The sequence below is a fragment of the Thunnus thynnus genome, chromosome 4 (genome assembly GCF_963924715.1).
Source record: "Thunnus thynnus chromosome 4, fThuThy2.1, whole genome shotgun sequence".
In the NCBI taxonomy this organism is placed as follows: Eukaryota; Metazoa; Chordata; class Actinopteri; order Scombriformes; family Scombridae; genus Thunnus; species Thunnus thynnus.
This window is the reverse complement of record NC_089520.1, coordinates 29,876,174-29,998,552: the sequence shown is the minus strand read 5'-3', so window position 1 is coordinate 29,998,552 and position 122,379 is coordinate 29,876,174. Positions and strand designations below refer to the sequence as shown.

At 39.3% G+C, this 122,379-nt stretch overlaps 3 protein-coding genes and 1 long non-coding RNA gene across 12 annotated transcripts in view; 3 read left to right on the top strand and 1 right to left on the bottom strand.

The window, feature by feature from the left end:
* The first annotated feature begins 16,445 nt into the window (after positions 1–16,445).
* setmar (SET domain and mariner transposase fusion gene) lies at positions 16,446–18,698 on the top strand. Its single transcript, XM_067588270.1, has 2 exons — positions 16,446–16,671; positions 17,696–18,698. Exons 1-2 carry the CDS (start codon positions 16,528–16,530, stop codon positions 18,491–18,493), a joined length of 942 nt encoding a protein of 313 aa, XP_067444371.1. The 5' UTR covers positions 16,446–16,527; the 3' UTR covers positions 18,494–18,698.
* Positions 18,699–28,862: 10,164 nt separating this feature from the next.
* On the top strand, positions 28,863–116,477 carry itpr1b (inositol 1,4,5-trisphosphate receptor, type 1b). Of its 9 annotated transcripts, none has more exons than XM_067588263.1 (62): positions 28,863–29,053; positions 30,350–30,463; positions 33,585–33,655; positions 42,806–42,921; positions 43,144–43,230; positions 44,044–44,202; positions 46,094–46,192; positions 46,355–46,438; positions 46,724–46,870; positions 47,060–47,164; positions 47,422–47,466; positions 47,581–47,610; positions 48,207–48,361; positions 52,919–53,018; positions 53,105–53,265; positions 53,500–53,641; positions 53,736–53,894; positions 53,984–54,156; positions 54,632–54,751; positions 54,839–55,030; positions 55,369–55,620; positions 55,717–55,858; positions 55,948–56,101; positions 56,658–56,851; positions 56,939–57,071; positions 57,189–57,243; positions 57,353–57,518; positions 57,691–57,858; positions 58,025–58,096; positions 58,176–58,313; positions 58,423–58,548; positions 58,725–58,925; positions 59,173–59,424; positions 60,795–60,920; positions 61,114–61,242; positions 62,381–62,501; positions 62,640–62,824; positions 64,610–64,758; positions 65,787–65,898; positions 68,492–68,527; positions 75,433–75,468; positions 76,498–76,545; positions 77,295–77,424; positions 80,326–80,510; positions 87,480–87,663; positions 88,163–88,425; positions 89,356–89,556; positions 91,081–91,191; positions 91,771–91,866; positions 91,954–92,088; positions 92,621–92,728; positions 93,304–93,496; positions 97,083–97,205; positions 101,652–101,827; positions 102,358–102,522; positions 102,951–103,140; positions 103,488–103,580; positions 104,556–104,704; positions 106,081–106,246; positions 107,376–107,536; positions 113,450–113,611; positions 115,110–116,477. In XM_067588263.1, exons 2-62 carry the CDS (start codon positions 30,372–30,374, stop codon positions 115,194–115,196), a joined length of 8,310 nt encoding a protein of 2,769 aa, XP_067444364.1. In that variant the 5' UTR covers positions 28,863–29,053; positions 30,350–30,371; the 3' UTR covers positions 115,197–116,477. The 9 variants fall into 9 exon arrangements, with proteins under 9 accessions (XP_067444364.1, XP_067444362.1, XP_067444365.1 ...); XM_067588261.1 differs by having other exon boundaries at positions 93,304–93,535; XM_067588264.1 differs by lacking the exon at positions 47,581–47,610.
* On the bottom strand, positions 62,838–71,643 carry LOC137182030 (uncharacterized). The gene is made up of 3 exons (XR_010928225.1): positions 71,556–71,643; positions 67,180–67,335; positions 62,838–64,706 (listed from the first exon to the last, which is right to left on the bottom strand). It is a non-coding gene; the product is annotated as an uncharacterized lncRNA (long non-coding RNA).
* A 3,291-nt stretch (positions 116,478–119,768) lies between the features above and the next one.
* Positions 119,769–122,379, top strand: part of bhlhe40 (basic helix-loop-helix family, member e40) — a 3,631-nt gene continuing 1,020 nt past the window's right edge. Inside the window, exons 1-5 of the mRNA XM_067588260.1 lie at positions 119,769–120,158; positions 120,305–120,368; positions 120,456–120,563; positions 120,940–121,063; positions 121,232–122,379. The exon at positions 121,232–122,379 is cut by the window's right edge and continues 1,020 nt beyond it. Of these exons, the coding sequence (XP_067444361.1) occupies positions 120,082–120,158; positions 120,305–120,368; positions 120,456–120,563; positions 120,940–121,063; positions 121,232–122,094 (1,236 nt within the window). The 5' untranslated portion in view covers positions 119,769–120,081 and the 3' untranslated portion in view covers positions 122,095–122,379. The remainder of the gene's footprint in view (positions 120,159–120,304; positions 120,369–120,455; positions 120,564–120,939; positions 121,064–121,231) is intronic.

Genomic DNA, 122,379 nt, shown 5'->3' with positions numbered 1-122,379 from the left:
GGCCCCAAGCAACCGTGCAATAAATCAGCCAAATGTTTCATATTCTCAGCATTTAGTACTGTATGTGGTATGGAATTTACAGCACGTTTATGACTGCAAATTGCCATGTTGGATTTTTATTCAATATAACATAATAAGTAGCTTTTTTCATCTCTGTCAGTAAAAACTAGTGATACAGTAATGTGAAAGCTGACGTTGAGTTACTTGCAACCCATCAGTGCCTCTGCAAGGTCCATAACTCCAACACAATGCAAATCCCAATCTCAGTGGCTCACTGTCTAGAAAAAGAAGATCTCCAGTGGGAGCGAGAAGCTCTGTTGTTTCTGGTGTTGACTGACAGCTCTGGGCTTTGTGGTGCAATCAAACGATCCCCATTTAGTCTCCACTGACAATGTGCTCGTTCTCCTGCATGCTCTCTTCTCCTCAATTATTTCTGGAATTGAGACAAATATTCCTCAGTGTGAAGAAAACAATGGACAGTTCATAAGCTATTTGTAGATTTGCTTTGTGCATAGCAGCTGTTTTACTATCACCATTGACTGTTATAGGTGAGCTCATAGTTTTGTAGAACAGGGTGTAATCAAACTGAGAATATTGTAAGTTCTTTTAAAGATGGTTGATATAATAGTGTATCTGGGCTTTATATGGGTTTTATACCTGAACAGTATAGTGCCACCTTGATGAGTTATTTTAATAAGGGGAATAACAAATGTTTTTTATATAATTCTTTGCAGGAATATTACACAAAACAGACATTTATAATCAGTATATAAGCACTCTCATGACAACTGAACAAAATTCTCTGCGAGATGCAGCTAATACCTCTAGATCTAAATTTTTTAAGTGGCCCTTGAGTGATTTTTTTTTGTTACATACTATTTTCAAGGTCAAGACTGAACCTGCAAGCTCTGTCTTTCTGACTTTTAAATAAGTTTATAAAAAAGTTTTAAATCCGCCTGTGACTGCATTATACATGTGTATAAACAGTTGATAAATGTTTTAAAACACACTGTAACATATGTGTGTGATCATATATCATTAAATATGATTACAGCTATGACGCACATATGTGTATATATATTGTATATATGTCATCAATTATTTATTAACTGTTTATTTACCAGTTACACATGCTTCATAGGAGAAGGTGACTGTTGACAAATACACTAATACAATTTTGAAAGCCTTTATGTCTGCTTAACAGTAGATTACAATATGATATACATTTTTAAATGATTTTTAAAGAGCTTTATACATTTCTTATAAAAACTGAATAGGCTTATACTACAAATAAAGTGTTACTGATACACATTATATATCAGGCATTATACATTACAGATCTCAGAAGTCCCTTGACTCTAATGTCACACTACTGTCAGTAACTTATTTGAGCTTTGATTTTGCTTTGCGTGCATTGTACATCAAGAAATGCCAGTGATGTAATAGGTTAAACACCCTCTCACACTACCGCTTTTCTTTGTGCATAGAGATGTCAGGAGATGCTGCAAGAAAAATGTCAGTGAATGTCACAGATCCTTCAGGGAGACCTGTGTCCTATGCTGAGAATGATGGACAGAGGAGGGCAGAGCAGCAGTAGTCTGGCATTTGTTAAACCTGCGCATTGAAACTGCCACTTTGAAAAATCCACTGCCGTCCTTTTATCTGCAAGGAGCGGACAAGCCTTTATATGGACTCAGCGGGTAGCCTAGTAACAGACCGGAAATCAGCTCATTGGGACAGCTATCAATGAAAGCTTTTCAAAGCCTGTGCTGGAGCCTGCACCATGTCCCATCCCAGTGGCCTGTTTCCATGACAACCCCTCCCTCCTTCCACCTGCGGGTGCTGGCAGCCAAGTGAGAGAAGTCATGTACACTTTCAAAGGTGTGGAGCGAAAAAAGCCCCATCTTTGCGCTGAAGGTAAAGTATAATGGCACAAAGCACTCCTCTACTGGGCTTCATGCTTCTTTCTCTTGTGTCATGCTTGAGAAGAACTACATAAAATTTTTGCTCTAGACGGGATGAATACTGTGCTGGAAACATTAGGCAAATATCTACACAGTTCTTGTTTCAAGGTGAGCCACTGGATCACCTCCATTTCAAGGACTGAATAAACTCTAATTGTTTTTTCTGAGTTATCTCAAGTAACAGAAATGGGACAGTCTTAGAAATAATGCAGCATACAAACATATTCATACCCACATCAATTTTCATTCAAGTATGTTTCTACACTGGTGATGAATTGATGATGGGTTGTTTGTAACCTGTCTGTTTCTGGCCTCAGCACCCAGTGGCTTACAGCCTTAGGGGACTTTTTGTCTCCATTTTCTGCTGTTTTACAACATTCGTGCTGCAGTCACTTTAAGATATTAATCATAATTTAATCTCTGTCCAATAAGAAGGCAGAATGCAAGACTGAGCCAAAACCTGAAGCTCTCCATCCATTTAGAGCCTGCTTTAAGTAAAGATAAACCAAAGAGAGGATGAGGGAGTGGTTTAGCTTTGAGTACAGGAGGAGAGATACAAATGAAGTCCAAACATTATCCTGTGCACAGTTCTAGCAACAGAGCTCTTCTGCTGGTGATGCTGTTATACTGAGTAGATGTGATTCTTTTTAAATAAGTCATGAGAATATAGATATGGGTGCCTTTGGGGGATCTTTCCTTCTGGTGCTCTATGTCAACACAAAGCTGTTACGTGGTGTTTTTAGATCTGCATATTCATATCAGCAGTGGAAAAGATGATAAATGAGACAATCTACAAAACAGTTTGTGTTTTGAGCCCTAACCGGGTCCATGCCATGAGATGTAAAGGAGCACAAAATACAACACACCCAGTTTCAGGGTCAGCTAAAGGGAATGCCAACAGTCAGTGAAAAAGAAATGACATGAAATGCTGTTGTTTATGACCTATTAGAGTGTCCAGACCATCCATAAACAAGACAGACATTTTTCCAATATCGGTAGTCATTACAGTTACAACAAGCAACATGGCACCTGTTCTCTGCTGTATTTAATACTCCATTGCAATCAAGAAAAAAGCCTAAGTAAACTAAAATGACCTTGTTCTCATAATTTGCCTGTTTGTTTCAGGCTACATACAGGCTATTTAACCAGTTTCTCCGACTGAGAGACATTCAGTCACAGTTATAGGACTTTCGCTGTGCAGTTTCACCTTTTAAGTCAAAACCATAATTTTACTTATAAAAAAAATACAAGAGCCTCTCTCAAAGCTGAGTGCAGTCTTAGGCAGCTTAGTACCTGGAACAATGGTGAGAGAAGCCGAAAGCTTTTCACTGCCTTTTGTAATCCACGCAGCACTCAGCTTTTGATGGCTCAGAGTGGCTGACTCCTTGCTACCTGTGTTTGTACGATGTGATGAGTCTCACTCTTAACAATACAGTTGATCATCAGCAAGGTTCAGCAACAGGTCATCTCACATAGACTGGTTATCTAAATGAATGAGGAGGCATGCATATTTCTTATCAGGGGGTGGGGGGGGGGTTTTTGCGAGTAAGCTTCCTTGTTTTCTTTTTGACATATCTGTATCCTGACTACAAAACAGAGATATGAGTAATATGCAGACTGAGTGGGACTAAGAAAGTTTTTTTTTCTGATCTTTGAGTTAAAGTGAGTTAAGTTTACAACGCCGCCATGCTTCAGTGGTGATGGCAAGAATAATATGCATGCCGATATCTTTATTAAAGCGAATTAGTGATTAGTGACCCTTATGCATGAATTATCAATAATAGCCTAATTTTACGCATGATCCATGATGATGAAGATACAGAAAAATAGAAATGCATGGCAAAATAGCATATTGTCAATATTTTAGAGACTCCCCAGAATTTCACAAATCATGTTTTCAGGGGAGCTCATGTCTTATTAAGAGGAGCCAAGCTCCCTCTGGTAGTTCGCACCCTGTGCTAGCCTTGCCGTAGTTATTTTAATTGTTCTTGAGAGAGTGTGGGTGTGACTTCACACCTCTTCCTGGCTGCCCTGCAGAGACAGCACCTGTAAACCTGTTCTGTTATTATTCCCAAACTCTCACACATACAAAGATAAATTTAACTACTCACAAAGTGTTTGTTACCAAGCGAGCATTTGATGAATGATGCTATGCAGAAGGTGGTGAAGTTGGAACTCTTGGGTTTGTATGACCTTCATCAAATTGTATGGTAAAACATGTAATTTGTATGGGAAAACATGCAAAAGCAGCAAAAGCATAATAAATTGGCAAATTTATTATTATCAGAAGAATTTAGTTTCCTATTTCACAAACAAGTATTTTTGTGACTGCATATGGCTCTAGGGATGGCAGTGTAGGTCTGTTGGCCACCTTTTTGGTCCAGACTGAAATATTTCAAAAACTGCTGGCTATATTGTCATAAAAGTTCGTACAAACATTCATGATCCCCAGTGGATGAATCCCACTGATTTAGGTGATCCTCTGAATTTACCTCTATATCCACCAGTAGATTGACATTTGTGGTTTTGAATGAAATATCTCAACAAATATGGGACGCTTTGCTATGAAATTTGGTACACACATTAATGTTCCCCTGAGGATTAATGTAATATCTTTGGGGTTCCCCTGACTTTTCATCTAGCACCATCATCAGGTCAAAATTTCAATTTGTCCAATACTTTGGTTCATGACCAAATACTTGCAAAAATAATGACATCACCATCAGCATAAGCTGTATTTTGTATTGAGTGCTAATAGTAAATGTTAGTGTGCTACTATGTAAAACTGAGATGGTGAACATGGTTAAAATTATACCTGCTAAACATGAGCATTTTAGCATTGTCATCTTGAATATGTTAGCATACTGATAAACATTTTTCTCAAAGCACCACATAGCTGCAGGATTCAGACGGCCTCCCCAGCATAAACAAAAAGTTCAAATGCGGTTTTCAACCAACAGCAGCACTTTAAAAGTGTGGTATTGTCATGAGGAGCAAGTCTGTGCTATGCCAGTGTGGGCATGTTGATGACTAAAGCACATTTCCAAACCAACCAATTTTCCTTTTTTATTTGGGGAGATTGGCAGCACCCAACACCCCCTACTGAAGGCATGCTCCCTCAGCCATGAAGCAACAATGTGCCAGTAAGCACAGCCTCAAAGAGCTGTTAGAATGGCTGTTTTCATCTTGTTGAATTATATTTATGTGTGTTTTTAGCATTGGTGCATACCGTTGAGTCAGCATCTCCTCAACATCACATTGGCGTATTTTCCTGGCACAGTTCAAAGGCAATGCAAACCCTTTTCTGGCCAGGTAAACACCAATCTACATAAAGCTAAGTGCATTGGGCACCTTCATCATCTTATAGCTGCGTTTTATCAGAATGTGAATGGCCTATTTCAAGAAAGATTATTGAACAGTGGGAATAAATATAGAAATAAAATAAAACAAATGCTGCCTCTGCAGCAGTCAACAAAAGATGAAATCTCTCACTGAGGAGTGGCGTGACATATCTGTACATCCTGTGGAATCTGATCCAGTGTTGAAGCTGGTTGGATGCATTCAGTGTGAGACATGTGACACTGTTGCTTATTTTAGCCTTCATTTACACAGAAATTCAGTTCGAATAATTTTGAGTATAATTACCAAGAGCGGAAGAGGTTAGTTTCACTTGTTGTTGTGTGTCTCTTTTACTTTTAGGGCTCCATTGTGATGAGATTACTGCTTCTATACTATCTGAATAATAGAAGCGTACTGTAGGGAAAAAACACAGTTGAAATGTGGAAACATAATGCATTTCAGTAATGTTAATCATGTGTTAAATGCATAATGAATTGTTGGATGGATTGTTGTGGTGTTTTCTCTCAGGGCCCAATTAAAGAGCTTTGCTTTTTGCCTGCAGCGTACTGTAAGTGTGAATGTGTGTTAAATCTCATTGCTGACACAGGGGCTTGAAGCTCATTTCCATCTTCTTAGACGTACTGTAGTTCCTACTGTTACCGTTGTATCTTCATTCAAACAGGAATATAAAGTGCTCTGCAGTAATGAAAGTCCAAATCTCTGGGAAAAAATGTCTATCCAATCTATTGGGAAAATTCAGAGACAGAACATAAATACTAAATGCACAAAAGACAATATTAATAAGTGTGTACAATGCTACCTCAATAATTAAGAAATATATTCCATTTTGACTGCATGAAGGTGAAACATTAATGGGACAACACAATCAGAGGTGGCCTCACCCCATTGCTCTATTGATTCCCTTGTCATCAAAACCGCACAAAATTCCACTTATATTGATTGCTGATGTGTGCATTTGTGTGTGTGCGGCACACGTGGTTGTGTTATGTTTGTATTTGCGCAGTATTAAAATCAATGAAAGCCAGTAGATTTCAGCCTTACATAGCAACATGTTCAGCATATTTTGGCCTGACCTTATGCTGCTTCTGACCTTTCCTCAAGCAAAATGGTGACATACAGTATAGAAGCAGGTCAAAAAAGGTCAACCATCTGTTGACTTATAAAATCCACATGGGTCTCGCCTGTACAAAACTCCTCATCTATTATAATATGAAAGACAGTTAGGGTGGGAGGGCTTTGACTGCTTTGTAACCTTTCTGTCATAATAAATAAATCCTGATGAAAGAAGCCACTGTGTAATATTTGTGATATTGCAAAGTATCTCCAAAGTTCTCAACAGCTGAGACGAAAAACTATAATTTTGAGTTATGATGGACAAAATGAAAATGAAAAAATGTTTGTAACTTGTACAGGAGCATGCAGTCATTCAGTTTAACTTCAAACCTCAAACTTCAGAGAAGCATTTATTTAGAGTTACCATATTTTATTGTGAACAACATACACATGTCCTCTACCAATACCAACCATTTTTTAAAATTTTGGATAAATGAGTCGGATGCAATCAGGCCGGAAATTGACATTGTGCATTGTTACTTTTGCCCCTCTCTGTTGTGACAAAAGAAACATGGGCGCGGGACAAAAGTAACAGCTGGATAAATCTACCACAAAACAAGTGAGTACTTGATATTTCTGGCATATAATGCTCATTAATGTTTCAGTTAGTCCTCCAAGCATGTCTTCACGGCATGTCCCTGACTTGCCAAGAAAAGGTCTGTGTTTCAACTGTATTGCTGATACTTTCATCCCGGCCCTCTCCTACTTTAAAATCTGGATTTAAGTATAAGCATTGACCACAGTGAAATTATAGACAGTGGCTACTTTTATTATATCACAATAACTCCTTTCTGACCCAACTTTAAAGTTTGACATTTTGGAAAATCTGCTCTTTGTTTTCTTGCCAAGAGTTAGGGGAGAAGGAAGATACCACTCTTAATGATAGGAGCAAGCAGAAGTCACAGCAGCTGGACATGCACAGTCTTGCTCAAGACTCCCGCGCAAAACCACAACTTTACATTTTACACCAATGTTGCTGTACTGATTTTTTTTTTACCTTCAAACAGAGCTAAAATAGCTCTTTCCCTTGCTTCCAGTCTTTGTGCTAAGCTAAGCTAATTGGCTGCTGGCTGTAGCTGATGGAGTATAGCATACAGACATGAGAGTGGTATCAATCTTCATATCTAACTCTCACCAAGAGAGTGTAAAAGCATATATATCACAATGTCAAACTGTTTCTATGATTGCACACATTTGCTCAAAGAATCATATTAACTAGGTTTCATTTTATGCAAGGAACAAAAGTTCCCTGCCATTGTTGAATAGCTCTAACCATTTTCTATGATGATAGCTAGACATTAAAAAATGTTCATCACTGTATGTTGCAGTCATTGTCCACTGTGATTGGCACACCTTGACTTCTCATAGAAAGCCCATTTCATGCCTGTGTGCTTGCTGAAGGCAGAATGTAGAGACAGCTCGGAGAAATGTGGCTGCGGGATCATTACTGATGAGGAGCAGAAAATGAGCAGTGAGTAAACACACTGTTCCCTGTTACCACGGCTGACAGTTACAGAATTTACAAGCACTGAGGAAATGGCAAATATTCATAATCAGACAATGTGAAACCTGTGCCTTTGTACCTCTGTGATCCTGGGGTCAGTTAATGATTGCGTCTTGTGTTGTTCATAACCAGTGATTGACAGGTTGTCCTACAGCAACACACAGCCAGGTTTAAATGAAAAGGCTGTTTAATGCTGATTAAATGTAGGTTTAAAAGTTATTTTGAATCCTAACTTGAGTTTAACAAGGTACAGTGAACATGTCTTTTAAACAAAACTAAATGCAAACAGATCATCTGAGGTGAGACACTCCTTTTTCCTGCTGAGAAAGTGCCTGCTGGTTATTACACCCCATTTAAAACACAGACACTGACCCATAGCAGGCTAAGTGGAAACAAAGACAAAGACAAAGGGTATTGATTGGATTGGAAGAATGGAGCCTCTTGAGAGATTCAACATCTTTACAAGGAGCACGCCTGGCTGACTTGATTTGTGATCACTACGCATTGATTGCTGGAGGTTATGCACTGCAGTTAGTCCTTTTTACTCTGTAAAACATTGTAAGACTTGTGTTTTTGCATGTTATTCTATTGAGAGTGAAATGAAAAGGAATCATGAAAAGTGATGAAACACTATGTTATAAGGATGAGGGTTAGCTAAGACAATCTAAAATAACCTGTCCTCCACTTACTACCCTCAAGCTCAAAATATAATTTTGCCATTGATGACTTGATGTCAATTTTAAAAGTGAAGTGTCATCTACTGTCTGAGGGAAGAAGTTGAATTGAATTCCTTTAAGTCCTTTAGCCATAAACTTGGCACAAGAACAAATGGTTGAAGAAAAAATATTTTTGAAATGATGCCACAGTGGATTTTTATTATATTTTCAGACAGCATATTCAGTATTTGAACACAAATCTAAAGAGAGTCTAAATTAATGAGGGAATTCTCTCACTGTCTTTGGAAAATAACTTCTCTTTCCATGTGATCAACTTGGTTAAAGGCCCTGCACACCTATGGTACACCCTGACTGGTGATTCTAATTATTTTGGTTGACCTCCTCTCAAGACTGTGTGGTAGGTTACAGACTGAGCTAGACTGACTAGACTTGGCTGCACGTGTTAAGGCAGGACACCTTTATCATCCCTATTAGTGCATGGAATCTACTTTGCAGGTATTTAATGGTTAAAAAACTAGAAGTTGGTTTAGTTGAATATTACTGGATATTTTCTGCTGATGAAAGAATTGTTAAGAATTAAATTTGTTTAGAATTTTTACAAATGAACAACTACTGTATGAACCCAAATATAATGGGTGGGTCTGCTGTTTGTAGACCCACCCAACTGTTTGTTCTACAATTTGTACCAAATTGCACCACCATTTCTGTAAAATGTCTGTTAAATATCTGCAAATTACACAGAACATTTCCAGGAAATTAATATAAAATTAATATAAAATTAAAGCACTCGTAAAATAAAGCATAAAGCAATAAAGGTAAAAGGGTCATTTCATTAATCAAACTGCTCCAGGTCCAAGCAATGTTTAGAACTGTACCCCATAGGCTTGTTCAGACTGAAAGGCAAGTTAATTTTAGGGGTAGCTGCAAATAAAGTTAAAGCAAAGATGCAAATAAAAATGTAAATTACCCTGGGCAGTGCAAATTGAGGCAAATAAACATCTGCATGAGCAAAAAGGTTACACTTATCCCAATGCTTTACAACTCCTATTCATATTTGTATGAAGTCAAGACAAAAATGATAGAAAAGGAGAAGGATGTGGAGGAAATAACAGAAAATGGAGTTTCTTGTGTATTCAGAGATCAGTTAGAGTTGTCACTCCAGCATATATTTTGCTAGCTAGCTGGAGCTAACATATGTATAGTCAGTATATGGGTTTTTGGAGTGAATAAACACAAATGACATAAACAGTCCAGTGGTCAAATTCACCCATTCAGTCTGAACAACCTTCAAATATCCATTCGTTCCTATGGAAAACTGTCTATATCTGAAAAAAAAATTATAGCAAGTCTGGAATTTTTCACATAGGGCTAAAGGAAAATCTCTTCTGTGTTGCTGACCCAGTTTTCTCAGGTATACTGCTGCATTTTTTCTCCTAGTACAGTTATGGTAGCAAGAAGAGCAAAAAGTTTTACTAGTCAAATACAGATCTTGTTCACATGTGTACAGTCTTGACTAACTTGTTGTCTGTTTGTACATTTCTATCAAACTTCAGCTCATTCTTCAAACTCAGACCAAAGAGCTAAATATATTGTTTGCCTCAGGAGGCCGATGAACCCCCTTGACTCCTTGCTTAATTGCTTTGCAAAATCTTGTCATGTGAGTGAATCACGATGTCACTCCAGTTGCCTGGCAGCAGAGGAAGGCACTCAGGAGTCTCATGGGATGAGTGCTCCAGGGTGCACAAATGCAGGCTGGAGTCTTCCTCCTGTGAGTTGTGTTTTCACCCAAGTGAAAGTTTGAAAGTGGTGAAAATGTGTCTGTTAACGTGCTTGAAATCTTTCTTTACTTCTATTGTTTTTCACCTTGATTTTAAAGGACAATCCCCGAGTTTTCTCTGTGACCAGTCTGAGCATGTCTGCTTCCTTGTTTGTTTGATGGCCTTCAATGAACTCAGTGGGACTGTCAGAAAAAGCCCCTTAGAAACATCTTTGGTCAACTCATCATAATCATGCCCACTCACGCTGACAAAGGCAGATGAGGGAAATGTTTGAAATTTCCTTTGTTCTCCGCTGTCAGACCAGACAAGAGAGCATCCAGTAGGCCATGGTGCAGCTTTCCTCACAAGCTGGGAGAAGCATCTCTGCCAATTTTTGTGTGTTATATGTTATTAATACTTCTGCACTTTGAGTTTCACTATGAATGGTTAGGGTTAGAGGTACAAGTTAAACGTATTATTATTTATTATCTTATTACTTTGAGGCCAAGTCAATCAGCACAATAGCAGAGGGAGTGCTGTACTGTTGCTGATAATCTCCCCAGAGAATGTGCTCTATCACGCCTTTGGTTCATTAACTCTCCAACCAATTGTAGTCCAGCCTCAAAGTTCAGCTCCTTTGTGCTGATGCGTGTGTGTCTGTGTTCTCATTAAACCCAAAAGAACCCTGACAACGACGCCCATTAAAGACCCCCAACAACCTGCCTCATCTGGAGCAAGGGAAGCTGGTCCACCCTATTGTCAGCCAACACAATGAGAACTACAGTGTCAAGTCATATTATGCGCTCCAGGAAAGACCCCCTTTTAAGTAAATAAAAAACGAACATATGTTTGATTATCTAATTAAGAGACAGACCCCAAATTAACCCAAAATCTTCCAAATGTAAAAAACGACAACACAAATATTTATATTGAGGGATGGAATACATGTTATGATTAAATGTTTCACTAATTATATGGGACATGAGGAAGATTATGCAACTATTTCACCAAATCCAAAGGCCAAAAGACTTTAATTAACACAAGAATATATGAAAGGAATCATTTCATGTCCCTATCCCCTTTTGGATCATATTTTATACTGATGAAAATGAGAAATTGCCAATTTCATTTCATTTCAAATAAGTTTTACATGTTGAGTAATTAGCATTTAAAGTTAGCTTTTGAAAAGAAATGTTGCTAATTTGTCCGATACTTTTTTATTTCCACCTTGACAGACACCTCCCTTGAAAACGGTGTTATTTTTAGCCATGCTAGCAGCAGGCTCTAGGGATGGGAACATTGGTCTGTTGGTCTATGGGCAGTCTGTGCACCACATAGGTCCTGATCGAAATATCTCAAAAAATGTTGCATGGATTGCCATGAAATTTTGTCACATATTCATGGACCCCACAGGATGACCCTACTGACTTAAGTAATCCTCTAACTTTACCTCTAGCGCCACCATGGTTGACATTTGTGGTTTCAAGTGAAATGTCTCAACAGCTGTTGGATGGTCATAAAATTTGATACAGACATTCATGTTACCCTCGGTATTAATTGTAATGAAGTTATTATAATAACTAAGTTCAGGAACAAGACAACGCCCCGCTCCTTCTCACCAATTCACAACACCTGTGCCTTGTTAACCCAAATCACCTGTGCCTCCCGGCCACATACCTGTGCGCATATATATAAGCATGCCTATCCTCCACCTCTCCTGTTCGTCTCAGTTCTCTCAAACCCCACCTCTCAAAAACCCCATTCTCCTCTCTCCTCTCAGCGGGCGACACGGTGGCTCAGTGGTTAGCACTGTAGCCTCACAGCAAGAAGGTCCTGGGTTACGAACTCACATTTATCTGTCTGTGTAAATGAACAAACACTTAAATAAAAGTGAACTCATCATGCTACATTGATAGAATATTCTTGATGACAAACTAAGCAGTGTTTGAAGACCTGTCATGTATTTTGAAAGCTGTTTCATCTCAGAAGCGCTGATAGTGGAGTACAATGCAACAGCTGAGTCATGAAGCCCACATTCCTTTCAGCAATAGCCTCTGTTGCTGTCAATCAGTTTATTGTCAAATAATTGTTCCAATTAACTTCTAACATTTCAGTATTACATTGAATATGCCATCTTTGAAATCTAGATGCAGCACTAACGACTGACAGCACTAATTTTGCCCAAGGACAGAGATGAAGGCCAATTCTCAAAGGAACATCCTTGGTCACTTGTGTACAGCGTGGAAATGCCAGATGACAATGTGACCTCCCCCCATCTGCCTCCGATAGCCACCAGAGAATAAACCAATACATATCAATTATACATGCCAACATTAATACAACACCAGAGAAAGGTTAGGCATGGAGACTCTACTCAACCTGCTGTGTCTCCTTAAAAAAGAACGACATAAACAAACCAAAAACATACATCAGTCACCATGAACAGCAGCTGTTGTCTCTAACAGTAGATATCAGAGTTCCCCAAACAGCCAAATTATCTAAGTGGACTTCAGTTAGAAAAGGTGTTAATTCTAAACCACTGCTAGACTTCTTTGTCTGGGCTCTTATGAACCCAAAGGACATAAGGCATACTCACATGGCCATGTTTTCACTTTTTTCTGTCATGTGGGTATTCAAAATACATAGGGTGTCACTGCTTGTGAGAAAGGGAGAGTTTTGGGGATATTAAGAAAGAATATTAAACAGATATTTAAACATATTTTATTTTTTGGTGTTTTAATTGATTTCTCCCCTTCTTCTCTTCATCTGTCTTCCTCACTGTGCAGGAGTTCAGCTGAGCTGTGTATTCAAGGACTAGTAGTATTTCCCCTATTTGAGCTTGCCATCTGCAGGCCATGTGACACTATTGCAGTTTTTTAAATCTAGACTTTTGTATACTACATTTCATTTAATGCTCCTTGTGCTACTCAGTGATGGTGATGATGAATAACAAGAAATGTGAGGGCAATTAAGAGCTAACAAAGAAAGAAGCAAAAACAAAAAAAAATGTTATGTAAGAATAAGCAGAATAAATTTGTGCGGCACTGAGAGACCAGTCTCACTCTGAAGTGGAGATTTACCACACTGGTGAATAGAAAAAAGAGAGTGTAGAAAAGGTCATCAAAGGTGGTGAAAAACAAATCTCCAGGTTCATTATAATATCTGTAAAGACAGACTTCGCATTTATAATTTGGAACTGAGAAATGCAAGGCAGTCCTTTTTCTCTGACATCATCGCCAAAAACAATAATAATGTGCATGCCTTGTTTGCTATTGTCAACAGGCTAACAAACCTTCCTGTGTCAGTATTCTCTGCGCTTCTATTCACCAGGGTCTGCAATGAATTTGCCTCCTTCTTCACTGACAAAATTCAGAAAATTAGACAAGTAGTCAGTGCCTCCATAACAGGTACAGGATATGTGTTGTCACTGTGTCCACTTAAAATCAATTCAAATACCATGACACAATTTAATCTGATCAACGACCCCCCCCCCCCCCAGTCTTGATATTCTGCCAAAAGGCTTTTTCAAAAATGTTTCTAATTGCTCAGATCTTCTACAAAATATAAACACATCTTTTCTCTCAGGTTTCTTCCCAGGCCCTGAAAACTGCAGTCATGAAGCCACTCTTAAAAAAGAACAATCAAGACACTTCACCAATGAACAATTATAAGCCCATATCAAACCTCCTGTTTTTAAGTAAGATAATTGAAAAAGCTGTTTTTCAATAGCTAAACAACTTCCTGGCACTAAACAACTGTTTTGATGTCTTCCGGTCAGGATTTCAACCACATGACAGCACTGAGACTGCTCTTATTAAGGTCTTCAATGACATCCACTCATACACAGACAGCAGCAGAATTTCAGTCTTAGTATTATTGGATCTCAGTGTCTACTTTGTGTCTATAGGTAATTACACATCTGAGCAGACAAAAATGACCTGAGGAGTTCCCCAAGGCTCCATTCTGGCGCCTCTTCTGTTCAGTATCTACATGCTCCTACTAGCTCAGATTATGGAAAACAACAAAATATGCTACCAAAATTATGCAGACGACACACATTCACATAACCATATCATGAGGGGGCTATGGTCCAATACAAGCGCTGAGTAAATGAATTGAACAAATTAACGATTGGATGTGCCAGAATTTTCTTCAATTAAACAAAGACAAACCTGAAGTAATTGTTTTTGAAGCCAAGGAAGAACGATTAAAAGTCAGTTCTTAGCTTCACTTGGTAATGTTAAAAACTACAAACCAAGCCAGAAATCTTGGTGTAGTCATGGATTCAGACCTGAATTTCAACAGCCACATTAAAACAATTACAAAGTTAGCCTTCCTTAAGAATATATCAAGAATTAAGGTCTTATGTCTCAGCAGGATTTGGGAAAACCTGTCCATGCATTTATCTTCAGTTGACTCAACTACTGTAGAGGTGTCTTTACAGGGCTCCCTAAAAAATCAGTCAGACAGCTGCAGCTGATTCAGAACACTGCTGCTAAAGTCCTCAGTAAGACCAAGAAAGTGGATCACATCACTCCAGTTCTCAGATCTTTATACTGGCTGCCTGTCTGTCAAAGAATTGATTTTAAAATACTGCTGTTAGTTTATAAAGCACTGAATGGTTTAGAGCCAAAATACATTTATGATCTTCTGCTACGTTATGAACCATCCAGACCTCTCAGGTCGTCTGGGACAGGTCTGCTTTCTGTCCCCAGAGTCAAAACTACTAACTACTAAACATGGAGAGGCAGCTTTCAGTTTTTATGCTCCACATATCTGGAACAAACTCCCAGAACTGCAGGTCTGCTGCAGCTCTCAGTTCTTTTAAATGAAGGCTGAAGACTTTTCTGTTTGCCACTGCCTTTGATTAAATCAAATAATTATTCATTTCTTACACTGCACTGTAACTTTTATTCTTGTATTTCATGCCTTATTCTATTTTAGCTTGTTTTTATTTTTCTGTTATCTCAGCCCTTTAATGATTGTTTTTAATGGTATTTTTAAATGTCATTTTATGTTTTTTCTTTTGCACTTTATCTCAATGCTTTTAATGTTTTATGTAAAGTACCTTGAATTGCCTGCTGAAATGTGCTAGATAAATAAACTTGCCTTGCCATGCCTTGAAGTAATGGTCTTCAGTTTCACCCTCACTGTAGTTCGAATGAGACAATTATCTCATGTTGTGTGGTATTTGTCCTTAATGAGCTACTGCCCACTCTGTGCAGACAGATGGTCAAACTCTGGTTGAACCACAGGATTTCAAATTACAGCAGTGTAAATACAGCAGTAAATTCAACGCACCACCAGAGGAGGCTAGGCTGTGACTCTGTATCAGCACTGTCAAACTGGATCAAGCAGTAATCACCAAGATATAATATATAAGGTGTTATTGACTAATTCAAGGTTGGCCAGTCAGGGGAAAACAAAGTTCATTTGGGTACCAGCACACTCAGGAATCCTGGGAAATGAGAAAGCAGACAAGTTAGTGAAGGAGGCGGTCAGGAAAGAATATGTGGATATTAATATTAAACTTTGAAATTCTGAGGAGAAAAGCATAGTTTCGAGGGAAATAATCAAACTATGGCAACAGCATTGAGATAGTGCAACAAAAGGAAGACACCAACATGAAATGCAAAACAAAATAAGAAATAGTGGTAAGAAATAGTGCAATCAACAGGAAAAGTAATTATAAGTAGAGTATAAGAAGAATTGATCACAGCAAGCAGAATATTACACTTTTTATCACAGGAAAACAACCAACTGGTCATTGTAATCAGTGTTAGGAAAAAGTGGAGCATGTCCTAGTTTCATGCAGGAAATATGAAAAGGAGAGAAGGGCAGTGCTTACAGGTCTACAGAGGCCAGGAAGAGTTGAGATCAGGGTTAAAGATCTGTTTGACGGTTGGGGACACGGTGGATGGAAAAAACTGATACTTAGATTTTTTAGAGTAACTGGACTAATTGCAGGACTGTGCAATATTTGAAAAACAGTGGATGATTAAATCCAGAGGGAGGCAGTATTGCAACTTAAAGGATGCCAAAAACCGTAAAAACCCGAAGAAGAAGAAGAAGAAGAAGAAGAAGGCCGCTACAAGCGGAAGTTACAGCGTGTGACCCATGGTGTAGCTTATGTTTGTTGACATCAGCCGTGGATGGATGCTGCTGCTGTTTTAGTGGAAACCTTAGATATGAATGTGTATGACAGGCATGTTGTTGACTTGAGTAACGGCCTGGAGAGTGTTCCTGTTTTAATTCAACAGAAATCAGATTCAGTACAGACATTTCCTGCATTTCAGGTAAGTTCAGACTGACAGCATAGTAACATCTCTCTGCTCACAGCCTGTTATGTTAAGCTACTTCATATGATAATGAATGCTGTGATAGTAGCCTGGTTATGCCTATTAAAATAACTGCTAATACATTTTAGCTACGTCGATTTTATATCGTTGATCTTATTGATACAGGTGCTAAAGTCTATACTTTTTAATCAGGGTACAGACTATATACTAGATTATGCTTGAGTGAAAATATTCAAAAGGAAATACTGAGTGAGTGCTTTTTCTTTCTAAACATCCCACAGTTGCAAAGCCATGCCATACGAGCTGCTATATATAACTGTTACAGCAGCTGTAGATATGTCAGAATTAACACTGAATTGCAAGATTTAACCAAAATAATACAAATCACAATAATGATTATAATTCATTTCATTTTTGATGCCCTTTTGAAAGAACAATTTCAAAAGAAGCTCAAAACCTGGTGGTTATCAACTATATAAAACTAAAATACAGTGTTTCACCATCAGATGGCAGCAAATAATCACAAATTACGAAAGTAGTAAGTGGAATCAAAAAATAATTGTCTCTGTAGATCCCAGTTCTTTAACCTCTTTGCTTGTGGTGCTCTAGAAAAACTTCTTGACTGCATTTCAAGGCAATCACTTTTGTTTTTAAATCCTAAGGACCTAAGTTATTGATGTATGTGGTTAAACTATCGTTATTTGTGATTATGTAGTTGTTAATGTAAGTTGGTAGGTTTCAATAAGGCCATTCAGTGAGTTTTGGGAATTTTTGCATAAGAAAGTGATAAGAATTTATCATTTATCAAAATAATTAGCAAATGATTTTCTGTTAATCGACTAATAGTTTAATCAGTTTATCATTTCAGCTCCAGTTTTAATATTTGCAGGCATTATGGACATTTTGGCCTTATATGCTCTAGTGTGTTTCTAACTTTTAGTTGTTTTTTTAAATTTTATTTTTAAGTGTTTTCTTTAACAGTTTCATTAAATTTTTACTACTCTTTCATATAATTTTTCAGTATTCTCCAGATAACGTTGAGGGACCAGGATGCACCGTTGACCCCAGTGAAGTCACCCTTCCTGGATGCTCCTGCCATTCACTCTCCTGCTTCACTGTGAGCTGCCCCTGCCTGCAGACTCATGGGCAGACATACGACAGCACTGGCACACTGCTGAACATTAGCAGAACGGACACTGGTTACTGCTCCCCTGTGTTTGAGTGTAATGCTCTTTGCACCTGCAGTGACAACTGCTCAAACCGGGTGGTGCAGAGAGGGCTAAGACTCATGTTGGAGGTCTACAGCACCGGGAACAGGGGCTGGGGGGTACGGACGCTAGAGCCGATCCCATGTGGGACGTTTGTGTGTGAGTACGCCGGGGAGGTTATCAGTTTTGAGGAGGCCAGACATAGGCAGCTTACGCAGGGACCAGAAGAAAATAATTACATCATCGCCATAAGAGAGCATGCAGGCACGGGCTCCATCACGGAGACGTTTGTGGACCCGGCCCTCGTGGGAAACGTAGGGCGCTTTCTCAACCACTCATGCCTGCCCAACCTGTTCATGCTACCAGTGCGTGTGCACTCTCTGGTTCCTAGACTAGCACTGTTTGCTGGCCGGGATATTGACGCCCAAGAGGAGCTAACATTTGACTACTCAGGAGGCTACAGTAACCAACCCCCTGCACAGCTGCTGTCCACACAAAGTGATGCGGCCATACAGGCCAGTAGGACAGATGGACTCCAGAGGAAAACGTGCCACTGTGGTGCCAACAGCTGTGCAAAGTTCCTTCCACTAGATTTATCTATTCTCAGCTGATCTAAATTGAATGTCACTTCGCATTTGTTTTGTAAATGTGAAAGTTTTGCTAGATTTTTCATTTGATTTTGTTTTGAAATTTTGTCTATTTAGTTATGATACAGTATGTCCACTTTCAGTCACTTTGAAATCTTGGTTAATTCAGCCTCTCATTAGAATGAGACAACGCAACATGTTTGTGGCTCCATAAACACAATCAACTGGATGAGTCATGTCTGTGCCAGTCATTGCTTACTGTTTGTCTCCCTGGTGTCTCCTGATCTGCCACTGTCTTAACACTGTCTCCCACTCAATATAAGATGATGCAATGAGAATTAAATCTCATGGCAAGAAAAACAGGTTTTATTTTTCTGAGAAAGGGAACATATTGACATTCCTGCCTGTTCTTTTAGTGGTACACTCTTCATCCATCAGAGAATGCTTGCTCTGTATAGGACATGTCCCAGTGGGTTTACAGTCTTGTAGCTGTCATCTTGTCCTAGCACATAGAAGTCCCATAACTCACACGGTACATGAATCTGGAAGAAGCGAGAGAATCATTTGCACCGGCAGAGATGGAAGGATGACGCTTAATAGGTTTCTTTTAATAGCCACATGGCTGATCTTTATTGCCGTTTGAGTGGCAAAAGCTTTGTGCAAGATAATAGTTTGTCATTCCAAAAAGCAAAACCTCAGAATTCACAGTCAAAGTAATAGCTGTCATATGTCTCCATCAATTTGACATTTCCTTTCAGTCTTTGTGTGATGCAGTCTCCCTTTGTAGATATTCTCAGCTTCTCATCGCTCTCAAACCTCATGAGAGGTGGGACCAATTAAAAAGGGCCTGGGGGATTTTTTGATATAGAAACAGGCTTTATTCCCCTGTCAAAGGGGGGGCGAAGGTGTCCCACTTTAGTGTGACCATTCTGAAATCAGGACCTTCTCCTCTCAATCTGCCCCGTTTCTTGTCTAGACCTGCTTTCATCTTATTAATATCCACATCTGGGTTAATTAGGATGGAGACCGGGTTTCATCCAGAAATGGGACCAGGGCTCCAGCCACACTGGGGCTGAGAGAGTCTAAATGGTGGGGGGTGGAGATGGAAGCACTCCATCAGAGACCGCTGTCAAGTTGATTGGTTTTTGTGCCACACAGTGGAGAGCGGAATGGTGCAGGATGTTGTTGTATTGACCTATATTTTCTCCTCTGTGAGGGTTACCTGGGATTCTACCTGGGATACCGGGGAAACTAAACATAAAAGTCCACTTTAGAAATGTTTTAGAACATCTTAAAATAGTATGCTTTGAAAAATCATTTGTGTCTTCATTGTTTTTTTCCACAAAAAGGTTCAATTACCTCGTTAAAAATTCTTAAAAATGACATCTACTACTTCTCTGCCATTGAAAAATCCTAAATCTATGAATATGGAAAATATTTTCATTCTCTAAAGTTTAACTGCTGGACACAAGATGTCTCCTGCTCCACTAAAAAGTCCATTCTCAGTGTATGTGCACTGGAGGCTTCAAGTGTCCTCATCATACTTGTGTAAGTTGTATACTGGACCACAATGGGCTCCCAAACTAGTTGCGATGTCACGAATCATGCTTGTTTGTATAAGTCTTTAACTTCTTAATTTCTTTAGCAGAAGAATGTGAAAAACTCGGAACACAGTGAAGCTCAAACATCCAAGTGAGGTAATATTAATCAAAATGCATTTTTGAGTGGAGGGGGACTTTAAAGGTATAGTATACATTTTGGAAGACACGTTTATTCACTTGATACCACTCTCATATCCATACAGTAAAAAATGAAGCATCAGTAAGCAGCCAGTTAGCTTAGCTTACTAGCTAGACTGGCTCTTTCCTATGGTAACAAAATCTGCCCTCCAGCACCTCTAAAGCTAAATTAACATCTCAAATCTTATTTTAGCTGCTGACTGTTGCTTCATATTTACCACACAGCCATGTAAATGGTTTGGATCTTCACATACACCGAAAGTGAATACAACAAAAATAAGCGTATTTCCCAAAATGTGGAACTATTCCTTTAAACTCATGAAATTGCAGGTGAGTGTAACCTGACATATACAATAGAACAATATAAATCCAAATCAAAGTTTATTGACATCCAAGGTGTATGATGCACCCTCAGTCTGAGGGAAAGAACAGTCAGAGCAGCTGTAAAAAAAAAAAAACAACAGTTTCTATAATAAATACCAAGACACAGTAATGAAATCCTGTAATGCCATGCAGAGGAATGTGGCTGGGTGCTGGAGGTGTCCGTGGCCTTGGAGAAAACTAGGAGAGATTATGCAGAGAAAAAAATACTCAGGCATTTCTCAAACCAAGGTATAGAAAGAACTGGCTCAGGGTTTCTCTCTCCACCATCAGCTAAATCATATGCAAAGTGGTCTGGTATTTTATCACTGCTACCAGTAGATTTGACATTTATTTGGCAAGAGACAAGAAAGAGCCCTTTCACTGTATGGCTTTCTTTGTTATTCCTTTGTGATCAGGCAGATTCCACCGTCCTTTCAACCAATCTGTTATAAGAAAAAAAAAACCAGATTCTTCAAATATGTGACTCATGTCATTTCTGAGTCAGATGTCCCTGGAATCCCTATGGCAACCGAGTATGTGTACAAGAGGTGTTTGGACATCAGTGGTTGGTTCGGAGGTGCACGAAGGCTGTTCTCAAATCCTGACTGTCGAAGAGCCGGGCTGCGAATGAATGGCTCCTTTCCAGAATGGTCACCTAGCAACCGCCAGTTAATCACATAAGGGTGAAGTTCCCCACCGATCCTCTCCGCACCCCTTTCCACAGAAACACAAACATGTCAAGGATGCAGCACAGTGCACAAACCTATTATGCAATTTTATGATTATATTTTAAACCGTGACTGTGAGTCTTGCATCCTTGAAAATAATTCTCTTAAGATGAAATACATGGTTTTTAGAAAACATTGTTTGATGGTATTGGAGATGCAGTTGTTGACTTTGCACACTGCTGGCTTCAACTAGTAGGAGAAGAAAATGTTTGAAACTTTGCAATACCTAAAATTGTTGTAACATTTGATGCTTCATACCCAAGTGCCTGTCAGAGAGGCAAAAGATCAAATGTTGTGAGTCCACCCTTCTCTAGACAACACTTATTGAGATGTGGCCATTTCAAAGAGACCTGACCTAAATACATGCAGTATTCTGAATTAAGAAGTGGCACAATCTTCCTCTTACACATGAAGAGTTGGACTGATAAGCAACATAACTCACCTTTGCTTAATTCAATACCTCCATTGGTTGTGCTGCTACATCATTACTTGGTCAAACATGACCAGTAGCTTATGTGGCTCATGTTAGCTAATGTTAAAAATTTTTTAGATACAGTTATGAATTTTCTCCAGTTATGCTACAGTAACACTGCACTAGCATGTCACAGATAAACTTTTCATGTGTAAAAGTCAAAAGTAAAACAAGAAGTAGGCACACTGAAGCTCAGCAGGAGAAATCTTTCTTGTTTCCTGCTTATGCTTTCAGTCTGGTTGGCTAATGATGATGTCTTTAAAGCAAGTGGCTCAAGGTAATCTTGTAATGTAGTAATGAGGGGAAATTCAGTGGGTCATTATCCTGTAAATGCCACTTTTGGCTACAGTGGCTGTTGTTCCCATGGCTTGCTTAAAGTTTCTACATCACAGTTGTGTAAGTGGTGCGACTGGCTTAGAAAATTAGTTGTGATGCCACAAAATCACACTTGTAGGTAGCCTACATGCGTTAAACTCAGATTTAAGGTGAGTAACTTTCCACCTTGAGGTGATGTGTTTCTAGTTTCAAACTCTGCCTATATATTACTCTACATAGTGAAGATCTAACATACAACTCAAGTACAACAAGAAAAACATACTTTTGAATGGAGGTGGACTTTAAGAACAGATTGTGATTCTTGTAAATAGGGAGTGCTTGTGGGGTCTCTGTTGCAGCCCCACTTTAATTTAGGCTAATAAGACTGTGTCTTTACTTAAGTGTCTTGCCAGATGCAGCTTGAAAGCATAAAAGATACAAAAACTGACCATCTACTTCCAAGATTCATGCATCACATTGATAAAGGAGCGAGACTATTTCTGGGTGAGTGACCAGTGGAGAAATTGCAACTGGCAGTCCATTTGTTCAAAAATGGAGCACCTCTCTGATGAGGGAGCAGATGTCCTTCCCATGAATCCTGCAGCCAAATCAAGAAGAAAAAAAGCAGCAGCTATGCACTGGGCCTCAGCTGGCAAAGGCATTTCAAAGTCCAATTTGAAACATTCCTTTCAACTCTTGACTTTGTTGTGATGTTGGCAGACAAAAATAGAGATACTGGCACACAGACATATTCTTAAATATATTTTTAAAAGCATTTCATAGGAGACAACCCTGACAACAGTCAGTGTTTGTACTGCTTGAACCATAAATGAACCTCATTCATGAGATCTTCATAAATAGTAACTTACTGAATGTATGAAATTAGTTGTTTCTTTCAACAACATGTTGCTGTACATCTTCAATTACTTGTTTCTGGTTTAGTTGTATTGACTAAATATCAAAAGATTAAACAATACATATAGACTCATAAAGTTGCTCAGTTGATAGAAAATACTCAAACTTCAAGCTTCACCATCAAAGTAAAATATCCACTTCTACTTTTCTGTCCTGTTCTGACAGGGTGTATAACGGGGTAGGCTGTATTTTGCAGCTTCACTTTAATGTTAGAGGAAGGAGGATGTCAACGGTGTATTCAAATTGGACTCCTCCCATCACAGATGTTAAGTTAAATTTGGCCCAGGACACCTGCAGCAGGCTCAGCAGGAAGTTCTGAAGCTGAAGAAGCGACCGCCTCCACAGCTGCTCTCACCACTGATCAAACCTTTACTGTACATACATATCATATCTTCACTACACCTGCATCACCTTTACAACAGACAAATTCTTCAGCCTAGAAGTTTTGGAGGTCACATTTGTTCACTAATCAGTATGCTTTATACATCAGATATTTAAGACTTAACATATGGGTTCACAATCTTTCAAGTCTGTTTTAAAACAACAGTCAAGTGCCCATACGAACCTTGAAACAGATTTTTCTTGCTGTAATCATTCCTACTGTTCATACTGACCATTAGAAGATCTCCATAATGCACTTACAATGTAAATGATGGGGGCTAAAATCTTCTGTGCAAAAATGTATTTAAAAGTTTATCTTAAGTTAATATGAAGCTTCAGTTGTCCAAATGAGTCAAATCAAGTAGATATCTTTCAATATTACAGTCTTTTTAGCGCCAAAGTCCCTCTTTTTGTTACTATACTTCCACCACAGTTCAACAGGGAAACACTGTCTGAGGAAACACAAAGAGGGAATTTGATGCTAAAAAGAAATGTGGCAGATATCCACTTGATATGACTAATTAATATAAGCACCAGATCAACTTTTAAGTTCATTTTTGCACAAAATGACTGTGTGGACACACTGTGGATTTTGGACCCCTATCCTTTAAATAAAAAGGGAACACTGGTAAGAGGGAATTATTATTATTAGGTATTGTTTTCTAAAGAATCTGATAGTAATGTATGCCATTATATGCTAGCACGTCCCCAAGATTTGCCTCGATTAAATCACTCATCATCAGTCGTTATCTCTGCAATGATCTACATGCTTGGTGGAGCATGTTATGTACCTGACACTGGAGTTACAACCCACTGCATGTGTCCGGCTGAGCTTTTTAACTTCTGAACTCTTCTCAACAGCTCACTGAAAAATAGTAGATCCCGAGTGTTTCTGTGCATGCTAAGCTATGACAATCCCATTACCAGTGCAGTCTCACCTCTGCAGCATCCAGCACAGACTTTGTGTTCATTCTGGAAATATGCATTATATTATTCTTGTTAAGTTGTTGTTAAGAAGCATACGTTCTACATACATACATTCATACATTATCCTAATACGTATCATGTACAATTGAATACTTATGAATTCAGACTGATTTAGGCAAACAGGTACTGTAGGTTATAACGTGTAGTGAAAGTGAGGCAAGGAGTCCTCCCACTGCACTGATCCTAATGGATTACCTGCAGTTAAAGCAGCTTACCGAACATGTTCTGCAGGTTAAAGAGGTGACTTCAGACCACTGCCTCCTTGGATATTGTTCTACTTCTGCAGGATTAGCTCAAATAGTGTTTGAGGAGCAGGACTGTACAAAACTCTTCTTGCATCTGTTTCCACAAATCAAACAAATCAAACACCTGGCAGATAATTTCCCCTGACATACATGTATGGTCTGGCAAATTGATTATGCCGTAACCAAGGGGATGTGGTGAAGTGATCCTCCGCTCTGTGCACAGCGTTTATGAAGAGGGGGGTTAGCTGAATGTGTCAATTTTGTTTTAAGGGCCTGACAGAAAATGAATATCTAAAAAACATCTCTACAGACATGAAAAATGTTATTACCATTACTACCAAGACACTTTTTCACGCAGATTGGTGTACTAGGTCCAGTTAAATCAAAGATGCAGCACAGAATGTGAAACTTATTTTTCTTACATTGGGAACAAGTTACACCACAAAATCACAAGGCCTAATTAGAATAGTTCTGCAGCTGGTCTAATCAGACTATTTCCACTGGGAGTATGCAGGCCATTATACCAGCATAATTGTCTTTTATTTTTAGTGAGGAAGATCACTACCTTATACTAGGGTGCAATACCAATACCTGTTTTACAAAGGAGGTGGGATCTCTCTTTTGTAAGGGAGCATCAGCATACATTATATATCAATAAAAAGGCTGCAGATCTATGACAAGGAAATGATGAACACCAAAAAACTGTCACTGTTCACTTGTGTCCAGCCTCTTGTTCAGTGGCAGACTGTGGCCAGCAAAGGATGTACAACAGAAGAAGAGGAAGCTTCTTTGAGCACCCTAGATTCATGCAAGGTTACTCGGGAGGGGCTGACAACTATGTGGCAAATTTTTTGTGCATGTGTGAGCACTGTGTGTGATCTGGCTAAATTGAAGTATGCTAAAAGCTTAAGCTTTGACTGTGCAACTGACTTGACTCTACAGGGACATGATGTCATTCACAACCCGCATACGTCACAGACTCAAAGAGGCTGGCAGACAGAGAGAACATAACAGACTGTTGTTTGTATGACCTTCTTTCACACTGGAAGGTCCTGTCCTCTGTAAGTAATGACAAAGTGTGTTTTCACGTCACAGTTGTTCACACCATGTAGTTCTGTTCTCCAGTTTACATGTCACATATGGATCCTGTGAATGTCTTGACTCATTGTTCTTGTTTTCAGAGCCCCAATTACAGAGTTTATCAAATGTAATCTATTCAGAATGTAAGAGTGTGGATGTGAAATGGCTGAAGTTAAAAGAAGTTCTATCAGTGTTCTACATTTAGCTTGAAATTGCTAATAAGCCATTATCTATAGTTCTTGCTCCCTGCGGCATCATGTCTTCAGTGGTTCACTGTCCCAGATCCAGAACAGCAGTTAGAGGCCACCACATTGTTTATAGAGTTTAGAGTTATAGAGCCGTCCATCTCTCAAGACTAGATTTGGTCTTGACTCTGGAACATAATCTCTGATATGAAATCAAGATTGAATATTCCCTATAAGAAGAAAAATGGTAACACAAAAGACTCTCTGTCCCTAACATATTTAGCTTTACTCTGACATTTCTGATGAATGTGAGGATTAGTTTGCAGGCATGGTCCACACAAAGGACCATCAGCGTCTCAGACAAGAAAACTACCAACCATTGTAACCACACATCAGTGCTTAGGAAAGGCCTGAATCTGCACATGAGAGTACTCACTCTATCACATGCACAATGATGAATCTCACAATCTGTGCACCCACACAGATAGTCGTTGCATTTTGTCATCCCACCGTCTCTGGTGCATACTAAGCATGCAGATGCTGTGTCTGTTAATTTGTTGGTCATTTGTTAATTCTGTTAGAAAAACTGACCAATGTCTCTGAGTTTGAGAGGCCAAATCAGACTATCAACCTAGATGAATCACCTCTCCCTCCCACCAAATTTATACTCTCTTGTTCATGACCCTTACAGTATGTGAGAACGCAAGCTGTCTCCAAACCCATCCCATCTCCTGTCTATCTATCTATATCAATTGTTTTGTTGCAGCCATGCACTGTGTGGGGAAAAAGCCTTCTGGCAGCAGATGCAACAGACTAGCTCTCCAAGATCAGGCAGGGTACTATAATAACACTGACCAAAATACCCAGAGAATAAAGAAAATTTTATGTTTACCAAGCTACAAATCAAACCATCTTTGATATCAGAATTGCTGTAATTCACAAACACTGCTGTATTTGTGTCCAGTTTTATACATATATATGTAACCCATTTTTTGCTCTGTGGTAGAATGGTAGCCAGTTGCCTGTACACTGTATCCATGACAACAGAGTACTCAGCGATCTGTATTCAACTTCACTTAATGTCAAATTTAACCAAAGCCTGGAAATACTTTTAGTGATAGAAAGGTTAGTCTCAGAAATATTGTGATGTCATGAATTTGACATCATCACTTTTGAACACACATGCCTATCAGACAATGATGCACTGAGACGAAGCACTTATCCTTCATCCTTCCTTTCACATACATTATGATTCAACAAAGGGAGAAGCATAGTCTTTTACATAAGTGGTTTTGAGTGTATTTTTGATATAATTTGTGATATAATTTGAAAATGATGACTGATTGTATACCCACTAAGAAGGGAGAATGTCTGGCAAAGTGGCGTCACTTGCATAATAAATGTTTTTTCCAATGCATTACACCAGAGCTAAATCTGAAGACAACATAAGATATATAGAGCATTGAAACATGAATCACAGAGCGGAGGTTTTTTTTGGGCCTTAGAATACTCTAAAACATAGCAATCTGCAGCCATTTACATCTTAAAGACCTCACTGTGCCTGGTGAAAAGCAGATGTGGAATGTAGAAAGAGAAGAGAAGCACTTTTATGGTAATGGATACTCGTAACACTTTGGTACCTCCACTTGCTCCACTCTTATTATCCCTCTAGATCCTGTAGCTAAGAAACCAAATTAACAGCTAATCAGTGGGTATAGTGAATGCCACTGAGCTCATTTTAGGGATGAAAGTACTCTTTCACTTCCTGTGTCTCATTCGTATTGCATTACGTCTTAATTGCATTAATTACGTCTTTTTTACAATTTTTCAAACATAATCATCTATGTGGGCTTTCAGGAAGAAATTGGGCATAACATTCTTCGCTGTTTTTGAAGCCTTATCAGGATATGAGAGATAGTCTGAACATGGCTGCTTATTTGAGAGGTCAATATTGTACTGTGCTTCTTAATATGTCTGTACATAGAGGGTCTGTTCCAGTTGCAGTAGCTGAAAATGTCACAGTGTGATTTTAATGGGTCAACTGCAAATAAACCAGATCATTGTGAGATTGAGGTTTCCAGAACTTACATCATTATCTTGGAAACCTGGTGGTCCATCGGCAAAAAGACAAGACGCTATCTATCTATCTATACAGGTATGGTGCATAGTCCTGGCAATATTCAACAACAGTGCCTTTGTACAAAAAAGAAAGAAGAAAGAAAGACAGAAAGAAACATGGACTTAACTAAACAGGCCCCAAAGGTGTGTCCTCTTTACAAATCCAGGAATCTGACTGCCAGTGGCTGAATCAGTGTTTCTGACAGGAGACTCCACACACAACTGATGCCTTTATTTCATGTTCTTTCACACTTTGACTTGCACAGCATGACCCCCTCTTTGTAAGGCAGTATGTGTGCTTCTGTTTTTGACATTATATACATGAAATAATATAGACTTTGACAAAAACCTCTAGTCACATGGATTTAATCATTCAGAGTTCACTACAGTCCACAACATGTGACACATCTTATTTTTACTTATGGGTAGACAAACATATACTGCACATGAGCCAATGAGCTGGGAGTTTATTCTACATTATGCAATTCTAATGGGAGTGATTGTAAGTCCTAGTTTCATACAATTATTTTTATTATTATGCCAGTTCACTACTATGAAATTGTGTGTGTGTGTGTGTGTGTGTGTGTGTGTGTGTGTTTGTCATGACTATAATGCCTCTTCAGTTGGAGTCTGAGTAATTTATTCCAAAAGCTAGCATATTCTCTATTTATAAGGATACGCCAGATTAATCAACATTTCTGCAAATGTGTCTGTGCTAAATTTCAACAGCAGTCCTTTGGCAGAAGGTCCTAAAAACAATGAACTGGCAACTTCACAGCATATGACGGCAGAACTACATTTCCCAGAGAGCTGTGCTGCAGTATAAATAGTAACGAAAGGGGCGTTCCCTCAATGACATGTGGAGGAGGTAAGAAGCGGATTGTTGCCGAGGACGCATTCAGCTGTCAGAGATAACGCCGCTCAGCCTGCACTTACCTGGAGTTTCACTACCATGGACTTAACCGAGGATAGCGCTGTGGAAATTATCCTGTGCTGACCCACTTATTCTCACCTTTCTTTCTCTCAATCTTTGCCGCCTTCTTTCATTTCTGCCAGGTAAAGTCTTTCTGTATCTCTAGTTTTCCAGCTAGGGCATTGTTCATTTTGTCACTGAGCTGTAGGAAGTAGCCCACGCGCTCGTTTTTTGCTGTTGTTTTGCTGCAGCTCTTGTCATGTCATTTAACTAGCATGGATGTTTGTGTCCCAGCTGGCATCTCAGAAAATACTTCAAAAATGTCACAAGACGTTCAAATGTCTTTATATAGTGTGGCATTAGGTTTACACAGAGCAAAACACAAACTTTACGTGCTGTGTATCACATTTATGGAGTGGTGAAGTGGGGCATCACAGGCTATAAGCAAACAACAGTGTGACGTTTAGCCACTAATCATACCAATCGACCAATATTAGCTTACATTTGACGAGAAACATCACAGCTTAATTTGTGTTCTCCTCCTGTAAGACCTTTTCGTTTGATGTTACAGTGCTGCATACTGCAAGTTTATTTCATATTTCGAGATAAAATGGTAAAATAGGGAAATAAGAAATAGACCACTTCACCTCTTAAAGTGGTACTGGCTCAACCTCGAGACAGACTGAAGGATGGTGACCTTAAATTAAGATGTGTTGGCTTTACAAAGCTAACCATAGTACAGTGCTCAGAGAATCTTTATTGTGTTTACTCGGCAGGTTATCATTGTATTCATTGTATCATATCTAATAACACTTCATGCAGGTGTTTTAAACAAATGTTTCCAATTTAAGCAAGTTAAGCAGTTTATCACAGCAACACAGCAAAGTTATTCATGTCTTTTTAAGCACCTGTTATATGATTTGATATAAATAGTCTGTCTGTATTAACAATAAGCAGGAACACATTCTTAGAAGGACAAAAATGAGCCTAATAGAGCAGTTATTGTATTTATTTCAGATGTCAATACATGATCATTTCTGGTAAATCGCTCCGCAGTTGTTACTCATCATCTTACAGCAAGTGGTGTCCTGATGATGGGCTGGAAAACTTAAGATGGTTTGAATCCAACTCTTTACAAACTCCAGATGTTGTAAAGTCAATGTCATAAAAGTGATGATGTAATTTTTTTTTTTTTATGAAATCAGTCATTGACAACCTGTGTGTGCAGGAACATGGAGCTGTAACAAGCAAATGTTTAGTATTTTTACCTAATTAATGGCTTATAAATACTAATGAATTGTCATAGGTGAATAATATTGTGTTGGTTTATTAATCACTTCTTTTAAGCTCTAACATTTCATGATGAACCAAAGTTTGTGATTTGATTGAGTTTTCCTGTAGTGTCTGCTTCAAAGACCTGTTATGTCAATCATTTGCAGGTGTATTCAAGCCTGAGGAACCATGTCGGACAAGATGTCCAGTTTCCTCCATATTGGGGACATTTGTTCCCTTTATGCAGAGGGCTCCACCAGTGGATTTATCAGCACTTTAGGGTAAGTCTGCTTGTTTCTATACATGGGTTTTTATGACCCTTGTTTCTCCTCCACCTCCATACCACCTCATGTTGTAAGATTCCAGATGAGATCAGTGGAGAGATGGTGCTTCAGAAAATACTGTCCCACTATGCAAAATACACAACCATAACACAGTACAGGCTACAAAATAAACACAGTAACCCATGTATTGATTTACATGTTGCTGTTTTGAGCCAAAGAGATGACTGTACTGATGGAGTAGTATAATGGATGGGTTCATATAATGGATGGATGTATTACCTCTTTTTGGTAGGTGACAACTGAAGTGTCAACAGAAGCATTACCCATTTGCTCCTCCACATTTTATTGAAAATAATAAGTGATCTGATTTCAGTGAAACAAAGGAAACCAAGTTTCAGAGACAATATGTTCTTTTCAGATAAAAAATATAGGAAATCCTGTTCCTGGGATATGCAGAGACAGAGAGAGAGAGATGGATCTGAATTAATAGTTGGACTAGAGAGGGAAGTGAAAGATCACAGAGTGCAGAATTCCTTGCTATCTTTGACCGCAGACACTGAAGACCCAACTCCTCAAAATGTAGCTGGACTGAGCCCTCTTTAGTCTCTATTTTCTCTAAATGACTAACATTTTTTAGCTTTTATCAGTGGTGACTGTCGCCCCAAGGTTTTATTTTGTCTACAGTAACAAGCAGAACTGATTTGCTTTGTTGTAATTTGGCTGCGTAATTTCACAAGTTTCTTAATGCTTTCTAGTATTATAATGTTTTTTTTTTTTCAGTACAAAAAGTGAGTTTAATACAGTTTATGACTCTGAGATCATACATACAGGTATGTACCTCTTGCACTTATCAGCACCTCTGCACACAGCCTGTCGATGGCATGACTGATTGCAGTCAAATGATTGACTATTTCCCCATAATCTGATAGTTTTGTTTCATGAATACGGAGCATCATTGTGAGTCAATTTGAATAAAATTCTGCCAAGTGTTATTAATGTAAAAACTAACATAGTTTTATTTGATAAGCTGTGGATCCTGTAGTAGTTATCTCTCTGCTTTCATTTCCTTGATACTGCTGGGTTGGCCTCAAATTACCACGTCTCTTCCTGCTTCATGCTGAGCACCATTTATTTAAGTGCTTGATGTCTTCCCTCCTCCCTAATTATAGGCAACGAGTTAAAAGTGCATCTCATTATATGCAAATTGAGCATATCCTGACATACAATTGACAGTCACAGAAACAACAGAAGGCTAACAGAAAAAGACATCACAGAGACGGTGATCATTTATGTGAATTTCCTTCTCCAGCAAATCTGACAACAGGGCTGGCACGTCTGTTTTCCGGACTCTCTTTTCTGCTTCCTTTCTATTTTCTACCTCAGGGTGGTTGTTTTTCTTCTCCCAAGGTGAAAATGAACACAGCATCTGTGTTGTCGCCTCCTCTCTCTCCTTTTAAGTGCTGCAATCTTCCTCTTCTTGCCAGGTCACTATTCTATTTGCCTCTCACCAGAGGCCGTGCAGAGCCCTCCTCCTTGCCAGCTCTCTGAAACCATACTCTTTAGTTAGTGTTATGCGTCACCCTCCATGGCAACAAATGTGTGCATAGCTTTGAAGACTGCCACCATGACAGAGCTCATTTGTCAAATCTCACATCTTGTGTTGTTGTGCCTAGTAATCATTGCACCCCTCCCACTGCTGCGGTGAGCACTTTTGGTTAAAGAGAGGAGAGTAGAGGGCGTGACTATAAATAGCATTATCGTATTAGGTGTTGCTTTTGCTGTCAGTGTACTGAATGTGACCCCTGAGAGAGACAGTTGGAACCACCTGGACCACTGCTGGCTCAGAGAGGATGGCACCCAACATCTTGATGCTGGGATAAAGCCATGATGCTGTATCTCAGAATTCTTTAGCAGCTTCACAAGGGCAGCTTTCTTCTCAACCTTGGACACAGATGACTTGAAACTACTGTTCTTTTTGGACTTTATCCCATCAGTGCATCAGTGTGATCAAGTCTATGGTGCTTCATTCCTACAGAGGAGAATCTCACACCATGTGCTTTCTTCCCCTCCTGTATCATCACAGAGTTCCTGTGGTGCAGTGTACACTGCGTGAGCTATAAAAAGATGCATCTGACTGAGCAGGCTAGAGCATCCTTCTGAAGTGTTGTATTTGTGCTGATCTACTATCTGATAGTATTCCCAGGTGTTTCCCCAGAATTCTGGGTATGATGGTGCTATCAATTTCGAAAAAGTGTTCGTAAAGGTGGAATGATGTTCTGGTTCCCTGGTGTACAATTATAGTACAATCTGACACTTGTGCCCCAGTTCAGAAATGTATATCCTCATTCTCTAGGTCTTTGGTTGACAGCTTCTGTTGTACCACACATTTCCTTTCATAACACTTCTCGATATTTGAATCTCAGACAGGAATGCATAGAAACCTGTTGCCCTGGCTCATTCATTTTTTAGTGTGGTGGTCTGCACTCTTTTAGTGTGAAGCAGAGGTTTAGACAGCTTAGGTTATCTTTAATCAGGCCAGCACTCTGGGCTCAGGTGTAGTAGATTTAGTCAGTAGAGTACTGAACATAGAAGCCTACCTGTCTCTCCATACACTGTTATATGTCTTTATCATGCTATGTGTTCCAGATGAGCTGACATTTCTGATTAAATCCAGCAGTTCTCTGCCCACTGCCCGCGGTGTGTGGTTTCTAGGACATACTTGTCATTGTGATTATGTCTTTTAGGTCATCTGTCTGTAACTAGACTGTGAACAATTACTTGAGAAGAACACAGTAGAAACTCAATAACTTACCTACAATTTCTCAGTAAACAGTAGATGGATTTCATTAGATTTTGAAAGACTGTTAGCTGCATGAGCTAGCATAATAATTCTGTCTGGATATCCATGTACAGATACAACCTGGTTTCTAATGAAAATAAATTAGCATTAATTAGCTAAATAATTATCATTAGCATGAGGTTTGTTATAATGGTAATTTGACTGATTGTTCATGCATGGAAATTGAAAGATTTTAGAACATGAATTGAGGTTTATAGTCTATTAAAGCTGCATGTGTCTTGAGTGATTGACTCATTTCAATGATGGCTGTGTCCCCAGGCTTGTGGATGATCGCTGTGTGGTACAACCAGACACAGGCGACCTCAACAACCCACCCAAGAAATTCAGAGGTAAGGCCTCAAAAACACTCTCTTCTTACTTAATAATATCTTAATGTCTAAAGTATACTGTAAGTTAAGTTGTTAGTTTAAGTGTATTATATTAGAAATTTCACTTTTTTATTTTCTGTACTTTGTTATTTATTGGACATGGTCTTTAGTGTTCTTTCAGACAGGTCAGCTGTAGTTCAGATGTCAGAGAAGTATGCCTTAGAGAGAGGAGAGTAAATCAAAGGTTATGACAAGAAAAATGCTTCACATTATCAGTGTTTCTACAAACTTTTACAAACTGTTTCATGGTCAGCAATCTGCTATAGGAATTCCCATCAGTTGTGGCCATTACTGTCTGTTGTAGCCAGGACACTTTCAAAAACATTTTTTTTTCACTCAGTGGTGTTCTTCTAGTTACACTTTTAGAAAAATGCTGTTGGAACATACAAGACAAGACAGATCTAGATCGATGACATTACAGTTCCTTGTATGGAAATCTAATACAAGCCAAAGTATACAGGTTATCCAGTATTGGATAAATGATCCAAACCAAGGCTATAAAAGTAGATAGGATAAGCACTGGCTTGTGCCATTCTTGTGTGCCATTGTGTATCTTGTACTTATTTCATACCATATTGTGTTGTTGATTCATTGAGTGTTAATGTTTGGTTAGACGATTCTCAGTTACGTGTAAAGAAATTCATAGTTGTCTCTTCATATCAGTTTTTTCCCATTCTGTTAGATTTATACTAAAAAGAAGTTAATAAGTGTGGCGTAACCAGAAGATATATGGTGACAGCAGGGTAGACTAAGTGACCATACTGGGTAGGAGCTCCTTTCTGTCTTCAAAGCAACTGGAACTCTTTGAGGCAATCTTTTCTAACAAGGTGTTTAAAATGCTCTGTCATGATTTTTGGTCCATGCTGGCTAAATAGCATCATGTTCACAGTCATGCTGTGAGCTTCCCTTTGTCAGAAAGATGCATTGCTGTGTTAAGGTTTGGGGACTGTGCAGGTCCATGGAGTAAACTAAAGTCACTCTTGTGTCCCTGGAACCATGTTGAAATGGTAATGGTTATACTGGAATATTACCTGGTTGGAAGCATTTATTTGAAAAAGGGAGGACTGTAGCCATGATCACCTGGTTAGCAACAATGCTTGAGTGCTGTTGCATATGCTCACTTGGGAAGAGAAGGCCCAAGAAAACATTTGGCAAACTGTTACACAACCAACAGTCACCTGTTTGACACAAAGCAGGATGGATCCATAAATTTGTGCAGTTTTTATGGTACATTTTGACCCTGACCCTGTAATATAATACATAATAAATATAATATAGTCAGGTATATCTCATGAGGTGGTCAGTGAGTGTATTTTCAAAGTGGCAGCCACTTTCAAGCAAAAAGGTTTCTGGTGTTGTGGCAGATGTCCAAGAGAGGTCTTAGTCAAGAGGGAAATGATGCATTTACCAATGTCATTGTCAATGGCATTTCCATTTACTTGGAACAGTGTCCATTGCAAATTGATTACATTAAATTGACCTCTTTTTTAGACATTGGAAGCCATGCAGGATCTTATCTAATGTGTCATTGTTAAAATTGGAGTTCTCTTGTGTCATTCTTGTGTGATAATAATCTAGAAGAGGATATTGCACACACAAGCTCTCTGACTGTAGAGGACTGTAATCTCAAAGATCCTTTTACCACAACAGATTCATAGATAAATTTGCACATTGTTTAATATCAGCTAATTAAGTAATATTCATAATTCTGAATTCTGTCACAACTGAAATCTGCAGATAATGCTGGCAATAGCTTGTAGGAGGCCAAAAAAAGAGATTGATGTAGAAGACAAGTCAGTTTTGATTGCATGTTCTCATGTAGTCTGCAGTTTCACCTAAAAATCAAAACACTTATACTTCTCTGTAAGAACACCCACTATTTGTTCTCTGTCCACTTGTGACTGCTTTCACTGAACTTGCACACTGTATGTTGTCTAATTTCTGTTTTAATACTGTATCACTTCATCCTTGTTACTTAACTGTTATCCTGGCTCTTACTGGTCACGCCCCAGTAGCCTACAGGTTAAGATGCATGTCTCATAATAATAATAATAATAATATCTAAAGTTTCCCTTGTTTCCTGTAAAAAAAACAAACAAACAAACAAAAAAACATGTTGCTATAAAAAGGGCAAATACTCAGCCAACTTACTCTGTATAAATTAAGGTTTTAAATTAATTAAAGTAAAAAATTAAATGATCTTATACTGTAAACTCCAAAATAAGTGTGTAATAACAAATGAACAGATCTGAAAATCTTTATTATACCACCCAGATGTCCCTTGAGATTACATGAAAATGCAACGCTATACATAGCTTCTGTACCAAGGAATAACAATGTATACTTTGTAAGTTTGCAGTTAAACTGCTTTGGATGATGGATTTTTTTATTTAATGGCTCAGGGTGAAGAGTTTCCCAGCCAGAGGCCTGACATTTTTAGTGTGAAATGACCTAGTCTGACAAGACTCAAACAGTCATGTAGTCGAGGCATAAGGAATAGTCTACCACATGTAGTGTTTCTGTTAGTGCTCATTGATCTCAGAATGATTGCTGTCTATCAGGCAGAGTTAAGCATCAGGCCCTTGACAACAACCTGCCATTTTATCTTAACATCTAATAGCAGACTCCAATCTGACAGCATGAACATGTGCACATATTATCTAGAAGGCATGTGGCTATAAATACAATGTCTTCAGTTTATTGTGATATGTGCAGTTCTATTGTTGATTTGTTTCAGTTTCCCCTCTCATTTAAACTCTTACCACCCCTCTAGTTATCTGCCTGGTTTTATTTAGACTAAGTAGTATCTAAATTAATGGCTCTTTGAGACTTGGTGACCACCTGGTGAGATGGAATGAAGATGTCTGAGTCATTGCCTCATTAATTTTCATACTGTTTTAATTTACCATATCAGGATGTGAGCTGCTTGATGTTTCCATTTATGTAGGTGCAGGTAAAAACCACAGTCGACTGACTTCATCTGTCAGTACAATCTAGATAGGTTTCATATGTTTCCATTAGTTTGATAGATGTGAAATGTTCCATGTCAACACTGTTCCATGGCAAATGAAGAGCAGACTGCTGGACTTCAGGGCAAAAAGTTACATACTGTAGTAAACAGCCTGTATTTTAAGCTTTTTAGAACATTATACCTCCATACTCTCTCTCTCTCTCACACACACAGCCCATTTCTTTTACCCCTTGCTTATATAACCTTTATGCATAATGCATACCTATTATCACAGTCTGCACAGTGACATTGTACTTTTCTGTGTCGATCCAAACACATTGTTCTACATTGAGTGACCAGAAAGAAGGAAACCGCTGTGCACTGTGACATAATAAATTGTTTTTATGAAACTTTTTTGTTGTTTTAATTGTTGAGATTATATCAGACAAGTGTTGATTCAACCGTCGGGTAATTCAGCATTTCAGAGTGCGCCCTGTACATATCATTTTGCTGTCACAGTGATTATGAACTCCTAGCTGGTTCACAGCAGTATGACTGTTCATTGGAAGGTTGATTATTACACATGGATTTTTTTCCTAGAACTGAGACAACTTTAACGTGTCTGCCAGACCAAGAGACAACCTTGATAATTGACTAGCACTGTGTACTCTGCTGGAGCTTGATCAATACACAACCAACTAAGATGTATACAACATTGTTTTCCACAATTTTAGAGTGCCAATTCATCCTGTAAAGGAAACCCCCACCCCTCTTCATCTAGTCAGAATTATGGTCTACCTCATAGAATTTGCTTTCTGCATAATAGTCACTAAGTAGACTGTTTCTACTCAGCCACAAGTTAAAACTATTAAAACAAGAGCAAAACTGAAGGTATAACGTACAACACTGTGTGGCAGTGAGGGGTTGATTAAATTAATATTAACATTAATAAATGACAAGAAGAATTAGAATAAAAACATGACTTTCGGATCTGAGCCATTTATTGTAAAACAAGCATGTCAGCTGTCAGATTTGCACAGTAGCTATGGTAATTTAAAAAAAATGCAAATTTTCTCTGATTGATCTACATAACTGATTGACATGAACAAGCGTTTACACTCTATTTTTCTTTAAAAAATGTAATCTGATAAAATGTTAATGGTGAAATTAAGATGTGGATTAATTGTAAATTTAATACACAAGACTTTGACCTGCAGACATCATGTACATCATATTAATGACTAATATAAGAGAGATCATTATCTCCATATAAAATGATACTTGTGACTTCCTGCCAAATAGCAACATTTGCCGCCCTTCTATATACTGTGTATGTCATATCCCTTTACGTAGTTCCCACCTGCCACTGTTTTCTGTTGGTGCAGTATTACCTGTGTTTACATTTGTTGTCATGATAAATAATTCAGCAGTTTTTGACTGATGTACCTGTGTGCCAGTTTTCAAGCACAGATGTTTTGGCAACTTGAACCTCTGTTAGTCACCTCATATTGGTTTGAAAACAGGTATTGGAAGTGCATATTGCATAATGCATTTCCAGTGAAACTGGCAGTAACACAGATCAACAGATAAGTGTCCTCCATCCTATTAGTCAGTATTTTTTACTTAGGTTCCAGAAATGTTGCTAATCAAGATGATTGTACCATATATTCTCTACCATTATTTACCATGAAGTTTGTTTTGACTGATGCACTGTGGGTAAAAGTGTAAGCTATTACTCAGAAAGATTTGTATTATTACTCAGTTCAGTAGTCTGAAAATGTATAGGGATTGTTTAACTCTAATGTACTACCACCGGTTGCAGTGGTAGTATATTACCTCTGTCTTTAAGGCCAGTGTTAAACAGAAGCAAAGTGTACTAGGACTAAATCCTAACGTCCCTGTTGAGTATTAATAGCTCACTTAAGCGATTTAAAATGTCCGTATTCCAGAGAGCTTTAGCACAGCATGGTAAACCTTGCTTCTTTGTGGCTGAGTGGCTAATACATGAAATGAACTATTAAATGCTTTGTTGTTGTTGTTGTGTGTGTTTATGTATACACACATACAGGTTGAATGCATCCTGATTACTTACTTATATTATATTACATTTATTCAATAAACAAACATTTATTCATTATACATACACTCACCCGCCACTTTATTAGGTACACCTGTTCAACTAACGCAAATATCTAATCAGCCAATCATGTGGCAGGAGCTCAATGCGTTCAGGCATGTAGACATGGTCAAGATGATCTGCTGTTCAAACCAAGCATCAGAATGGAGAAGAAAGTGACTGTGAATGTGACATGGCTGTTGGTGCCAGACGGACTGGTCTGAGTATTTCAGAAACTACTGATCTACTGGGATTTTCATGCACAATCATCTCTGGGGTTTAGAGAGAATGATTCGAAAAAGAGAAAATATCCAGTGAGCAGCAGTTCTCTGGGCAAAAATGCCTTGTTGTTAGCAGAGGTCAGAGGAGAATGGCCAGACTGGTTCAAGTTGATAGAAAGACAAGAGCAACTCAGATAACCTTTTGTTACAACTGAGGTATGCAGAAGAGCATCTCTGAACTCAAAGCACGTCAAACCTTGAAGCAGATAGGCTGCAGCAACAGAAGATCACACCGGGTGCCAATCCTGTCAGCTAATAACAGGAAACTGAGACTATAATTGGCACAAGCTCACCAAAATTGCACAATAGAAGATTGGAAAAATGTTCCCTGGTCTGATTAGTCTCAATTTGTGCTGTGACATTCAGATAGTAGGGTCAGAATTTAGTGTAAACAACAGGAAAGCATGGTTCCATCCTGCCTTGTATCAACAGTTCAGGCTGCTAGTGGTGGTGTAATGGTAAAATTGGCACACTTTGGGACCCTTAGTACAAAATGAGCATCGTTTAAACACTACAGCCTACCCAAGTATTGCTGCTGACCATGTCCATCCCTTTATGACCATAGTGTACCCATCTTCTCATGGCTACATCCGGCAGAATAACGCACCATGTCACAAAGCTCAAATCATCTCAAACTGGTTTCTTGAACATGACAATGAGTTCACTGTACTCAAATGGCCTCCACAGTCATGTTGAATCTATGCCACAAAGAACTGAGGCAGTTCTGAAGGCAAAGGGGGTCCAACCCGATACTAGCAAGGTGTACCTATAATAAAGGGCCAGTGAGTGTATGTATCTATCATATTATACGGGTTGGTGCCATGTGATGTTGTTCATGTATGAAACGGTGAATGTGCTGTATTTTTTAAGCATTACTGGGTGAACTCAGTCCTCCAACACCTTTTATTGTGCTGTTGTTGACAACCTACTCACACCATGCCAGCATCACAGGCTCTGATCAGGGTTTCTCACTGTACACAGTTATCCTAGCATGGTGCCTACTATGGTCATGCAGATAGTTTTTTTTTTTATTTGCTGATGGTTTGAGTTTTCTATCACAGTTTGAAGAAAATACAAAAGAGAGATGAGATTAGAAAGATTGCAGTAGTGGCACATCATCGAAGGACACACTGATGAGAAGATAAGAGGGACACACAAGACCAGACCCATGTCTATCAACTGTTGTTCTGTACACATCACTGCTAATGAATGGCGAGCGTCATTCAGCAGAACAACAGAACATGGCTGTGTAGAAGTTCAGCATCACAAGCTTGGTAAAGACTAAGGCAAATTAACAAAGATAAAAAATAAGGTGAGAATAACTAGCCACACTGGGGTTGTTGTTTTATATGGGAAGCATGCAAATGTCATGGGTGAGCCTGACATGATGATTGACATGAAAACTGTGTTTTGCCATAATTCAGCACATATGATTGGAGCACACTGTGAACATGGATTAAGAGAGGTGCATTAAGCTGCATGAGTGCTTTGAGAAAAATCAAAGGATGTTTTGATCCTTTTTTCATGATGAAAATATGTCCCTGCTGGGATATACTGTACTTGCTGTGAATCAAATATGACCATTCTGTTCACTGTGAAAAAGCAAACTACAAACTTTTAACCTGCCTTTGAAGACTGCTATAAATACGTTGTTGTTGACTACCCACAGCAAAAATAACTGACCACAGAAGACAGACTTTCAGTTTCGACTATTCAGCTTTTACGATGGGAGGACCAAGTCCATTTGTTATTAGTGATTTGAATAAGTTAATATTTCTCTTTCCTGTGTTGTATTGTGTTTTTGTTTTTATTCATCTTTTTGTTCAGTTGTGTGAACCATCGAAGAGAGTGTCATTGTTATATATTATGTACAATTTTACATCACTTGATTTAATAAACACTTCAGCATTAATTAACCTATATTATTCTTTCATCCATCATCTGCTCTGTGCTTGTAACTTACCCTCCACCAAATACATCCCTGCCCATGAAATTCACATTCCTCACAGTTTATTTTCTCCCACTCCCCATTTGGTTATCCATGTCAGACAGAGGTTCTCCCAGTGCCCTATTTTCTTCATTGGTCCTTGGCCTCTTCTCTTCCTGTCCTCCATCCTCCTCCCATGGTGCTTATCCATTCCTCTCTTCCACCCCACGCTCTATGATGGCTAATCCCTGGACACTCTCGTGTTGGCCGCATTTCTGGCGAAGGCTGCCAGAGTATCTATTTTTACCGCGGGTATAGCTCATCAGGTCCCCTGTACCAGTTAACATATACATTAGCTATACTGAAGCCATTGAGAACTAATTGATCAAACATTTTAACATTATTCATCACAGTTTTTGTCTCATGTAATCCACAAAGTTTTGTTGGTGTTGTTGAGATGCTGAAAAGTTTGTTTCTTTCCATTATTAATATTCTATTTTCTCTTCATTCATTTGGTATTAAATGTATTTTGTCATTTATAATAACACATCAAATCATTATTTAGGAAACATTATTTATACATTTTATAAATAAGTAATATCAAATGAATGATTTCACTCATGTGCAGATCATGGTAATCAGTCTCAGCAGGAATTGCCCCTCATTGATTTCCATGGCCAGTTAAACCGCGTGAGTGGCCCTGTAGCAAAAATTTGCTCTTGGCAAAGCCAACTTTGGCCCCGAAAGCCCCTGGGGGGCTGTCGTCTGCTCTGCCTGGTAGTAATCCAGCCTTGAGATGCCCTCTGATGCCATTTCATTGCCTATTTGTACATCATAGGGCTGAGGAGAATTATGAATTTCATAACATTTTGGTCTGATGGAAGCACAAGAGGAAAAACTCAGGATTCAGAAGTAAAAATGTTCATCTTGTGGGGAGTATGAATGTGCACACTGAATTTCAATGCAACATCTCCAATAGATTTGTGTATTTCTTGCATGCAAGTGGAAATCTTTGCCTAGTAATGAAGAGGTCACCTCTGTAAACATGAATATCCACAGCAAATTTGATGGAAATTTGGCCAGTAGTTGTCAACATGGGCCTGCCAACTGACCAACATTATTATTAACATTACATTACATTATTATTATTCTTAAGGTCCATTGCTAGGGGAGGAAAATTGTTATCATTTCCATCTCTAATATTGATATGATATTGGAGAAAGCAAATCTTGTAGTACTTCAGGAGAAGAGGGTCCTGTACAATTTGTGCAGACAGAGTCAAAGGTTAGATATTTTTAATATTCCCCACAGGCTCAGGAGTATACTGTATGTAGTCTGACTGATTAAGACTTGTCAAGTCTTATTTTTATTGGAATTTGAGCAGGTTTTACTATGTTTTTGCTTTATCTCCTCTGTAAGGCACTTTGTGATGTCTCTGCTCTTGAAAGGTGCTATATGAATAAAGTTAACTTACTTACTTAGCCCAAACTGCCCAAATAGAAGTACACTGTACAAATATACACTCCATCTAGCCTTATAATTAAACAAGTCCTCATTTGGTTGCAATTGAGTTCAAGCTAGTAGCCTACTCTGCTATGCTGATAACATACTGTAGTGCGTGTCACAGTGTTAACATTGAGTGCTGAAGTAAAGATGAATTTGATGATTTCGGTGTCTGTTTTCCCATGCCTAACGTAATCAATGGATCAATTTCCCAAAAGTTATTGCTGTGGTCTTTTGAGCTGCACCTCTTCAAGATGAAGTCTGGCAGCCAGGTATCTGTTGAGACTGAACTAATAGCTCTTCACTTTTCTCTTTCCTTATCTTCTTTTCCCAGACTGCCTTTTCAAACTGTGTCCTATGAACAGATACTCAGCACAGAAACAGTTCTGGAAGGCTGCAAAGCCTGGAGGCAACAGCACCACTGACACACTCCTCCTCAACAAACTCCATGTAAGGCTCTTCTCCATCTTTAGCTCATCTGCTCTTTGACTTTTGCCATGGTGAAAATAATTGGTTGGTGTATTAGTGACATACAGCTACAATCTTGAATTTATGTGAAATGTACTGTATATGTAGCATTGTTGTTTCCAGAAATAGTATTTTGGAGAGACTGCTTCACCTTGATAATTTAATGTTTTCTTGTGCATCTCTGTCCCCTGCTCTGTGTTGTAGCATGCTGCTGACCTGGAGAAGAAACAGAATGAGTCTGAAAACCGCAAGCTGCTGGGAACGGTCATCCAGTATGGAAATGTCATTCAGGTTTGTTCAGGAGCCTGTAAGATAAGGTGCTATGGATAACAGAACTGCAGCGGTATGTAGCACCATATCAAACTGTCTGTTTGATAATACTGACTGTAATTATGTTTTAATCAGCAAGAAGTTTTAAATAATTCCTACAGCACAAAGGTGTGCTATAAGGTTTCCTCTTGTAAGGTCTTATCTTGCTTTCCTCATTGCCCAGGAATTGTTTGCACAGAGGTATGAGATCATCTAAAACCAAGAATGGTCATGCATTCCTGCTCTATGACATGCACAAGGAAGACTGTACATACAGTGTAGGATGCCCCAGTTGCAATATACTGACATTACAGTAATAAAGTGAGCACTAATTAGTTCCTGCTTTGCTGCAGGAGATGCTTTTAAACATAAAATTGAGAAAATATCCTTGCAAGGGTAGTCTAACTAAATATCTAGCAAATACAATGAATTGCACTTGGCATTTTGTGTCAAAGCTTCATCAGGTCTACTCTGCAGTGAAAACTCATTTGTTCTAACACCTCATATCACATTGCAGGCTTAGTTGATAATAGATTATTGTAGATGAGTGAAACTATGCTGCAGTAAAGGTCATGAGAAGCATTTTGGAGATTTCAAGTACTAATTTAGAGAATAAATAAACAGTGCTGGAGATGCATATTTTCAATGAAGAGTTCCCTTGGGCCTTGTTGTGACTGTGACATATTTCCATCTTTGTTCCAACATCTGTAATTCTTTCCACTGTCTGTATTATGTCATTTATTGTAACTATGATGACTTGTAACCATGTAATTTGTTTTCTTTTTTTGCCCACAGTTGCTACACTTGAAAAGCAATAAATATCTGACAGTGAACAAGCGTCTACCTGCGCTGTTGGAAAAGAATGCCATGAGAGTGACTCTGGACTCAGCAGGAAATGAGGGATCCTGGTTCTACATCCAGCCCTTCTACAAGCTGCGGTCCCTGGGAGACAGTGTGGGTAGAGTGGGGTGTGGGATTCAAGTTAATTATGCTCAGTAGGAGAATTTAAGGTTGTATTTTTAGACTTTTCACGAGGTTTGAAAACAGTCACATGGACTCACATGTAGCTTGCTTTTATAAGACAGGAGGAATTAAACAAGATAGAAGATAAATGACCCAGTCACCAGAGCACCAGCTCAGGTTGCAGTTTGCCCTTATGCTTGACTTTCCAAGCAGAAGGAACTACTGACAAATTGATAGTTATCTGTCTTTGTAAGTCCATGTTTGTGAGATGTGTTTGTTAGTTGGATAAGATACAGTGTATTCTCAGTGTCAAAAAAACATTCTGCAGTTTGCTTGGACATAACTAAGAGGTGTATTTTCAGATGCTTCAGTTTGAATGGCATTTTTATTACCTGCCCAACAAGGCAAACTAAAAGAGAATATGTAACAACCACTCCAAACATGATTGGTTAACCACATTTTCCATCCATTATAGTTATACAAAGCCCCCAACGATGTGTCAGCACCATGGTTCACTCGCAGGTTTCTATATCAGTTGCATAGATAATGTTTGGTACTCAAGGCATTAGGAGGAAGACCATATTTTTTATAGTGAAGTATAGTTTTATAAGATGAAAGATATTGATAAAAGAAATTAATAAAAAGAATAAATGCATAATGTTATGTAGTACTTATTTAATACCATTATATCACTTGTTTCAGTAATTATGTAAGTAAGATATTGTTCTATAGACACAACACACACAACATGGACATAACCTCTGCTGTCTATATATATATACACACACACACACACACACACACACACACACATATATATATATATTAACTATATATATATATATGTTATATATATTAACTATATTATATATAGTTGAGTTGGATAATTGGCCAATTAAGTCAGATTTTATTAATTCCCCAGGTGAAATCTGTCCTCTGGATTGCACCCATTGTAGCTATTGAGGAGCAAGGGGCAGTGCAGTGCAGGGCTCACAGCCTGGCTCCAATTCTGATGCCGCAGTCTTGGTGAAGGGCAATGGCACAAGAGGCTATAGTCTGTGGAATGATTGTGAGAAAAATGAGGGGTTTCCTCTTAGGTCCAAATGTTCACTGCTTCTTAGGTGGATAAATTACATAGAATTGCCAATGGTTTTCATTATTTCACATATAAATTAAAATAAATTAGGTGCACTGAGTGAAATGGATTCAGATGAAGCCGGGTTCCCAGTGTGAAACTGAGTTCCAAACTGTTTCTCACATAATGTAATATTTTTGAGATGCTTGCCAGCATACGGTGGATCTCTTTTAGAGTTAATTTTTGAAATATATGCATCCAGTGGTCTATATGTTACTGATGATTAAACAAAAAGTGGTTAGAGAGTGATGCTCAGGGTCAGGACTACACCTCTGTTTGAGCCACTTCTTTCACACACAATATGGTCCACTACTCCCCCTAGTGCTTATCGGGAGGCAAGCAGGATTTAATGTAGCCACATCTACCAGCCTAATACCTATGTGTTATATTCACCTTGCGAGGAAAGGGATTTGCAGTATTCAAGAATGATGACTAATATAATGGGAAGTCACATACTTATGGAGCATTCAATGTCACACAGTGGTCAGAGCTGCAGTATTTCATCTTGTTTCAGTGTCAAGATTTCTGTTGTCCTTCACTGGATGAGCGTTTACATGGAGATGTCAATTAAAAAGGACACTTAGTTTTTGTAAGGCCAGTGTGGAACGATACTGTATCAAATCTTCCAAAACATTACATATTATAAGAATGAGTGTTTTTTATTATATCACATTTTTTAACAATGTTTTTCTAAACCAATAATCATTTGAACGCAGTATGTCTTGTGTTTTTATATTGCTCTTCCAGGTGGTAATAGGAGATAAAGTGGTCCTTAACCCTGTGAATGCAGGACAGCCTCTACATGCTAGCAGCCACCAGCTAGTTGACAACCCAGGATGCAATGAGGTACATGAGCACATGATTCAACTTCCACTTACTTCTTTAAACTGGAAGATGACATGTGGTTTTAAGAATCCTGTATTACTGACAGGGCAGTTAATTTTGAGATGAGATTACATGTCTTAACCTTTTAAATCTATACTGCATTCACACACTCTTCTCTCTCAGGTTAACTCTGTAAATTGCAACACAAGTTGGAAAGTTGTTCTGTTCATGAAATGGAGCGACAACAAGGAAACAATACTAAAGGGGGTAGGTATCCTCATGTTTTTGTGTGACATCACTTTCCAGAAAGAAACTCCTTCTGAAACTTAAATATATACAGGTACTTTCACATTAAGAACACATTAAACCTTGTAAAAAAGTGAAACAAACTGCAATAAAATATTGACAAAATTCCTTTTTCTATCAGTTTTTCTATCAGTTATACACTGTGTCTATGTGTCTTTGTATGTGTGTGTCCTTGTGTGTGTGTGTGTGTGTGTGTGTGTGTGTGTGTGTGTGTGTGTGTGTGTGTGTGTGTGTGTGTGATTGCAGGGTGACGTAGTCCGCTTGTTCCATGCAGAGCAGGAGAAGTTTCTCACTTGTGATGACCACAGGAAGAAGCAGTATGTGTTTCTTAGAACAACAGGTCGGCAGTCTGCCACTTCTGCTACCAGCAGCAAAGCACTGTGGGAAGTAGAGGTCAGCATAACATGTTCTTCAGATAAAACCTAAGTGAATGTTTTGTTTGTCTCTCATTTTTTCCAGTTGTTCTAACTACATGACCTAATACCTTGTCTTGCACGGTGCAAGTGCCCTAACTAACCACAGAGAAGAGAAAATGTGATGTTGTTTACATATCATGTTGTTAATATGTCTTTTGCTTGCTAGGTTGTCCATCATGACCCATGTAGGGGAGGTGCAGGCTACTGGAACAGCTTGTTCAGGTTTAAACATTTGGCCACAGGGTGTTATTTGGCTTCAGAGATGGGTGAGGTGTGTGTCAGCTTCTTTTACCTTTATATCTCATTGGTTTATAATGCTACACTCATGAATACTGTTAATTGGTTTTCATACAGTTTATCTGACACAGTGGCATAAAGTCCAGATTTAATTAACAAAATACTCTTGACTTTGTTGGTCAAGATTCATATGGTGTAGACATACAGGTGAACCTGATGCACGGTACAGAAACCACAATTTAAAATGAATGTGAATGAGGAGGATATTTGACATGTGGGTGTGTTTCCCAGGTGAATCCAGACTTTGAGGAGGAGAGTGCTGAGCAGCGGTCCTCGGTAAGTCAGCCTGATCTCTTCCCCTCTGAGTGCTTAGCCACGTCTTGCTGGTTGCTTCACTGCTATTGATCTAATCTGATCAATTCTGTGCTGGATCTTTACTTTCTGCTCTAGGTGGTGGACTTTACACCCTTTAATTTCCAGGTACTGTCATATAATCTTTACTTGGCTGCAGACCTACACACTGCCTTACATGTTAAAACATATCACGGAAATCTGTCATTGTCATGTCTGCGTATGGATCCTACTGTCTTTGCTGATTTGTTGTCCAGTTTCTCTTTTGGTACCCTGAATCATCACTCTCATCATCTAGGTTGTGTGTGCCTTCATTTCAGTAGCAGTAGAGTATCACCATGCCATCCTCCCAGCTGATGCATGTCATACTGGAAATCACCATTAGGCGGCAGTGTTGTACAAACTATTATTGACCTCAACAGGGATGTTATGTGTAACTGAAGTTCTCAATAATGTGCCAACAAGGCCCAACAATCTGACATGATGACTGAAGCTGATTTCACTGATGTGCACAACTTCAGTCAAGAGTGAGAACTAATCAGTGATATCAGCTTCAGTGGTGACGAGTCGGTTAAAGTGAAAACCTGCATACTCCTTGGCATCATCTTGGTTGAGGATTGATAACGTATTATAATCACTATTAGTGTTCTGTGTTCATTCATGTACTTCACAGCAGTTTGTAGCCAATGATTTGTTCCCTCACAGTGCATTTTTTGTTGCTCTAGCTGGATGCAGATAATGAAGCTTTGCGAGGTCGTCTGCGAGCACCACAGGAGAAAATCATGTACACCTTGGTGCCAGTCCCAGATGGCATGGACATCTCTTCCATCTTTGAGCTAGACCCCACCACTCTGAGAGGAGGGGACTCCATGGTGCCTAGGTATAAAATAAACACACACACATATATACACACTCAAGAAAGATATACCAATTCCTAAATTATTTTAGAATTCACTTGAAATTCAGATATTGTCTCACAACAGTGAGAGTGAAAAATTTTCACCATTCCACTATAACTGCACAGAGTGAAAAGAACTTTGTTTGTGCATGTAAAAAATGCTCTAGGCTGCTAAATACCCAGACCATCAGTGTACAAACATGCCCAAAACAGCTTAAGTTGTCAGTATGCTACCTCAGAACTGCTTGTCGGAAGGTCAAACAGCCTCGGAAACCCCCTTCACCAGGCCTTTACGATTTGGGTGGGCTGTGTTGGACAATTGCTGATACTTTCCAAAAACAGCAAGCAGGATTTGAAAATCTCTCTTTAGCTCTCTTTTTCATTTGTTACAGAACTATTTCTGTCACTTTTCATGTGTACAGCTGAGTGCAACACTATGAATTCCTTCCAGGAGAGACTGTTTGAAAATGTGCGCTGGTATCCCCATGATTGAACAATAATAGCATCTCTTCACTATGATGGCTGGCTTTTCACTCTACCTTCGAGCAAGGCTGTTTGGAACAACTACAAACACTTTCCTATGTGGTCTATCAACATGTTGTATGAACTAGTCATTTTCTAGCATAACCTCTGCTCTTAGAAGTGATGATAGTTTAGTTTTTTTTTAATTTCTGTGCCATGCCAAACATTTGGTCCATCCCACCAGGGACTACAATACACCACTATTATCCAAAACATACATCATCCAGTATTGCATATACAAAGCATGTGGGGAAAAAAAAGAACAACAGCAACACAAACAAAATAAAAGTAAAACAAAACAAAAACTGAACTGTTCACATAAAGATCTGCTACATATCTTCTCTTCTCCCAGGCTTTCTCTGGATAACTGGCGAATGTATATGTTTAATATGTGAAAAGCTGACTCAGTCTTTGTGCATCATCTATATTTACAAAATAGGTATCTATTTTTATCTTACCAAAAAGCATCGCACAATTCACAATAAAAAGTACAGTAGATACAAAATGGAACTCATTTTCTAAATCATTTGTCTCTTATAATAAAATATCAAAGACTATGTCAGAGACCCTTCAAGCGGAAACATGTTTCTGGCCTTTAATGGAAAACATAACATCAGGGATGCTGGAAAATATGGGGGAATTATCTTGAATGACAAATATCTCATCACCATGTTGTCTAATCAGTAAAACCACAGTGATGTCAGTACTACCACAAAGCATACAACTGCAGAAGTAGACATTTGACTGGTGTGTGGAGTTGAGGGGAAATTTTGGAGCATCAGTTTGAAGGGAGTGTCTGTTTCTGAGGTGACGAGGGATTGTTTGGGTTGCAACAATGGATAAGGACTCTGTTCACTGTTTATGTTCTGTTATGTGTGGTTTAGCAGCTGTTTGTTCTGGTCACTTATTGACTGGACATTCAAATGATATTGTTGCCTGGTTTTTTATGTTTGGTTGTATCTCAGATAGAATGGTAAACTCTGTTAGGCATACTGTGGGCATCTATGGAGTATTTTAGAGGATAAAATTGGTTGTTTTATTGGTCATTTTATTGTTTTTGTGATTGCAATACAAAAGCTGATTACTTCTGGGTGTTTTCATTGGGCAGGTTTTTGGCTTCTATGCAGACTCAATACAATACTGTAAAATTTTACTAAGATATAATGGAACAATATAATGACGGTAACGATATAAATGGAAGCAATTTTTTTGTTTTTTTTTTGCTATCATGCATTTGTAAAATAATCATATATGCCTGTTTGGTTTGTCTGTGTGGATGTCTACATTTTAGTGACTTTTAGATGGCATGATACTGGCCAAGAAGCGTAATGGAAGTTCACTACAGCTTGAAAAAGAAAACTATTGTCACTGGGCTGAGAGTAGGCATGGATAGTGGGCACACAGGGGAAAAACTACATTTCAAAGTCCCATATAAGAACATTGTTATATGTCTCAGTTAAAACCACAAACCAGATAAAAAGCTGTGCATGCATTCACACACAAACACATTATCTGGCAGAAAAAAGTCTTATCAGCAAATCTGCTCTTTGCTCCCAGCTTAGTTCAAAGTGAGTCATAGTGAATTATAGATATGATGTATCAAAATAATTTATATGAAACTGGCAGTTTTAATTAGTATGAAAATGATGTGATATATTTCATGCTGTTGTGGATAAAAGCAGGTTGTTAACCATGATGTGTTGGCTGGCCTTTGTACAGTACCTGTGTTTTCAGGCTCACTGTATGTCGGTAATGAGCCTCTGTTTTGCTACTTTATTTTTGGTGACAGTATTGTGTGAGAGAGATTGTGTATTCTAAAATCACAATCATGTATTTGTCCCTGTCACTACACATCAGATAAGAACAGAGCCTCTCTACCTTGTGTCAAAGCCTCTATTGTGTCACATCGTCAGGTGCGTGCCTGCATGCTTCAGGCTACTTCCTCAAGCACCTCCCACTCCTACCTGATATAACCCTGCCCCTCAAACTTTAGCCAGGGGACTAATTAATGCCTGGGAGAACCGGTACACAAAGGTAAGCCTGTTAGCTTCAGTGGGCGGTTATGTAATGCCTGCCAAGAATATGGCTACTGTCTGCTGTCTGTGCTAAAGGCCTGAGAAGTTGCACACACACCTACTCACACACACACACACACGTGGAGCAGGTTTGAAAGACGTACAGTATTTGGCTCAGACATGACTATGTGTAAAGGTTTAGTGCTTAATGGAGGAGAGATGATACTGTACAGGTCACTACTGGCTAATCTGTAATCGTGCCACACACTTGGCTGAGGAAGCCATTGTAAGCAGTCTCTTCCTACCATGGACGTTTGTTTATGTATCTTACTCATTTGTTATTTCTTGAGTAGGATACTTAAAACAAAGATAGAAATTGATATATCAATATACACTAACATAGCACTTTATTGGATATACTATACCTCTATCTCAATCCTATCTTTGTGAAGCTTTTAATCTTCAGGTTTTTTGGCACTGTTTCAGAGAGGTGTTGATTCATGATCATTTCTGAGACCGTAGTTTATGATGGTTGGTTAATAAACTGTGATATATATAGAGGTGTTTCTGATATTCTATCCTCCTCATCTATGTAAATGGGGGGATATACACCATGTGCTAGTTACAGTACTTATTTAGAAAGCATATCAAGTTAAGGGGAAAACTCTTACTGCAATTTCAATGACTCTAAATGTCCCGTGTGGATTAAAAATGGATGATGATGGATTTGTGGACAAATGTTGAGGCTTGCTGCGTTTTAAAATGAAAGGCTGTCAAAAACAACATCATCACTCTCATCAAAACACATGCCACTGACTACTACTTCTAGTACTTCTAGTAATAATTCAATTTCTTCTCTTAGTATTTCAAATTCAAGTTTATGCAAATTACTTAAGTGCTAAAAAAAAGCCATAGGCTCATTCAAATCAAAAGGTTTTATTCTCAATGGAACATGAATGTGCTCATGAAATGCCTTGGCAATCAGTCCATTAGATTTATAGATATGTAGTGTAATAAGTTTAGATTTTGGCCTGAGGGTGGATCTAGAGAACAAAGCTCTGTGTGTCCCAATAGGAAAGAAGAGCATGAATGTACTCAGTAATCCTCAGTGGTGTATTAAGAGCAGTAGGAATTAAGTCCAATTAGTTCCAAGACTGCAATAGAGGAAAGCCTTCTTAATCAGCCAGTTTAGCCTCCTTAAATTTGTCTTCTGACCAGTTCCCTACAAACATACAGTAGGTGTGCAAAATGGTGCTAAAAATGCTCTGATGAGACATGTTTAGGCATTACTAAGAAATAAGTGTCTCACTAATGGACTATGTAGACTCATAGATCATGTTCATGTCAATTCCAGTAGTTAGAGGTTAAAACAAGTCCAAAACAGTTTCACTTGCTTATGGACGCTTTGAATGGACTGATGGATGTTGATGGCCATCTATATTGTTGTAAGGTTCAAACATGTGATAAACCCCATAAAGGGACCGAAACCAATAATGAATGTATAACGAGTATTGCCTTTGTTGCCAAACAACTGATATAACTTATTGATCTGTTCCATCTGTTCTGGGTGGCATGTTTCTTCATTACCATGAAAATGGCCAAAAATAGGCTGAAAATAGTCCTAAAAAATCCCTGTTTACTTCTGTTTGAGTAACTTTTGATAAAAAAAAAAAAAAACTATAGTAGGAGTTTTAGGAAATTACTGAGCCTAAAAATATATATATTTGAAGTATAGTAGTTTATATATTTGTAGTATAGTGTATTTGCAGTAGGAAATAGTGGGCTTGAGACTAAAGGAAAGGTAAGGGAAGTTGGAGAAATGGACTAATGCGTTGTTGGTTTTGGTCTTCTCATGGGATTTGTTGACAATCAGAGACATAGAGAATACTGCCAGGCTCATCCTTGAAATGTCACTGTTCAGATTTTAATAGCACTTAATCACCATTTCCAAGTCTCATTCCATAGTTCCTTAATCTTAACTGATTTTTTTTTTTGCTTCTAGGAGCTCCTATGTGAGGCTAAGACACTTGTGCACCAACACGTGGGTTCACAGCACCAACAACCCCATCGACAAAGAGGAGGAGAAACCTGTTATGTTACGAGTGAGTAGTTAATGGATCGGCCATGTATAGCACAGGTGAGGTTGTCTGAACAGATACTGTATTTTCAAAGTATTTTGTTTTTCCAGATTGGAACATCAGCAGTAAAAGAAGACAAGGAAGCTTTTGCCATTGTCCCAGTGCCGCCAGCTGAAGTGCGTGATTTGGACTTTGCCAATGATGCGAGTAAAGTGTTGGCGTCCATTGCTGGCAAACTGGAAAAGGGTACCATTACCCAAAATGAAAGGAGGTAAGCAGTTTGGAAACCTACAATATACTAAATTATTATGTTACATGTATGTATATATTGTTTTTTTTATTTTACTTTGTACATTTCTTTATTTAACATTTAATGAGTGGAAGGAAAACCTTATTTAACAGAAGTGCTTAAATTCTCACAGAAATTCTGTTTTTAGTGCCAACATTAAAGTTATATTATACTGTATGTGTTTGACTTGTACACTTACATATGTACACTCTCCAGGTTTGTGACCAAGCTTCTGGAAGATCTAGTTTTCTTTGTGGTGGACATCCCCAATAGTGGGCAGGATGTTTTGGAGATCATGGTTAACAAGCCCAACAGAGAAAGACAGAAACTCATGAGAGAGCAGAATATCCTGAAGCAGGTTGGTCTTAAACTTTAGAAAATGTTTATGCACTGGTTTGAATTTTCTGGTTTTCTACATTATATGACATTAAAATTGTCCATTGCCTTTTCAGATTTTCAAACTCCTCCAAGCACCTTTCACAGACAGTGGTGATGGTCCTATGCTGCGACTGGAGGAGCTAGGAGACCAGCGCCATGCTCCTTTTAGACATATTTGCAGGCTTTGCTACAGAGTGTTACGCCACTCTCAGCAAGATTACAGGAAGAACCAGGTGGGTGCACACAACAGTTCCACTCTGACCCCTGATATTATATGGCCTTGTCTTTGTAGTAATAGTCCTGTTGTTCCTTCTCTTTGTAGGAATACATAGCCAAACAATTCCGCTTCATGCAGAAACAAATAGGATATGATGTGCTGGCAGAGGACACAATAACAGCTCTACTCCACAACAACCGGAAGCTGCTGGAGAAACATATCACTGCTGCTGAGATAGACACATTTGTCACTCTAGTGAGGAAGAACCGGGAGCCAAGGTGAGGCTCACAGGAAGGGACAGGCCTTGGCTAGTATCATGAACTGGCATAGAAGGGGGGACTGTGGCCAGTTTGGGTCAGATTTGTTTGTATAACAGCTTCCAAGGAATGTAAATCTATGTAAATGTATTCAAATGTGTGCAGAGGAGTATGAGTGGTACTGCTTGTGCATGATCTTGGCACTGCAGGTAATTTGCTGACAGTTAGTGTGCGCTTCTGTTGTGTTCAAGTCCCGTCAAGTGTGGTTAATGATGTTTGAATCAGGCTGATCCAGAGGTTTGAATAAAGGAGGCCCTCACAGTTTGAACTGTTAGAGTACTGAGAGAGCAAAACAAGACATTATTATTTCATCTTCCTGTACTTCCTGACATGGGACTGTTATATAATCTAATGTATACAATAATCATGCATATCTCTTAACCCTTATTCCCCCAGTGCGTATGAAAAAGAATCATGTATTGTGATCTGTATGCAGGTTTCTGGACTACCTGTCGGATCTCTGTGTGTCCATGAACAAGTCCATCCCTGTGACACAGGAGCTCATCTGCAACGCAGTGCTGGATCCTACCAATGCTGACATTCTCATTGAAACTAAGTTAGTCCCTCATTTTTCTTAATTTGCAGAGTTTTTGCTAAACTGAGATGAGCATTTAGAAATAATTTTTGGGCTGTGCTTCACCAGATTGGTCCTGTCGAGGTTTGAGATTGAGATAACAACAAATGGAGAGAATCCAGTGGAGGCTGAGGACGAGGAGGAGGTGTGGCTGTTCTGGAAAGACAACTGTAAGGAGATCCGAAGTAAGAGTGTCCGAGAGTTGGCCCAGGATGCAAAGGAGGGCCAGAAGGAGGATCAGGAAGTGGTCAGCTACTACAGGTCAGATGTCTTATTGAGTATGCACATATGAAAACACGCACACTGTTGTAAGATCATTTTATAATGGTTTCAAGATTGATTTGACCGGATATTTTTTGTCAAAGTAATGTAGACAAGTAACATGAACTGTTTGGCATGTCATCTGACCAAACCGTTATCTTCTTAAAAAAAAAAAAAAAAAAAAAAAAAAAAAAAAGTCGCAGCAAAACATAAAAAAACAATAACTCCACCACAGCAGCACAAGTAATATTCAAGGATCAGCAATATGGGGATAACTCAATTTTGATGAGAAAGACTTGATTCTTATAATTCTAAACGTGCATAATTTCTCTTCACAGATGCCAGCTGAACCTCTTTGCCCGGATGTGTCTGGACCGTCAGTATTTGGCCATCAACAAGATCTCTGGTCAGCTTGATGTGGATTTAATCCTGCGCTCTATGTCTGATGAGGACCTGCCCTTTGACTTGCGGGCCTCTTTCTGCCGCCTCATGCTGCACATGCATGTGGACCGTGACCCCCAGGAGCAGGTCACGCCTGTCAAATATGCCCGTCTTTGGTCTGAGATTCCTTCTCAAATCGCTATCGATGAGTGAGTTCTTCTCATGAATATGCTTAATTCAGTTGTATTTCCACTCCAGAGATCTCGGTAAATCTCTAAGATGTGATTCTCTTCTAATCTCTTCAGCTATGACAATGATGGGACCACCAGAGATGAGATCAAAGAGCGATTCTGCCTCACCATGGATTTTGTGGAGAACTACCTGAGAGAGGTGGTGTCACAAAACATTCCCTTCTCTGACAAGGAGAAAAACAAGCTTACTTTTGAGGTATTGCCTCTTTGGGAATCATGTGAACAGATTTGATGTCACATTGTTTTAAATAAAATCTAAATCATGGTTTTGAATTCTTTCTACAGGTAGTGAACCTGGCAAGGAACCTCATATACTTCGGTTTTTACAACTTTAGTGACCTGCTTCGACTGACAAAGATATTACTGAACATTTTAGACTGTGTCCATGTCAGCACCATATACCCCATCAACAAGATAGAGAAAGGAGAGGAAAGCAAAGGTAATCATCCAGCTCCTAAGGCTTAACTCACTCATGCCCAAAATCTTAAATTATTATATAACTTCATAAAGCTTCAAGATTGTGTTAATAATTTTAGCAGGCAAGTTCTCTTGAACTGTAATAGTTTTACCACATTTACCTTTTTTCCTTATTGTTAGTTACTGTATCTTGCAGGAAACACAACTAAATAGATGTGTATGAAAAGTGTCAATAAACACATGGATAATGAGATACCAGTAATATTAAAATTAATTATGTCTTGTAAATGTTTGTAGGCAAGTGAAACATGTTTTAAATATATTAAAATGAAAAATAAGCTATATTACAAAGTCTTCATCTCTGCAAATATGTTTTCATGTATAATGGTGAAACTGTATTAAAAAAACTGTCTTAATCTCTTATTTACTTAACTAATTCAACTCTCATATCTTAAGCACAAATAGGGTCTCTCCACACAAAGTTGCTGTCAAAATACTGTATTTCACACTGCAAATATCAAGTATTTAACATTTCTGTGAACTTGAATATTATTGATCTTTTTCTGTGTGTACTGTAGCTGGCAGCAATGTGATGAAATCCATTCATGGAGTCGGGGAGCTGATGACCCAGGTAGTGCTGCGGGGAGGCGGCTTGTTGCCCACCACACCAACCCATCAGCCAGAGGGAGATGTGGTTAAAACCCAGACTGAACCAGAGAGAGAAGACATCATGGTCATGGATACGAAACTCAAGATCATCGAGATTCTACAGGTGAAGACATCAGGAGACTGATTCCTCCTCAAGCCAAAACCCCTAGCCCTGTTGTCTGTATTGTAACTTTTTTTTCTTTTCCTTCAGTTCATTTTGAACGTACGGCTAGACTACAGGATCTCCTGCCTGCTCTGTATTTTCAAACGTGAGTTTGATGAGAACAACCCACAAGGAGATAACGCCGCCAATCAGAGCAATAATGTCACAAGTCCGATGCCAGGTATGATGCCACTTTAATAACAATGTAAAATTTAGTATTTGTTATAATTTTGTCACACATAAATGTCAAAATTGACTTCTTTGAAGTTTTTAATTTTTGAATTTGAACTTAATCCAGGAAATCTTGACTTTGAGAATATTGAGGAACAAGCAGAGGGGATCTTTGGAGGAAGGTAATTCACAGCTATTTCATATCTCCAAAGCGTTTTAACAATGGCTTGAAGAAAACCGCAGTTAAGTAAAGACAATGTGTATGTAATTTCTGTTTGACTGTACTTTCAGTGAGGAGAACACTCCACTAGACCTGGATGACCACGGTGGTCGTACCTTCCTAAGGGTCCTGCTACACCTGACCATGCATGACTACCCCCCTCTCGTGTCTGGAGCGCTTCACCTGCTCTTTAGACACTTCAGCCAGAGACAGGAAGTCCTCATGGCCTTCAAACAAGTAAGCCCTACCACACTTACACTTTTCATTTTAATATCTGACCATGCACACATCTGACCTAGCTTTCATAGGTTGACATAAATTCACAAGTGCAAAACTAGAAGTGGGAATAGAGAAATTAAAAACATTCAACATTCTTTAATGCTAATCTCCACTCTTCACCTGAATTTAGGTCCAGCTGCTGGTGACCAGTCAGGATGTTGATAACTACAAGCAGATCAAGTCTGACCTTGATCAGCTACGATCTATTGTGGAAAAGTCTGAACTGTGGGTTTACAAGAGGCAGGGAGAAGATGGGATGGATGGAGATGGACCTTCAGAGTCTGATAACAAAAAGAAGGTACAGTAGGTCATCAATACTCAATGAAAAAAAGAAAACTTAGATACATTTGGTAAACCTATGATAATCTCGTAAAGAGGCTATTTTACTGCAACATACAATGTATCCCGATAATGCTACAAAACATAAAGGACTACATTTTTACATTGTTCTTCATTGTTTTCAGGGAGATTCAGGTGGTTCAGACAAAAAGAAGACAGAAAGCACCAGTAGTTACAACTACAGGGTTGTAAAAGAGGTATATTTGTTTGTATTTCTATCTTGTACTCTAATGCTTGTGATATGTTGCGTGTAATTAAACTCCTGTGCTTGTCCAGATTCTGCTGCGTCTCAGTAAGCTGTGTGTCCAGGAGGGAGCCTCAGGGAAGAAGAGTAAGAAACAGCAGCAGAGGCTGTTGAGAAACATGGGAGCTCACAGTGTGGTGCTGGAGCTCCTACAGATCCCCTATGAGAAGGTGCAATGCTGGCATTGAATATTGTATTACTTTCATTTTACACATTGGCACTTTCCCATTAATGTAATCTGAATAAAAAAGAAGTCTGACTCTGTGTTATCTGTAATAGGGCGAAGATGTCCGAATGCAGGAGATCATGAAACTGGCTCACGAGTTCCTGCAGAATTTCTGTGCAGGCAACCAACAGAATCAGGCTCTTCTCCACAAGCATATCAACTTGTTTCTTAACCCAGGGGTGAGTAGCACACACATGTCAGGATTACTCTTAAGGATTGATTCCTATGGTTGATAGAGTTCAATTTCCAAAATGCAATGGAAAAACAAATCTGAAATTCATTGTCTTCAGAGAAAGGGTTTTCTGTTGCTCCCACTGATATGCTGGTCCTCTTCTCATCTTTTCCGCTCACTCAGATTCTAGAGGCAGTCACCCTGCAGCACATCTTCATGAATAACTTCCAGCTGTGCAGTGAGATCAACGAGCGTGTGGTTCAGCACTTCGTCCACTGTACTGAGACTCATGGTCGACATGTCCAGTATCTCAAGTTTCTGCAGACCATTGTGAAGGCCGAGAACAAGTTCATCAAGAAGTGTCAGGACATTGTCATGGCTGAGGTCGGTCCTCTGATTTTTTTTTATACCAGACAAAACAAAATTATTAATGCTGGTAATATCTGCTACAGAGGAGATAGTGATTTTAATTAAAGAAGAAAGACAGATGTGTTTGTATGATCAATGTAAAGAGTGGTGATACTAATGGTAATATGAGGTTTTATTATAGTGACAATAAACAATAAATTTAGACAATAAAGATGCTTTGGTGATAACACTGTAGTCTTTACTGTGACTCTCCCCCACTCAGCTTGTAAACTCTGGTGAGGACGTCCTGGTCTTCTACAACGACCGTGCGTCCTTCCAAACACTAGTCCAAATGATGCGTTCAGAGCGGGACCGTATGGATGAAAACAGCCCTCTAATGTACCACATTCACCTGGTGGAATTGCTGGCTGTCTGCACTGAGGGCAAGAACGTCTACACTGAGATCAAGTGTAACTCCCTGTTGCCCCTGGATGATATTGTGCGTGTCGTCACCCATGAAGACTGTATCCCTGAGGTATGAGTAATGAGTTTTATTCAATTAGATTGACGTGAAATGTGTTTAATATTCAGAGGTATGTACTGAAACATACTGATAAGGAATTGAAATACGGTTAATTAGGATGATCAGCTTTTGTTATGCGTTATCATTACATTATACATTGTTAGTTGACGCATACAAAAATCCTTCTTAGTGTGATATTTCCATTTGTATGTTGCTTGCATCTCTAAAGAAAGGCCAGTACCAGTAAAGCAGGCTTTGTAGAAGCTAAATGATAAGATACACCCCTCAGATAAATATCTATAGTTACAAGGTCACAAGAAGCCACAAATAGGCAACAGTTCAGCACAACAGTTTGGAGGAAATTAAAAAGTTTTTTCACAAGTGTTGTGGTCAGAGATTCCTTTTTGCATGCAAGTTAGCATTGCACTCCTATAATATTGTCAGACTCACAATGAACTGTTTAAAACAACTATCAACATAGATATAGAAGAGCCAGACACAGTCTTTTTTGTTCTATGATTTCTTGTCAAAATCTGGTGCCTACATTGCCCACAATGCAACTTGACTGCACACAGTTCACTGACATCACTTGAGGCAATTTATCACAAAGACTTTACAGACTTTTTTTTTTCACATATGCAGCGATACTCCCCAAGACCTGTAAACAGACTTTGCTGCGTAAAATCTGTGGAGTTCCCCCTTAAACCTTGTTGTGGTTGATTTACATACAGACAATTTCAGGTTCCTCATCTGTCAACTAAAAACCCAAGAAGATGACTATTATGAATCTGGATGTGCTTTGAATAAAAATGTTTGTTAATTAAATATATATACTTTATATACCATATAATTATCTACAGAATACAAATAATAAATTCCTGTTGCCATGGGGTTTCTGTCATCATGTCCATAGTTTACGACTATTGTCAGTTTCATAACCAAATGAAGTTTCAGTTTACCCAAATGTCCTGTGCGCTCTCCAGGTGCAACAAGGCTAGCAGCATGAATGTAAGGCCAAAAGTCCACATGAACCGCATGGTGTCATTGAGTCAACATGGACCAAAACCTCTAAGAGACATTTCCAGTGCATGGTTAATGGCATGTCATGTCTAGAAATTCAGACTGTTCTTAAGACAGATGGGGATCCCACCTCAAACTAGGCTGGTGTACCACATAACATTAAATGAAGAAAAACAAATACTTGACATGTATCTTAGAGTTTAATAAGTTCTGCTGACCCTATTATTAACATTCTTAGAAAAGACATGTTTCCACATACCAACAGGCATGTTTACAGAAGGTGTTTGTGATCTAGTTTCTGCTCAAGGATCACCATCCTCTTCTGACAAATGTGCCTTATTAGGTTTGTTTGTGTCCTGTAGGTGAAGATTGCCTATATCAACTTCCTGAACCACTGCTATGTCGACACAGAGGTGGAGATGAAGGAGATTTATACGTCCAACCATATGTGGAAGCTGTTTGAGAACTTCCTTGTGGACATTTGTAGGGTAAGCCAGAATGTATTTTACATCTCAGTGTGATCAATGGATGGAGAACACTGCTCTGCTTTATATCATGTCATGGGTTTGAGCGATTATTTCAACACAACATGCAGTGAACATATGGTAACTATCGCCCATGTGCAAGAAGTGTGATCCAGTGGCTGTGCGTCATGCTAATATCTTTTCTGTCCTTGCCTAGGTGTGCAACAACACCAGTGACAGGAAACATGCGGATACCATGCTGGAGCGTTATGTAACTGAGACAGTCATGAGCATTGTCACATGTTTCTTCAGCTCTCCTTTCTCTGACCAGAGCACTAGCCTGCAGGTAATCTGGACTTTATAGTACAGCATTTGTAATGTATCGTATAAGCAGTCTAATGCTGTATAGTTTGCAGTCTGGCATTTAAAGTCTAGAAGTCCTGTTTGATTGGTTTAGTTCTTTGAAACAGAGGAACCCTCCTCAAATGTATATACATATATACTGTATATATACATATGCTATAAAATACAACATTCTTTCCTCTGCATAGATGGCTCGCCATATGTATGTAAGTACTGGTGATTCTCCCCCACATTTTGTTACCCAGCCTTTGGGTGTGTTCCTTATCAGCACATCCTGACTGTTAAGAAGTATCTTCACTGTGTGGGTTTTCAAATTTTCATAGCTTAGTCAGCACACAGATTCTGTCTGTATCCAGATCTGTGGGAGTGTTGCACAAGGTTTTACTGGGATATAGTGCAGATGATGCACTGACGCAATGTGGTCACTCCGTTTTTAAGACCTTGGCATAGTGGTGTCCTGTTGCCCACGACTTTCCTAATAAATCATGACCACTACCCTCCATAGACATGCTAAATACCTTGTACAGTAACTTTGTGGTGTGATGTTACATACAGTTGCCCACTTTACACCCTGTTTTCTGTTTTGTGGAGTTTTTTTTGTTTTAATCTGATTCCAGTAGAAGTCGCCAATTTTCTTTAGTGTAACCAAATTCTGAGAATTCTTATTGATAAGGTTTACCCATACATGATGACATCACAACCCTCTTTTTCTTGCAACAGGCTGCCATTCTTGGAAAAATAACTGAGGTATTTATTGTACCCTAGGGCTGTGGCCAGCTGATAGATTACTCTTTCAAAGTGGTGGTAGAAATCAGTTGTTCAGTTAAACACTGGTATAGTGCGGTGTGTTGGGAGTGCATATGATTGTAAACAGCTGGCCCTCTTGACCCAAAGCTGTAGACCCTTCCACCATAGCTGCATTAGTATCCTTACATTGACATGTCTAGCACAAATTGGGTTATAAGTACAACCTAGTGAGGGAACACAATAGTCACTTTGTTGTTAAATTCTTATCCACAGTGTCTTACCTCCACCTATCCTGTACCATTCTGTTTTCCTTTCTTTTTTTACCCTCAGTCATTATGCATTTTCCATATTATATGTTTTTCTCTGTCTTACAGACTCGTCAGCCAGTGTTTGTACAACTGCTGCAGGGAGTGTTCAGGGTATACCACTGTAACTGGCTTAACCCTGTTCAGAAGGCCTCAGTAGAGGCTTGTATTAAAGTACTCTCAGACGTGGGTAAGAACACACACCACCAACCTCTGTTTAATCTTTTTTTTGTTATAATATTAGAAAAGACATTTCAGCACGTGTTGAAAGCATCAAACAGAAATATCTATCTAATATCTAAATATCTATATTCTTACATCTACCTAGCTAAGAGCAGAGCCATCGCCATCCCAGTGGACCTGGACAGTCAGGTCAACAACTTGTTTGTCAAGTCCAATAATGTTGTGCAGAAGAGCATCCTTAACTGGAGACTATCTGCCAAGAACACTACCAGACGGGACTCCGGCCTGACTACCTCCAAAGACTACAGAAACATCATTGAGAGGCTACAGGTCGGTAGCAATTTCAATTTAAATGATCAATATAAAGTGTTAAAGTTTCATCATTCAGTCTGTATTTTTATTGATTTACATTTATTTACTGCTATAATTCTTATTGTGCTAATGGAAGAAAGTCAAGCTGAGTTAATGGTGAAGGATCTTATTTGTTATTTATGTTGTTGTACATATTACATACAGTAACTGTGACATTTTTGAACCATGGAAAGAAATACATGCCATTTAAAAAAAACAAAAAAACAACAACCTATTGATACAAGTGTAAATTTCAAAATATAGTACTTACGGATATTATATATGCTGCTGGCGGGCTTTTTATGAATGTCCTTAATCAGACACCATTTACCATTTGTTCTAATTATGCTATGTTCTGAAAACATTAAGCTATTTTATGCTATTTAAAGGCAATGATATTTCCCAAAGTTTCCCTACCCGATAGGCTGAGCTCTTATCAAGTAGCCACATATTTCTCCTCTCAGACAGAGAAAGGAAAGCAGTACATTATCACGTCCTCCTGGGGCTTTTAATGGCAAGGAAGTAAGAGGTGAAATACTCCTGCATACTTCTACAAAAACTACAACTAGAGTATCTATATTTGTTAATAAGTAGTGCTACAAATACCGCAGCAGTGATAAAAGTTGTTTGTGGGACCACCTTAGACTGATCCATAGGCCTTAACAATGTTGTTAATGTTTGGAAAAGGATGTATTAAAGATGACATAAAGTAACATAACGGTAACTATGTGGCAAGCAAAATACTGCTGAAGTGGCTCCTAACTGCATCCTGTTTTTAGTAATAAGCCAAACTGTTCCGCCCAATTTCTTGTAAGACATGACTCAGTATTCATTGGAACTCTGAAATGTCTGTGACCCATCTGTTTTAGTTCAGGTGTTATCTTCATTTAACACAGGAAACCCAACGGTTTGTATGAAAGAATGATTTTAATGAAAGAAAAATCCTATTAACAGACCCACCCAGTCATAGTATTGTTATAGGTTTTCCCAGGTTTTTTTTGGATCACTCACCATCCCATTCCCAGTAATCTAAGAGTAATGTGCTTCCCAAACTGGTATCCTGCCTGCGTGTTTTGTTGCATTTTTTTCAGGAAAAGAATTTCTCAGAATGTATGTTTCATCTGTTTCACTGTTCACTGTCACGCCTAATGGCCCTTTTGTTCTACCACCCACCAAACATCCCACATTGTACTATACATACCACCAGACCAGCAATCTTCATGATTCAGCTTTACTTATTTGCATATTTTTGCACTGATAATCACCAGACGTGACAGAAGTGCATAGAGAAGTGAGACGGGGTGGTGCCACATACGTGATACATTATACATCATACATGGTTTGTTTCAGTGCGTAATGAACTGGACATGTGACCTTCCGTGTGACTTAAATTAGCTCATGAAGCAATCACGTAAATATTTGTAAGTTTGCCACAGTTGGGTTTTTTTTTTGGATGGAATAAGTAATGTGGATGCAGGAACAATAGATATTAAGCAATATGAGTCAACTAACCTGAATCTCTTAATGATAAAATACATTCTCAGAAATACTAGTTATTATAATATATATACCTGATTTAAACTGTAAGAATAATACCTCTTTAACATATGAAAATATTTGATAACATATGTCTTGTGTGTTACGGAAGAAAAATGGGCAGATTACTGTCCATGAACTCATCACAAACATGCTCAAGTCTTTTACAATAAAACCACAGTTTGGCATCATTTCTAACCTCTGGTTTTACATCTCTATGCTGTGTAGGACATAGTGTCAGCACTGGAGGACCGTCTTCGGCCGCTGGTTCAAGCTGAGCTCTCGGTGCTTGTGGATGTCCTGCATCGTCCAGAGCTGCTCTTCCCTGAGAACACAGAAGCCCGCAAGAAATGTGAAAGTGGAGGATTCATATCAAAGTAAGTCTAAACCGAGGCTTAAAAAAACATCTACAGTATTTATTCATTATTATATAGACTATTTGGATTATGCTTATAGTATACTAGCATACTTTTTTATATGCTAGATTTTTTAAGTTTTGAGTAACAGCTGTAACAAAAATAAAGAAGACAAATGTCAACCCAGGAGGTATGACAAACATCCAAAAATCTAGTGAGATGGATTTGGAAGATGACTGGTAGTAATGAAAAGTATGCATGGAATGTAGTAAATATACTCAAACATGAACACAATCAGGGACCTCCATTTTAATAGTTGACACTGATATGCTTTTATCCATTAGAATGAGTTATTTCAACAAGACAAGAAATAATCACAACTTTGACCATCCCCCCGCATGATATGTACACATGCACATAAGTACACATATATGCACAAACACACACACAAACACACACACACACACGCAATCGGGGTTACATTATGCCCGATAAGAGCTGAGATTGGATTACAGAGAACTTGGCGGGACACAGGGAGCCGTTGTTGTTGCAGGGATTATCCTGCTACTTACGGCCGTCATTGTGGGGTACAGCAGGTTACAGAAAAGTGTGTCAATCTTCACTCTCTCTGTGTAGGTTTCTGAGAGTTCAAATACACCTGTGCTGGTGTTTAGGTGTTTTCCAGATCCTGAATTGAGGGATATTGAAATATATCTTGATTCAAACAAAAGATTTTAATTTGTTTTATTGTTAGGACCTAATTGAGTACAGTATAGTAAATGGCACATTATGTAAAATTCAGGGCTAAATAATCCATTACTTAGTTTTTTGTCATTTCCATGAATGTTCAAGACATGCCAAACAAGACTATGCTGTCTGTCCTCCAGATCTATTGTTTTAGTCTAGAGGGCAATCACTTCACGATTAAAATCAGCCGTGATCATTTAGTGTGTGTCATTTTGCTCAGTGGTGGAGTAATGTAGTTTGATGGCTGCTGATTTCATCAATCCAGTTGTATGTGCTCACACTTCTTCTCTCCTCCTGATCAGATTGATCAAACACACAAAGCAGTTGCTGGAGGAGAATGAGGAGCGTCTGTGCATCAAAGTATTGCAGACACTGAGGGAAATGATGACAAAAGACCGGGGCTATGGAGAGAAGGTATGAACTTTCTCTGTTCCTGTTTCTTCATAATCATCTTGTGGTCGTGTCACCCACACATGTGAAAAGACACTTTCTGACATCTCAGAATACAGTTGTCCTGTCCCACTGCATCGAAGTTACTAGACGACATAAGGTTAAAACATGGCAAAATGATATAAGAGGCTGAGCTGTCCCCGGTAGCCTTTGGAGCCTGTATAGCACGCTCAAAGGAAACGGTCCACACGTATGTCAATGATGGTGTCAGTTACTGCAGCCAGGACAGTTTGTCATGTCTACTTTTATATTTGGCGCACACAGGCACATCCTTAATAAGAAATAGATTCCCTCATTGCTTTCTTCCCAAAATACCTTATCAAACTAAGTTCAAATGATCTGAGTAATGTATATCAACAATATTAACACTGTTAACAACATGCATGCTCCAACTCAACTCAGGCATTGACTGCTACTGACCTCTTGTACTAATGTCTAATTGATTGCCTCAACTCTGTCAGCTTGTTTTTCTGTATAAGGCTAAATCAACAAAAGCACTTTTGCTTCACAACAATTAAAATTCAGCTTTTTAGTGAAAAACAAAACAAAATTACAATTAACTTGTATTTTTGGAGAGAAATTATGTTGTTCAGCAAACCCTTTCCCTTCTCTTGATCAACAATGAAAAATTTCCATGACAGCAGTAACTCACCAAGAAAGGTAACAACGTGCCAACAAAAGTTAGAGAAAAAGAAGACTGCTATTGTAAACATGGATATAAACATTGCAGGTTTCAAACTATTTAAAAATCTAACATTTTATGAGGAGGGAAATGCATCTGGCACTTTTGCTAGGCCTCAAGGATGCATACAATGCATTTTTGTGAGAAACACTGAATGTAAACAAAACTGTTTGTTGAAAAAACTCCACAGTGTAACTTTTATAGAATAGTTGCTCCGTGGCACACAAACCACAGAAGTGATGTAAAAACACACACCTTTTTATAAAAGGCTATAAAGAAAATAAAAAGGCTATACTCACATTTAAGGACATATTGAATGTATATATTTGCCTACTTCCAAATAATATCTGTACGCTTAGATGAAGACAAGGTAAAGGCAGCCCAATACTGCATCAGCATATTTAAGCAAAGGCAGAGCAAAGTGATCACATATTTTGTGGATTTAAAGAGAGCAGCAGCTGTAGATTTACTTTAAGCCATAATAGAATCCAAAGCCCTATTTGCACGTATTGCAACATGTACGATTAGACTGGGTGTCGTTGGGGAATAAAACACTTAATCACCTCCGTAGAGACCCATGTTCAGTTTTCCAGTAGTGGTGCTTCCACTTCGACCAGGCAGGATATCAAACACAATTTTCAGTGTTGACAGGTGGGAAGCCAGTCAGGGATCATGTCATTGTCATTGCACTAGTGGCTCCTGCAGGTTGACCAGGGCTGCTGTACAGATGAGTCTGTGTGGATAACAAGCAAACAAAGCACAATCAGGCCTAATGCTTAGACTCGTGACCAACTTAAAATGACGTGGCACCTCAAGATGTTGTTTTATCCACGTATGTTCAGTTTAAATTCTGGGCATGAAGTTTCTCCTCTGTTTCAGAGACTAGAACTCTGTCATCTGCATACAAAGTGACAGACAAACACATACACCTTTGGTTTGGGTCTACAAGGCACTTCACATTTTGCATTTAACCATATAAGCAGCATAACAGTCATTAATCCTAGAGCTTACTTCAGTGAGCACGGTCCAGTTCAATCAATATGAGAGCAAAAAAGGTGGTCTTACTAGAATGTAACCAAGAATCTATATTTGCTGCTGTGACTACAGGCAGTAGTCACAGCAGCAGTACAGGATCAGGCAGTTCCATTGTCTTCTGGATCCATTCAGTCTGTCTGTTATTATAGACTCGGCCTGATCTAAAACTAACATTCAACATGTTTGTCCTCATGATGACAGTAGGCTGAACCCAAAAAAGGTTTGCTGCTCAGGTTTCCCGGTGAGAAAGACACTTTAGAATAACGCCATGAAGAAATGATTCACAGGGCTCCTTGTCTGAGATGGGAGACACTGTAAACAGTTGCAGTACGTGACAAAGAGAAAGCCACTGTAGGAAAAAAAACTCATCTGATCTCACCTCGTGTTTGTCAGATGGCATGAAAGAATATATACAAAATTTTCACAGACATCACCTTATATGCTTCTATTTAATGTGAAACTGAAGGTGGTAAATTCATTCAATAAATTACTTGACAATCAAAATATTTCTCTCTTCATCAGTGTTAAACCAGCATTTTTGATCTCAGTGTTGTGAAACAATGAAAAGTGAATGTGGGCAGGTGTTTTTACTTTTATTAATCATTGTGCCTATATATTAATATGGCAAAACTTGATCTGGCTTTGGGCTTTAACATGCTGTCCTTTAACTGTTTTCACTAACCTGACATGCTTCGCGAGTGTGTGTGTGTGTGTGTGTGTGTGTGTGTGCGTATGCGTGTGTGCGTATGCGTGTGTGTGTGTGTGTATGTTTGTGACCGAGCTTTAACTCACTAATCTAGCTCTACTAACTCTCTGCCCCCTATACTTTTTCTCTTCCAGCTGATTGCCTTTGATGATGAAATGGATGTGGCTGAGGTTGATCATTTTACTTATTACTTTTGTGATGTACATTTCATTTGTCACCCACTAACAGCGTTAATATGCTTGTGTAAACTTTCTAGCATCACATTCTCATTCGTGGTACCTGTCAGCAGCTTAGTCTTAGTCATAGTCATCCCACCCTGTTGTGCGCCTGTAAGAGTTCCTCCCAATCCCCATGTTAAAATGCTGCTAGCTTGTGTAGCTCACATTAAGCAGTATCCTTGTCTGTTGTGCCTTTATACATTTGTGTACTTACCGTATTGGAGTGCACTCTTTAGGTAAAGGAAGAAATTGGTTTTTCGAAGAACACTTAGTTACTGAACACATTCTGGAGAATGCAGGCAAACAACATTTCTACATTTTACCATTACCAAGTCTTAACCGATTTAAGGTGTTCCTTCTTTGTAATAGCTTTATTTGAAAGTCAGTTTGTAACAGAATAGTTGTATAACTTGCCTATAACAGCAACTTCATGCAGCTATGATTGCTCATCACATATTGTGTGGGACTTTTGGGCCATGGAATTTCTGTGGAGAGACAGAGAGTGTTTTTGTTTTCTTTTCTTTTTGTAAAAATCTAAACATTGTCACATATTTTGTTCACTCTGTAACAACCAGTTGGAGTCTCTTTTCCTGAAAGTTCATTCCCCTGTTACATTAAGGAGATTTGTACTTTCTCAGTCAAACATTGAATTTCTTCGTAATAGACTTCCTCTTAATTTTTACTAACAGACCTGAATATAGATGAACAGGAATGTGGTGGTAGTGTACACTGACTGACCAGTAATGCAACCCCAAACTCCCAACTTTAGGAAATCCATAATTTGATTTTATTGTCCTGTTTTTGAGGCTTTGGATTGTTGTGTTGTTAGATTGGTGTTTCTAGTATTTGGCCCCAGTAAATAAGGAGGACATAATAGTAGAACTATATTTCAATATAATGCACCTGAACACATCCCACACTTCCCTCAGAAAAGTTGTACACGACACTATACATATATTATTATTCAGTTAAGTATTTTCTGTAAAATGTTATTTCCTCAAATGATGGTCTAAATGCAGTTTTAAAGCCCACTCCACATTATAAGTGGTACAATTTTGGATGCTTAATCTTTTATTTCTCCTCTGTCTCCCCTTTAATTTTTAGTTATCTATTTATCATGGTTCAAAAGTAGTCAGGTTTTTAATTAGGTTGCTACAACCCCACAAAAAATAGAGAGAGCGAAATCTGTCCCTGATGGTAGACATGGCCTTCTTGATTGTGCCATCATTAGTCAACACAACAACACGGCATGACATCGCATTACATCATACTGATGTTTTTTTGGTCACTCTGTGCATGTACTGATGAACAGCCCCCTAATGATGGATGGTGTGAGAGAGCATATTCTTCTTCTAAGCACTTGCTACTATTACCAGAGCAGGTGTGAGTGTATATATAGCTGGGGTGCTCCCATCTAACAGATAGTTCATATCACAGGAGCCAGCACTGTGTGCGGCGACGTGCGTGTCATGGGTGTGCATTGCAAAAATATGTCTGTGGTCATGACCTGTGGCCTTAAGGAAGTGGATAAAACAGGTTTCCCCTTTCTGGTTGTTATTGTGAGTCACACTGGGATTATGGGTGTGACTACAGAGGAACCATACTTCACATGTCACTGCTGATTAATATCATAGGATGGGACCTGTCTCACACACATCTTTTTATAGTTTGTAGGGAGTTTTGTTTTAGAAACATTCAGTTAACCTTTTAGGGGTTTTTGTTCATTTGCGTTTAGCATATTCTGTAAGTCACTGTAACCAAATCAGTTTCATTTCTGAAATGAACCCCTTTACCCACTTTTATTTGAAGGTTTTCTCATAATTTTATCAAGTCTCCTTTTATCTAGAGCAATTTAAATATTTTTAACCTTGCTAAACGCTTAATGTTATTACTATAAACCGCAGCTTGCGTCTGTCTGGAAACCTCTGTTGTATGTCATTCCCCATCTCTCTCCCTTCATTTCCTGTCATCTCTTTAGTGTCCACTATCAAATAAAGGCAGAAAATGCCCCCCAAAATATGAATTATTAAAAAAAAAAAAATCCTAACTCAAGGTCTACTACATTTCCCCCAGAATATGGTCTTCATCAGCAGATAGAGTTGACATGCAAGCTCAGTAGCTGTAATGATATAATCCATTGTACTTTTAAGACTTTTTGTCTGTTAGCTTAAATTTAAGCATGAAAGTTCATTTTTGACCTTGGAAATACTGCTTGGCAAAACAATCCCAACTCAAAGTCCACTTACTCACTTTTTCCAGAGCTTTCAAATTGTATGCTTAACTTTAAGTGAACATAAACAAGAAGTCCTGCCAGGGACAAGCTGTCAAGCTATTTCCAAGGTCAAGAATGAACTTTTATGCACTACTATAAATTATTAATATGATTTTATTTTTTTATTGTTATGACTAACTTTGGTTGGCCCAACACATGTTGATCTTGGTAGCTTCTCTTGAAGTCTGTCATTTTGTCTGAGCCTGAAACTAACGATTATTTTCATCATCAATTAATTGACCGATTTATTAACTTCCCAGAGCCCGAGGTAATATCTTACAATTAAAAGTAAACTTTGTCAGAGAGTCTTTGCCAGCAGGAAAACAATAAAGAGTGAAAAACATGCTGACAGTAGCGTAGTCACTTAATCAAGGGTACTGTGAGTGCAAGGGAAGTGAACAATCATGTTAGCTGGGGTAATGGAGAAATTGTCGGAAAGGGTCTTTCCAGAGTTGCCAGGAAGCAACACACTCTCAGTTTCACTGTTATGACTCTCTTTGTATTATTTTCCCTCCTTCCTTCCCTCCTTACATGCCGATTGGTAATGTAGCGTTGGAAATCCCCAGCTTCCACAAAAACAGGGCTGTTCTCAGAGACGTGCACTTTTGTTTCATCGACTCCTCCCATTTGCAGTATCTTAAGAATGTACACATACTCCCTCATCTCCCTAGCACATGCTGTATGTCACTCATTCATGCACGTACTTACAATAACAACAGCGTGCAGTGCTCTCACCGATTGCTGGGAGCATGTGTGTGGATATCATTCAAATGGATGACAGGCAGGCCAAAACCTCAACTTCCCCTCAGCAGCAGCAAAGATAAACTGCCAAGATAGATAGTTACATAACCCCAGTGTTTAGCCTGCTGCTACTCTCTGACCTACCGCAGCACCCCCCAACTCCCACCCAGAGGTCTGTAGGAATGAACGCAGCTGTCAGTTAAACCACCGTTAGATTGACCCCAACTTATTTCCAGTTGTTGCATTGCCCAGTGTGTGGGCTGAATTTTGTGAGTGTGTGCTAATCTAAGGATGGTGATGAGAGAGCAGAATAAAGCGGAGTGACGGTTCACCCATTAGCAGAGGTTATCTCATTCTCCCAGAAATAGAAATGTGATCAAATGCGAGCCAGGGGAAAACAAGACATGACCAGCCTGCCACCGTCAGTGTCAAGCCTGATAGTATCATTCGCTGCGTGTGTTTGTGTTGCCCTCACGTGCATGTGCACTTCTTTGTCCGTGAGACTGTGAGAGTTTGAAGGGGTCAGATGGAGACGATGTCTGTGTCTTATTCTGGTGATGTAACACGGTTTGCAGGGAATGGTGCGGAGTATGTAACCCATACATGTAGTTAGGGTTATATAAGGGATTATTTCTATGCAGGGAGAGTGTGGTGGTCTGTGTGTCCATGTGTGTGTTTCTCAATCTCTCCCTCCATTTATTTATACCAGCATTGAGAATCTTCTCACTATCCTGACCATTAACTGACTGTTTGGTTAGAGATTTCTGGATTACTGTTTCCTCATTTTTTTCTCATGAATTTTTCTGGCCACATCCCTGCTGATCCTCTTACAAATAGTAGTGTTTTATCCATTTCACTTCCTCAGCCATGCTTTCAGCTCTTCTGGGGCTCTCCAACTTTGCCAATGTTCACCTTATTCAGCGCCACCACTCCCATCGCCACCTCTGCCAAACAACCTCAGATGGACTCCGCTTGTCCTCATTGATCCTCCTGCCTGCTACTGTGGGTGAAGTCAGGAGACTCTGTTGTTTTTTTCTCGGTCAACAGGGGGAGCTGTAGACGTTCCCCAGCAACACGCAGCACTGCCCCAGTTTCCTTAACTTAATGCTGCATGATTCTTGGGCTCCAGCCAGCTCTCAGGCAGCAGTTACATAAGAGCCAACAATTTTCTTTCCTTTTTTTTTTTTTTTTTTTTTCCTTTTTCCTGGAATTTTAAACTCTCCACTGATGTGTGACCTTCAGTGGTAATTGCCAATAAAAGTGCAGCAGACACATCTTCCAGGAGACAGTAGCAGTGGTGCATCTCGCTCTAGGTAGCACAGGGTTGATGGGGGCCTCGGGGCGAGAGGGTTTTCATTTTGGGTGGTGAGTGTGCACTTCCACCAAAGCAACACTTGTGAATTGTTTGAGGTCAATTTTATATTGTTAGCAGAATGCTATACAAATACTTGTTTTATTTGATTATGAAACAGTCAGTTTCCATGATTAAACAAGACAAGCCCTTTTCCAGAGAGATGAGGTCGAGCAGGGGTCACTGTGTCTGGCTGTTTTGGGATATGGGTTTAGGTGTGTTACTCTAAACACAAGGATGGTTTGAGTGTTGGCAGACCCTGGAGAAAGGTGCAACATCCACAGAAGAATACACAAATTTTTCTGGTCAGTGAAATCATATGACCTTAACTGCCATCTTATCTGCAGAGGCACTAAAGCTCATTGTGTCTATTTGTGTGGCACTGCCTCTGTGGAGATTTTATCACATATTCTGGGAAGCATAACAAGTGAAACTGATGCTAACAATTATGGGGTGAAGCAGTCTAGCTAATGCATATTTTAATACACAAAAAATTGCAGAGGAGCTGTTGACAATAGTTAACATAGCAAATGAGGTCAGATTACGCATATGATGGCTATCATGATCCAAAACCCAAAGCAGTGTTTAAATGTTGAACTGAATAAGAAGACAATTAGAGAAGTAGCTTAACTATAGTTGCATGAGTGATGCATCACCATTTTTCTGTGGAAATCAAAGTGTTGATGTAAAAGGAGGCTTGATACAGGGAAATTCCTGTCCAGTTGCACAATTAATCAGCATAAACCAGCACGACAGGGTAACAGTGGGAACATTTGCCCATGTTAGGTTGCATGTTTTTTTATTTAGTTTCTCACAGTCGCTGCCCCCTGCGCAATGACGTTTTGTGTTACGTGTGTGTGCGTGCCTATAAGTATTTTTATCTTTGTCAGTTCAGTGAGTTGTTTACTTCCTTGAACAACTGGAACTTTTTTGACCTCTGTGCTCTGTGGGCTATCATCACATTTTATTTTATTCTGTTTTATGTCATTGTAAATTGAATTTCTATGAAAACTGAAGGACTTAGTATTATTGTGCCAGGAAAATGATTTATGCCAGTATTTGGTTGCCAGTTTGCATTAGATTTTTTTCTTATTGTTTTAATCTTTTTTTTATTTTGCTCAGACTGCAAATGTATCCACAAACTTTGATGTTAGTGCTTTTATTTACATGTGTTTTTATTTTTAATCCCCTTTTTGCCATTTACTGAACTTGTTTTGTTAGTTCGTGTAGTTTGGAAAATGCACAGAAATTATGGTGTTTTTATACTGCATTTACTGCTCAAAGATTAGTTGTGATTCTTAATCAGATTTTGGAGAAAAAAGTGATTTTTTTTTTTAATTTTATTTTTACCACTGTCATATCATTTTGATTTTCGACAAACTTTCCAGTAGACAAAATAGGTTGATAGTTAAACCAAACTGTATTCCCCTCTGTGGTGCCACTAGGCTCACCTTGCGAGGCAGCTGGATTCGTGAGATCACGAGAAAATCCATCTTGTCAAGCTCACAGTTATGCTTTTGTGTCTGAACCACCAGTGGTTCGCCCCAGTCAGTGTCCTAGAACTGCTGGCAGCTACGGGTGTGGTTTAGGTGGGACAACAGCAAGAATCAATAGCCCGTGATAGACGATGATAGACAGATGGTTCATCCAATCACCTGCCAAGTATTTTTTCGAAAGTGCCTGCCCTTTTCCAAACAGTTTCCAAGGACAACTTCTCAGATGGTTCTGTGTAACAAACCATCTGGCGTGTCAGGTTACCACCAGGCTGGATTTACAAATAATTCTTGCGTGGTCTTTACAGAAACCAGTATGCACACTGAAATGAATGTGCATATTGGTACTCAGATGAGTGTCCATATTTTTGCTTTTATTGGCTCATAATTTTTTCTTTCTTTCTACTATGTATGTATGCTGTGTCATGAAGGAAATAAGCAGCAACATCTTGCAGCAGGAGGTTAATAGGAAACCACAGAATACTAAACACACCACAGTGCAGCATTGTAGCTAGTAGTCTATAGTGTGGTAAAGGCCCTTTTTAGCTTTTTTTTTTCTATGAAATGCTTCTGCTTTCCTGCTCCTATAGGTTAATGCTGCCTATCATCCATGCTGTACCACTAGACTAGTGCTGTGAGAACACTCAACAAAAGATTCATATTGAATTAAAATGATTTCCTTAGCAATCCATGATCACCAAGATCTCAGATAGCAACATGTTTTTTGTCAGCTTTCTCTCTATCCCTGGCTCTTTAAGTCACACACATTTATGATGAGCAGTTGTGCATGTGACTGTCAATCTTAGTGAGCAGTAGAAAGCTTGATGCCTAGAGAGGAGAGCAAGTCCTTACTGCATCAGTAAAGTTTAGCCATGAGGAATGAGTAGCTTGTTGAGTTTTTATGGAGGTGCTACTCTTTGGGGGCAGAAGCAACATAACTAATTCAACATCTTCAGACTTTGACTAACATCATCCTATTTATTTATTTATTTCCAATCAGCTGGCACCTCCACCTGAGCCTGAAGTCCCTGCCGAGGTGTGTTTAAGACCCATATTAGCGCGCTGCCCACTAATATGGGTTACTGCTGATCAGAGATCATCTATGATATCAAAATACTAACTCCATCTCATTGTACTTGTGCTCAGTCTTACACATCTCTTTATTTATTTTAGATAAGAGTCACAACCCATTCCCATGTATTTCCTCTTTTGAGGGCCCACTCGTTCACATCGCTCCCGCTGTGGAACTTGAATTACACTACATGTCTGCTTTTATCTGTCTGTTGCCTCCTACTTGTCCACTCATTTATTCTTCTCTCCCTCCCTCGGTTCATTTTTCCCTCCACTTCTTGATTTTTTTTAGTCCAATTTCCTGACCTTCTTTCAGTGGGGGTGGGGGGGGTTGAAGTCATTGGTGTTTTTCCATGCCAGATTGGTGCTTACAGTGTGTGTCAGTAGCTCACAGCTTCGTTATGTAACCTAGACAGAGCTATTTAATTTTTTTTCCCCTCATTCTCATGGCTTGTGTTTCTCCCCCCCCCCCCCGGCAACTCGTCACACTCTTACGTAAATAAATTGGGCTCTTTTGCCACTGTGTCTGCAAAGTAATGAGGGAGTCACCACATGCCAAAGTGTGCATCTTTGAAGACTCAGATGCCCACTTTTGACAAACCATTGTGGGAAATTTGAGAGTTTTTCTAAATTAAAGAACAAATGGTGCTGTTGGCATTATATTTTTATATATGTTTTAAATAAGCGATTAAATGATTTCTTCCTTATAAATAAACCCTTTGTTGTAATAGGATGTTTTATAAGTCCTCTCCTGCACGAAACCTTGCATGACTTTAATTCAACCTCACATTTTCCTTGACACAACCACTTCCCTCTTAACTGCATGATCTAATTTGCACCCAGTTTCCTGCATGCTAGTAAAGTGACTAATTTGCACTGTATTAACACCCTATTTTGTTTTCTAATTTCTCCCAAATTTCCCTTCCAATCGTTTTATTTCTTTCTTTTTTTAAATTTATTTTATTACTTTCTGCTAACTCACCTCACCTTTAAGGAGCTTGATCCCAACCAGCCACAGAAGCAACTGGAGGATCAAAGGAGGGTAGGTACTGAGTTTGGTCTGCCGTGGTCTGCTTCGGGTCTCCATCTTACTGATGGTCGACAACTGACTGTCGTGGTGCCCTCAGTCACACTGCTTCCACAGCATGGCGCTCACTCACTTCCCTGTCAGTTATATGATATGTAACGTGAGGTAAACCCACAGATGGACATGAACTTTTGATGTTCATCTTCTCTTTGATGGCTTTTGATGTATTTAACGTTTAGGGACTGTGCAGCACTGATTTACACCAAACCAATATGGGGCAACACTGAATGTCATCATATGATGAGATTTGAACATCACTGACTGAAGTCAGAGGACAAAGGTCAAATAACAAGATGGTGTGTGTTGTTTTTGTGAAGTCTTTCAAATCTTTGGTTAGGCTTCAAAGCTGGACACTGAATTTATTTTATTTTGTATTTATATTTATTCAAAAACTCTACTACAACTGTAGTAATTTTTAAGTTTTGATTCAGTCAGCTTGATGACCAAAATATGGATGGAACAAAATGGTGAGGCTCTCGAGTGGGATGGGAATAAATTATAATTCAAGATTTTCCAAAGAGGCTTAATTTTTTGTTTCTATGTAACCCTTTAGCCTTTTGATTTATATTAGGGGACTTAAAAATATTCATATAATTCTTGATTCTTTCGATATATTTATAATCTGACTTTGGGTTCCAGCTCCGTTTCTGTGACATGGTCACTGTAATTGGACTTCATCTCCTAACATCCATTTTCACTGACAGGGAGAAGCTCTGCGACAGATCTTGGTCAACCGATACTATGGGAATGTCAAACCGGGACAGAGGAGAGATAGCCTCACGACCTTCAGCAACGGTCCACTCACACCTGGAGCACAAGGAAAATCACCCACAGGTGTGTGTAACAATACAGTATCTGTGTATCTATATTGTTATGCTCATGAAGATAAGACGAGACAGATTTTAAATTATTAACTTGGTGACACTGGATCAATGCTGCCACAAGCTAAACACAGCACAAAAAATCAAACATTAAAATAGTTTTAACACACAAAACAGAATCCAGGAAGTCTCGCTGAATATTAGTCTAATTAGTCTAACTAGATCTATCTAGACCCTGATGAAGACTTGGAGTCAATACACGTTGGTCTGTTTGATTGCCTGTGCTCAAAGAATAAATGTATTATTTCACTTGAAGACGGAGTGCCTTAGTTTTTTTTCTCCATGGCTGTCTGTGCTACTTAAGGAATAATATTCAGCAAGACTTGCTGGATTCTGTTTTTTTGTGTGTTTTCACCTGCCCTACTAAAGAGCCCCTGTCACATGAGCCTCCTCCTGTTTTGATATATTAAAATAGTTTAGTTTATAACTCCCAGCTGTCAGCAACAGATTAGTTTGGTTATGAGTAAAGAAAAACTCTCAGCTTTAGTCATGCTATTTAATATTAATAGGAACTAAAAAAGAGGAAAATAAGCCAGCATAAATGATTGCATCATGTTGTTGAACAAGGCAGATATGAATGGAAAGAAGGTACCAGAGACATTTAGTGAAGTTAGTCATGTTAAAGTGTGGTGTCACCAAAAGTTCAGAAATCTTTACCATGGTTAAGTGGGATGATGGTCTAGTCAGATTGAAATTTGTATCTACTAGTGTAGAGGTGGAATTTTTAATACTTACTAATATGAGACATTATTTGCCCTTTTTACTTTCTACTATACATAAAATCTTTAAAATTATATGTTGATGTACAAAAATGAAATCCAGCCAGCCTTTCAAGTGTAGGAGTTATTTCAAATATGTATTTTACAGTGAAAGAAATCTCATCTGCTCCAGTTATTTAAGCTGGTACTGGGTAAACGTTCGGTATATTTTAGTAGATTTTAATGGTCACTATGGGCTCGATTAAAAGTAATCATTGTATATTTCACAAGGAAAGTGTTAACAGGTTATTTGGAACTTCCTCTCATCCAGGAAATGTTTGTCAATTAGTTACACAGATTGCAAAGAATAGTCAGTGACAGAAGTCATAATTTCCACTGGGTAGCGGTTAACACAAGATAGCTTTCATCCGGGCCGACATCGCCCACTTGGACCACATTGTGTTCTATATTATGATACGTTTTGTGCATATGTGTATTGTGTTCACAGTAACACATTTGCGGAAGGCTGTACATATGTGCAGAAAGCTGTTGTTATAATAAATTAAAGCATCTTCATCCATCTGTCTCTCAATCTTTGCTCAAGCGAGACTGACATTGACAAGTTTAACCGAATGTTCGTAACTGACATTAATTCATTCCAGCTCTGTATCTTGCTCTATCGCTCATCAGAGATATGACTCATCGTTCATCTCTAGTGCTGCAGAGCAGAGGAAAAAATAAGATCTTATTCACAGCCATGGCCTTGTACTCCTTTAAGGCCATGGACCTCGGCTGTGCTACTGAGCATACTGGCTCTCTCCTCAGCATAACGCAGGACGTGCTGTTGCCAAGCGACCAGAGAGCCAAGCTCCATCTAGAATGGGATGTGTTGTTGATTCAGTCACTCGCCCAGCCAGAGATGGCTCTGATGGGTGCTGTTATCTCACCACTGCTTCCCTGGGTGGCTGTGGTAGCCAGCAGCAGGAATAGGAGTTAAAGTACCTCCATGGATTACAGACACGTCTGATGTGATATTGTTATTTGTGCACCACGGCTGAAATGATTGAAATGATACCTGTGGCTCCTTCCATGTATCACAAACTCTTCTTATCAAAAAGCATCCTTGGTTTAAAGATGCTTTGGGCTCTTAATTAAAGCCACTACATGTACAATGTTTATATGATCATAGCATCTTTCAGATTAATCAGATGGCATAAGATCTGGTGCGATTAGTGTAGTCTATGAATTCCTGGTAGCTCTTTCATCTCAGTGTCTCCAGACAGGATCTGTGGTGGAGAGGCAGCAGCTTGCATTGTTGTCTACTACAGTGGGGGTTTTTTTTGTTTGTTTTTGTTTGAAAACATTAAACTTTGTTGCCCCTAGTGGTTGAAACAAACAAATTCTACACATAGCGCCTTTAAAAATGTATTTATATGCCTTAAACTGCTCATTTATTACTTTACTGTATACCGTAAAAATTTGTGTTTGCATCTAGTCCTTAATAATCTGCTATCTGTAATAAGCCAGCTAGTGACCAGCTAGCATTAACATTTTATATAGAACTGAAAAAAATATTTTATTAATCGGCAACTATTTTGATAACTAATTATTTATTTTAGTCCCCAGATATTTTTCAAGAAAAATTGCCATACATTCTGTCATTCCAGTTTCTCAAATGCAGTTTTTTATATATATATAAAAATATCTTTGCGTTTTGGATTGTTGCTGTGACAAAAGAGGCAATTTGGATATATCACATTGGACATTTGGAATTATAATGGACATTTTCACTATTTTTTGACATTTTATAGACGAATAATCAATTAACTGAGAAAATAATCAGCCTATTAATCGATTAAAAAAAAATAAACATTAGTTGCAACCCTAGTTTCACATCCTATTTGTTTACTGTTAGCTTACTGTATTATGTGCTTAACCAGCTATATTTCTAAGTTTAAATGTAGTGACTTATGATCTGGATAACAGCATCCATCAAACTGCATAAGGCGTGCAATATGATGAAAACAGTCAAGCACTTAAATTATGAAATGAATCATCAAATATATCAGAATTTCAAAAAAAAATGTTGTCCTGACAGAAATCTGAATATAAATAAATTAGTGTATGTGATAATTATATCTCTTTTGTGACTACAGTTGTCAGCTCCGGGGTTGGAGGTCGAGGGGAGCTGAGTTTGGCAGAGGTCCAGTGCCACCTGGACAAAGAAGGGGCTTCTGATCTAGTCATTGACCTCATCATGAATGCTACCAGCGACCGGATCTTCCAGGAGAGCATACTGCTAGCCATTGCTTTACTGGAGGGTGGGAACACGGTCATCCAGGTGAGCACGGGGGTTACTGGGTTCAACAGTGCAGAGGAGGGTGGATGGGAAGTGTTAATGAGGTCCGACACTCACACGTCTAGCCTGCAATTACAGTAAATGGCACTACTAAAAGCATGCCTCTTCAGAGAGGCATGAGCAGAATCTCAACAAGTAGATGTTATCTCAGGGGTTCAAAGCTGTGGTGTCAAAAATGTAAGCTATTGCCCAGGAGCTCCATTGCGGTCTCCGAAATGGAAAAAGGAAAGTTTTTCAGTTGTCAGTGTAACAAACTGGACACATTTTCAAAGCTGGACTTCAGTCGGATACAGAAAGCATCTTAACATGTTTGAACTTATTGACATTTTGTGTTGTGAAAAAAGGGAAAGTGAGTTTTGGCCATGGATAGAGAGGAGAAAGGGAAGTCAGAAAGGAGGAGGAACAGTAGTCTGCTGGGAGAGGTCCAAGCTGTGCAGCCAAACACATCATCGCCTCCCCACAGCCAGCCAGGGGTTGCTACAGCAACGCAACTCTTTGCGAACCTCGTAGCAAGCAAGTTGAGAGGGGAGAGTTGCTGTGTTTGCAACTGCTTTATTTCAGCTTTGCAGGGTGGAGTGTGCCTGTCTGTCTGTGTGTGTGTGTGTGTGTGTGTGTGTGTGTGTGTGCGCGCCTGTGTGTCTGCATGCATGTACTAGAATATGTTTATGCATGTCTTTGTGACCAAGTGTGTGACTGCGTACTGCTTGTAAGCTGTCTATCTGTGTATTCTGGTTTTGTGGTTTGTGCATGTGTGCTTTTGTGTGTTGTCTTGCATAAACAGGCCCGTTGCATAATAGGCTCCTATTTGCATTGTGCCGTTACCTGACAAGGCCTGACTTCCCAGAGTGTACACAAAGGCACTCACATGACTCCTGTTACATAAGCTGCTGCCTGCCTCCCTGCCTGGGTGAATGACGCCCAGAGCCCCGGGCCTCTTAACATTCCAACTGGACTCTTAACTGGGTCATGCTTTGCTGGTGAAAAGAGGGCAATAAAAGGCACAGCCTTTCAGAGGCCTAAGGAGAGATCCAGTAGATTTTGGTAGCTCACTGGTGCTCTGAGGAAAAGGCGCTCCCTACAGCCTTCCTTAGGACAGATGACCTCATCTGACTTGTTGACTTTGCTGTCATTTCATGAGCTGATTGACCCTTATGAGGTCAGGCAACAATGAAGAATATCAGGTTCCACTGCTAAATGTAGCCTGTGGCATGCATTTTGTACTGGGTGTGGGTTTTTTTGTTTGTTTTGTGCACCCCAGGTCATTGTAAATGTTTGCAAAGTTTGAGTTACAGTTTTGAATGTTAATGTTTTACACATTTCAATATCAGAGAGTGCTTAGGTTGCAAATTACAGCCATTAGTCACAGTTATTGTACTATATAAGGGGAAAGCACTAAAGCTTTTTGTGTAAATAGCTTTGAATTTAGTGAGATAATTTACAGTATCTCAGTCTGTATTTCTACCTCTGGTTCTGACTGTAACACTGCTGTTTTCGTACTTTACATTTGCTGGTAAAAAAGAACCTCAAAGACAGCTGCCTTTTAGTGAACTTGATAAGCAGAGTAGTTTATTGGCTTAAACAAGGAGCATGATGAATTATAAAGGAGCCTCTTGTTTCAGAATTTAAGTTAGGTGTTTTTGTCCTCCTTTGGCATGGCACAGGGACAAGTAAGCTTTTCATGTATGGTCCAGAGTGAATTTACAACACATCAGCAGATGCATCACATTTCCCTGTCTTACATAACGATGGGTTGCCGGCCCCCTTTTTAGGACAGAAGGCTTCTTGTTGTCTAAATGAAAAGCAGGACAAAAACATGCCCACAGATTTCTCCAAGCAGTCTGTTTGTTTGTTTTTGGGGTAATCCAGGGTCGTAGCCTAGCCAACAAAATTTCTGGGAAAAAGCAAGTATAAGAGAAGGAGATGGAGAGCTGTTAGTTGGCTTCAGAATGAATTCATCCAAGGCCCAGAGCTCTATGCTAGCTGGGCTCGATATGGCAGCCCTGAGGGATAGGGTAAGTGTGTTAGTGAATACAAAGAGAAATGGGTCAGGACACAGGCCTACAGGCCTTATCCTGGCTCTCCTCCTGCATGATGTTTAGGTGTAACACCCTCAACAGGCCATCAGTGCTCCCCTCCCCAGAGATGTTTATCTGCTTGTTATAGAGAGGTTTCCACGACGCTACATGCAACATGTGAACATCAGGTGAAGAATAGTAGGGGCTCTGCCCTTTGTTATTTTTCCTTTTATTAAATCCTAATAATTGCATTCTTTGGGTTGTCAGGTATTATCCTTTGCAGCCATTAACATTTCATTTGGTTGTAGTAACTGCACCAACTCACACATTTACTTGTTGCCAGAAAACAACAACACACTGCACTTTTTTGTCCATATACGTTTAAAAATACCTTTCATGAATTATCCAAAACAAATGCGGTCACAATAATGACTAAGCTAAGTGTAGTTCAAGCCAAAAATGGCATTTCATCCCCAGTGAAAACTAATCCCTCATACCTTCAGTGTGTTTCTTACTTATGTTTAGCAGTCATGTACAGTAGTGGTAGTCCTTGCTCAGTTAGTCTATTTGATGATTATATGTCTTCAAATGTAATAACCAAGTGACAACAGAAAGAAATCTGTAGTTTGGTGTTTCAACAGAGAGTAATGTACTGACTTTGCAAATTTTAGTCCAGCAAGGAATGACTTTGGCTTTTGGCCTTGTACACATATACACTTTTCACGTTTCATTCATTCCTATGCAATGGCACCAACATCTGTCAAACATTTATTTATTGAACTACATAACTTCACATCAATAATCTAAGTCTGCATAAATTGTCATAGGCAAGATAACAAATTGTCTGACACATATTCTCACACCCTCTGAGTTGTTATTCAGTATAGCTGAGAGATAAGACACTACACGTGTAGTAGAAGAAGACACGCAGCACACATATTGTAGCATAAAACTTCACTCTTGCATACTAATCTGTACACCCCATCAGCACATGCACATACACACACACACACACACACACACACACACACACACACACACACACACACACACACACACATGCACTCCAGGATATACTTAGAGGCTAGAAAGCTTATTCCAAAAACAGCCCTTAGAGAGAGTGTGTTTGTTTGTGTGTTATGTAAGAGAAGAAGTGTAGAAGCACTGCTCCTCCCAGACCACCATCCATCTTCTCATCACTGTCTTCATGACCTCAGATCCTGTCACAGGAGCAAACAGGTGCCACCACTCTTACTCAATAGGCTTGTTGTGGCACGCAGCTCCCCTCAGCCCCTTCCAAGCATGGTTCGCCCCCCCACCTCTGCTTGGTTCAAGTTCGCTTTACAGCCACCTCTTGGAAAGCTTTAAAAAGCTTCTGCAAAGTGAGTTTCCAGGCATCGGTGTAATCAACATACCACCTCTCTTCTAACTGCGGAGTGGGCAGGAGATTCTCCTTTTAAACCCCTGTTTATAGTTTATAAGTTTAATGATTTCAAACCTGCCTAGTGCAGCTTTTTTGTTGGACCAGTGCATCTACAATTTAGTTGTTGTTGAACTCACTGGATACACTGTCCATGACATTGCTTGGCTTGTTGACTGTGCAGTTTCTTGAGCAGTTTCAAGCGTATTTCACTTTAATTTCAAGCTCCTATCTGGCATTCTCATCGTAGCTTCAAAGAGTAGATCTCTGTGGTTATCAACTGGGCGGTGGCAGAGTACACCATAGACGCCCTCCAATAAGCACAGAGATGGCTTTGTCACTCACCAAGGTGTCAGGCTGGAAAGGCGGGAGCACGGATAAAAAGAAAGAGAGAGCTGGTGGTATAAACAGGCCTTACATAACTGGCCCGTGTTGATGCCAAGAGCCGGGGTGGCAGCTGACGGGGAATGGAGAGAAAAGTAGAAGTGCAGGATAATCAGAAAGGAGGCCCCACTGTGCCACCATGTTGAATCTTTAAAATAGGAGAGAGAATTATGAGTTGACCTAAACCTGCTGTGCTGAACATGACTGGCAGCCCCAGGATCAGCAGAGTATGTAAAGGGCTAAGCCGCCTTAGGGGCACTAGCTGAGGCTGATTGGCTGATGACCATTGTCTTTAAAGAATGACTCAGCAGTCAATGGGGAGAAGTGGGGCCTAAATTTGGTACACAATGCTCAAAGTGGTTGTTATCCAAGTTGTTATCTGAACCTGTTCCCTTATGTAAGGCAGTGCTTAAAACTGTCTATCATGTTACGTGATCTCTTGTCAGCTCTGCTAGGAAATGGAATCATATTTCAAACAAACACAAACCCAACAATGCGACAGTTCACTGCTCAAGTACAGCATGGAACATGTGACTTGCTTAGTTTGTACTTTTTACTGTTACTGTTGACCAAATATTTATTAATTGTCTAGATCCAGACTCGGGAACATGTTGAAGGAAAACTATTGTCGCTCATCAATACCTCATGTTCACTTTGGTTTGAAGCTTTCTTAAGTGTTTTTTTCATGTCAACCTATGGGCTGTATATTGTTTTAAATGCTGATATGATACTGATACCAAAACAATGCGTTTTTGATACCTTACTTTCAGGAATATTGGTGTGCTACTGAATCTGTTTTTCAAAAAACAAAATAAGCTAAACTTCTCTAATGTTGACTAAACATGTGCAGCAACACAAGAAACCCCCCCCCCCCCTGACCAAATGAAAGACAGCCTGACATTGGCAAAATATCATCAAGAAACCAGAAACTGTGTGATGTGATCAAAGAAGGATGAGCACCAGTCTGAGGAAGCATCCGATGCCAACTTTCAGTATTTGTCAGCATTTGATACTCTGGACACATTTCAGTTACCAAAAAAGCACTGAGGTTTGGTACGTAGACCTGTTCAAACAGACACTGTGCAGACAGAGATCAGGGCAACAGTTGTTGCATGTTGTTCCTTTTGCCCGCGGCATATATGACAGACAAATGTTGACAAAATGATTCCCTTTGCATTGGTGAAGAAATTGAGTTATTATGGAAAGAGTCATGAGGTCTATTTAATATGGTAATCATGTAAAGCTGCTATCCTGGAGCTGTTGACTCTGTCTGGAAAAGTCAGCCTGCTTGCATAAGTCTTCTGCTGACTCTTAATCAGATCACTATCAATGAACGACCCTATCTTGTCAACAACATGATGTTAACAGCTTGAGAAACAAGCAAGACAAACTGTTGCATAAAAGAGAGGAGCAAAACAACTCCGATTTACTTAATGCATTAAGTGTTCTACATCTCTCAGGACTTAAGTCAGGTGACCCGCAGAGATTCTCTTTAAATAGCTTTCACTGTTTCATATTTTCATAGATTTTCTATGCAGATAACGTCACTTTAGTGCTGTGCACTGCACTTGCATGTTGTTTCACTGTTTGCATGTCTTTCCCCTCTCTCATAAACTTAACTGTGTTGAGCTAAACCTGGAAAGAGTCTTACGTAACAAGCTTTCAAAACTGCCCTAGAATCTATGTATGTGATAACTCCTGCTTGCATCGAACCCACCACACCTCTCCTCCCACTTTTGGACCCTCCCTCCTCCCTCTCACACCACACGCTCACTTCGTGCCGTTCTGGCACTGAAAAGTAGGGCAGGGTTTTCCTCTCTCCCTCTTCCTCTCCCTCTCTCCATTGCTCACCCTCTGTGGGCTGATGTAACAGTGTTAGAGCTGAGGCGCAGTGTGCCCTCACTGTAACCACTCAGCTGATTACAGGTCTTATGTAAGGAGGGATTGTCGAGAGGAAAATGGGACAGAACATATGAGCCTGTTGCAGAAAAACAACAGCTCCGTGCCTACAAGGCTTTCAAACAAGGTGGCCCTTTGTACAGTCGGCTATAGGCAGAACATTTCCTTCCTCACTATGACTTCACAATCCTCTTACTCATGAGGGAGCAAACTTCTCTGTTGCATAGTTGCAAAGTTCATAAAAGTAGAAATCTGTGGTCTTCTGCAATCACACAGGTGTAGTTTCGATTGCAGGGCAAGTGAGTCTGATTCCATGAATATTGTAATGTTTACACAGCAGTGTGTTTTTTACCTGCATGTGGAAATTTCTGTACACATTTGTTTGTGTGTAAGCATGTGCACACCTGTACAGTATATGCATATATGTTCTCAGCAGGTATGTCTGACTGCATGTAAATCCCAAATCTCGTCTTTGTTTTGCTGTTGCATGTCTGTGTGTGTTAACGTCCCACATAGTCCTCAGTGTTGTATGTTTACTATTGTGCATATTTTGTTTACAACTCATATTTAAGTCAATACAATTGACTCTTTATCAATAGTTTTATTTTTTATTGTTTTATTGTTGGCTCTTCCATTCATATATAGGTATATATTTTGTGAACAGTAGCCTAGCTTTTATAATTTCTTGCACCGTGCACTGCCTGGGAGTTTGACACAACAACATTTCACTATACAGTCTTGTATGCATATGTGACAAATAAAATCTCTTGAATCTTGAATCTTGAATCTTGGATCAGGGTGCCAGAACCGTGTTGTGCCCAGGGGGCAGAGAGCAGATGGTGTAAAATCAGGTGAGCACAGTGAGGCCTGACAGCTTGTTTTCCTGGCGCTGTGAGAGGAGGGTTATGTAACAGCTTCTAACAGAACCTCTTGCTCTCAAGGCAGTGTAGAAACTACAAGAAAGACCACAAAACAGTGATAAGAAGTGGCAATAAGAAGTTACTAAATAACAGATGACATCTTATACCTTGAAGACCTTGTTCTCTGATCAAAGTGAAATTTCAAAAGAAACATTGCTGATAACATATAAAAAAGAAAGCAGAGAGTAGTGTATAAACTCTCTCTTCTCCAACCTTTCTTTTAAACACAGAGAAGGGTAAAACACACTGAAATATTGCTGAAAGTAAAGTACATGTTACACGTATTGTCCTCTTCCTTTTTATTTCTCTCCAGCGGTCATTCTTCCAACGTTTAACAGGGGACAACAAATCTGAAAAATTCTTCAAGGTGTTTTATGAGCGCATGAAGCTGGCCCAGCAGGAGATCAAAGCCACTGTGACGGTCAATACTAGTGACCTGGGCAGCAAGAAGAAGGATGAGGAGCCACCAGACAAAGACACACCAGCACGCAAGAAAGGTTAGGGGTCACCAAACCTAACAGAGTAAATGTCGGATCATACTCTCAAGGGAATCACGACACCATTATACTGGGAATAAACCTTTGTTGTCCTTTCATCTGTGTACATGACATTCAGACTCTAAATGTCCTATATATTGAAACTGAAACTGCCACATCATTTATTTAGTTTATTCTTCTTCTGAAGGCATTGATTTCGGTCTTTTAATTCAGTTTTAGGTCATAAAATCTTATGTTTTCACTGGTCGAGAGATCCAAGAAAATACTTTTTTTCACTTTATTTAGGAAAAATAAAGTGAAAAAAAGTATTTTCTTGGATCAGATGATAATTTCTTAAACTAAAGGAAATCTCTCTTCCAGTGAAAACATGTTTCCTTGAAAAAAGCCTTTGTAAATGTTAATGATTTTAAGATTAAATACATGACTTCTTATTCTTTGTAACATTGTATGTTATCTCCAGTAGTTGGTGTTTGACTAACTCGCTTATTCCTGTGGCTAGTCAAAGACGTGCCAGTGGTGGCAGTGGTGACCGAGGAGGTGAAGGAGCAGCTAGTAGAGGCTTCCGCTGTCACCAAGAAGGCCTTCACGACCTACCGCCGCGAGGCTGAAGCAGAAGAGCACCAAGCGGCTGCTGATGGCTCCCCTGTTCCGACGGCTGATAAAGGGCAGGAAGAAGGCGAGATGAGCGTCATTATCACCATCATGCAGCCCATCTTACGCCTCATGCAGCTGCTCTGTGAGAACCACAACAGAGATTTGCAGGTCAGTCATTACTCAAGGGGAATTGTTTGTTGTTACACTAGACAACCCCCCACCCCCACTCCGTTTGCCTGCCTGCCCTGGCCCTTCACATGCTAACATTTCCTGACCTGTGTTCTGAATTTCTATCACCACATTCAGTTACACAGAAACGAAACCATGTTGAAAATAGGCACCGTTTGCAGAACTACTTGTTGCAGCTGTTTCCATATCTGGTATGTCTTGGTCTGGTTTCACTATGAGGAGTGTGTTGGTGTTTAGTAATGGCTAGCACAGCAGCCCAGACAGTAAACTTCCTGTCTTGCACTGATTCTGTTTATACATAAACCCAGGCCAGGCCTTCATTAAAGTATAGTTGGCTCGGTGCTGAATCGCTGCGTCTCGCCCGGTCTGACCCAGTGTGGGTGCAAGATATTGATTTACTGCTAGCCATGCAGCACAGATGATCAACGCATTGAGATGTTTCTGTTCCTTCACAACACATTGCACATCACTGCAGTAATTGTCTGGCTGTTGAATAGAATTACATACTGAAAAGTAGATGAGCCGTCACGATTCCTAACTTGATATATTTAATTGTTATTTCAAAGAGAGAGAGAAGACGTTTCAGATTCCCCGAGTAGAAGCTTAAGGGACAGTTTCTGGTACCAAAGGTCTCTTCAGACTCTGAAACCATGACTAACCTGCTCAACTATAAGCTGCATTAATCTTTTTTTTTTGTCTCCCCCTGAAAATGTGCTGTGTTTTCACTCTGTGGGACGTCTACCATTTTGAAGTTATGCCTCTATTATTTGTAGCTTTAAGAGACATGCGGTGTTGTTAAAAAAAAATAAAAAAAAGATATACCACACTGCCTATATGGGGGATAACATGAGCCCTGAGAAAGAGGCATATGCCAATATGAATCTTTATTTTATCTCCATCCATCTCCAGAACTTTCTGCGCAACCAGAATAACAAGAACAACTATAATCTGGTGTGTGAGACACTTCAGTTCCTGGACTGTATCTGTGGCAGCACCACAGGAGGTCTGGGGCTGCTGGGGCTCTACATCAATGAGAAGAACGTAGGACTCATCAACCAGACTGTGGAGAGCCTGACTGAATACTGCCAAGGTCCCTGTCATGAGAACCAGGTGATACATGTACACACAGAGAAGCAGACATTTAACTATAGTAGTTGGTGTTTAGTGTCTAGTTTGTCTTGTCATTTATCTAACTGTATAAAGCCTTTTTTTCATGTGGATGTTCAAATGTTGTTCTGTTCCACACACTCAAATTATCCCCAGTTTATGTCAGAGTGACCTTTTCATTTCAGTAAACATACTGGTGGTTTTGTTTGGGCCGTATTGTAATTAGTCCTTTTCATGCCCAGCACTCAGCTGCCACACTGAAGCTATGCAGTCGCTTGTCTTTTTCCAACAGTGTAACACCAGCCTACTCTGGGCAGTGTGCCTGTGTTTGTTCTTTGGCATGGATTAGCATTGCTTGGTCTTCTCACATGATGGTGGCATCCTCTGTTCCTGCTGCTGTGGGGTCATTTTATGGCAAGTGTGAAACTGGCATGGCTAAACAAGCAACTGGCTCAATACAGACACTGTTTGAACTGATTTCAATTCCCTCGAACAGTGTTAGAAGGGGGAATGCCAGACTAAACAAAGCTCTTTGTTCATATGTACTGAGAGGAAAAAAAGAAGGAAACTGGTTGAATTATTTTTGTCTGTGTTTTATGTATTTAGTTTGTGTGTTATTAAGTATCTTTGTTATATTGTATCAAGATATTTCCTCCAGACCACTTGGCTGCCACATGCCAGTGTTTAATTTTGGGGAGTGACATGTGTTTGCCAAAATAAACAGTAATTTGTGAGTACAAAGCCAACACTCATGAAACTTGGCCATCAGTTATGAAATGTGGCCTGCCTCATCAGTACATGACTGTGCCAGAGTTTGCAAACTTCATGGAATTTGATTGATATGGTGCACCACAGAAGTATAAAATACCTGTTTTTTTAGCCAATAATTGTTTACTTGATAATATTTTAATCTGGAATGCTGATCAAAGCTGCTGTTAACCAATCAAATTCCAGCTGCCTAAGAGCACAATTTTACTATCCCAATCTTTTTTAAATTTTGAACAGCAGTATGTTACTGCTATTCAAGAATCATCTTGAGAATTTCTTGGTAAGTTTCCAACATGGTAACCTGCTGTGACAAATTTTGGCCTTCAATTGCCATTGAATATAATAAAAGAAAATCCTTTGATCTATGATTTTTCAGCCAATATCCAATAAAGAAATATTTTTGCAGTCGTCTTTATAATGGAAATCCAATCTTCCACAAATTTGGTTTGCATATTTTTGTACTGTGTTGACAAATATGTGGCAGAGCAGTTTCTCATTCTGCCTGAATACTACGGATTAGTGCTAGTTTAGTGATATGTGTTCTTATCTGATCATAATTGAATACATTGGTCTGCTGTACTCTATGTTTACAGAAGTTATCAACAAAACTCAAGCAACATCAGAAAACATTAAATTTTACATAAATGTCCTGTTAAACAGGATTCTGCCTTTTAATAAGATTGTTGCTACTGGTTAAAACTGGTTACTCTTCTGTTCCAGTCTATATTTTTATTTATCTTTATTTAATTTGTTCTTCAGAACTGCATTGCCACTCATGAATGCAACGGTATCGATATCATCATCGCTCTCATCCTTAATGACATCAACCCCCTAGGCAAGAAGAGGATGGACCTGGTGCTGGAACTCAAAGTGAGTGATCATCAATGTATTCAATGCTTCTTCATTTGTAACACTTTTATGGTTACATAACCAGTTTGTTAGTCTTTATTTTTCTCTTTAATGGTAATTTTATTTTAACTCCAGTGGAAAATTGTTCACATGACAAAACATCACATCTTGCCAAAGAGAGTTGGATTGTTGAAAATAAGTTTGAAAACATGAACATGAGACATGACATTCAAAGTCATACAGGCAGACGTGAATCACTTAATTACAGAGTTACTGTACCAATTACATCACTGATAGTAGTTCTAAAAAATAATAATGTAGTGCAGCCACAAGTTTTTATGATTATGATTACAGACACACCCATGTGCTATAAACTACTTGGCTAGCTAGAGCTAAGACAAACTCTGTAGCAAATAATTCCAAGAAATCACTAAATGGAAAACGTCTTGGAACACTGTTATTATCATGCCTGATCAGGATGAAGTAAGAATATTTCTCTTTACTAGTCATTGATTTACTGCTTGTGTCATGAGCATCAGGTAGAGAAAATAAACCACGGCTGATCGGTGCTGTTCCCTCTCCTGTTTCATCTTTTCATAGAATAATGCCTCCAAGCTTCTTCTTGCAATTATGGAGAGTCGACATGACAGTGAGAATGCTGAGAGGATACTGTACAACATGAGGCCTAAAGAGCTGGTGTGTGTGTGTTACATCTTGCAAATCATCACAGAATTAAGAAGGATTAAGTGGACATCTATCTGACAGTAGTCTATTTTCTTGCAGGTGGAAGTAATCAAAAAGGCCTACATGCAGGGTGAGATAGAGGTGGAGGAGCCGCAGGAGGGTGAGGATGGAGAAGAGGAGCACTCTGCATCTCCACGCAATGTTGGTCATAATATCTACATCTTGGCACATCAAGTAAGCCACCAACTATCCATAACATTAGCGTGGAGACAGACACACCCATGAGCAAATGCTGTAGCACATAAATGGCCATATAATATAGTACATGTCCAATCGATTTTCAGTAGCCTCACTGTTACTGTATGTTTGTGTCATTTCCAAGGGCTGCTAAAGACATGTGATACCTGCCACTCTACACTCAGCTCCTCTTTTTCAGCCCTCAGGCTGTGCACTGCTCAATAGCAGTGTCTGTTCAAACCATGATTTAGGTTAACGCCAACAGTTATGCAACACCTACTGTCAATCCATACCCCGCAGCCTTGTGCTTGAATGAATGGAACATCTTGGATTTAAAGAAAGAATAAATAGCATGTTCTGTACCCCGCTGTTAAATACCAACAATGTTGGCTCAGTGGTGCAAGTTAACACGTGTACATATTTTAAGCAAACCCGGCTGGTAGTAATAGAGACAATCTTTGTGATGATTATCAGTCTGATGATTATCTGTTGAACTGTTATCAATGGTTTGATGTTGTTGTCGTTTCAGTTGGCCCGTCACAACAAGGAACTGCAGGCCATGTTGAAACCAGGGGGGACGTATGGAGAGGGTGATGAGGCCCTGGAGTTTTATGCCAAACACACAGCTCAGATTGAGGTCAGTTGTTGGGTCCACGTCCCAGCTAAACTGTGCCATTTTGGATCTGCTGCTGTCATTTTTGTATTTTATTTTTAATTCACTTTATTTATATATTCCCACACCCTCACTACTGTATGCCCACTATCTAAGATCTATTATAAGACGTTTGTGTTAGCCTGAGAAGATTGCAACATGTTTTTGCATTACAGTTGACTTGAGGCATGTGATAGTGTTTTTCTTGGCCCGCTCTTGAGTTTCATTGTGTACCTTCACAGAATGAAAAGCACCTTCGGCATGTTTGCACGTTTTCCTGTGTGAGCTTAATGAGACTAAGGAATGCTGACTGTTGACAGTGTTCTCATCTTAAGTTGTTGGTTCAGTTTATCGCTTTCATAAAGTAAACAACTTTTTTTCTCACTGCAAAGTAAATTTTGTAACAATAACCAGTCGGACCATTTGAATTCTTGAAACAGCCTATTTGCATATTAAGTATTAACACTGAGTTTTACAGAAGTACAGCACAGGCTCAAGGTTTTGCCCGTCCCAGTGACATAGGGTGTGTGATTGGTGGCTGCTGCTGTGGTTATGTCCAGATTGTACGGCTGGATCGCACCATGGAGCAGATAGTCTTTCCCGTGCCCAACATCTGCGAGTTCCTCACCCAAGAGTCCAAGCTGCGTGTCTACTACACCACAGAGCGGGATGAGCAAGGCAGCAAGATCAATGACTTCTTTCTGCGCTCTGAAGACCTCTTCAATGAGATGAACTGGCAGAAGAAGCTGCGAGGTACTCAAGAGGCTACTGGTAACACAAACACCGTTCCCTGTGCGTTTTTCTCCTCAACTCTTTATTTCTTAGTGCCTGGTTTACACGCTTTCCTCTTGCATCCCTCCAGGCCCCTGAGGACCCCCCATCCCTCCCCCCTTGACACTTAAGCCCCTTTCAAATATACATATATAAATCTAACAGGAACTTAGTCAAATTTCCCCTACTTGTCATTCTGGCAGTTCCCAACTCATGATTTAATAAGATTTCCCAAAGTCTTCCTCCACCTCACTTGTGATCATAACAAACGGCACAATAAAGGATATGAAGACTTCAGTCACCAACCTTCTAATGTTACAACAGAGATTATACAATTAAAAATGGCAGGACAGTAGATATAAAGGATTGCACTCCTCCCTTGAAGGTATTTCTGTGGTGTCTAACATATTAGCGCTGAAATCAACATGGACAATTCGCTACAATAAAAAAAAAAAAACAGACAGCAACAAGGGAAACTACAGCCACACAATGTCTGGTGATTCCAGGAACTCCAAATATGTAAATACAAATAAAGAAAAATCATAAACATTTAAGACTGTAAGACAGGTCTAATCCATAACTTTAAGTTTCACTTGTTGAACTGTAACTGTCTGCGCCTGAGTAAAACAGGCTTAATTCACAGACATTACACCTCATCATGTTTGATTTATAATAAACAAAAGTCCTGGCTGCTTTGACAACCCGTAGGAATATGGGACAAGCCTGCTGCCTGTGCTCCTTCTATCTGGCAGTCTATGCATAAGGACACAAAATATTCACCTGTTAAATCACACACTATTTAGCCAATCTGTATGAGAACACTCTCCTTCTGTGCCTTTCCCAACTGGCTACTGTTTTTGGCATTGCTCCAATCCTTGACAATTAGAAAAAACTGTATTCTGTAATGGTCTTGTCATCTGTAAACAGGTTCAAAACTTTTTTTCTATACTATTATTAGCTGTAAACAAAACACCGACTCATCCTGACCAACAATGTTGCAGGTTACATGTGTGAAAGGGGCTGCACTCTGCTTCTTTTTAGCTTTGAAGCCTGGAGGGATGGATGCAGAGACAGCATGTAAACCTTGATAAGCAATGTATAAACCTATTTAAAATACAGTACAGCATGACTTAAGTAAAGGTTAAGATGTGATTGCAATATATATTCTGCAAGTTTGTAAATGAATGCTGTGTACAGCCAAGTGGGAGTGATGTCAGATATGTGAGTGTGATGTAGTGGATGATTAACACAATACTTGTAGTCAGAATGTAGAGTGTTGCAAACAATTTGAGGTATGATTACAATGTCATGTTCCCATATTTCTTCTCTCTGAAAAAGAAAAAAATAAGGAAATGGAAGGCAAAAGAATATGTTCTGGCAGGAATTCATGTGGTCAGAGTATTAAGCTTAACACCATCCATCCTTTTTTTAGTTTTGTGCTTCTGTGTAGAATGAGTTGAGGGCGGAAATGGTGAACTTTCAAGCATGAAAGATTGATCAACTAGTGTTTGAGAGGTCATGTTTACATGATTTTTCCCCTGCAGGACAGAGAGAGAACACAATTTGGATGACTTATTTTGTATTCTACACACAAGTGTAGAATGTTGTGTCTGGTCTTGGAAAAACAGAAGCCTGTCCCAGTCTTATTTTAGTTTTAAGGTATTATTGGTATTTCTGCTTTACTGGACAATTAGCAGAGATGGATGCAACATGTGATAAAAGTCAGGATATTGAGCTTAGGGTGCATCTTAGCCAACTCAGTTAGCAGGATGCTCCAAGTATTAATGGGATTAATGGGATTAATGGGTCGACCTGATTAGTCTACCTGCCGGTTTGAGGTCAACTTACATCCACAGATCGAGGCTGGGTAGTGAATGCAGTTTAGCTTCCAAGACAGAAAGTGTGAGATCAGGAGCAGGATGCTAGTCTCTTTTCATTTTAATCCATAAACCATAGTTGTGCAGGCCTGAACATTATTTTGAGTTTCTCTTTCAGCAGGGTAGGTCCCTATTGACCCCCTGGCTGATGATGACTGCAGTGAAGTGACTGTTTTTGTTGTTTTGTTTCTCTCTTGGTAGAGGAGCATGTTGTGGCCTGTCCCATGGTCAGGCCTGAAGGCATCTGGTTTGTCTATTGTGTGTTAACACGTGACAATAACCAACTATCTTCTATCTGAATGAATCAGCACAGCTGGATAATTATTCCGCTGTTGCTAACCACTTGTCATGAGTACATTGACTTCTGTTGCTAAAAGTCCCCACCCGCAGTTCTTCTTTTCTAATGAACAGCCTGGCTCAAAATAGCATTGGCCATGATACTGATCTCCTGACCGAGGTCTGAGTAGGCTGGATGTGCGTGTGTGCACGAGCAAGTTTATGCATGCATGTTCATGTGTTTTTTACTCTCCTAAAATTAGAAAATCATTGAGTGTATGTGAAATGTGCATGATAATTGGTTTTGTGTACTTAAATGGATTTAAGTTTTGCCTGACTTTACCCTTCAAAATGAATCCTTTGTTTACAGTTTTAGTGCTTATAATGGCACTTAAAACCATAAAGACCCCTTCTGATTCTGTTTGATTAATGTGTTTCACCCAAAATTTACTAGATTTCTCAAATCACTAAGTAATTAAACACTCAACTTTGGAATGATCAAAATTAAAGCTGAGTTGAAAAAACATGGAAAAATGTTCTCTCTCTGTAGAGACACATGACAGACATTTGCCACTGAGATTAAATACAGACGGGTGACAAATTAAAGGAAAAACCAGTACAGGATTGAATGCTTGACCTCCACAGTGAGGGGATCTGGTGGCTTTGTTATGCTTTAGGGGGCATTTTGCTGGCATGGTTTGGGTCCACTTGTCCCCTTAGAGGGAAGGGTCACTGCAAATCAACACAAAGTTGTTCTGGGTCATCACCTTTATCCTATGATGAAACATTTCTACCCTGATGGAAATGGTCTCTTCCAGGATGACAATGCCCCCATCCCCAGGGCACGAGGGGTCACTGAATGGTTTGATGAAAATGATGTGAATCATATGCTATGGCCTTCACAGTCACCAGATCTCAACCCAATTGAACAACTATGACAGTGCTCTGCACCACCATCATCAAAACACCAAATGGGAATATCTTTGGGAAGAATGGTATTCATCCCTCCAGTAGAGTTCAGAGATTGTAGAATCAATACCAAGGTGCATTGAAGCTGTTCTGGTGGCACATGGTGGCCCAACACCTTAACAAGACACTTGTTGGCTTTTCCTTTCATTTGTCACCTGTCTTTATGTTCATCCATCAACATCAACGTCTACAGAATATGAGGGCACATTCCCACTACAGTTAAGACAAAATTAATTCTATAGCACAAAATCTTTGCATGTTGCTCCTCTTTGGTGTGAAACACTGAACAGTCATTTTGTGTTTTACTTTTGCAGTGAACTAAAGTGTTCAGTGAAACCTTTAGGCAAATGCTTTCTGGTGTATTGTACATTAAACGTAGAGATGTCTGCAGGATGTTTGGATGCTGCAGTGCCTGTGTTAATATGCATAAATGCCTTGTCCTTCAGCCCAGCCCATCCTCTACTGGTGCTCCAGGAACATGTCATTCTGGAGCAGCATCTCCTTCAACCTGGCTGTTCTCATGAACCTGCTTGTGGCCTTCTTCTACCCTCTAGAGGGTGTCCGAGGAGGTTAGTCTGCTAAAGTCTTCACCTTTTAAACTTTTTCTTTCCTTTAGTCTTTCAACATAGCAGCAGATTGTGTAATGGGGCCCTAATTGATCTCTTGTGTATATGTGCACTGTGATGAATGCAATGAGTCTAAGTATTACAGCACAGGAAATGGGAGTCCATGGTACAAACAGTGACTGTTCAGGCAAGGCCAAGGGTGGGGCGGGAGGAATATAGTACATATTGTGCATTAACAGAAACCTGTACGGCAAAGATGAACAAGTAAAGAAATTGAGTCATGGTTTTGTTAAGCTTTTTATTTTAAGGTCTGGGGGATAGCATTACACCCTTGCACATTTCCACCCTCCGGGTGCAGCTCCTCGCTGCCAGGTTAAAAAAAAGAAAAAACATCCGGTGGCTCAGTGCGTATCAGAGCTAGTCTAAACCAGGCAGTGGAGTAGAGGCCAATATCGTAGGTACTATCCTGTGTCAGAAGTTCAGATTGTGTCAGTGAAAAGCTCCTTCCTGATATTTGGACAGGAAAGGGCGTTGTGTCTTTCTGAAACTAACAGATTGGTTGGCACACCTACTTGCCACAGTGATTTTCAGGTGTGAAAATGGCAAATGCTACAATTGCCCTGCAAATTCTATCCTCTACAGTCACTTTCACCTTTGTCCATATCTGAAAATATAACAGTGAACTTAGAAAGGGCCTGCACTTTTGCAGGTTTGAACCTAAGGAGTTGCTGCTCCGACAAGAATTCCAGATCAGTTGTAAGGCCGCGTCAAAGAGCTAAAAAAAATCATAGAAATCGTGCACAACATGAGCTAATCCAATTTGAAAACTGTCTGCAGATGATGGAATGCCATCAGGAGAACATTTGCTTGCTGATTTGACAAATGTGTCCGTGAACACCTACTAATATGGCTTGAGCATTTGCGTCCCAACATTCTTTAGTGTAATCACACATGTATTTTGAGCAGCTGGTATGTGATCAGATCACATACGGTAATATGCATTATTAGTGCACGCATGCACAGGGCCTTACAGAACACTCTGTGCTCCCGTGCCTGTGGTTTGGGTGTAGCCTCACACCTCCCTAACCAAAGTGAGTTTCACAACAAATGGAGGTGTGATTAGAATGCAATGCTAGCCGTAGATTTGGGTCTTGAACTGCAGTGCTGTAACAAAAGACCAAGACGGATTTATTCTTAATTAGGTCCTGACCTGTTTATTGATACTGTACCTTTTCTGAGCTTGACACTGACACACGACTTAACATGTTATCCAATTCTTCTTCTCCATATGCATCACCTGTGGTAATTAGGCGTGTGCCTGTGTGTGTACAGACTTATGTAAATACTGTGGTCTCCCCACAAGGCCAGAATCCCTAGCAGAATAGCATAGTACCGTCAATGTGTTTTTAACATTCAAATGACCAACTGTGCAGTTGTACAATCACCTTTCATTGTTCAATGACATGAACACTCATTGTAAACATGAGGATCTTTCATCTTCACCATCCATCCCACATGACGTGAACGGCATTGGATTATACAATGTAACTGAAAATCTACTCTATATAATAATTGGTTTAATCTTTATGGTTCAATGGGTTTAACTATTGTCTGTGGTCAGTTCTGAATGATAACTATAGTATAATAATAATAATAATAATAATAATAGTCATTGATATTTGGATTTCATGATACATTTTTCAGCAAGAACGTTTCAATAATTTGCCAACCCTGAACCATTTCAGATGCTAGATGTAATACCAAATTAAGTTTAATGTATATGTATAAAGTGCATAGAGCTAAACAATTCTCCAACATTTGGTGCGGCCAGAAAAACCAAACTTTTTTACAAAGGCATGGAGTGGCAAAGACAAAAAAACAGAGGTAAATCAGCTTCTTTGTTAGATCTACATATTTGACCTTGTTCCCCACACCATATTAACCCCTGGTCAGTTCTGTCATGTGGCCTAAATTTACAGATTAAGGTTGGGAAAATCTGTCTGGAGTTGGGTCACAAGTTGTAACAGACAACTTCAGAGAGATAAGTTATTCCTGTGTGACAGGAGTTTTTTCATAAACCAAAGGAAGAAGTGACAGTCATGAGTATGTTTTTACTTGCGGTCTCAGTTTTCTGTTTGTTTTGCTGTCTCTGATTCCTTTTCTTTTTTTTTCTCAGTTCTCCTTGAGTGCAGTATTTGTGGGGATGTGAAAAGCCATGGCCATTAAGGCCTCCATTGTTCCAGAGCAGAGTAGCAGAGAGAAGACACACATTGTGATTCACATAAACTTTCAATTGTTCTGTCTGGGGTCAAACGGCGAGGTCCCTTTTGTTTGAACTTCCTTGCAGCGGTATAGAAGAGACAAAAAAAGAGGTTGTTAGCCTAGCTCCAGAAACTGCATGTGGTTTTTCAGTGTCAAAGGTCTTCTGAGAGCTTAGCAGTTCATTTCAGAACATGTCAATTAGTGCAAGATAGGTTAAGTAATGTTGGTTTAAAATTGAAGCCAGTTATCAAGTGAAAAGAACAACATCTCTGCCACTGTTAAATTGCACAATGGTGAATATTTGATGTCTACACAGATGCATACACTCACATTCTGTCCTGGATTCATATGACCTCAGACATTTCTTGTTAATATTCAAGCCAACTGCCTGAAAACCTCAGATAAACCACAGTGTTCCAGGGAGCTTAATTTGGGTAGCATTTACTAAAAGTTTTATAACTTTAAAAAGCATGCATAATAAGCAGATTCTATAGATACTTAAACCATAAAATCATTGTAAACATTATTGTATCAGCTGCACAACTCACTCATATGTCTGTCAATGGATGTTTCTTCTAGGTGGTTTGTTTGAAGAGAGATTGTGGTTGGGAACTCTTCCCAGTAGTGGACAGATGTGCTGAAATCCTAGAAATAAGCATAACTCCAGGCTGTGCAACTTTTTTAGGGTAATGCTGTGGTTAAAGTCTAGTGTGTGTTTGTATGAGGTCAGGTAATTCTTGACCAGTAGTAACAATGCCAGAGCCTCCACATTGTCATAGTTGCTGCTTTAATGCGACCATGCAAGTAGTAGCAGACAAACAGTGGGGCTACAGGTCAGACACCCGTCAATAATAAGAGTAACGTTGATTTGCACATTAAAATCTTACTTATTCCCCTTGCAACAAGGCTGTATGTAGAATTTACTGTGGTTTAGTGTAAGTATTCAGAGTTCAGTCTCTCTTGCAGCTGCAGAGTAAGCAAGTAAGAGAGATGAATGGTCTTAGACTGTAGGTGTGTGACGTCCAAGCCGCTGTGTCTGGGTTGGCTGCCAAGTCTCATTGCCTGGGCGGCTTGTTACGATGCAGTACCCAGGACCATCCCTGATGAATTTAGCTGGAGCCAAGTTTATTTTTAGCCAACCAAGGTTATGTAACGAGTACCTGTCATGTGATCTGTACACAGAGAGGCGAGAAGAAGAAGGCCTCAGAAAGGAAGGGATGGAGGGAGACATGAGAGTCTTCTTGGTGCCTCAAAGAAAAGCAAACCTGACTGAACTCCTTTCCAACTTGATAAATGCATTCATGTGTTAACACAGAGGAATTAAATTACTGTAACTATAACAAAGTCATGCAGCCTTTCCCCTACATGCTGGTCAGGTCTTGGCAATGAGCTGGTGCCTGGTGAGCTCATGATAATGCTTTGCTGACCTACAATGATTGATGGGGATTTTAAACTGTTGTGTAAAAACCTACACACACACACACACAGGTCTTGTTACAAGTTTGATTATATCATTGCAGAACTGTTGGGTTCATGACTGAAACCGCTAAGGTATCTTTGTCTTGGTTGCACATGGAATCCATCAATAAAATATTTGTAGATGATATATACTGAAGGTCAGCTTAAATTCCTTCACTTGGCATTTAACTTGGTCTATTTACCTCTTCTTCATGAAGAATTATAATGGCGTAAACATGTTTTGTGAAAAAAGAAGCATGAGGACTGAATAACAAACCCTGTCCACCCCATTTCATGGCATTGAATTGCTAACTGTTCTACAAATTTCCGAAGCACATTTATAAATGAATACATATGAAAGTAGGCCTTGCTGAAAAGAGAGTGCATGCTCATCATACTTTTGCTGCAACTACAAAATTGTGCATTCATATTGATGTCAGAGTTCTTTTGAATATACAAAGAAGATAAATTGGAATGAAGAGATTTATAGGTACATTTTCATATAATGTTTTCACATATTTTTCCTCAAATGCTTTAAGACATGTTGAAATGTAGTGTACAGTTGTAGAGGAGTGATATGTCTTACCCTTGAGTAACTGAATTAGCTTCTTGATGAAATGGTGAAAAGAGAAAAATACTCCTCATTTACTTGTAATAGTTGGCTACATCATTAATATTGATTGGAAAAGCTCACACCCCTCTCCCAAATGTGACCCCCCTCATCCTCAGGTACCCTGGAGCCTCATCTGTCTGCCCTGCTGTGGATGGCCATGCTGGTTTCACTAGCCATTGTCATCATCTTGCCTCAGCCTCACGGCATCCGGGCACTCATTGCCTCCACCATCCTGCGCCTGATCTTCTCTGTAGGCCTGGAGCCCACATTGCTGCTGCTTGGGGGTTTCAACGTAAGTGTGAATCAGTGTGTTCAGATAGGCGATGACCATTTGTACAGAAATTCTCTGCCATGTCAGAGCCAGATATGCTTTAATACCCAGTAGATGTTTGACTGGAATTTATCTTGGAACGAGGCACAGTCACATGCCACACATTAACTAAACATAAAACTTATTGATACAAGACTAATATGTACACAGTGCAGGAACACAGCAGCTCCCAGTAGTGTAGAGCAACATCAAGTATTCACATTCAAGATTTCACATTCAAGTAGACATGCGGGCACACTAGTTTAACAGTTGATGTGGTATTATATAATATAAATGTCACTCATAACAGAGATTTCCCACCACTTTGGCAGTCAACCTCATCCATTTTATTTTTAGTTGTCTGAACAAAGAGCATTTGAAAATCTCATCCAAAGACAACAACAGTACTACTACTGTGTAATCCTTCCTTTCTCCCTTTAAAAATGCTATACATTATCATGATCAGGCTGCTGTCTCTACATGATGTCTCTGTTGTGTCTATTGTTCTTAAGTTATGTAATAAAGTCATCTTCCTGATGAGCTTCGTTGGGAACCGTGGAACATTCACACGTGGCTACAAAGCCATGATCATGGATGTGGAGTTCCTGTACCACCTGCTCTACCTGATTATCTGCTCCCTGGGGGTCTTCGTCCATGTCTTCTTTTACAGCCTGCTAGTGCGTGAGCACACACAATACATCCAATCTAATCACCAAATCACCAAATAAATATAGACACCCAAGGCACTGGTATATTAACAATAATGTCCAACTTGTCCTGAATAGAAATGACAGCATAGTGTACCATTTTTTACATTTTTAATTTGTACTGTAACACAGAGAAACATAAGATAAAAATGATATTTAGATGCCATTTGATTGGCTATAAAAGTGCAGATATTATCCACCAACCTCATTTAACCATGAGATTTTGGCAAGGAGATTTAAACAAAGGCAATGGTCCAAACAAACAATGTGTCTTATGTCCACTGTGGCCTTTATTAGCTAACATGCTCACATCTACACCCACACACTTCTCTGTTTTTCATTCACAAGCTTAACACACACATATTGTACACACATCTTTGTATGTGTCCTCTTTCCAGCTCTTTGATCTGGTTTACCGAGAAGAGACCTTGCTCAACGTAATAAAGAGTGTGACCCGCAATGGCCGCTCCATTGTTCTGACAGCTGTGCTGGCTCTTATCCTCGTCTACCTCTTCTCCATTGTGGGCTATATCTTCTTCAAAGACGATTTCATTTTGGCTGTCGACAGGATACCCAACAAAACACTAGGTACATTGAAGTACATGTTTCTTCTCATTCTCTTACGGGGACCAACATAAATTATTTGCCCTCCCTGACCCAGACAGCCAAGAGACCGATACATGGAATGTTTTTCTGCAGCATAAACACACACATTGGATGTTTGTGAAAATATACTGAATGTAGTCAAAGTGCATCTAAGAAATACAAAAGGAAGACTAGTTATAATGCTATGTGTACAGTTTAATTCACATGCCTTTACTTCTACAATTATGATTGCCTTGATTTAGCATTACCTTCAGTCTGTGCATAATATAAAGGATGTCATCATTAATATGCAATGTGAAAAAATAATTGCCAACATGCCTTGTTTCCAGACCATGGAGCCAGTATGGTAGGAGAGTTCTTCTCTGGTGGAGTGTGTCAGAAAGAAAATGGGGAGAACTGTTCAGCAGAAGCTGTGATGGATGGTAAGTAGACAAAAGTGAAAGCTAACTATGTAAGCTAAGTGCGTGTGACTGGGCTGGAGGTTGAGTGTCAGGGTCGAAGGGTTCTTTCAAGTTTGAAGCCACGTGTTTGTGCATGCATGTCTCTCAAGAGATTCCCATGTGTTTGTGTGTAACTGCGTACTTGTGTCTGTCTGTCTATGTGCGTACTTGTATGTGTGAGTATGTAAAGGTCTTTATGTCCTCGCAGATGACTCAGCCAGAGAATATTCGTCCTACTGAGCTGTAAATCTGTGCGGCCGGGTGGTCATGGGATTAAACCTGGCTGGGCCAACTGAGGGCTTTCAGGGAGCATGGTGAAACACTGGGGGTTTAGACTCCTTGTTTGTCTCATGGGACCAAGCCTAAGATGTGATGTAGGGGCCCAGGGTTGAAAGGTCAGGGATTAATTACCATCAGGTACAAGTAGGTCGATGGGTCCACTCAGCAATGGCACAGAACGGCTTCTCACCACAAACAGCGAGTTCTTGCAAACCTACTGACCTTGATGTGAAAAGCCTCCAATCAAAGATGAACACATGCACCACCTTAAAATTGATTAACCAACCATGTCGAATCCTCGAACTGCCTGTGTCCTGACCTCGTCTAGGCTTCGCTATCCATCACCACCAAGCTGGCTAATTATTGGTAGTCTGGTGACTTGTTTTTGTGTGAATAGCTTGAAAAAATTCCCAGAATCGTAATGCCCTCAGAGACCCCTGATGGGACTGGTTCAGTAAACCAATAATAGAATGTGTTTTTAACAATGAAATCATATGCATATTGTGTCAGGAGTGGAATATATTGAAATTCTTCTATTTTTAGTGTAACTGTTTCCTCAGTGACTTCCTCTTTTTTATGGGTATATGTTTAAAAGCAATATGTGGGCAGGTAACAGCAATGTAGCCGACTTCAGCCTATACAGGAAATGAATGCCTGACAGTCTTCATGTTTCTATAGCTTCCCTTGCCATCCAACCATCAGCAGTGGTGATAGAGGACAAAGAGCGGACATGTGACTCCCTGCTGATGTGCATTGTCACTGTATTGAGTCACGGCCTAAGAAGCGGAGGAGGTGTTGGGGACGTCCTGCGTAAGCCTTCCAAGGAGGTACAATAAACAGGAACACAACAAGAAGGACAAAAATCCCATCCAAGCGAAGTTTAGACTGAGAGTGTATTAAAACAGTATCGTTAAATGTACAGAATAATCCTTTTTTTCTCCTTTTGGCTTTAAAACTGTAGCCTAAACATAGACATCTTCCTCAACTCTTACACTGATACCAACAAAATGCAATACACATCACGCATGCTTGCACAATCGCCCTACCACACACACAAAGATTGAATTAAGTTCAAATTAAATTAAAGTAAACTGGTATGAAATCTTAAAAGGGTATTTTTTGTTTTAATGAGGCCATGAGAGAATCACCATGATATGTATTTAATTTTCTCTAACTTCAAAAAGTACATACTGTGTTTAAAAGATATGCTCTGCTAGAAGGCCAAAGAGTTTGCATGTAGGACTTTCATAACCCCAAACATGCCAGAAAAGGCATTAATGGTACTTATCCAGGATGAAGACAAGCTTGTGCACAACCACAACATGTGTTAGATCTGCAGCTTGACCCATAGAATGAGGGCATGACTCATACATACTTGTACACCTCAGTTAGCTTAACATTTATGTGAATTCTCATGTACTGTTTTCAGTTATGCCACATTTTGTTTTACATACCAAAGTGACACATGTACAGCTGGATGGTGCACTGTATGCAAAGAAGGAATTATGAGTCAGTCCCATGTGCTACCCCAGTAACAGCTGAAAAAATAGATATAAACGGGGTCCGCATTTTCATAAGCATAGCCTTTTTCCACCTCAAGGTAAATTTGATCTTTTCAAGTTTTAAACAAAACTTTAACATGTGATATATTTTAGCAATGAAACTTGACATCTTACTGCTTAAATGTTAGATTTTAAATTTTAGAATTTATTTTAATTATATTTTAAGATTCTGTTTTAAGTTTTCAAAATTACTCAACAAATCAGTGTCTGTATGCACATATGTATGTTGAGTTTATAAGCTAAAATCTTGGATAAATATTACTTATAAATAAATAAAACTATTAATATACCTAATTTAGTGGATGTCCCATCTAAAATCAGAATCTGTTTTTCATATAATTCCAGTTTTTAATAAAATGCTTTCTAGTTTATCCTTCTTGTAAGCATATCTGCAAATGACTTAGATGCATTTTACACATAGCTCCAAATAAGAAAATAAATATTATAATAGTCAAATAAGAGGTTTGAGACCATTACAGAAAGCAGACTTGTGTGAGTAATGGGGTTTAACAAGATGTAGATTCAAGCTCTGTGACCTACTGTACATTGATCTTGTAACCTGGGCTTATACTGACATTATAGTGTGACAGCAGCTCAGATTGTTATTACTCACATGTTTTCTTCCTCCTTGTCTTCAACAGGAGCCCCTTTTTGCAGCCAGAGTGATCTACGACCTACTCTTCTTCTTCATGGTTATTATCATTGTACTCAACCTCATTTTTGGTGTCATCATCGATACATTTGCTGACCTGAGGAGTGAGAAGCAGAAGAAAGAGGAAATCCTGAAGACAACATGTTTTATTTGCGGTGAGGAATCAAACAAATACAAACAAATTTAATATTGTTCCGTGAGGTGATATTGCAAATCAAGTTTAAGTTTCATTTTTACAGACAGCTGGATTGGTTTCTTGGTCACATTGTTCATGACTAGAGCTATTCTGCCTACTCTGCACTTAAAACTTGTCAACATTATGGGAATGTGACTCATGACCTTTGACACTTATTTTCCTGTCTTTTTCCCATCATTGTTGTATATTAGACTTCCTTCTTAGAAATCAATAAAACGGAAATGTCTCGCAGTTACATTCATGTCAAAGCTGCAAGCAATACTTGATGCTGTGCCATATGGTATTAGTTGCACATTATAATCAGCAGGTGTGAATGCTGATGTTTGCAGATGGTGACGGAAATCGAGTGAAATTAAGCGAAGGGTCTGGTCTTAACCCGCTCTTGTATAAGCGTAAGGCTGCTGTGTTGCAGCTTCGCATCATGGCTCGTTGCAAAATGGGGGCTGTTTTTCTGGGTAGTACAACCAACGAAACGCCTCCTCTTCCCAGAATGAATAGTTAGTCATGGCAGGTGCTGCTGTGGAGGAGGAGTGTTTCTTCCTGTTGCCATATGGGTCTTGACCATGTCAGACTGTACACTCCCTCAGGCCTCTTCCATCACTAAACAATCAGTTATTGCTGTTGCATCTGAACAGTTGTTGGTCAGTTGTGGTCATTCTTATTGCTTAATGTTTTGTAGTTCTATAAAGGGTTATTCCTCTTTTGCAAAAGCATGCAATATAAGAAGGTATATGAATGGCAGGGCATAATGTGGTGTAACAAACAATACATGTTTATTTTTGGTAAATCTCAACTCATTTGTCTGCCCATTACCTCGTGACCCCATTTCCTCTTGCTTTTTTCCATCAGTCATCTTCATTTAGGTCACAAGAACAATTGTCATGTTTCCACACAAACTGTATTTCTTCACTCTTCCAAAGAAATGTATGTGTGTGTGTGTGTGTGTGTGTGTGTCTGTGTGTGTGTGTGTGTGTGTGTGTGTGTGTGTGTGTGTGTCTGTGTCTGTGTCTGTGTGTGTGTGTGTGTGTGTGTGTGTGTGTGTGTGTGTGTGTTCTTCTATGTGTGGGGTTGTATCTTTTCATTCGCAGGTTTGGAGAGAGACAAGTTTGACAATAAGACAGTTACCTTTGAAGAACACATCAAAGTTGAGCACAACATGTGGCACTACCTGTTCTTCATCGTCCTTGTGAAGGTCAAGGATTCAACAGAATACACTGGTCCAGAGAGCTATGTGGCCGAAATGATCAGGGTAAGAATATTGTCATGCACAGGCATTTAGCTTTTTAATTGTTCAAACTTCCTTCATACAATGAAAGCCTTCAAATCTACACTGCAGAGTCTATTATAGGTATACTGAGTGTGTGTGTATATACATATGTATATTCTAGCTCTCAAAATATAGCTCTGCCCACCTTGTTTGCTACTACAGGTAACAATTCATGTGTGCCTCAAAGACTACACAAGCAGAAGCACTGTGCAGTGCTGTATCAGTTACTGTTGTGGTCTTTATTGAGGTTAACCTTCAATCCTGAACAACATGGGAGGAGTTTTTTTGACTTCAGCAATCAGGTTCTTATGGTTTGCACAGGGTTGATTACTGCAGCCTTTTTATTTCTCCGCTCCGGTGTTAGGCAGGGGTTTTTTTCTTGTTTTGTTTTTACCTCATCTGCCCCAGAGTACTGCAGAGGACTGCATTATGTAATCCCTGCCTCCATGACCTTGAATTCTTCCAAAGTATTATCACATCAGTCAGCTTTGTGAATGGAGAATTAACATTCAAACAGAGTCTGTCTTTGGCATAAAATGTGTTAATCCCCCGAAGCAGACATTCCTTGCTTTAATCAGTAAAAACACACACACACACACACACACACAAAATCAAACACACACAGGTCTCACCCTGCACATCGCCTAATGATCGCACTTAGGCAGACCAGGGCATAGCCTTGTGATTTTAGTATTTTTTGCAGCAGTGTGAGGATATTTTATACTTTCATGAGTTTCTTTTTTAGTAAGTGTTTTTAAATGTTGAATTGAAAAACATTACTTCCAACAAAGTGATTGAAACTGATTTTTTTTTTAAAAACAAAAAAAGCAAATCAAAAACTGATGCGAGTATATGATACTAGTTATATTATCATAAAAAAGTTCAAATCATAACTATTAAGTATTTGTTTATTTGGCATTAAAAACTCGAAACAAGGGATCACATCAGATACATACGTCAATACAGTGCTCTTTTCATATCACAACTGATTCAACCAAACAACATCTGGAAATTTGCTCAAATAAATAAAAACCAAAGAAGATAATTGGTTGATTGATTTGTTTATTGCATCATACTTGTAGCCTGTGAGCAATTACGAAGCAGTTTTAACTGCTAAAGGAAAGCCCCTTCTTCTGAAGTGGTTGCTTCCCTGACGCACTTGCGCTTCTGTCAGTTTCTGACACAGTTTCTCATTAGATGCCACTGAGCCCACTCCGTTGCCCTTTGCCTTGATCGGCTACATTCAGTCTTGTGAGGAACCACCTGATTTGGGATTAACCCCCATCCTCTCTCCTATTAACCTTGCACCCTGCAGAGCCTAAATGAGTTTGTCAAGGGTGCATTCTGACCAGCAGGTTTTAGAGGCAGGCAGAGCAGTGAATGCACACATGGTGTGGAAGACCCCACTGACCCATCAGCTGACCCAGTCATCCTTAACATTAGCTCTCAGATTCACATGCAAGTGTTTGATGCAGGGCCTCCGTGTCCTGTTGTTTAAGTGATCTGCAAAGATTGCAGTGTTCACAGAGCTTCCCTCCTCTTAACGTATTTACTACTTCATCCGTGAAGATTATGTTTCGGATTTTTATTCAGTCATGTTACATGCAAGGGCTATATTTTTTCAGCACCCTTTTTTTGTTTTGTTATTGTTGTTATTATTAGTATTATTATTATTATCATTATTATTATTAATTATATTCAAAAACACAGCAATCATGCATGAATACACTTTGAAATGCGTAAATAATTTAAGATAAATTATTTTTGCAAGCTTAGTGCTCTGTATTCAGCACCTGTCTTACTGTCTTATCATCTTGCTATCTATCAAGACGCATATTGCAAACACAAATTTCTAATGCAGTTTAGAAGTAGCCATACTCTTAGTGTTTGTATGCCATACTCTTTCCCCATCATAAGTGACACAAACTTTACTCAGTGTGTTATAGGCTTATTTCACTTGTTGTATTTTATTTATTGAATTTAAATGTAGTTAAATGTTATTTGACCCAGACTATATGTAACATTGTGTTGAGTAGTACAGACATGTATAAAGGTTCACAAAGCATAATGAAACTCAAACAAATTGTAAGACAATGCAAAAATAATTTGGGGAGAGTAATTTTCTCCCCATATTATGACAACATTATGTCTAACTGAATTACTGATGATATACCTCTATCAATGTGCACTAATGCTTTTACTAAATCTTGCTGCTGTATTTTATGCAGTTTAATTCTGATTGATCCTACAGTATTTCCTAATTATTTGCACCAGAGACAACATCTGGAAGTTCTGTTTCTTAAATCTGTACTGTCTCTCTCCCACTGTGTTTCAATTTATTTGATGCTGATGGAAGAAGCATCAGGACAGAAGGGGGTGTAGAAGTCAGACTACTCTGACAATGACTGGGACTGACGTCAATGGTGGAGGGCTCTGAGTGACTTGTCACGTCTAAGGTGTAAAAAGATGACGCATGGTTCACACTCATTGCTCTAATTCTTATTGCGTCCAATACTACAAGACAGCAGTAGCCCTATGAGCTGATTTGAAACATTCGTCACCACAAACACTCAAAATCCACAAATGAGTATAGTAAAATACGCCTAAACAATATCTGTCTGTTTCTGTTCACATGTGTAAAGATTTTTTTCATCATTTATTTGCATATTTATTGACTGAGTGGGCTGCCAGCTTGTCAGGTGGCTTGTGGCATGATTGTGACGTTTTCTGTTGCTGTTTTAACCACAGCGCATCCTGTTTCTCTGTCATGGCCCGTGCGGTTTTAATAATGAAAAATGTACTTCCGTCATTTCCATTGAACCAGCATGATGTGAAGTCTTAAGTCGTGGCTGCACTTCTCAGTTTACTGGAAGTGCTTTCATTTGTAAACACTGGGGATGGAAAGAAGGCAGGGCTGTTGATGACGGAGTCGTCAAACAAACACACGTGTGACTTTGGCTGGCAGGCAGAATCCAAAACGGGGAAATGACCTCCGTCATGTTTTTTACATGATACAGATGTGTGGGAGACAAAAGACTGAAATTAGTTATTCAAATGTTATATTTCACACTATTTAACCTCTGACATACTTGTTAGACAAATAGAAAGAACGGAAACTACATATTTCCCATATTACATATAACTGATGTTGCAACATGTGTTTGTTAAAATATATAACATATAATATATAAAGTATATTTAGAAAAGCCGGGACTGTGTTCAGACATAGTAAGTGTATTTGTGTTGGCAGGGAGGGGGCAAGTAAACTAGGTAAACACAGCCTCTGTCTTTTTGCATTCAGGAAGTGGAACTTGCACAGCAGTTCTCACCTCCTTTCAGAATGAGTATGTGCTGCTCATTATCTTAGTGTTGTGTGATTCCCCTCAGGCTGCCGTCTGACCCAGGACTGGTTTGTGGTTTGGACGGCCACCTCACTCGCCCCTATGTCTCCAAATCAACCACTGAAACCAAGGGACTTTTCCAGCCTAGTTCCTCAGCACTGCACTCTTTCTACCCAGTGACCTTAGTGGCTGTGCAGCATCCTCTGTCTCATTCATGCTGCATTAGGACTGATGCTTATCTAATTAAGGGCACATGACAGTGACATGGGTGTGTGGGATGTGTGTTTATGTTGTGAAGAATTAAACATGGATGCGTTCACATGACTTTGGCTAATTTGGAAGCAGGTTCAGACAGCGCACAATAACAATGGCATGTGGTGGTCAAGTGCCGGAGGAGATAGAAGCATGAAAGAATGTAGCCGAGTGGCCTCGTTCGAACACAACAACCCCTGAGGTGGCTGCTGGATTTCATGTCACTGTGACTTTTGCATATGTAATAAAGTAAAGTGCATTATAGTCACAATAAATACTACTAACATAACTTAAAATACTACTGTACTACTATATATTAATTATATTAATCAGTTAAACTTTAATTTTCCAATATTTTTATTAAATGCTACCATTTTTAAGTTACAACATTCTGCCCTGGTTGATTTGGTGACATCTGCAGTGATTCGTGGTATCAGCAAATGTGGTTTAACACTTATGGTCCATGACTCCTGGCAGCAGCAAACACGTTTTGAACAGCAACTTTCTGCTGAAATACATCAGAAAGGCAACTATGTATCTGTTTACAGTGCAGCCAAATAAACTCACATTGTTTTAATGAAGAAGTCAATCAATTTCTACTGTGATCTTGTTTTCATGCTGCACACAGGGTTGTTTTCTTTTGTTTGTTTGTTTGTTTGTTTGTTTGTTTGTTTGTTTTTTACCAAATTAACGCATTTAATATGAACTAGCATTCAATAAAGAGTTGAGTTTGCAACAGCAGTAACTTAATACAGTCCTAGTACATCTGTAGAGAGTGAACAGTAAACAGTGAGGCTGATAATAATCAGATCAAATTAAAAGCAGTAAGGCTGTATTACATGCATGCATTGTTTCCTGTGAACCCGTCGAGTGTATGAAGGCAATTTGAATTGAGCTAAGGAACGGCCGCACTGCCACTAACAATGAAAACTACTATAAAGAGACGAAATTACTGAATGTAAATACATGGAATGACTGTTGTTAAAAAAATGTTGACCATATATAGTTTAAAAAACAAGGTTGATCTTTTTTTTTGAAATTGTAAGAATTCTTAACTGAATTTTTTATTTTTTGTTTTTGCTTCATTATTTTATTTGACATGTAATAGTAATAATAATAATAAGAAGAAGAATCAGACCTTTTTGAATAATCCCACTCCTCCCACTAGGTGAAAACCCTTGTCTGTTTATAACCAGAATTGCTAGCCCATCAGTTTATGCCATCAGCCACATTTTAACCGTTTGTGTCCACAGTATACCAAACTTCAACACCCCAGCCTTCAATCAGATATGTCAAATTGTGAGGTCAAACTTTGAAACAATGCATTAAACAATCTGTTCTAAAATTTAAAAAAAAGGCCGTTTCACTGACATATGTGCATGAAGAGCATTCACTGGCAATTAATAGCTCCTTTACATTCTGACTTTGCAGCAGTTACTTCAGAGCTATAAAAGAAATGATCAAATCTACATGTTAAAACTTGGTGTTTCTCGGTTGCCGCAAACACTACCTAAAGTTCTCCTTCATACAGGAGATACTGTGCAGTAACATCTCCTCAGGACAAGTCGCTGCCACAACTGATATCTTAAAAAAATAGTCAAATTCTAACCCTCCACCCCACACCTCAAAAACCTTATCTGACACCCAACTGCAGCGGGTCAGCAGTTCCAGCTGCTGTGGTTAGTTAAACAGCTTATTACAGCTCTTGTCTGTGGCTCGCAGGAGAACTCAAGAGTCGTGTGTTTATCTCAGCGCTGCATGTGAGGTGATGCATGTACAGTCAAATGAGGAAGTTTGTTTCTCCATCTTAGCTTACAGATTTTTGTACTTTTTCCAGTTTTGTCATATGTATATTAATGCTAGACGTGACAGAGAGACATCACTGACAAGTGAACCGCCTGTTGTAAGTGATTTCAAGAATGCCCTCATATCCCATGTGATTCTAATATGGAAAGTCCCTCATGATTAGTTTGATTCCGCTTTTAGAGTAGGCTTTAAATCACTGCACACAGTCAAAGAGACAAAATGGGGTTCTGGAGAAAAACACAAATCAAATAGGGCTTGCAGTTGTAAACACTTGAAGGCGTTTGTGTTTATAATGTCTGAGGCTTTTTCCACTGCATCTAAAGATAATGATTAGATCAGCTTATAGGAGGAATTAAATTTAAATAGAAAAATATTAATTTCCTAGAAAATTGCAGAGCTTACAGCATATTTTAGGAAGTGCTCTAAAGGATGTAATAAATCAATTTGATTATGTTTTGATATACTGGCCTTAACTGCCCAGTTTTCTGTTTACCAGGAACACAACTTGGACTGGTTCCCACGGATGCGAGCCATGTCCTTGGTCAGCAGTGATGCAGATGGGGAGCAGAATGAAATCAGAAGCCTGCAGGAAAAACTGGAGTCCACCATGAAACTGGTGTCCAACCTCTCAGGCCAGCTGACCGAGCTCAAAGAACAGGTGACACTGACAGAGCTAAAGACCAGCTTTGATGTCTCTGACTTTATCATGGGGAAAAAACATGAAGAGTGAGAGACGAGTTTCTCTAAACATGTGGACAGCAGACGCAGCTTGGGGTTTGTTGTTTGCCGTTCATTGCCCTTTAGATGCAGAGCTTACTAAATGCAAAAGGAGATGAGTCATAGTTTACAACACAGCTCATTTGGCCCAAGCAACATCTTTAGTACCAATTGATTTTATTATTGCCCTGTTAGCTAAAATCGGACTTTTTATTTGGTTATCTATTGATTGATTGATTGATTAACTGGATAAAGCCTTTCACAATATAAGTTATAAAGCTCATAAAATGATTCTGCAAGAAAATCATTTAAAAGACTATTTTTGCAGTAAGTAAAATCTCTGACTTCAATGCTACCAAGTTGCGTAAGTTACACACTCTGCTGATTGTGTAAAGACAATCTTATGCACTAAAATTGCACAATTTCTGCAATCCAGTGCTTCTAGTAAACAGAATTGTAAAAATGTCTTTACCCTTGAAATGAGAACTATCTGTGAGGAAGTGAATGTTACCGAGACATTTTGACCCAGACAGGGGGAAATGATTATTGTGCTGCTGAAAGCACAGTGAGGGTAGTGTAGCATCAGTCACATTTCACTTTAGATTCACTGTTTGTAAGGCCTGTATTTTAATAGCTACAGACTACCTATTTTAATAAGAAAATTACTTCAGAGTACGATTGCACTGACGTCTAGCTTCTAAACTGTCAGTTCATGAATTTATATTGTCTCCTTTCTCAGAACGGATTTTGCCTTGTGGTGTTTATTCCCAGTAGAGCACAAACGGGGAAAATGTGCTACAAAAGCGTTCTCTGTATTCTGTCATTCCAAAGAAAATTGGCTTAATTAGAAAATTATCTCGTAAAAAAGGCCAATATTTTACTGCTAACTGAGTTTAAACTATCCACTGATGTGTTTTAATGATATTTTTCTCAAACACGTCCTTCTACAGAGAATTATTTCTCCTGGAACACTCATTACAAGACCACTGTCTTCTCACTTTTGATATTGTTTTGTTTCAGTGTTGAGGTGCATATAGCTACCGTATGTTAATTCATGTAACTCTTAGAAGAAAAACTACTCTTGTTCCTGTCGATATAAAGGTTAACATCTGTGTTATGACTAATGTGTGTTGCTTGATCTCCAAAATTTCTTTTGACTGGGTTTCAGTATTAGTTGTTTGTATTCGGCTGCTTTCGTCAGAAGACACAGCGTTGTGGATGACAAGACTGGCAGGATTTCAAAAGAATCTGTTTCAGTTCAGCGCCGTGCAGAGTCTGTGCAGCATTTGGTGGCTTCTGTAAAGCAGCATGAAAGAATGAATCGATCTAAACAGACCAGAGAGGATGCCCGCGTATTCAGCAGATGAGGACACCGATGCCAACAGAGGTACAGGCGAATGATTTCTTTTTTTAAAATCTGTCTTCTCTGTTGTCTTCAGATGACAGAACAGAGGAAGCAGAAGCAGCGAATTGGCCTGTTGGGACATCCTCAGCACATGAACGTTAACCCCCAGCAGCCTGCATAAGGTCAACTAGCACAGCCCTGAAGCAGCTCAGCGTCGGCTTTGTGTGTGGATGGAGCGCACAGTCCTTACGCAGAGGTTGCACATGATGTATACTGCACTGAGTGTGAGTGTCACTTGTAACTGTAGGGAAACACTGTAACATAGGTAGTCATAAGACGATCTCTCCCCCACGCACGTGTTGCTCTGAACGGTAGCACTCACCCACCATGTTCTGTTCAGTCCAGTTGGAATTGGTGCCAAATGTTTTCTATGTAGGAATAAATTGGGGTTTTTCAATACATGGCCTTTACTGGTTGAATTTGAAAACAGGACAAAGCTGACTGGACAGGAGGAATTAGTCCCATCATTTGTTGTTCATTTTGTATTTTATTTTAATGTTTTCTATTTATATCTCTGGCATAACGAGCAGTATTTAATGTCTTTTTTTTTTTGTATGTTGTGCAATATATAAACTTAAATATGCAACCTCATTGGTGTGTGGATTTAAGTTCCATAAATCATGTCTTATTTTAAAGCGTGGGACAATGTTTTTGTTTGTAGTTAATTGTCACTGGATAAAATAGGGAGTTGTTGGTTGTCTTTACTTACGCAAATATAGAGATAATATTTAATAAGCTGGCCTTCTCAATTTTTCTTTTTTTGTTTTATTTCTTGAAAATGTGCATATTTCTTGAGTGTCAGATACACTCAATAGAGATAGTATATTGTGTGAGAGCAATATATACAGATAGTTTCTTTCACCTGTGTAAATCCAACTGTGTCATTCTCAGTGATAACTTATTTTATGATGAATTTTCTTTCTTATTTAATTGGGGTCTAAAAAGAGATTTAGAATGTTTGACTTGTCAGTCAAATATACTGTATAACTACTTCAGTGTCACTCATGCTATTACAGTTTGCTCAGGAGTTGTGTTACTTTTACTGGAATAAATGTAATTAGCATCATTTCTCCTTTTCTGCAGCAAACTTGTTCCATTCGTGCCTGTTTTGTGTCTCATTTAAAGTCTGATACACGTTTGCTGCTTGTGCAGAGTCACTAACTTTTATGTTCATGTTCACATAAAAAGGTTTTAGAAAATCTTCATGCTACTGTTAGAATTATCTTTTTTTATTACTATGTGTATATAAAGTTTGTTGCTTACCTTTGCTTTTGTATAGAAAAATGGGATGGAGAAAAAAACTGTTTCTCACAATGAATGTTAAGATTAATTCAAATCTAAGCACTGTCAATTTGTATATTAAAGTAGAATTATTTATTAAAATTGATGTAATTATCCTTTACTTCGTGTACTCTCTGTTCATTGTTAAAGTGATAGAGGATTATTATATAAGATAATGATGAATTATCTCTTTAAAGTAATCCATTAGTGTGCTTTGTTGTTAAAAATGTGAAACAATCTGTTTGCTTCAAAGTGTATTCTTACACCATCGCACACTATCACACACTCAGCGCTCCGTGTATCTAAGATGACTCATTGCTGTTCAGTAGCTATATAAGCTGATAAAATTAAATAAAAAGCTTTACCTGCCATATAAATATCACTGAATATCACAATCAGACATATACAGTTTTACAGTTCAGTAATTAAACTTGGCCACGTGCTGAATTCATCTTTTGGCTTTCAGAGACACTATCAGTCAACTGGATACATGTCTGAGAACAGTTGATGTCTGCAGTGAGAGTGGAATGTGTGTAATTAGGTAAATTTAAAATTGCATATATCCTGATTACTCAGGGGCTTTCCTGAAAGATTCTCTACATACCAAGCTCTTTATCAAGCTCTAGATAAGCTGATGCTGATATGTCTTTGTCTCATACAGTGTATATACAGTAGCAAAATGACTCTGTTAGCTTTTAGTCTCAAACGTGTGCTTATGCTTGATGTGAAAATATCGTCTGATTGTCTTTTTAACTGAGAAATTTCTGCCAGATTTCCACAGAGATAAACTGCTTATCAGTTTATTACTAGAGATCAGTTCATATATGATTTCCTAGAAAAAAAAATGTTTTCTCCATCAGTTAACTTTTTTTATTTAGTGTGTTGAACAATGAGCCATCTTATTGTGATCCTGTGTATAAGTGGTCTGTTCTCAGGTCACTCTTGCAAACAAGATTTTGATCTCAATGACATTTCCTGAATAAATAAAGCTTATCTAACTAATTAACTTACATTTAAAGATCATTGCAATGTAAAACATCTAGTTTTAGACAGTGAATCAAATAAATTCAAGTCATTAGACGGGTCGCCTACCATAAAGTAGACTCCTGTCTGCTATAGTGCTCCTCCCAAACACTTACTGCAGCTCTAAAGGTGGGATGCACAGTGAGAGGATGGAGTTCCACTTAAGGACTCATGAGTTGGGCTTCAGCAGGGTTAACGAGGGACAAACACTGTTAATTAGGCCTAATGTTATAAGGACAAAGACAGAATTCAGGAGAGCTAACAGTGTTGCCATTTGTAACTGATAGGAGTTGATAAAATGAATGCCGTGCTATATAATACTTCCCAATGACAACATGGATGAATTAAGGCAGTGGTGGAAAGTTACTAAGTACATTTACTGTAATTAAGTACAAATTTGAGTATTTCTTTTTGATACTACTTTATACTCTGCTGCATTTCAGAGAGAAATATTGTACTTCTTACTCATCTACATTTATTTTTACAGTAAATACTTACCAATAACTTTTCAGGTTAAATGCAAAAAATATGATCCGCTTATAAAATATGATCATCGTCATATTTAACTAGACCTACTCAACAGTATGAAGCAGTTATATTAACTTGAGAAATTAAAAATAATGCTTAAATGAATGAATCAATAATACAAATAATATAATACAACACTGCCATTCTGCATGAGTACTTTTACTCTGGATACTTTTATAGGCTAAATGGCTTGAATGACTTCACTCAATGGGACGAGATCTATGCAGGTCTTGGCCTGATGGACACTAATAGAAATGTTTGGAAAAGTCGTAAATAACACCACCATAGTAATGTTAGCAGTTTGGGTCAAAAGCTTACATTCATATTTAATATTATCCATTATTAAAAGGGCTTACAGTTTAAGCCACAGATCTGAAAAGATAAAATGCGAGAAGCTGCGCAAGACCCCCGCTCACTGACATCACAGTTATACTGTAATCGTGTTGCTGCTTTCTTCGGAACAGCGGAAACAGAAAGTGTGTCAGGGCGACAACGTCATTTTCTTGGAATTCGGACCCCTTTTCCTGTTCCCTCGTTTCCCGTGCTGGCGCTCCGTGTTGCGTGTTGGGGCAATGGATGTATAAAGATGGAGCTGTGTCTATCTTTAGTCTCTGGCTGCTTCTGGTACGTCGGCGGGTGAAATCGACCGACCAGTCGGGCACTCTCGGTTTGTCTGCGTGCCTGACGTCACCGCTAGGGATCTGCTCCTCGGCTTTTCCTCCCCGCCATGAGGAGCTCAACGTGACAGCCCGCCGGGTACAAGACGAAACGCTCCGCTATACAGCGACGCTGTCATCCCGCAGCAGGTGCACGTGCCGCAGCAAACGGTTGCAGTACGAAATGAAACGGCGTCCATTGTGAACGCGTGACATGCTAGATTACAGCACGCGCGGAGTATTGCCACATGTGCAGCAATGAAATAACGACATTTATTACAAGTCACCATGGCTACTTGTTGCTGGACTCATGTTAAAATTGCTTTTATTATTATTTCACATTTTGCCTCGTGTGTATGAAGCTCATATAAAATTCACCCTATGTGGAAAAATATAACCTATGATAATAAAAAATAAAAATGAAAACGTCAAAATGATCATAAGTCCTCAGTGTTTATATACCAGACCAAACTAGTATTCCACTATTAAATGTATTTTTCATATGTATATTATTTTAATTGTTTATCCTTTATGGTTGTGATATTATCTTCATAAAAATAACATCTATAATCGTATGTGCCTTTATTATTAATGTATTATTACAATAGAGAGTCAGTGACGCTTGAGGTACTTTGCCTTATAGGCTATCACACGTTTCTCATTGCTGTTAACAATCATATACAGACCTATATGAGATAGAGATGACAAATCATAATAATAGCCTATCCATATAGCCTATAGCCTAGTCTCATGTCTTTTAAAATGTAGCTAGTGTAATGCGCTAAAAAGTATCTTTTTTCTAAGTGTCGCTTTATGGGCTACAAGTGTTTGCAATGAGCCTATTATTGTTGCACTTTATTATAAAAGAAACAATATTTGCAGTTAAACAAACAATATTTCACCGCTTCATAACTGTTGACGAGGGAACTGTTGCTCCACTTTCTGTCTTTGTAAACATGGTCGGCTCGCACACTCATGGTGGTACACGGGACTCGGCCCCAGCGCAGGAGTACTACAGCTATGAGTTGTACTCCAGCAGCACGGAGGGGAGGAGGTGTATGTGTGTGTGTGTGTGTGTGTGTGTGTGTGTGTGTGTGTGTGTGTGTGTGTGTGGCGCGCGCGCGCGCGGGGAGGGTGAGGAGTTGAAAGCGCGCCGTCCAACACGTGAGGCTCATGTGACGGAGTCGAGTCTGAGAGACGTGCCTGCAGTCACAGGGTTTATTTAACACGTAGTCAAAAACCCACCCAGCTCTCACACATTCAGCCGGGCGTGGAGCCTCCCTATACATACTACCGAGTCCGGACCTCGGAGTGACAACACTGCGCCGTACCTAACTCCAGCTCACAGCGGGATCACACGTACTGGATAACAGGAGATACTTTTTCTTTGTTTTTTTTTTCAATTTTTTTTTATGTGTGTGAATTTTTCCTCGTTTTAAGGTGCGACTGCAGAGACACATTTGGAACGTTTTGAAGGTTTTTTTGAAGTTATTTATTCGGGTTTTTCAGTTAAGCGACATGGAGAGGATTACCAGTGCGCAACCACCTCCCTGTGTGCCAAAACACCCATCGCTGGATATAGCTGACATGCAAGGGTAAACAAAATATTTTATTCTATACTTTCCTTTTTTATTCTATTCTATTCTATTCTATTCTATTCTATTCTATTCTATTTATGAAGCACTCTACTAATTCTTAACCCAAACTAAAGACTAACTAAATTTTTATCTTGTCTTTAAAGAATGGATTTTCCCATCTATATGTACAAACCCAGGAGGGGTATGAAGCGCGGGGATGAGAGCAAGGTAAATTAAAGTTAAAATACAAAATAATTCTGCATTTATAAGTTGAAACTGAGCAGCTCACTGACAACATTTCAACCTCCCCTTCAGGAGACATATAAGTTGCCACACCGACTGATTGAAAAGAAAAGACGTGACAGAATCAACGAATGCATTGCCCAGCTGAAGGATTTGTTGCCAGAACATCTTAAGCTTACAGTGAGTATTATCTTCTACATATGGCATGTCTGCTGCCAGCCAGGGAATCTGAGACGCCACATGGTTCTGCTGAGCAGTTTGTTTGCTTCAGCCTTTGGATTCATTTTCTAGAGTTTCCAAAAAAAAAAAAAAAAAAAAAAAAGTTATGGATTTTAAGAGGAGACAAGAGATGAACAAATATTGATTTTTTTTACCACCAATTCTGTAATTTTATTATTTTTACTGTCAAAATGGTAACAAGGTTTGAGATTTGAATTTGTTGTTGAGAATTTCGTGTGTGTGTGCGTCTGAGTGTTCAAGGCTTGTCCTCTGTTCAGCTGCAGAATGTGTTACATAAGAAAGATCAACATGCTTATCGAAGGTCTTCCTGTTTTAGACGCTGGGTCATTTGGAGAAAGCCGTGGTGCTGGAACTCACTCTCAAGCATGTGAAAGCCTTGAGTTCCCTCCTGGAGCAGCAGCAGCAGAAAATTATTGCGCTACAGAAGGACTTGCAAATCAGTAAGTTTAATGCTGTTATGTAATTTGGATGTAAAACACAAACTGTTGTTTTTAATCAAGTATTTTATAAAAGGAACCCTCTGGGATCTGTTGCACGTATCAGAACTAATATAAGGAAAATTGTGCAGTAAAGATTATTTTTTTAACATTGTTGTTCTAATCCATCAGGTGATCATGGTGGTGACAGTGCAGAGACCAACGAGGAGATGTTCCGCTCAGGCTTTCACTTGTGCGCAAAAGAGGTCCTCCACTACCTGGCCAGCCAAGAAAGCAGCAGGGACCTGACTCCTTCCCATGTCATCAGCCACATCCAAAAGGTTGCCGCTGAAGTCCTGCAGCATCAAAACAGTCAACACGCAGAAGAGTCCGTCCTTCAAAGTTCAGAGAAACTGAAGAAACCTGCCGGACAGCCCCCGAAAGCCTCTGAGGGCCCAGCTAAGAACTGCGTTCCCGTCATCCAAAGGACTTATCCCCATGGCATGGGGGAGCAGAGCGGCAGTGATACAGACACTGACAGCGGGTATGGGGGAGAACATGACAAGCGCGACCCCAAAGCTCAGTGGTCAGAAAGCCACGCAAGGGAGGGGGAGCTCAAGCATGCCGCATCTGATCGGACAGCCGGTGCCATCAAACAGGAGGGTGATGAGCCTCAGGCCAAGAAGTCGAGGTCTGACTCCTCAGAGGACGAGATCCTCTCCGGTCACACAGCAGGAGGTCCTGGCAGCTACATGAGTTTCTCCCCCAACCAGCCCCCATTTTGCCTGCCCTTCTACCTCATCCCCCCCGCAGCTGCAGCAGCGGCAGCGTATCTGCCCATGCTGGAGAAATGCTGGTATTCCGGGGGCATGCCGGTCATGTACCCGGGTATGAGCGGTTCTGCAGCTAGCTTGCCCCCAGAGACACTGCCCTCATCTCTGGTGATGTCCCCAAGGGCAGGGTCCCCCGTTCCCCACCAGACCCCCATGGACTCCCCTGCTCTTCACAAAGCTTTAAAGCAGGTCCCCCCATTGAACTTGGAAACCAAAGACTAAACAGACTTGTTTCTGTTGGAATCTTGCGCTCTGAATGTTGAACGGGGTTGAACGGTTGGCCCATTGAAAAGAGGGTAAACAAAACTCAAACGTGCTGATATCCCCTCAAACCACAGCTGTTGTTTTGCCCATCAGAACAATGACCCCAGAACCCCAAATGGTCCCCACCCTGTATCTCATCAGCTCCTCACACACTGAAACGGGACTTTTAGGGGCAACCTGAAGTGCCCATGTGAAGGCTCATAGATTACCTGTTGCATGGCTCTGAAACACTGTGAAATGGTC

Excerpts from the sequence above, each read along its gene's own strand:
- setmar (XM_067588270.1), top strand. The coding sequence starts at position 16,528 with ATGGATGCTGCTGCTGTTTTAGTGGAAACCTTAGATATGAATGTGTAT. Across the intron at positions 16,672-17,695 it reads AGACATTTCCTGCATTTCAG|TATTCTCCAGATAACGTTGA; the intron begins GTAAGTTCAGAC and ends ATAATTTTTCAG.
- itpr1b (XM_067588261.1), top strand. The coding sequence starts at position 30,372 with ATGTCGGACAAGATGTCCAGTTTCCTCCATATTGGGGACATTTGTTCC. Across the intron at positions 54,157-54,631 it reads AGGAAGAACCGGGAGCCAAG|GTTTCTGGACTACCTGTCGG; the intron begins GTGAGGCTCACA and ends ATCTGTATGCAG. Across the intron at positions 55,031-55,368 it reads GAAGTGGTCAGCTACTACAG|ATGCCAGCTGAACCTCTTTG; the intron begins GTCAGATGTCTT and ends TTCTCTTCACAG.